Source organism: Panthera leo, chromosome A1 (genome assembly GCF_018350215.1).
Source record: "Panthera leo isolate Ple1 chromosome A1, P.leo_Ple1_pat1.1, whole genome shotgun sequence".
In the NCBI taxonomy this organism is placed as follows: domain Eukaryota; kingdom Metazoa; phylum Chordata; class Mammalia; order Carnivora; family Felidae; genus Panthera; species Panthera leo.
This window is the reverse complement of record NC_056679.1, coordinates 33,678,829-33,823,007: the sequence shown is the minus strand read 5'-3', so window position 1 is coordinate 33,823,007 and position 144,179 is coordinate 33,678,829. Positions and strand designations below refer to the sequence as shown.

The 144,179-nt window shown below is 35.3% G+C and overlaps 1 protein-coding gene across 6 annotated transcripts; it reads right to left on the bottom strand.

Moving 5' to 3' along the window:
- Nucleotides 1–30,059: 30,059 nt before the first annotated feature.
- On the bottom strand, nt 30,060–128,795 carry PCDH17 (protocadherin 17). Of its 6 annotated transcripts, XM_042927390.1 has the most exons (6): nt 124,996–128,795; nt 124,786–124,869; nt 93,020–93,078; nt 92,714–92,886; nt 33,763–34,772; nt 30,060–30,259 (listed from the first exon to the last, which is right to left on the bottom strand). In XM_042927390.1, the coding sequence occupies exons 1-5, from the start codon at nt 127,372–127,374 to the stop codon at nt 34,090–34,092; spliced, it is 3,378 nt and encodes a 1,125-aa protein (XP_042783324.1). In that variant the 5' UTR covers nt 127,375–128,795; the 3' UTR covers nt 30,060–30,259; nt 33,763–34,089. The 6 variants fall into 6 exon arrangements, with proteins under 6 accessions (XP_042783324.1, XP_042783317.1, XP_042783333.1 ...); XM_042927383.1 differs by having other exon boundaries at nt 124,786–128,795; XM_042927399.1 differs by having other exon boundaries at nt 30,060–33,906; nt 34,326–34,772; nt 124,786–128,795.
- Between the last annotated feature and the right edge of the window lie 15,384 nt (nt 128,796–144,179).

The window sequence follows — 144,179 nt, the reverse complement described above, 5'->3', positions numbered from 1 at the left end:
CCCAGACAGAAAGTAATTTTCCAGATGTAATCCTGCCAGTATAGATTTGAAAAGGACATATATATATATATATATATATATATATATATATATATATATATTATGACAAGTTCTAGCGATTCTATTTCAGGAAACTAATAGTGTGCAAAGCATATTTTAAGCCCTCATCATTCAAATACACACAAAAACAGACACCACATAGAAATTTATATTTGTGTTTCTTTGTGTCTAGGATAGCATGCACACCACACTCTTTTCTCTTGCAGTTGAGACTTTCTAACAATAAAAATGGCCATAGTATCAAACCAAAGAGACAGTGGAAACTAGATACAGGAAAAAAAAAAAAAAGAAAAGAACAAGAATAAAGGGTTCTTTCCCTTGGATTACTCTGTCTTTTTTCAATAATACTTTCTCAAATCTGAATCTTCCAAGAGCCTTCCAAAGAAGGCCAAACATTTTAAGTGGTTACTATTATACTCATAATTTCCTTTATGCAAGAAAGGAAACAAATTGATGACTTCGCCTCCTCTATCCTAGTTAGCAGTTCTTCTGCTTGCTGCTTATTTGGATATATGAAACTATTTTTGAGGGGCTGTCTGTAGTTAGAGATCGTAAAACAGACGTACACAAAATTCTGGCCATTGGTGTCACAGCATATAATATATTTCAAAAAAACAGAATAATGTTATCACCCTCTTTCCCTCTTTTTCTTCCCTCTCCATGGCTCTGATCCTGAGAGGTCAGCTAGGTGATGTGTGATCAAAGGGGCAAAGTCCTGCTTCTCTCTCTTTCCTGCATTTCTCCCGTGGGATTCTTTACCATTACACCCTTGCTCTCCATATTTCTGTATTCTGTTTTCTCTTTAGCCAAGAGTATATCACCTCTACATATCCAGCTTCAACACAGTTTAAGTCAGACAAATACTATAATATTTCTCTTACGTGTGGGTGTGAGTGTGCTTAAGAAAATATGGCTGTCCCGTTAATAAGGTTATGTGGGAGATAATTTAAGAACCTTTGAAGGTAACAATTGGGAATAACCTATATACTTTCTTCTACTTGACGATTTCTGCTTAATATATGGACAATATAAGGGTGAGTTTTTCAGTAGGTAAATTAATAATACATGGGAGATACCTAAATTGCAGGATTTGCTAATTATTGCTATAAGATCTCAAATTTCCAACACAAATTCCAGTGGCTTTGATTACATTACAAACCCAGGATTTCCTGATTGAAAAGTGACCCTATGTCATTGACCTATTACTTGTAGCTAAAAGAAAGAAGTCATGGACTATAACTTTTCCTTCCACACATCCTGGAAATGTTTGCTTGTTCTTCCTGCCAATTCTCAGACAAAATTTCACCAAAATATTCCTACACAATTTATACCATGATTTTTAAAATCGTACAAGAGTTGACTGTAGTGTTATTCGATATATTGGTGACACTCTATGTAATGATGGAAATAAAGATGTAAAGGTCAAAGTATATTTTGATCTGTGTTTCTGGCACAATTAATAGTGCCAACTTTTTTTAGTTTAAAAATTTTTAATCTAGAATTTTTCTTCATATTCTATTACTCTGTTGCAGTCCTGGTCAGCCAGTTCTCTGGACTGACCCTGGATAGATATCCTTTGAAAACTGGGAGGTTCAAAGAGAGGGTCAAAGACTAGAATTTCAAAAGGACGTCAGAGAAATGGCATGCTTCTAAGTAGTGTTGAATCTCACGCTTGCATTTCTCCCGACCCTTTATGCCAGTTTTTTATTCCTTGACTATTGATCCAGTCTCCTTTCTTTCTTCTCTATTTCTCTTACCTACTATCCAGCCATATTGATTACAAGTGTAAGTTTCAATCCATTTCTTTTCCACATTTCTGGGGTTGACATTTCTCACTGTGTTCCATGTTAAGCTTCCTACTGCCTGTATTTTCTGCCACAGGACACTTCTCTCATCTATACAAAAGCCAGTCATCTGTTCTTATTTAAGGGGACCCAGAAGGGAATACTTGGGAATGACCGCAGAAAGGAGCAGAATATGTCCTGTGACTATCCTGCATATTGTTGTGACACAGAGTCATAATATACATCTTGCTCATGTTTTGACTTTGTTCATATTTCAACACCTTTACAAAAATGTTAAGATCAATTAAAAGCAAGAGGGAAGAAGTGAGACCATTAGGATAAATCCTATGTGACAGTAATCTTCAACTTTGAATTATTTTATAGGTAAAAATTTAACAACAATCATTGAAAGAATACCTAGAATGTCAGTTGAGTGTTTCACTGTACGTTGTTGTTTGGGGACTTTATATCATTTAATATATATGAGCCTAAACAGCCTTTGGCTAGAAAAAAAATTAAGAGTGAAAAATGGTATTTGTAAACTGAAAAAAAAAAAGCATATCCCTTCTTTATTTTCAGGGAAACACTGGGAAAAAATGTGTACTACGGATTACTCTCTGCTTAATATTTTTTTCTAGCATGATCTTTTAGCCTCAGTTATATAATGTGGTAATTTTTGCTAAAGTGATTCAACTGTTGAAATGTGCAGTCTGGGGGCTTATTTGTTTTTCTTTAAACAGCCTTATGTAGGCAATAGAATTACCTTTACCATCTCCTTACTAGTTTGAAACATTAAAAAAAAAAAAAAAAGGAAAGGAAAAGAAATTTTAAGCCATAATGGTAAAATGTGGTAAGGAAACCAAAGCAAAAAGCCAAATGAGGTGTAACATGTGCCGAAAATATAATATTCTTTGAGCCAATGCAACTCAAGCAGACCGTAATAACCTGTTGGGGTTAGAAAAGTTCATGCCAAAAACGGATGATTTCCCTAGAGCCAATCAAAATGATGGAAACATTGGTGCAAAATCACAGCTGAGCAGGTTTAGTCCTCTCTTCACTAGCTACAGATGGCATGTAATTTAGGAATGCCCATTTGGTGAAATTTACCAGTTCCTCTAGAGATCACACATATGGGTTTGCATTTAAAAAGCAATTGCACCACGAATAGCTTTTTAAACAACAGATGTAAGTATTGACAGTAAAAGGATGTCCAAAAAGCAAAGTATGTCCACATAAGAAAAAAAGAGAGCTTATGTTATACTTTACAGCACTTTAAACTTTAGTTTGGAAAAACTGAAAGTGGCCTTTTAACATAAAAAAAAAGCACAGAAAATAATTATGAAATCAATGCATACAATGTTTGCCAAGCCATGAATTAGATAGGAGATTCTGTCTTGACACTATGTTATTTTATGGTGCTTTACTTTTTTTCCTCCTTCATATATTACAATCCACTCTTAAATCCCCAAAGAATGCACAAGTACTTTAGAGGAATTTGAAATCTGAGTCAATCTGAGCTCTCTGCTCTCCCCACACCATTTTATTGTTGCTATTGTATGTTTGTTTGTTCGTTTGCTTGTTTTACAGGAAGTTTACAAAGAATCTGTGAAAACTCATTGTCATTTAAATGAATTCATTTATAATATAAATATAAATGAATTTAAAATAAATGAATGAAAGAACGTGTGTAAGCATACAAGAAGGAGGATATTTGCATTTGCAGATGTGTGCACCAGTTAGTAAAGGATGTTAGTTATAAGTTGTAAGGTTTCCAATTGCCTGTCCTTTATTGCTTCCTTTAAAGAAAGAAATTAATTGTGTGAAATTGCCTTGCTGGTAAAGTGATACCAGATTGCAATAGCAGCATTGACCTAATCTAGCAGTAAAACAGGCAATCACATCCTCAGTGAACACTCATAGAAATATTTGATTTCCGGAGTGTGCAGGACCAAAGTTTCCCTGGAGAAACACTCACATAATTTCCATTCTTGTATTCAAAGGTGGTTCTGTGGTGGATTTCTCCTGTATCCTGCAAGCTTTCTTTGTTTTTATTGAAGGATAAGCCTTTGTACCTCACAGTACAATCCCATATGGAAGGGAGCTATAATTAAAAGGTTAGGTTTGGACATCAGGCTTTTGACACTGATTGTTTCTTGATTGAATAAAATATGATGTTACTCCTTCTCTCATTCTCTCATGCAATGATGCACTGGAATACTAATAGCTATGCAGATGATGACATTAACAGGAAGATTTCATTTTTCGGGCTGCTTCATGACTCGCTTTAGGTGAAAAATTGCAGAAGATTGGATTGGTTTGTTTGGAGGTGCAAAGATGGGCGATTGGTACTATCCCAGCAAGCAAAGGAAAATGAAATTGATTGTACAAAGGGATGAAGGGTTCAGAGCAGTACTCAATTATTTATGACACCCTCAAATGGGTGTAGTGAGGTTGCCGAATGGGTCCATAAAGTACATATGCAAATAAGAGAACTGTCCTCATCATGCCTTCATATTCAACTTCATCTTCAGTAGTGAACACTTACAAAGAAACTACAACATTACCTAAACTGTATTAAATATGCATATTAAATGAATTCAAGTGTTTTCTTATTTTGCAAAACAGAGTTTCTAACAGAGTATGTTAGAAGTATAAATGCTTGTATATATTATACACATGACCATCAACTAATTATTATATTCCCACAGTGTACTAACTGCTACTGTGTAATTAGATAACAATTCTGATTTTAGAAATTTACAATCTGGAAAAAACAAAGAAACTAAAGGAGACTTTCACTTTAAATTTTTTTAATGTTTATTTATTTTTGGGAGAGAGAGAGACAGAGCATGAGCGAGGGAGGGGCAGAGAGAGAGAGAGAGACAGGATCAGAAGCAGGCTCCAAGCTCTGAGCTGTCTCAGATGCAGGGCTCGAACTCAGGAGCTGTGAGATCATGACCTGGGCCAAAGTCTGGCGCTAAACAGACTGAGCCACCCAGTCGCCCCAGGAGACTTTCACTTTAAATGCAAAATTATCCATTGCTTTCATTAGATGTGAAATAATTTATGCACAATGTCCTGCACAGATGAATGTACATTAAAATCAGTTTTGAAGGAAGAAAGACAAACTGATAATTCCAGGTATATAAAAAGCTCCAAAGGTAAAACACAGCAACTAATGGCCTGAATAATTGGAGAGAGGAAGAATCGAGGGCATAGGTATAATAGAGTTGTTATATTGTGTTGGAAAGGACATTGTGGAATATTTGAAGATCGGATTTTTCCCGTGCTTCTGATTACTCTGGGTTCCATCCATTGCTTAGAGGCAGGCTGTCAAGGTAGACCATATACATTTTCTGACTTTAGACTTAAAAAATTGCACTTCAGATGTAGAAAAAGAGTAGGAAAGAGGCAGAACAAATATTTGCTACCGATCCTCTACCCCTTCTCCCACACACGTAAGACACATCTAGGCCATTTGAAAATCATTTCACATAAAAGAGAATTGGAAGGGAAAGGAAAATCACATAGGCAGGTGCTGGGGAGTGTCCCTGAGAAGAGATCATGTCACCACCCACGCATGGAGAAGGGACACCCATGGCACAGGAGGATACAGTGGGCGCAGCACAGCCTCATGGAATCTCCCTGCTCCTTGATGGAGAACAAGAAGAGCCCTCCCTTTTGTGGCTGAATGTTTCCTAAACTAGCAGACTGTCCTTTTGGCTGAGATAAGGAAACCATCAAGTGCCCAGACATCTACTCCTCAGGTCAGATACATATCCCAGAATGGAGACCACTTCCTAGAGACAGGCTCAGAAGGTGTGGGGCTGTTGTTGATCAAATTTATCCTGAAACAACTCGAGAAACTCTCAAGCAGTTGAAATTATCCTGAATGAGTGACATTAATGTTGTCATTACCAGATGTAATGGCTAACTATAAAAATTTACTTGAGTTGGAGGGAAAAAAGATTTTTGCACATCTAAGTGCATGAATGGAGAATTTATACATACTGTATACATTAATCAGTAAATGAGGATTTTAAGAAAGAACTGCGATTCCTATTTAAGATTTTTTGTGGAGATAAAATGTACATAAGACAATTAGTGAGAACGATCGACGGTGGTAGAGAAGTAGGTACTGAAGTGATACAATCCACTAGACTGTGGCCACCTGGAGGAGAGAATATTCGTGACTATTGGAGAGGTCACAAATGACTTCCTGGAAATTCTGAAAATATGGATCTAATCTGAGAGACTATTTGAGGACAGAAGAGACAGAAAAAAAAATAACAGAGAAATTAAATTATAATCACCACGAGGAAAAGAGCCCTGCCTTCTCGTTGTAAACCAGAGTACTGTCAATACTCATCTGAGATGTCGTAGACACTCAATATGGAATTATTGATTGATGATAAATATGATCATTTTAAATTTCTAAATACATGAGATTGACCCAGGGTTTCTCAGTGTGTGTGCTATGGACATTTTGGACCAGATAATTATTTGTTGTGTGCAGATGTTCTGGGTATTGTAGCATATTTAGCATTATCTCTGGCTTCTAGCCACGAGATGCAAGTAACAACCCCTTTCCTCACATCACCACAATCCAAAAATGTTATTACCAAGTGTCCCTTGAGATGCAAAATTGTCCCCCATTGAGAACTGCTACATTGGTCTGACCCTGCCCAGACAAGGAAATGAGGAAATGAGGTATGATAAGTAGGGTAACTGAATGTATTTTCATAGATACAGGTTTACATGTTTTATATGACTGGGTCACTGCTTTGTGTTCTTCATGTTGCACCATACATTGAGTTCATTGTCTCGTTGAACATCGTATTAAGTACCGTATAGTAATTATTTAAGCTCTGAAATAGATATCACTAACTTTATTTTGTAGACAATGAATTGCCAAAAGTCACACAGTTAAGGCTCGAACCCAAATCTTTCTGACTCAAAAGCCATATTCACATTAGGCTATACTATTTTTCCACGGTACTATATGACTTTGGTATAGTCAGATTCTTAGGTAATATATTTATACACATAAGTATGGACATCTATAGAGAGATAGGTGATACAGACATTCATATATACATACATAAATATATTTGCTCCCCATGTCTTATGACATAGAAAACACTGATTACTTTGAAGAGGAGATTATCTGGAATGAGATGTGTATTTCAATTATTACCTGAGCCGTATTAATCTTGCTTTATTCAATTTGAGTACAGTGTTGACTAACATTTCAATTAGTTCCAGTTTGCTTGATTTCACACCCCATAAAAGTTAATGCTGGCTGTGTCTACACAGGCAAAGTGGAGATGAAGTGATTATTGCAAAATGGTAAGTGGTAAACACACATTCTGTTATTGAAAAAAGGTAGCCTGATAATCCTGAGCTCTTCAGATTTGCTTTCTACATTCCGGACATAATATTAAAAGACAGAGAAATGTTAATGGACCACTTACAAACTTTATTACGTATTATACTTATTTCAGCGAAAGAAAAGAGGATAAACTGAAGAGTATTTCCGATCGTACCTACTTCCCGAGCATGTCCGACCCTACTTTACTACTAATTTTAAAGGACCACCACAGCTCTGAATCTCAATTTCAAATGCAAAATACAGTGATTGCAAGGAATAAAAATTTTTGGAAGTCTCCCCTGAACTGTGAACTCCTGTTTTCCAAAATCTCCATGAAGCAAGATGGCTACCAACTCCTCTGGTTACTTTAGAGACTGCCACCAAGGTCCTCAGGACTCCAAGGTCTGACAGATTTAATCTTCTGATGAGGAGTGACAACAATCTCCTCTTTTGTGTATATGACACACTGGTCCATCACAGTAGAAAGTAGCAAAATGGCACTGGCCATCGCAACTCTCCAACTTGAGTTCAGAGGGCTCAGTTATGCTGCCTGTGGGTTCTTCGCAATTCTCCACTTTTGTTCCTTCAAGCAGAGAATCTGATCGGAATCTGTTCCAAATCCAAACGTGGCCATTTTATTTATCATTTCTCCTTTTTGTGGCCTGTTAGTCTAACCTGGTTATCATAAGGCTAATCCTTTATTGCCTCTCCTTCCATAAAGGTGCTAAAACAGTGGTTCAGAATGTGACGTCCTCAGTTTCACTGGTTAGATTCAAATTGTGCTTTCACCCTTACTATTTATATATCCTTGAGCAAGTTATAGAAGCTCTAAACTATTTTAAAGCTTATTTTATTTGTATCATTTTATTCATTGATGCAGTTAAGGTAATAATCATACATAACTACATAGGAATATTATAAGGAATAAATAGCTGAAAAATTATAAAGCACTTAAAACCGTGCCCAATACACGGTAAACCTTTACTTAGCATTTACTGTTTTATATCATAATATTAGAGAAATAGAATGTTTAGAAAAGAGATGCAGGGCAGCTGGAGGGTTAAGAGGACAAACATTCTTATTACAAGAATATTAGGCTTTAAGCACATGCATCCCATGTCTATTCTTCCTATTCTAACAAATATGTTTGTGCAAAACCATTTTATAAACTTTAAATGCTATACAAGTTTATTCAAAAATACCAATTATTTTCAATTCCCTGGAAAGCGTTAACACCTAATGTTCATTTTTAAGTCACCACTTTAGTGGCATAAATAGACCCCCTTCATAGTGTTCCAAATTCCTTTAAAAGACCTATATTTTTTAGGGAAAGTGAATAATATAGGTATTTTGTTAATCATAAACTGTTTTTATTTACCGGGTTGTTGTCTTACTCAATGCACTGTTTCGCTAAGATCCAGTTTTGAAGGAGAAATTACAGCCCTTTTTGCCTTTGTCTGAAAGTTCCCAAGGTTACTGATTTCTATAAAGAAAAAGGAGAGATGTTGTTTATTCATGAAATAAATACGAGAGGAACCTTCATAATGCATGGGAATTCAGGTACTGTGTTGGTAACTCCAAGTCATGGCTCGCTGATATTGTTTGATGACCCTTGTTTCTCATCTCCAGCCTCAATGTCTCCTCTTTTTCCTCCCACTTCAAACCCTAAAATTTTTGAAATAGAAAAAATTTCAAATAATAGTATATGAAACACCACGTCCTTATATTTACTGATTAACATGTTACATTGTTTCACTGATATCTATCTATCTATCTACTATCTATCATCCCTATCTTGAATCTTTCAAAAATAAATTGTCGACATCTTAACATTTAATTCTAAATATACATGAAATCCAAAACATAATCACATTGAATTTGATTATTATGTCTTTTTGGCCTCTCTTTGACAGAAATCCTCACTAAATTTTTTTTTGCAGGGTATTGAGTTTTAAAAAGACCAAGCCAGTTACCTTTAAATATCCCACATGCTGAATTTATCTATTTTTTTTTTATGGCTTCATTGAATCTGTTTTTATATCCCTGGCATTTTCTGTAAAGTGAGTGTTAGTCTTGAGATCTTATTTTAAATCCAAATAAAGAATTCGGGTAAGAATATATCATACATAATTCTGGACTCTTTATATTATATTTATCAGGAGGCACATGACATCAGATTGTTTCACTAAGTGATGTGAAGTTTGATCACTTCTTTAAGGTTGTGACAAGAAGATCACTATTGAGAAGATATTTTTCTCCTTTGCAAGTAGCAACTAATCTGAAAGATGGCGTTTTTCATTGTAGAAATATATTTTATTTTTATTGTTTAATTTAAAGTTCATATTTATTTTGAGAGACAAGAGAGTGCAAGCACAGGGAGGGGCAGAGAGAGGGAGAATCCCAAGCAGTCTCTGTGTGGTCAGCACAGAGCTCAGTTCAAGGCTCAAACCCACAAAACAGTGAGATCTTGACCTGAGCCAAAATCAAGAGTCAGATGCTTAACCAACTGAGCTACCCAGGTGCCCCATAGAAGTATCTTTTAATGATTCTTGTTTGAATAAATCATTTCATTGAAAATTGTAGAATTCCTTTAATTTTATCATTTCTTCTCTATCTGTTGGTGTTCTTCTGTAGATACATGTTTCCCTGATACCTTGGGGGTAAACTAGTTACTCATTAAAATTAAAAAAAAAATTAAAAAGATGGGAATGGGTAAATGCTTAATTCTTTTAACATAATTACTGATTTTCAAAGCTAGTGTGATAGTTACACCTCTAATAGTAGCTATTTTTTTCTTTCTCTTTTTTTTTTTCTTCGTATCACTATGGTCTCATGGACTTCATTTACGCAACATGTTACACTAATTACCGGAATCCATGATTCTTTTCAAAAGTTAAATTGTCCTGAAGTTGGTCAAGAGGAACGACTTCACATGGATCTAAATCCTTCATCAAGAAGCCCTGATTCCTTCAGGTAGGAATGGTTTTTTGAAACTAAGATCTAGGATCCAGCGATCTCAGTGCATCAAGTATAGCATAGCATCCAAACTCTTTCAGTTCTTAGAGTTAAGAAAAAAAAAAATTTGCATTTGGACTATAGAATTAATGGCTTACATGTTAAAAAAAAATAGTAAAAGCATTGGTATTGCATTAAATTTAGTATTAACTTGGTAGAATGGAAATTTTTATGAAACTGAGTTGCCCCATCAAAGAACATGGTATATTCTTTCCAGTTGGTTCAAGTCTTCTTTTATGTCTTTCAAAAGTATTTCTAGTACTCCAAGTATTTTTATATCTTTTAGAAATATTATAAGTATTCCAAGTATTTTTTCCTCCTAGAGTTTTCCTACATTTCTTAGTTTATTTTGAAGTATTCTATCCTTTTTTTTTACATTTACAAATGAGTTCTCCTGTTATGTCTCCCAATTTTCATTTATTTTATGCATATTTACTCAATGATTTTATTTTGTATATTAATTTTGTTTTTGTTTTTGTTTTAATTTTTTAAAAGTTTATTCATTTTTGAAAGACAGAGAGAGACAGAGCACAAATGGGGGGGTGGGGTTGGGGGGATCTGAAGCAGGCTCCAGGCTCTGAGCTGTCAGCACAGAGCCCGACGTGGGGCTCAAACTCACAAACCAGGAGATCATGACCTGAGCCGAAGTTGGACGCTCAACCGATAGAACCACCCAGGCGCCCCCTGTTTTTGTTTTTTTAATGTTTTCTTTTATCTTTTAGTATCTCTAGGTTAGGTATTATGCCCTCTGCAAACACAAACAATTTACCTTTTCCCTTGTAATTCTTATATGTCTAGATGATTATTTTTATGATTGCATTTGATCATACATCAAATATAATTTTAAGTAGGAATGGACATACCGGGATTCTGTTTTGTTGACTTTAGTAGGAAAACTCCCATGGCTCAATTTTAGATTATTAAGTATTCTCCATCCATCATATGAACATTTTAACATTAGGAATGGATACTAAATTTTGTTGAATATATTTGCAGTTTTTAAGGAGTTGATACTGCTTCTTCTCCTGTATCCATTATGAAAGTAGATTATATTGTGAGGTGCCTGGATGGCTCAGTCGGTTAAGTGTCAGACTCTCGATTTTGGCTCAGGTCATGATCTCATGGTCTTGAGATCGAGCCCCGCGTCTGGCTCCATGCTGAGTGTAGAGCCTGCTTGGGGTTCTCTCTCCTCTGCAACTCTCTTGCTTGCATGTGTGTGCACGTGGTCTTTCTCCTAAAATAAATAAGTAAATATTTTAAACAAAAAAAGATTATATTACAGGATCTCCTAATGTTAAATCATCCTCACAATCCTTGAATAAAAACCACTTTAGTGTTTTTTAGTCATTATATCTTATCTTATTGCTTCTCAAGATTTTCTTTGGAATTTCTTTATATGGATATTTATGAGTAAAACTGTAGCCATTTGGGGGTGGGGATTTAGTGATAGGTTTTAATTAGATACTTTTTCAATGTTTCAGAAAATGTTAAATAGCATTCAGAAGTGTAAAGTTTTGTATAATTTAAATAGCAATGGGAAATTCGATGTTATTTTTCCATCTAAATCTGCTGCTATTTGGGGGAGGGTGGCACTCTGATAACATTCTCTACTTCATTATTGAAAATTGGTCTGTTTAAACTGTCTCTACTGGGCTAAATTTAATAATTCAACATGGAATTCAAAAGTAACATGTTGAAAACTCTTACTACCCATGACCTCATCCTGTCTCTTTATTTTCCCCACTGCAGAAAATACAGCAGTCTACTGGTATTCACTAAAAACCTGAAAATTATCTTTGAATCTTTTTGTCTTCTTTGCTTCATGATTTTCTCTTCCTTTCACCCACCTGCCCATCAGTTATATGTTCATAATAGATCTCAAATCTGTCTATGTCTCTCGGTCTATCCAACATTCCTCTAATCTGGGCTATGATCACTTCTCTCATGGATCTCCAGTAGCCTATAGAGCAATGTCTCTATTTATATTCTCAATGCCAAATAAATCATTCACCTCATAAAAGAATGATCTTTTTATAATTTTAATTAAATTAAATTAAAATCATTTTTAAAAATTTGGTCTGGTTACTGTTTCGAAGATTATGTCTTTTATTAGTTGCCTCCTTGCTCACTAACTTCCATTCATTAATTTAATTTGTTTTTTCTAACTTAGCCAATCTTGTTCTCACCTCAAAAGAAACATTCTTGTCCTGGATTATGTCTTAGTTTTTCTTTCTCTTTCCTTTGATTATAGCTCAAATACTGCCTTCTCTGAGAGGCCTGACTTCATCAGTTGTCTAATATAGTAACCCCATCCCCCAAATTATTCTTCATTACATCACCCATTTTATTATCTTCATGGCATATATCACCATCTGAAAGTATCTTCACTGTTTACTTGATTATTTTACCTGGGGCATGTTACAATCTAAACTGCATAAAGAAGGGTTTTGTCTGTGTTGTTCACAGTTTTATCCCAGAGACTTAAAACAGTGTCTGACAATTAGGAGGTTTAATGTAAACAGTGATGGAATAAATGCATGACCTTCTGAATGAAGAAATCTCCACAATTGTACAAAGAGTTGAAAAACTGGAATGAGGAAGGGCCAAAACAGGGGCCTACAAGAAACAAAAGTAGAGCACAATTGTTCCTCAGAATTTTCTGCCTAATTAGTATTTTAATTATAGGCAAGTAAACCCTGAGACTCTTTATGAATTATGTCATATTCTCTCTGTGAGTTTGTTTAGTTTTCAAAAATTAAGGAAAATAATATTATTACATAGTGAATCTCAAATATATTGGTTCTGCTTGTTTGTTTTTAGTCCAAATGATGGGCCTGGTGAAATAAAAACAGAGAGTTATTCATGTTGTTCAATATATACATAAATAATTCAAACTCAATATTTTTAAACTAACTCTGTAAAAGAGAAACAAAATTTTAAACGTGTAAGACAAAGAGAGAGCAAGGCAACATCTAAAATTCTGTCTCATAATTGAGATCTAAAGGCACCAAGCCAAAAATGGCAAAGGTTATCATTTTGATAGCACACAAATATTTGGTAGAAACCCTCACGCAATGTAACACAATGCACTAGCTTGGTATAAATATTTTTTTTCCCTAAAATATTCCCTTAGGGACGACCAGATCTGTTGTTCAAACACTGCCACCCACATCCATATGTATCATCTTTCCTGCCAATGTTTTTCAGTTAGTTTGCTTTGTTTTGTTGTTTTGCTTTTGGCCACCATGTAGACCCTAAACAACCAATGTATGTACATACATATATATCATGAGATATATATGGCACATGTGATAGAACTTCAGAAAACGTATTTGCAATCAAAGTGTATTATCAAATGCTTGCCATACTCAGAACATTTGAATTCATTGCTGGTTACAAAGTTTTTTAGCGATGTGAAATAAGACCTTCTAGAATCTAGATAATTAATACAAATAACACATTTGGAAACATACCAAATTATCACTTCCTTTTGAAGGAAATCACTGATTTTCCTTGGGAAAAATATCTGTCTTCTTGGAATAACTCTTTTACTCTGGTTTTAGCACATTGTTTTGGCAGTTTATTAAAACTCCAAGTGGGAGTCGTACAGATTAGTCTAAATATCTTTTTTGCTTTAACACTGGATTTCTGTTAAAAAAGAACCGATCATTACATTTATTCTTCATCATTTGATTGTGAGGCTGCTGTAAGCCAAAAATAGTCATCACTTGTATAATATATAGTAATTGAGAGCAACAGTAAATTACATTTTAAGGGCTCATCAAGGTGAGAATGAGACACTTCAATGCCACTTCTTGCTGCCTTGTTAGGAACTTTGCCAAAATGGAGAAATTTAAACATTTGTTAAGCAATGCCTTATCTCATTGACCTTTTTCATTTGGGAGGCTATCGTTTCACCTAAACTCATTGCCATGTGGTGGAAATTCCCTGGATGGCTATGATTAGCTTTTTACAAATGAGTTGTGTATAAGGGCATAAACTCTACTTATATTTATAAAATCAATTACTAGTGTTGGACCATGTGTTTCATTATGTTTCTATGGCACATCCTTTTGCCATTTCAAAATCGAATGCATATATTCTGGAGGAAAAAAAAAAAATATGAGGCCCAAGATAAGGAGAACAAAAAGAATTTGGACTAAAAAGTCTTAGGATAATAAATAAGCACAGTAAAAAAATCTTTCTATAGTAGAAGTTTCTCTTAATCAGGGCCCATATGTTCTCTGCGATATGCAGAGTGTCAGAATATTCTCTACCAGAGCTTTCAAAGTGTACGTTTTCATTTCTTAAATCATAAAAATTTTAGTCATTTAGTTAAGACCTATACCACACTATATTGCAGTAAGCTAAAGAGAAATGAATAGAGACAATTAATATGTAAATAAAGCATTCATTACAAAAGACATCAGGGTATGTGTACTAATGAATGTTTTACAATAGTTCTAGAAGAGGAAAGTGGTAGGAGATTTGTGTCATTATAAGATGCACAGTAGTTTAGCAATGCCTAGCTTGAAACCACCTGCAGTCAGTCCCTAAACAGAGCATTGTGTCATATTCTTATTCACGTTTCAAATGGCAGTTTAGTTTCAACAAAACACAATCATTCACCGTCTTAAATTAATTGTGGTTAACTTGAGTTTTATTTGATTTGCACTCCTGTTTGGATATAATTTCTAGATTTCCTCTTTTTTATTCAGTCAAGAACTTTCAACGTATGAAATTCATACTAGTTTTGCGTTGATTCTTGGACACAACTAACTAACGCAATGATGCAAATAATTTGTTGACAACTGACGACTTTTAGGTATGTTCTACTTTAAGGAAGTAGAGATATTGCAAGGAAATATTGAGAAAACTTCCTCTACAATGTACTTGCCAAAAACTCATTCAATAGGCTGGTACGTTTTGACAGCATTCAATCATTATAGTGTAAAGTTTCCTACTGATATAATTTTGTAACCAAGTCACAATCTTTCAGTCATCCTGGTTTCGTATGTACTCCTTCCTTTTTCGAGAATTCCCTTCTTAACCAATTTCTCTATCCCTCCATTTATTTACTGACTTCTACTTAAATTTTAAAACAACTAGGTAGTTACTTTCTGTGGCAACTCTTTCGATGAAGATGTTTGGGAGAATCAACTTGTACATGCCTTGGACACAAAATTAATTCAGATTACGTTTCCCAGTCTGGTCCTCAACTGTCCCAAACCTAACTACTAGTAAACAAATTGGTCCTAAGCGTTGATAATATTGTGGTACACCACTTGCATTACTTGGCATTCACTAGGGAACAAATGGGACAGAGACAGATGATGGAGAGATGATAGATACATAGCTAGCACATGGAATTTACACATAAAATTGAATATCGCACCCCTTCGTACATCATTCAAAATAAAAATATTATGAACACAAAGCGTATTTGTGAGGAGATCCAATAATTATTTTATTCTCCTCATGATCAATTCGACCCTTTAAAAAATACCAAACATAAAAATCACTTTGAAACTTTACTTTTAAACCCCTTTTTACTGTGTTCTTAACATAATCTAGTTACTGGGAGATCCAGCATCGAATGGACCATTCACACCTTCAACTGATCTCCCAAATGTGGATTCAGTATATTCTCAGGTATTTAATATTAAATTATGAACTGCATGTCAAATTTAGTTATTATTTCCTGAGATCTCTGAAAGATGAAAGAGTGATGAAAACTGAACAGGGATAGTTTCCCGAGAAAAAGCTTAAGCCAAGAAACTGAAATGGGATAAAGAAGACAACAAAAGTCTAACTTTTAATGAGATTATAGTATATGAGCTTTCTAGTAAATGACCCTGACGTTACCAAAGTATTCAGTAGAGTTTATTGGTGATATTTAAATGTGCAATAACACACAGTCTGTTTTTGTCATCATGTAAGGTGTGGGAGCTCTGATAATTACTTGTGACACAACCCCTTCTTCCCCTCTCCCAGGGTTCAGCAAGGGTTTTCGGTTGGCAGAGATAAGAGCGTTGTAAGAATTAAAGGGGAATCTTTCCAGGGGATTAGTTTTCTCAGGTGGTCATTTCTAAATTTTTTAAACTTGAGATTCGCCTTACAGGCATATATACATTGAAGCATTTATTTTTTTAAGAATAATTTGATCTTAAATTAAAAGAACTATTTTTATTGAGTAGAGGTATTATTAAAATATGTGTATCTCTTAAACCTAAATATTTTACATTTTCAGATTTTTTTACACGTGATATCCTTTACAAAGTACTATTGAAAGTGCATGGTTACAGTCATGTTCCGTTTGGATTAAGGAATCTTCCACCAACTTTTCATTTTTATTTCAAGTGAGTCAGATATAAATTGTTTCAATGTGGTCTATTACCAAGATTTCTTTTTGTGGAATCCTAAGAGTTCAGGTATATCAAAAATAAGAAATTTCTCATGGAAGTTTTGCTGTTTCTGGATAAGACTGTAAGAATATTTTACTTTTCTTTGAAAAACAATGGGATAAGGCATTAGGTTTCAGGATTTCGGGAAAATCAGAAATTAAATTGCTTTTTCCAGATTAGATACTGATATATTTTTTTAAAATAATGCTGACTTTGCCAGTGGAAATTTAACTTGATCCTATGCCTTTGCTTTATTAGGCATTTATTTTTTTAAAAAATTAATGTTTATTTATTTTTGAGAGAGAGAGACAGAGTGCAAGCTGGGGAGAGGCAGAGAGAGAGGGAGACACAGAATCCGAAGCAGGCTCCTGGCTCTGATCTGTCAGCACAGAGCTCAACGCAGAGCTTGAACCCAGGGACTGCCAGATCAAGACACAAGCCCAAGTGGGAGGCTCCACTGGCTGAGCCACCCAGGCGCCCCTTATTAGGCATTTAAAACTCTTTTAATGAGCTTTGAGACAAGAGGAAGCTAAACACTTGCAATTTGTTTCTTTGAGTTTTCTCTCCCTTAGCATTATTTGTACCTATTTAAAAATTATCGTATTGACCTCTGAGAAAAGTTACGAAGCTCTTTCTTTAGAGTTATTAAAAAAAAACTAAAGAATGATTCCTTTTTCTTCTATTAAATCGCCTCTTCCTTAAGTGTTTTTACCCTCCCCCTTTTCAATTCAAAGCAAGCCTTTTCAAGTTCCTCTCACATTTGCCACCTCATTCAGTTGTGATCCCCTTGGAATTCTCAGGTGCTAGGTTTCATGGGTCGCAGTATGCTAAGCAAAGCTGAAATCCCGTAGAATCAAATGCTTCACATCGTACTTTCACTGTAACACACCCATAAAATGATTTGGGGCATAATCTGAGAAAAGGTCAATTCATTATTTTGAATCAGAAATAGCTGCAGTGGTGATACATATTTTTTTCTGAAATTTCAATCAAATCTTTTCTGCCTGTCGATTTAACAACGACAACGACAACAACCACCACTGCAGAGTTTTTAACAACCATCTGAGTTACATAACAAGCCTCAATCACACCAGGTGGTATTGACTGATGTATTTAATAATGTAATAAAGATGCCAACCATGACAGGATTGGTTAGTTTGATATTAGGGCAAAATGCCATTTCTTCCACAAAGTTGTCTAATAAAAAATATTGCTTACAATGTGATGAGACCTGTCAAGGAAATTTATGGTATGCAAAATTCATAAGCTCTCAAGTATTTCTTTGGAGTTTGGCAGTGCGGGCAGTCTGTAGTGTGCTCTCTGTTTGTGTAAGAAACAAACAAATTGAATGCAGGGTGAGCTGGCTAGTAAGCTGTCCACATTACAGTTGATTAATTGGAAATATTTCATGTACTGTATCCATCTTTTATCTAGAATGTTCTTCGTTGGAGAGTTCTATATTTCACATTCAATTTTTGTGTTCACTTGCAAGTTTCTCCCATCCCACAATTCAAAGAGAGTCTGTTGAAGGGGAAATTAGAGGCTGTGATTCAGAATTCAGTGAGTCTAGTCTCTGCAGAAACTTGGCAGAGGATAGAATCAGTTCTTGGGATGCCAAATTTAGTGGCCCTGGGCCAGGTGCTAATTTTGAATGCATGGCACACATCACTTTGTGTCTCGATTAAGCCATGTCTGTGAATCCCATGCAAGCCCAGCAACAGATTTTACGCAACGCATGTATTAACGTTCAGCACATCTTAGATTTAATTCTGGCTTTAAACATGTGGCAGAAATGACTTCTTTTACATTATAAATTCCACCTCTTTGAAAACAATTAATAAAGAATGTTAATTGACTTTTTTGTCCACGATTATTTTAAATTTAATAATATCAGTTTTGGTCATTTCTTATAAGGGCGTGTTCAGGAAGAAAAAGCGAATCACACATAAATACAAAAATATGGTAGCAATAGCATAGGATTATCTTCTCTCTCCACTTACTTGCTTCTTCAGTATATATTAGATCACGAATTTGGATTTGTTCGTTAAGCTAATTCAGAAGTCTTAGAGAAGACTAATAAAAATTATGGCGCAAAGAAAACTAAATGTCAATGTATAAAACTAGATTCAAAGCTTTTATTTTATTATCAATATTTTACTTTATTTGAATCACACTGCTATTTTATCACCTGGCTACCTGACCAGAATGTTTCCCTTTGTTTTCTATACAGGGAAGCTAAAACTTTCAGGGTAGGTGAACCTGCAGAAACACCATCCTTTGCCTAAAAGTTCGTCTGGTATTGTTCTCCTCTGAAATCATTGTAAGTGTATGTAAATATATATGAATGCTGTCTATATAACATATATACATATGTACATATGAACATATATGTTATATGTACAACATTCATATATGTTTTTAAAATCAAACATTTTCTTTTTTTAAAATTTTTTAATCTTTATTTATTTTAATTTTTTTTTTTAACGTTAATTTATTTTTGAGACAGAGAGAGACAGAGCATGAACAGGGGAGGGGCAGAGAGAGACAGGGAGACACAGAATCTGAAACAGGCTCCAGGCTCTGAGCAGTCAGCACAGAGCCCGACGCGGGGCTTGAACTCACGGACCGTGAAATCATGACCTGGGCTGAAGTCGGATGCACAACCGACCAAGCCACCCAGGAGCCCCTAATCTTTATTTATTTTAAAGAGACAGGTGGGAAGGGGCTGAGAGAGAGAAGGATAGAGACACTGAAGTGGTCTCCCGTCCACATCCATGCTGTTAGCACAGAGCCTGGTGAGGCTCTGGAACTCACAAACCCGGAGATCATGACCTGAGCCAAGTCAGATGCTTAACCGACTGAGCCACCCAGGCATCCCAAACATTTTTTTTTTTTACAGTTACTAACGTAGGTGTTTTTTTTCATGGGTGTCGGAGCCACTGAGTGATAGAGGATAGATGTGCTGTCTTAATGTGCTGACCTTGAACTGTGCCAACTTGCTCTGTTTTCAGCCCAGATTAAAAAGACCGGGATGGATCAGATACAGCTGGCTCTGTGACGTAGAATAAAACGTAAAGTTCTTGTAAATCTATTGTGTGAGAGATGTACACAAGATGTACACAAGATGTACACATCTATACTAACATATATATATATTTTATGTCACTCAATATATGAAATCCCTACCTTCTGTTCTGGAGTTGGGCGGGGGGGAGGAATCCATTAGTTAAATGACGGATTGTGTTCTTTTTTTTTCTCTACTGCGTTTGATTTTGTTTCTGTGCTTCTTTTTAGTGTGTTTTATGCAACTCTGCGTCTTTAGTCACCATTGGATACTTAGAAGAGAAAGGAGAGGAAAAGGCAAGGACTAAATTAGAAACTCCTTTTGAATAGTTGGCTTTTATTCTAGCCATCTTCTTCTGAGTCAGAAAGAATGTTACTTTTTTTTTGGAATTAAGAGGAAAAAAAAAAGATCTCAATGTAAATTATATCGTTATTTTACAACACGTTTGCATTAGCCTAAGGGAAACACAAATTGAAACAGAAGAAACTTTTGAAGCACAGTATGAAAAAAAACAAATCTTATTTTCATCCCACACTGGTTTGACTGGGAGTGGATCTGGTCTAAATTGTGGGTACCATGGTCATATATAATGGAGATGCGATTGGGGCGTCCTGACATCTCTTAATTTATTTATTCTACCAGTGTAATGCTAGCCACCTCCTGTTTTTATTATACCAATTTAATGCCAGCCATTTCCTGTTTTCATTAGACCATTGTAATGCTAGCCTCCCACTGTTCTCATTAGTGCAGGACTGTGTAATGGCAGCCACCTCATGTTTTCATTATAAGAGAGCTGTATGGTGCCAGCTGCCACTTGTTTAACTTTACTGAGAAGCATTTGACCATGGACTACATACTTCTGAAAGCTCATAGCAAACAAGGTAAAGGAGTCCAGGGTTCTGGTGGAGTAGTGGTGAGTGGTTAAGTGGCTTGTTTGCTATTCATGTGCGAGAAATATGGTCGCCTGTAATGGCGGGGAAACTACAATAAACAGGAAACCCTCGAACTGCTTTGTTATTGTTGTTGTTGTGTTTTGTTTTAGAATAATTCGTCTGACAAAGACCTTCAGGAAGATTTTCAGACTCTATTGTGGTTATGCGTGGGTGGATTTATAGTACCAGGAAGAGTCCATTGCAACAATGGGCGGCATTCGTTGAGAGTTTACTATGTGTCCAAAGTGCTTCTAAACTTTCTATGTAACATCTCATTTATTTCTTTACAATTGTCTCATTGATTCCCATTTTACAGATGGAGAAACTGAAATATATAGTGGTTACATAATTCAGGCACAAGCAAATACCCTCTGTAAAGGGCCAGAGAGTAAAGATTTTCTGTTTCGTGGGACATACAGTGTATTCCTAACCACACAACTCTGTTGTTGTACTGCAAAACAGCCATAGACGATACGGAAATGAGTTAGTGTGCCTGGCTTCCAATAAATCTTTATTTACAAAACTAAGCTGGAGGGATGGATTTGGCTCAAAGGCTATTGTTTGCCCACTCCTGATATAAGGTCACATAGCTAGAGTGATGGAAGAGAGTTATGGCTCTAATTGAGGCAGTTCACCTGCTCAGCCTTTGACTTTAACTACCATCCTCTATTCCTTTCTGTACATTTGTAACTGGAAATAGTTCCATTTTCATTCATCTGGGAACCTTTATTATGCAATGATTAAAGTTTTCAAAGAGAAAAACGACTTTGCTTAATTACGTGCTTTAAAATCTTTTTTTTTCTGTTTTATTCTTCATATGTTCATTGTTTTCTCCCTAACGCTTTTATTTATGAAGCACTTAAGGATTCTTCTGAATAATAACATCAATATGAAATTTATTATGGAAAACAAAAGGAGTCTTTTCCTACAGATTAAAAAAATAAGCTATTGAATATATTTTGGCCTACATTTTTCTCTTTATGTAAAAATGTTATGGAATAATTTCTTTTTTAAACCCAGCACTTTGTCACCCTCAGATTGCTGTATTATTAACGTTACCAAATAGGGTAATTGACAGATGTGTATAGTTTGCTGAAATGATTAAAAGCTGTTGAGAATTGTAACCTGTCAGTGTTCCCTGGGAAACAAAGTCCTATCCATCTGTTAGGGGACTCTCTAAATGACTGTAATGAGTCACCTTTAAAATGGCAGCTGTCACCCTAGGATATGAACCTTGAAGCATGAAAAAAAGAATATATTTATATACATAAAGATGCGTGTGCTTCAATGAGGAAAGGAAAATATATTCCCAAATTTCACGCTCTGGATCACAGAAGGGGGTCAGAAGGCAGTGCTTTGTTATATTAGGCTGTGGTGTAAGTTTGCATCCCCTGTGTGTCTGAGGCCAATATAAGTCAAACAACCAGGAGCATTGTCGAAGTTTGGAAAGACATTCCACGTCTGCATGTAACTCCTCACTTGTCTTTAACATTTCTCAAAATGAATATAGCCTCACAATGAACTCTGTATGGTTCAATGTCACCTGTGGAAATTACCTTTATTGAACTGCAGCGGCAAAGACACAGAGAGAGAAGATTGAAACAGAAAGCCAGTACACTAGCTGTGAGGTTAGAAAATATCAGGATTTCTCATGTCCTCTTCTGGCTGCTGGGTTCAGTGTTGCCAAGTAAGGATGGATGAGTGAGACGGCTCTTATATTCATTCTCTCCTTTAACTGTTTCTATTTTATCTCTTGGTTTTGGTGTTTTATCTAAAATAGGGCAGGTGGAGTTATAACATTTGCTGTGAAATAAAATGCAAATTCCACTATGCAAATAGACCATTAGGAAGTAAATTAGCTTGAACAGTAGTGGTATTTCAGCAATTATATTGCTTTTTAATATGGAGAGATTCCAGCATAAATAAAACACAGCAAGTTTGTATATGAGCTGAGTCGGTGACTGAGTCTCCACTGGAAGGAAGTCTCCTGGGTGGTGGGGGGCGGGGGTGTGGTTGTGGTTTTCTGTTCTGTCTATCGAGTGGTTTCCAGCACGTTCCTGGTCCGTTGGTAGCGCCAGCATTCACTACAGTGTATAATAACTGTATTTTTTTTATTTTTAATGTTTATTTATTTATATTGAGGGAGAGAGAGAGGGAGAGGCAGAGAGAGAGAGAGAGAGAGAGAGAGAGAGAATCCTAAGTAGGCTTTGGGCTGTTAGAGCAGACCTGGATGCAGGGCTCGATCTCACAAACCTTGAGATCATGACCTGAGCTGAAATCAAGAGTTGGACGCTTAACCGACTGAGACACCCAGACGCCCCAATAACCTTATTTTTCAACACACGTAAGGCACATCTAGGCAAGTTATACCAAATAATATCTCAAATGTGGATTGGCTATGGTAATTACTATTTACATTAATTGGCCTGTCAATGTGCAGACTTTCAACTTTGCCACTGGAGTTCCTGTCACCCTTTCAACACATTATCATTATTATTTTTAAACCAGAGTCATTTCAAGTTCAAATTCATAAAATGTGCATTGGAACCGCCCACCTTGCATTACAGATGGGTAAAACAGAATGTGTCAAGAGAAATAAAACTTTTAAGGAACCATTTGCTCTAACCTTCCCCTCACCTCATTTAGAAAGTCAGTCTGACATTTTTTGGCATTCCGCATATTACTTTGAAAGAATTAAAATCAGTATTTATGGTAGGAAGATGCCTAAGAGATCAATAGAGACATTCATTCTACAGCATCCAAGCATATTTATGGTCACCCAGCTTCTAGAGCCCTGCCATCCCTTGATCTGTCACCCCCTACCATCATCACCTTTTCTAGTACCAGGCTCCCCCAAACTCCCAGTGCCGTGATAGAAGATTCTACATACACATTAAGGACACGTGACTTGAGGCTAGAGGATAAGTTGATCATGCCAATGGACCTGTAAGGCAACAGTAGACTAGACCCTCAAGATGGTCCTAGAGGCAGACTCTTTCTCTCCCTTCCCAGCTAGGGGATTTTGTTTTGCCTGTCCTTCTTAGGAAATCAGCTTCAGGCTGCTTCAGGAGGAGTAAAGTAAACAGCTATCCCAAGAAACACCTTGCCTTTCATTCCATGGAAATTCTCCCAATATATGTGTTATTGGTATTGATTAGAATCTGAGATAATTCTTTCATCTACAAAAAGACACCACCACTGCCACCCTCCAGAGGAGACTAGACCCACAAAAAGTTGAACGTAAGTCCTTATGCTAAGTAATTCAGAAGACTTTCCAGGATTTTCCTTAAAACTATGGGAGAAGACTTGTCAATCCATTTAGTTTTCAGCACCCATTATCCAAAGCCTAATGTTGTTCACTCCTCTTTTCTTAACTGCATCCTTTCTCTCTAAGGCAGGAGTTCTCAACCTGGGCATTACTGTCATTTTTTATGGGGTAAATCTTTGTTGTGGAAGTCTGTAATGTGCAAAACAGGATATTGGTGGCTGGTAAGCAACCATAGCAACCCTACTCCCTTACCTCCTGACAACCCAAACCGTATCTAGATATTGCCAAATGTCCATGGGAGACAAAACTGCCCCCAGTTGGGAAGTACTAATCTAAGTCATGATTTCCTATTTCAGTGTCTAAATAATCAATAATTATAAACTCCTCTACTGATATGCATAGAACATTATGGAAGCAATAAGATAGGATACTTAGATCAGCCCTGGGGGTTCCTGGGACAACAGACATAGACAAAAATTCTTAGGAATAGAATTATTCTGCCTCACAGCATTCATACTGCAGGTAACCAGGAGATGCCTGGAGAATTTAGACATGTGAAAAAACCACTTTTCCGGGGGATGATATCACCCATGTTCTTAATCTTCGTCTTTCTCTTCTGACTCTTTTTGCCTCCCAAACCTTCAAACATGATTACAGATTTCAAAGGAAGAATTATTTCTGGGAAGTTGGAAATATACACATAAATACTCTGCTGAGGGCTTGAAGCTGAGAATTGCAAGATTCAGCAAAGTTGGCATTGCCGCTAAATAGTTGGATGTGCCCCAAGAACAAGGTGCTATTAGGCAGCATCTTATAAAGAATGGATCACCAGGCAGCAGCAAGCTGTCCCAGTGTTATTTTCCTAAATTCGCTTTCTACTTGGCAGGCCTTTCACAGAACTCTCCCAGCTGGTGAACCTAATTCAGGTGGCTTCGAGCCTCTTCTTCCTTGGACTAGGCATTCACATGGCATCTCCTAAACTCAGCATTCACTACAATTCTCAGTGCGACCTAACCCACCTTCCCAACACTTCTAACTTTCTAATCAGAAAATCCAGGCTTTATTTATGTGTGTTTTTGCACACACTGCAACGAATGGATTTTCCTGTACACCTCCACTGCCAAAAGCCGTTCCCACCTTAAATGCTCAATTCAGAGTTTGCATTTAAAAAAATTTTTTTTTAATGTTTATTTATTTTTGAGAGAGAGAGAGAGAGACAGAGTGGAACAGCAGAGAGAGACAGAGTTACAGAATCTGAAGCAAGCCCCAGGCTTTGAGCTGTCAGCAGAGAGCCCCTCACGGGGCTTGAATTCACGAGATCATGACCTGAGCTGAAGTCAGATGTGCAACCAACTGAGCCACCCAGGTGCCCCTTAAATGCTCAATTCAAATGCTGTTCTCTCCAAGAAGCTTCTCTGATTCCTTCCCCTGACCTCACTCGTTTACCAACTAAAATCTGTATTTGTGTAAATATCTTCATTTCCTAGTATATCTTAAATTCCATAGAGGCAGAGACTATCCTTTGTTAGTATCTGTATGCTCGATTGTATTCGAAAACACAATACATGCTCCGCAAATCAGTGTTGAATTGAATTGGGATGTCACATTCTAAGGCGGAAAATCACCAGAGAAGCCACATTTGACCAATTCATTTATTTCCTTTCCTCCTCTTGGACATTGAACAGAAAGTAAATTCTAGTACTTATCCAAAATGAAAGAAATGATGAAATATGTATAATAGTTAAATATCAGAGGTAAGTGGGGAATAAATGCAGATTGAGAAATCATAGGCATATAATCTCAGAGGTAACGGTCTTTTCTTATCTTCAGTCAAAGCCAAACATTTCACATGAGATGTTAAAATGAGGATTTCATAACGTATAGGAATTAATAATAATAGCATAAGATTATTCACTTTCTATCTCTTTGTCAACCTTTCAATGAAATAGCTTGGCAGTCTTGCATAAAGATTTTTAAGTAAGATTCTGCATCCTGTTCATACTTCTGTTATATTTTAGTATGCATTTTGCATTTTGTCAATTTTAACACTCCATGTAAGTTGCATCTAAAAAATATTATCAGTTTTCTTATAGGTTAATAAAAGCAGCTTGGACACATTCTACTTGAAGTAGTTATTGGGGGAGACATCACTACCTCCATAATTGGTCCATAGCCATGGAGATGTATATACATACATTTAATGGAAAATAGATGAAAAAGACTAAATAATAGATTGAGAGAAAATTACGAAGTTATGATGAAAATAAGCGAACGATCACATGTAAGACAGCAGATTAATATTGAATGTTTGATACTACAAATATAGACAAAAATCTAATTTTAAAAAGGAGAGGATGAAAGCTTAACAATCTTATCTCAAAGCAAATTATTACCTTAAAGATGTAGTCTCTCAACTGCAATGCAAGAAAGAATAGTATGAAAATGTGTTTTAATAACGCTAAAGAGGCAATACCGAGATATTCAGATCAATAAAACCAATGAATATTACATCCCATGTATTTGAATTTAGATTTTCAAAACGTAAAATAGCTGATTAGTGGTAAAGAGATGTTAAAATTTATTTCTCTAGGCATGTGGGTGGCTCAGTCGGTTGAGCATCTGACTTCAGCTCAGGTCATGATCTCATGGCTCCTGAGTTTGAGCCCCACATCGGGCTCTCTGCTCTCAACAGTCTGTTTTGGATCTTCTGTCCCTCTCTTTCTCTGCCCTTCCCCTGCTTTCTCTCTCTCAAATAATAAACATTAAAAAATAAAATAAATAAAATAAAAATTTATTTCTGGACCTCTTGAGAATAAAGCTGGTTTTCTGTAAATTGTAAAGAGAGATATGAAACATTTTGATAAGATAATCCAGGCAGAATCAGAACAACTTCACTTTCGATTAACCAGCCTGAAAATGACTCCTTTAGCAATTGCAATCTCACTTTTTCATCTGGTCATCGAAGAAACCAATGATACAATATTCTATTGAATGCGGATGTGGCAAGTCATAAATAAAAAAAAATATGTGTTCATCGCTTTGCCATACTGTTACCGCTTAAATTCCTGCTCACCTTTGTTTTGTGATACTGGCTTTTTCCATATTCGTGGGTGTTGTATTAAAAATGTCACGTCAAGATTACTAGTTTATGGAATTATTTATAAGAAACCAATAAGTAATCTTATTGGCTTAGCATATACAAAACTTCATGATACAAAGGAATGCAGTAAAGCCTCTATGATTGTTTCTAGGTGAGACTACCAAGTTCGAGAAAAATTAATATTGCATATTTCTCCAGAATATTTTGGAGAACATACCACCAATGTTATGAAACCTTTTTTCAGACAGTAACAAAAACTTGAGAGCAATATTAAGAGAGGCATGATTTTTATGATATCTTTTTGTTTTCTTGGAGACTATAATCCCTACTCCCTACTTTTCAAATTATTTAATACTATTATGAACTATTAACATAGACCCTATCAAAATTATATGACTGCCAATTTAAAGGAGAAGGCATATTGCCGGCATAATTTAATTTTTTCAGACAATAACCTAAAGAGGAAAGATGTTAGATAGGGCAGGATTGCAGCATGCACAAAATCTGGAACAGCAGAACTGTACTTTTGGTTTCAGTGTGGGTTTAAGCCTCTGAGCGAATTGCCATTGGATAAGTCCTTTTACCATTCTGAGTTACAGAATCCTTAATTCCTTAATGTCCTATAGATTTGTGAAAGTGCTCTGTGAATTGGAAACAGAATTTATCAGTATTAATTCAGGCTTGTGTAATTATTCTTTTATTTGCCTTGCCCGATCCTGTAAACCCTTAGGAAAGCAAGCGTGATTTTCACATAAGTAGTGCTGAATACCAATATTTTAATCAAAATATAATGATAATCTGTATAAGGTAAACAATGAGAGTTCCAAACTTGGTTTTGTTTGTTTTTAGCAATCTTTGAAAATATTATGAAATAATTTGACTGAGTAACATAACTTCAGGAAGTGGATTTTAAAATATAAGTCATAATCACAATGTAGTTGATAAAAATGCTATAGGTAATGTAATATGTATAAGAAAAAAAAGGGAGCGAATGTTTGAGGAAGGAAAGTTTGAGGGAAACATTCCTCTCAAAGTGAAATCTTTTACTTGTTAGACAAAAAGGGGAATGCATATCTTGACCGAATGAGTGAGAAGTCAACTTCTATGATACAAAATTTGTAAAACATCACTGAAATCCTCCCTTTCTTAATTAGTCCTTGTAAGATACTCATTACCACTTAAAGTAGTTTTAATAAATGAAGTTTTTTTTTCAAATTTTATTTATTTATTTTGAGAGAGAGAGAGAGCAGAAGGCGCAGAGAGAGAGTGAGAGAGAATCCCAAGCAGCCTCTGCACTCAGCACAGAGCCCAATGTGGGGCTTGAACCCACAAACTGCGAGATCATGACCAGAGCCAAAACCAAGAGTAGGATGCTTAACTGTCTGAGCCACCCAGGTGCCCCTAAAGTTACTTTTTGATAACTCTCTGAAGTATTTGATTATTCTCTCTGAAACAGTAGAAGAAGCTGCACCCTCTTTTGAGAATACTGAGAATATAATCCCTAATGTCCAATGGGATATTCAGTACTATTCGTGTCTAAAATTAACAGAAAAGGATTGGTGAACCATGTGCAAGCATCTCCCAAAGCATGTAATAAAGAGTTTGAGGATGGTCTATTAACTCGCTGATCAATTTCTGTGTGCTATATTGATGCTATAGTGACCTTTAAGAATTCATTCTCTTTATATCCTACAAAGCATTGTTCTCAACAATTGTCAAATAATTGTATTTTGTGGGCACATTTATTTTAAAAAGCATAACAGTTTGAGGACTTGATACTTTAGCGGGATGGAAGAAGCCTATAATATGTGCCCCATTCCTGACTCTCTTCTGATTGCAGCATATAGCCAGACAGGATTCTTCATCTGAATGACTCTGGTCCCTCAACCCTGGTTAGATTGGTGAGTCAACTGACAGGTTGCTCTCCGCTCACACTTGAAAACAATGAACGGCATGGTAGGCGTAGGGATTCTGTTATTCGTTAAAAGAGAAATGATTGTCATTATGAAAAGGTAATGTCAAGGCAACATAAGGTCAATTCCTATGGTAGTCTATGCCACCTAGGCACAAAGTACAAGTACCCTGAAGGCAACATATTGTAATTGGCTTCGTTCTTTGTAACTTAGGGTCCTTGTATAACACTTCAGTGGTGCTCAATGAAAGAAACAGAGAATTGAACAAATAAATGAGCAAAAGAAAGAATAGGTAAGCCATTCAGTCTATCCCAATAAGCCTAAAACCATAAAGATCTTCTGAGATGTGGACAAGCTGTGCACCCTTCTTGATATGTATTACACTGTCAGAAGAAAATTAAAAGAAAAATCCAATTGGGCAGATTATTGTGTTTTTCTTTTTAATTTAGGAGATGTCATTCACAGAGAATGAGATGGTAGAAATAAGGGATATGTGGAGAAACTAGGGAAAAATGCAAACTACTACATCCAAGTTATAAAGAGCAAGGTGCATTAGAACTTACCCATTTGTTTTAACTCACAAGACTGTGACCCAGGGGCCACTCCTTCGTTTACTGTCTGCTTCTGGGGCATAGTAGCCCAGGGCAGACACACTGTAGGAACTCAGTCGATGTTTGTTGAATGAGTAGAAAGAGAGGCTTCTTATTTTACAATGCCATGGTAAGAATATATTGACTTTAAAATGCTATTTATAAATATGTGTTTTCACCCATCATGTGAGATTATGAGATGGTTTTTAAAAGGGACTTTTTCTGAAATCCTTTCGGTTCTTGCCCCAAATTAATTTCAAACCAACTGTAAAAATTAGAAGCCACAAGCATCTAGGCTATGACTCTGTGGTAACCATCTGACTAGCCAAAGTATCAAAGTTATCTGAAAGACGGTTAACCCATTCCTGTCGAGAACCCAGTGAGATTACTGTCAAAGACATTTTTCAAAAATCTTATTTTACCGGCAAACAAATACCTGGCAAAAACAGTTGTGATACCACAGTTGCTTTCCAACATAATCACGATCAGTGTCCCTGTGGTACACAGGGTATAACACATCACCTCTGTGTTAATGAATTCAAGGGAAGGCAACACCGCTATTAGTAATAGCTTTTTATTCGGAGTCCTCATTTTCCAGATAGGTCACATTAAACACAGCCATTAAACAATAGCGTTGAGATAAATCCATACAATGTATGCTGCTTTTGTTGTTGTCCTTGTTCACCAATCGCTTGGTGCAGCTAAGAACCTTATGGAGTGATGGGGCTGATGAATGGGAATAGCCAACCTGCAAAACACTGGGGCCAGGAAAGTCAGACTTTAATCAGGTCTCATTCAATTATGTTTCAAATCAACACATCTTGATAGCCAAAACTCTCATTTGAATTAATGCTGTGATAAATGCTGTCTGTTGTCAAAAGAATATAATTAGACAATAATGAGTGGGCATATATTATGCCAGACCTCAGTCTACTTGTTGACCTCAGCAACTTCTACTCCATTAGGCAACAAACAGCTTTTAACCTGGTTCTAATAAAGCATACTGCCCTATTACTACATGACTTTTTTTCTGGTGTCATTTTTTAAATTGAGCACTGCCTAAATCCTTTAAAGGGAAGTCATGTTTTACAAAATCTCAGGAAAATGAAACAGAGTCAATTTCCCAACTAGGAATTCAATTAATTCATGGAGTAGTGAGCCAATCTTTGTATATTGACTGCAATAAGGATAAGTATGTAAGGTTAAGAAGTAATATGAAAGCATTCTTTAAAATTGCATGATATGTCTCTTTAATGTTTACTTTGGTATAGGTATAACTAACACTGATTCTCACTACTTTGAACTTTGATGAAAAGATCTTTTATCATTAACATTTAATGAAAAGGTTGTTTCGTTACTGATTTTTTTTAGTTCATCAGTAAACAATTTTTAGAACTTTTTGACTTTCTTACAAAAATTTCTATAAATTCTTAGTCTGTGCTTCACTTCAGTTATTTAAGGACCTAAAAGACAAAGTATTATCAAATTATTCTTTTTGAATGTGTGGGATTTTTTTGAGGGGTTGGTATTTGGAGGATGTGAATTAAGACAAATTTTCCACATTCTGAATTATGCTGAAACCCCTTGAAACATCACTGTTGGATCATGCATCACCCCTTAAAGCAAGTTGCTCTGTAGCAGGGTGATTTTGGCATCTCATTGACTTCCTCGGAAGCGGAGCACCAGAGGTCTGTGATAAAGGCAGCCGCCAGCCAAATGAATAAAGGTGAGATTCCCTCAACTCAACTATAAGAGCTTAGAGTCCTGACTGCTGAAATTACCACCAACTTGTAAATAAATAATCACTACTAAATACAGATAATGTGTTAAACAGCTAACACTAGTAAATCACTGGTGACAGAGAGCCTAAAGGTAAATCCCTCACACATTGGCACAACCAATTCTTAAAATCTTACAGTGTTTTAATGTCTTCAGACATATAATAAATTGAACAACTGGTTACTCAGCGTTAAGAATGTTTTAAAAATAAACCCTACTCTCTTTGTTGATCTCATTTACATACTGCCTTAGATTGAACTACGCGGCTATCTGTCTAGGAAGAGAGAAGCGACACTTGGTAAGACTAAATGGAAATTAGTTTTCCATCAAATTTCAGCTATCAAGCTAAATCAACCTGTAGTCTCCTGGCAAAAAATAACATCATATAACAGAGACAACACATTTCAGATACATAAATTGTCCAAAATATAGAGAGTCGATTAGGTTTCACATGTACAAGATCCCTTCTTTGCTAATTTAAACATTTATGAATAATAAAAACCAAGAGTAGAGCTTTGGAAAGGCTGTTACTAGGAACCAAATCCAGTTCTCGAGAGAATAAGGCTGATGGGAGTTGTCCGCTCTTCCCTTTCACAGCGGCTTTGCAAACGAGGTACAGTCTAAAATCTTGACGGCATTTGACGGAAATATTTTCAGTTGAATTTTTCGAGGTTTAAAATTACAAAACTTAATTCAGTTCATTGTTTGTTTTTGCTTTTGTTTTTGTTTTTAATATAATGGTTTTATGACATTTATGCTGTTTCTACACTGGCTTGGTGGCCAGAAAAGAAGGCACAGAATTCTCCACCAGTTTGCAAATAATGCATTTTTCTGCTCCAGTGCACAAACAGCCTTTATTTAACTCAGCACCACATTTTGTAAGGTATGGGCTGGAAACTGTTTGTCATGAAGCTGTAAAATGCCAAAAATTTTCGACGCTGAAGGAAAATGTCAATCAAGGCATTTTCCCATCTGCTGCTACTTCTGCAAGTGCTAATTTTGTTTTTCCCAATTCCTGAAATTTGAGGTTTCCTAGCCTCATATGGAAGTAAGTTTGAAACTTGCTAAATGTCACAAGAAAAGGTGTAACCAAAGGAAGGAATAGAAGGTGTATTGTTCTCGAAGGACGCCAATAAAAGGAGGCAGAAAAGTACTGAGAAAAAGGAAAAAAACAGTTTGCTAAGACCCAGACCTCTTGAAAAACACTACACAATGCAAGTAACCTTTGCTGGTACCACACATGCATTAAAGCATTTTTCATGGTTTTGAAATATAATGGGAACACACATCTTGAACCACGTAAGATACTTTTGAGAACCAATCAACGTTATGATATCTACATAGGCAGAAGCTGTATGTTACTGGAAAAACGTGAACAAGTTTCAGGTATTGGTACACATGTAATTCTTGTGACTTAGCGGGACTTTAATAAAAGCTTCTACAAGGACTTGCACGTAACCATGACTGACGGATGTATTTTTTGACCTTTCAGCTAGCTCCATCAGCTCACTCAAACACATTTTGAACAGATTATGTACTGTAGTACTTGGTAGACTATACATTAAACAAGAGACTTTGCTCTGAGGCACTGCTTCCCACATTCCATGGGGAAAAGGAAGCAGGAAAAAACAAAACTCATAGAGTTCGACAGCTACCGAGGCAACACTTGCCATTTACAATATAAGCCCAAATATTTTTGCAACACAACTATATATTAATTTAATAAAATACACAATATAGCTCTTATACACTCAACAATTTGGCTCATATGCACTGAATCTGCAATAAATCAATAAAAATATGTCATTTGATGTAAACACATTGAATCTTCTTACATTTGCACATTTAAATGGTCATGTGATTTGTGATGTCTAAGACATTTTCACTTTCCTGAGCTATTTTAGTGTCCAGAAACGAATGAAATATATTGATCGTGTTCATTCCCTCCGAATATTATCATTCAATAGTAACCATTCTTCGGGTCAAATTTAAAACATATCCATCATTATTTATATGTTTGTTGGACACTAAAATGCTGAAGAGGCATTTTAAGCTTTTAAAAAAATTTCTTCTCCTTTAATGACGTGAATTAGTCTATGTGTGTGCAGGACAAAATGGACTATATCTTTTTACATTTAACTTTTATACGACATGAAGTGTCTTACAAATGACCAAGTTTTTTTTTTTTTTAATTTTTTTTGACTGATGATATGGAATGTCCTTTGTGTTTATATGTGTGGCAGGTAACTTTGTACAGAAATGTTTACCACAAATATGTGTTAATGTTTGGGGTAGCTTGGACTACTGCAAGGTCTTTTCGGGACTTTAAGTAGAAGCCTGTGATGACGGCTAGAAATCCACCACAGATCACAAATTATGACCCTGCTTTGTATGGGGTTTATAGGTAAACAGTTAAGTCAGCATAAATCACGGAGGACAGTCTCAGAGTGATCAGAAATACTTCAACTCTCACGCTGCATACCTTCCTAACAGATTGTCAAAAGGTAACTCGCCTCCTCATCCTCCTTTGTCTTCTTTCCTTTTTCTTCTCTCATTTTCTTTTCTCTTTCGGCATCATTAATTCTGTCCTAATATAAGTTTGGTCAAAACAAAACCATTGTTATCTCTGAAAAAGAAACAGCAGTGAAAAGAACATACTTGTGGGCACTTCAGATGTTCACTAAAAGCCTTAAAGCAGCATGGGTCTTTCTTCGTCCCTGTGAAATGGGTTGTCACCAGGAGGGATCATTTTTAAATTAACAGAAGACACAAGAAAATGCCAATGCTTTTTTTTTTTTTTTTTTTTCCCTCACTTTCTCACAGCCACAGGGTCATTTCCCCGGCAGTCCTGCAAAAGCTTATCAATCTCTCTCACGACTTCCTCTGCATCCACCGATTCTCTGCCCAGATCCCTGTTGGGGTGGTCAAGCTGTTCAAGAACAGCACCCATCTCGCTGGAATCCCGGCTGGCTCTAGAATGCACATCTGCAAAGACCCTTGCCATCTGATCGGGAGCCATGAATGGAGGGTCTCTCGGTTGCTTACTGGGTGACAGATACTGACTGTCAGTGGGCAAGTACTGGCTGCTTGCTTCGGCCAGGCCTCCTGGTTTCGCTTCGCAACCATCCAGAGAGCCTTTTGTTGAGGTGCAAGGCTCGATGCATGCCTTCGTTGGGCTGCTTGATGCTGAGGGGACCTCTTGGAGGAGAGGGCTCAGGGCACGTTTGGCTTTTAAATAAGGTTTAACATTGGCAATGAGAATAGTGTGCTCTCGCTTGTCTTTTCCAAATGTACAAAAAGTCTTTTTCCCGGTGGGATTCACAGTTTCGTAAGTCTCAGTCTCAACATTAGCTTCAACTGTGGGTACAAAGAGATTTGTGCGGTAATCTGCATTTTCAGCCTGATTGGCTGCAGGGAACTGTGGCATCCAACACCTGTCAGAATGACCAAGCACTCGGCATTCATCTGTGCAATTAACGCACTCTTCTGGTTCTGCAAAACAAAAGAGAAAACAGCAAATCCAATCATTAGGGTTGCTTTTAAATTTCTACTGAGGCTGCGATCAGCTCTCAGTGGGCTTGTTTGACCTCTGGTCTCTTAATTAAAAAGGAAAAGAAAACAATAATTAAAACATTTCAGGATGGTTGCATAAACCTGCTGGTTGAGACAATGGTTTTATTTAAGTCTATTCTCTAGATATTAATGAATTCCCATAGCCTGGGAAGAAGTAAAAAGTGGCCATTGGAGAATCATTCTCAGTGGAATAGAACATCACTGTAAACTAACCTCCTGGAGATATCAGTTAGTCTTTGTTCTGTATAACCCATCCTGGAAACAGTGAACTTCAAAAAGGATTACCAGGATTAATTTTTCAAATCAAATAATGGGGCAAAAACTAGATCACATACTTCCATAACAAGCCCTAAGCTGCTTTTTTTTTCATGTTTTATCCCTATTTTGCTTGTAATTGTTATTTTGGTGACAGTCATGAAATAAAAGGTTTCCTTTAAAAGCCTACCTTTCCTACTGAGAGGAGCAAATGGAATTTTCTATCAGAATATGTTATGAATAAACTTGTCAAAAAGTGCACATTCCTATTTTATTAGATATGGGTATGGATCATGCAATCAGTTTTCTTCACTTCAGCTTTTTTTTTTTTTTTTTTTTTGGTGTAAGTAGGTGAAAATGGGTTTAGTCAACAGAGTTCAGATGAATGACAACTCATGATTTCCTGTTTTCCACGATAATGTCTTCCGTGAAAATGTTTGCTTCTCTCTTTTGCCAATAGGCATACAGAGAATCTAAATAAAGCAGTCTTTAATGACCTCTCTTTCAAAGATGCTGAACAGAAAATATGAAAGAAAATTCCTTCATTATGACGATAGCTGCATAATTCCACTGCCCCAATATTTTCAACTATAACTGAACTACCTCTTCCCAGTTGTCACTTTCATCTACAAATGATTGTTTCCCCTTATATTTAACGGTTCTTTTTAAATCAAGGACCTTTTTTTTTTTCCAGGAGAGGATATTTACACTTCACCTCTGTGGGATGGGACTAGAATTCCCCACACATTTAGCAACCCTTGGGGCAGCCATTTAATTGATGTGAGAGGATCTCTACAAATTCATAGTGTCCTGTGCAAGGGAAAAAAGGCCACATGGAAGATACTTAAAATAGAAAGCACCATATTTAATAGCCCTGATACATTTATACAGTTACTGTTCAAAGTCATATGTAAAATCTGAGTTCATATTTAAAACATATAAATAATTCCTTATCCAAAAAAGAAAACATAAACTACAACTTGATTTATCTCAAAAGCTTTTAGGATAAGAGAATTTCTTACGAGATTAATTTTTTTCTCGAAAGAAGTTAGAATAGTGTCTTGACAGAATAAAAATATTGTGGTTTTTCATAACACGTGTCATTCATATTGGTGAAATGTTAAAAATGTATTCAGGTAGCTTGCCTGTATTTTAATTTTGTCGTGTTTTCAAAAATATATTTCCATATGAATGAATGAAATATATTAATTGTATTACGTAATGCAGGCAAGAATAGTGAACTCAAGTACTCACACCTATAGACTCAAATACTATCTGTTTCTTGGAAGATTGTTAGACGGACACAAACAGCAGCAGAAAAATCTAGCATTATAAATTTTTTAGGAAGCCTTCCTGTATGGATTTAAAGTCAAACAGAAATTTGAAAACAAATAGATATTAGAAAATTTTCATATCAGGTATCTGTTTTCTCTACCTATTCTGCATGGGAATCATAAAAATCACCTTTACATCTGTGTCTGTTTGTGTTAGAAAGAAAATACGTATGATTTCATTCAACCAATTTTGTCCTCCACAAATATAGTAGAATACTGTCTACTTCATTAGATAATATTTTTGTAGCTTTTAGAGCCATGACTTCTAAAAAATTCATTTACAACCAATGCACTCTCTTTGAAATATGCTAACATAGTTTTATATTCCAATATTGACTGGCCTTCAATTTAAGCAATTTGGATGGCCTAGCACTGAATAAATTCAATATGAATTTAAAAAGGGTGTAAAAGAGATAGAATAATGCAGATGTATGAAAGTATAAATCGACCTTGAATTTGAAACCATCAACATGAAATGATTGTTTGCACTTCACAGCTGAAAAATCTGCAGCTTTTTACTTCACTCCTTCATGTCCCAACCTAAGGAGCAAATTCTAAGTATTGATCATGATACATTATAAGCTGTTCACCTTCTGATTAGACTGTAATTTTGATCACAGTGGTTCCCAGACAGTGAAGAAAATCTAATGGACACTTTTATACAAGCAGCAGAAACCATGAGCAAAAAGTGAACTATAATTGCCAAGGGTCAAATAAGAAAGAATTTATGAGAAAGTGAAATTATTTCTGAAGGAACATAAATAAAGAGATGAATAGGTAGGTACAAACAAAGAGACATAGGTAGTATATAACGGATGACCACATAGACATAGAAAGTGGACAAAATGAAAAACAAAGAAGAAAAAAGGAGAGAAGAAGGAAAGAAAGCTAAGTGGAGGGAGAGAGATGGGAGGGAAGAGGAGCTGTACGGGAGGATTCCTGTCATGTATACCTTCTCCTATGTATTTTTAAGATCCCCTCGGTACACTAAGTATTTTTATTATAAAATAATAGTGTGGGGCATTTTCTCAAGACGTAGAGCTACAAAGGTAAATAATGAAACTTCTGCCTGTACCGTAGGGAAAATGGAACCCAGAATAGATATGTCAAATTATATACAACAGAACTGAAAAAGAAGCAAATTATATAGACAGCCACTATTTGCATAGATTAGATATTTGTATCAGAAACCAAACTCAGAGACCCTGGGTAGAAGTAAAAGTAATTGATCCTAGTCCAAGATTCACTTTTTTTCTTTTGGACTAATGTGAGATTACAAAGAAATTATTTACCCTCATTTAATGATTTCCTCAATATAACATGATTACCCTTTCACAAATGCACCCTTGGCCAAGAAAATATCATAATCCAAATGGTGTGCAGATGAGAAACTGACAGATAAGCATGCTTATATTACAAAGAGAAAACTATTCTGAAGTCCAACAGCTGGAACTCTGGGCAATTCTGCCTGCAGGGAAGGTTTACAGTGTCACATTTTTAAAATGTATGATTCCTTGAAGGATCATGTGACAACCTGATAAATTTAAGTACTTGTTTAGTATTAAGAATTATTTTCTATGCTCTTATAGACACATCTGAGTATTACACAAGCTCTCAAAAAGAGGAATCTAAACATAGTCATCTTAATTATTTTAATTTTCCATCTTAATTTATATATTTTTGCAAAAGATATAAAGTCACACAAATGATTATAGTACTTGCAATGCAGCTGCACAACAAGCCACACACACACACACACACACACACACGTAGAGATCTTTATCTGTGTGTGTGTGTGTTAAATTTGACCTTTCTCCAGGATATAGTCCAAACAAAATTTTAAAACTGAAATGTATAGCCAATGTATTCCTGAAAATTTACTAGCAGTTATTGCCAGAAGAGAAATACAGATGAAAAAATGAAATGCACAGAAATGTTCTATATTCATAATTTAGGAGATAACATACATACATATAAAACGCACATATATATGTACACATTTTTATATAAAGCATTACATGTATAATGTACATAGGTAGGTATAAATCAATCTCCAATAACATTTTAATCTTTCCCTTTGCCCTACAACTATCGGTGCAAAATCCGTGATTGGATCAACAACTTGACTACCTCTGATTTTAGAACTTTATATAATTCAAATTGATTTAGACATAAAGATGTCTGAAATCTGCATATTCATATTGGCTGACATGTCTGAAAGCTTTCTTTTTAACCTAGACTAAGCAGTTTAATAACTTAATCTTAGCGATAGTAGGCAAGCAACCGTTTGGTGCGAAAATACACCTTCAAAGGAGCTGTCATTGTGGAAGTTACATCCTGCAAGGAAAAAAAAATTATTTAGGTAAAACACCAAACTACCTGCCCTTAAATTATTGGGTTTTAGCCATCTTCCATAAAGCTTTCCATAACTTCATGTTTACAATGTGATTTAAACATTGTGATGTCACTTTATCAATAGGAGTGCAGAGACATCTCAAGGATAGGTAAAAGGTACCAAACATTACTATGTATAAGATTATAATTTGAAGCCAAAGCACTATTTAAACCAGTAGGAACTAATAAAGATTAAGGGCGCATTTGCTAAACATGATTATTTTGGGAAGAGTCAGGGGAAACAATCCTTGTGTATCATGACTCGGTGGTGTTCATTACGTGTCAAGAAGCCAGCCCCCATAAAATTTCCTACTCCGGAGTACATCTACCCCTTTATTCTAGTCTCTCTCACTCTCAGGCCGGAATTTATCACAAACCAGAATCAAGCTTACCTTCCCTGTCTTCAAAGCACTATAGCACACTACCCAAAGAGAGATGCTTGGCAACTGATTTGTAACTACTTAAGGAAATATTAGAAAACATAAAAGGATTTCCTCCCCTCAGTTTCCATGTGACTGCTGCCTCCAGAGCCCAGATACTTGTATGAAAACATGCATATAGTCTCTACCATAAGAATTTCAGATATGCTACAGATTTAATTTTTTTTTTTAGATTTATTTTTTTATAATGAAGAAATAAAGGTGTCACAGAAATCCGAAAACCAAACTCCACATATCAGGGAGTCAATGAGGAAGTTCTAAAATGCTGTGGCCATGGGGGAAGGGCATGTGAGAGAGAGTTTTCTCTGCTTTTTGACTGTCAATAAAATGGCTTTATTTCTGCTTTGTAAACAGCTTTAAATAGGAATAGCTTTCTTCCCTTGGAGTGGTGGTTTCTAGCAGCATCTTAAAATTAGAGTTGTTTCCAAGTAGACAACTCTATAAATGGAAGTCCATTTTTTATTTGTTCTCGTTTTTCTTTTTTTATTTCTAATTTACCTTCTTTCACCAATGTAAGCTTTCATAACACCTAATTAGCTGTCTGGAAAAGCAGAGAGCAGGGACCCATCTCTATTTATGGCTAGCACTGGTGTTTGGGAGATTAACTCTACGGAATCTAAACTAGGAAGCCATCACAGATTATCTACCAGGAAACAATGACAAACCAAGACCTCTGACTGGCAGTTTCTGTGTATCAGTTTCCTACTGAAAGGTTTTGCTAGTATGAGAACAGCTTGTTTTCGCTGTCTTTTTCTGTTCTTCAGCACACACACTCAATTTCGCACATGCACACACACTTCCTTATGAGTGCAACAAATTCCGATTTAATCCAAATATATTCTAACGTATCAGATAAAAAGTATCAATGCTAAAATAGAAACCTCATCAGAATACAGTCCAACAAATCTGTGATTAAATTTTCCTTTCAGTGAGTTGACATAATTCACAAGATCCTGTGAACTGACACTTTGCTAACATAAACAATTCTTTCTTTTTTTGGCGGTTGATGATTATTCACTGACTTTCCTTTACCATCCTATAAACCCCTTACACTTGTTATCATGATGGGGTGAATCATTCTGTATAAATGGCACCTTATCTATATTCATTCAAATTATTTCCATTTATGATTTCTATGTCTCATTTACTAGCCGATTAATTAAAAATAAACCTTCTGATTTCAGTCTATCTGACTACAAGAGGGGTAAAATTTCACTCTCGATATTATTTCTAGAGACAGTGTTGGAAACTTGTCTCAAAACTTTTTTTTCTGTGTCAGATAAGAAAGAAAAAGAATATATTACAATTTTATCACACGCTTTTTTTTTTCTGCCAGTGTTCACATGACTGCGAGGCTTAATTTTAGCACAATTTTTTAATAAGGTTGGTACATCCCTTGTGCAGGGAAGACAAGGAAGGAGTTAGGGAAAATGTGGCATCAGAGAACCAACCACTAAGATCACTGAGTGATCTTTCATCTACCTCATTGTATGATCCCTGCATTGTGCACGGGGATCTAATGTTTTACTGATCAAGGAACTAACACACAAATACACCTGTGGGATGTGCTGTTGCTTCTTTTGTTTTTTTTGTTTGTTTTTATTTTTTTAACATCTATGTATTATTTTGAGACAGAGAGAGGCAGCTTCTTTTGTTTTGTTAATGTCAACGGGACCATGAATCGCGTTATGTACGCTGATATGCTCATTTCGTGAGGATGTCTGTTCACACGTTGGCAGTGACACCATGAATAAACTGCAGGTTACAAGTCCAGAGACTTGCATTGTGTCCTAACAACTGGCCATCAGGAAGCAGAATTTGGGCACACAGTTCACGTAATAAAAACACTGAGAGAGAAACGCATATATTTTTAGGTTGATCCACTGCCAATCAGGCTTCCAGGTTTTACTTCAGTTGTGAAATGCCATTCTAGCTGCTTTTGATAGGTGGAAAGCACATTTTGAAGTGGAAGTTATTATAATACTATCAAATAGTCAAACCATGGCAGCTTTGAAGCAGCAATCCCCCAGCGTGCACCTGCATTGCACAATGCTTCCGAATGTATTGCCACGGTTGCATTCAGACACCAGAAACCACTGGCCTATATCATAGTCAACCGAATCCAATTGCAGCTGGGTATGTGGAGCACTGGGAGCATTTGCACATACTATTCAGTGCACCTGCATGCCTTCAGGGATGGTTTTAAGTGTTTGTGACCCTTTGGACAAAACAACATGTCTACCAGAGTGAATTTTCTGGCATATATATTGACCACATATAGTAATGCTCTAAGATGAAGAAAACTTAAATTAAACGGAAACTTAAAGAATGAGAGCCAAAGGATATAAGGAAATCTGATATAGAAGTAGCAAGAATATCTTATAAGTGAGAATCTAAACCATGCATTGGGAACCTATAGCACAAATATAATTGTGTCCCATAGTGCACTGCCCTGAAATTAACGTTCGTATTTTAGCTGTCCCCCCTTCCCCAATCTGTAGGTGCAGCCATCATCACCTGGGGCAGCAGCAGATGCTTAAAGTGAAGGCACAGATAAATGGGGCCATCTCTTTCTTTCTTTGCTCCTTTTCTTAATGTTTATTTATTTTTGAGAGAGAGAGAGAGAGAGAGCGCGAGCACAAGTGGGGGAGGGACAGAGAGAGAGGGAGACAGAGGATCCCAAGCAGCCTCTGCACTGACAGCAAAGAGCCCAACATGGGGCATGAACTCACGAACTGTGAGGTCATGACCTGAGCTGAAGTCCCAAAAGTTTGCACGCTTAACCTACTGAGACACTCAGACGCCCCAGGCCATCTCTTTCTTAACTGGTATGTTGATAAGAACTGGCTCTGAAACTTGATACTATACTAATGAAACAAAGTTTGCATTTTTTTTTTTTTTTTTGTGAGTGAGGGACTCTGACAGAGTCAAGAAAAACAATAGAAAAACTCAAAGAAAAACAATACAACTCAAATGCACCACGAGAGTAATAACAGCTCAAATTCAGTGACAGCATTAGATATGTACAGTTCGGTGGTTAGTTTGAAGAAGCTATACTCAAGAATTCACAAGGTAAGAACGAATCAAACACAAACTTTGTGCTTAGGCATTGGAGGTTTTCAAGCAAAGTCATCTTGAATAGAATGTTGTAGAACAGTAATGTATCAAGTAAAAGTTTGTCATAAACAAACCTATGTGTATCCACTTCTAAAATTCTCCAGTCTGTAAGAATTTATCTCTTCACTAAGGCATTTCTACTCTGACTGGAAACTAGAAACTAGGTTTAAAATCAGCTAGGGCAAATAACTCCTGATCAATTACATTTTGAACTATGTTACATGAGGGTCAAGCAACAGAAATACAGAGAAAAGTGTTGACTACAATATTGTGAAAGGCTTTGTACTAGTCATAGTGCTTGATCTAAAATTCAAAGGACGATGAGTTTCAACAAAAAGAGAGCAGGAAGAGGATGATCCAGGTGAAAGGGTTAGAAAGTGAAACAGTAACCACACAGGACTGTGCATTTCACAAGATAGTAAAAGACCACTTTAGAAGTCAAAGGACATATGTGGCAATACCAAAAAATAAATTATTAATGTACAGAACATTGACTAGGATTTAAAAGAGAATAGAAAGGCTCTGAATAATAATAACAAAAAATAATGAAGCAGACAATGAACCCTCAAATTATAGGTATTTGAATGTCCTATGTCTCAGAAGATTTTTAAAATATGTGCTTGATCAAAAAGGTATTAGACAGCACTTATTAACATACAAAACTGAGATGAGCCACAGGGCAAGCAGCATTCAAATCAGCATTATTTCTGGAAACAGATATATAGAGTTTTGGTCCCCACCAGGATATCTCCAGCAGAGCACAATAGGACATGACATGATTCACTGGCGTAGTCATTCAGACCCCATTGTGACCCCATTCTGCTAACATCTCATCCTACTCCTTATAAACTAGAGAAAGTCTTAATGCATGTTGACTCAACTGGTATTTTATATTAATAGGATAAATCCTGTATTTTATAATTCTGCATTAGAAAAATATTTCCTCTTCTTACATCTACTTTATCTGTCTTCACTCTTTCTTTAATTTGCTATTATTATTACCCAACCATAAGATTGCATATGAGCACATCTGAAAGATTAAAGGATTCTTTGAGAACGCCAGAAGAGGAAAGGTTTGGAAGAAAGAAGATATGTTTGGGGTCTAGGAGAGAGGTAATAAATAATTTTACAAGGTAAGGAGAATGGCCACAAATAAGGTAGATGAGGAATCTCAGAAACTTTTCAAAGTTGGTTCCGGATATGAAGAATAAATTTCTACAGGAAATTCCTGAAAATGTCCAAAATAAGCATTCCCGTTTAGGATGAAGATAATGCCACATTTTTCCACTGAATTATATATACCAGCATTGCTTCGTAACTCATTATTTTTTAATCCATTTGCCTCAATGAGATCCTTACACACCTTGAGGATCAAGGTACTACCGATACTGTGTTCCATTCTTTCATTCTTTCATGCTCTATTCCTTGAGTACACAGAACACGTTCAATATCTACACCTGAAAGCTACCATTGATGTAAAAGAAGAGTAAATTAAAAAGGCATCTAATACTATTGGTAATCTACAATAGAAGAGACTATTCCTTATAATTTACTTATTTCAAAATCATTCAAACTAGAATTTAAATAAAAAATTGAAACAAACAAACAAACAAACAAAAAACCTCATTCATTTATGAGGTTGTGAGCTTAGCTTTTAGAATGATCCCAGGACCTAAACAATGTTATGCAAAATGGCTCTCTTTCACTGTGAATTATACAGGATTTAAAGTTCCATGAGATCTGGGGCACCTGGCTGGCTCAGTCAGTGGAGAATGTGACTCTTGATCTCAGGGTCATGACTTCAAGCCTCACTTTGGCCCTAGAGCCTACTTTAAAAAAAAAAAATGAAGTAACATCATATCTGTCTGTTAGATACCATGCTTATATAAAAATCTAAAGTTCTCTATTTATTATTGATAACCTATAGAGTTCCATATTATTTATTTATTATAATTTAAAATAAGATAAATAAATCTGCCTGGGATATATATGTAAACACAGAGGTCAGAATATTTCCCCTTAGGGTTTTTTTTTAAATCAGTGACACCTTTATTGAAATTAAAGTCTAGATTTAAATAATCACCTCTTTATACTTTTAAATTAAAGAAAACAGCAAGTATCCTGAAAACCCACACCTCAGCATCTATAGGTTTTTTTCCTTCACTCCTGGGTTTCTCCTTTTGTCCTTTTTTGATTCTACTTCATTGTTGTGTCAAACGTGCCAGTTTCTCTGTTTTAGTTTAAGTTAGCTGCGTCTATATCTTGTACTTTATCTGATAGCTATCATCACATGTGAATTCATTAATAAGTCCCTGTAATTTTAGAGTCTTGAAAGGGTTAATGCAACTTCCAAAAAGAACCTGATTTATATACGGCGATAAACCTAGCTCTGGCATGAAATAGTGAAAGACATTTGGTTTACAAGGACAAATTTAAAATTATAACAACTTAAACACTACTCCGAATTTCAGGCCCAAGACTATTTAAATATGCTACTATTCTTCATCTTTAAAGAGGATGTTTTCTTATGCTTTTATTGCCTCTGTTAGCTAACCCCATCTCAGATAATGACACCATTTTTGATGACATGGATGAATACATCCAAAATTCAAGGCATCCTCCCAGCAAAGTGCTAATCCTGTAAGGAAGGTCAATGAAAACATGCCTGTTAAGCTGAACTCCTTGCAAGAAGCAAGGAAGATAGTCTCATGAGCGTTTTTCTTTCAGGCTTGCTATCTGATTTCTATTGGGATATATATCTGTGTACCAGTTCAAATCCCATTGTTCATCTCATTTCTAGCACTTGTTTTCAATTGCTAGAGACAAGTACACAGAGCTGGGTGTCATTTTTAACATTCTCAGAAAACAGAGTTAATTCAGATGCAACTAATCCTCTCTAGCTTATTATTTAGTGATCAACACCTGCCAACAGGATTTGGGAGTCCCAAAAGATAATTTTTTTTAAGAAAGATTTTTGTGTTCTCATATTTTCAATAACATTCTAGTCTCTGAAAGCTTTTCATAAAATTCATAGGGCTCTACTCTAGAGATAGATCCAAAGTTTCGATTCACTTACCTTAAATTAGTTGGACACGGTTCCAAAAGAGCAGATCAGTTCAGGAATTTTTAAAAACATAATGTTTTTAAAGAAAGACGCAATACAAAATGTATTTATGGACATATATGAATGGGAAATATATATGAAACTATACTTCTCTATAAATGATTCCTCCAAATATTGCTTATATTACAACTTAAAAGTGAACCAAAGGTAAATGTTCTTGATGTGCATGCATACACACACACAAATGATAATAAATATGTATTTTTCACCAAAAATGCCTTCTGTGAAATGAAGTTTGTCTGAAAGTACTATTCAGATTGATAGTAGCCCAAAGGTAACTTTAGATTAATACACCGAGGGGCGCCTGGGTGGCTCAGTTGGATTAGCATCCGACTCTTGGTTTCAGCTCAGGTCATGATCTTGCGGTTAGTGAGCTCAAGTCCCTCGTGCTCCATGCTGACAGTGCAGAGCCGGCTTGGGATTCTCTCTCTCTCTCTCTGTCTGCCCCGCCCCTGCTCATGCTCTTTCTCAAAAATAAATAAAATTAAAAAATTTAAAAAAAAAGAGTAATATACCAATAGTTTGAACCGAAACAATTTGGCCTTGATTTTATTAAAACAACTCCTACTACCAAGCTGCTCATGTTACCACAATTATTGCTACTATATTATAGATAGTTTTAAAATACATAAAGAGTAGGAAAGGAAAGAGAACTAACAATTTAAATAAAGCCTGTTCTTGGAATTACTTCTCTGAAACCATTCTGTTCTTATTACCTTTAGTGTGCTGTAAGTTTATTGGAAGCTGATGTTTTTTATCCTGTATGATTGGGTCATCCCAAGAATGAAAATTTAAGCAAAATCAATACACTCAATACTATGTTCTAGAGTAAATATACAAAAGTGTTTCTTGTAATGGATTTTACTGGCAATGACAAGCCATTTTTCTGTAACAGCTTTAATATTTTGTAATCATTAAAGCACACTGAAGCAATGGAGAAATTGGGAAAAGGGGTCTGGAAATTCATATATTGTAAGATAGGAGATGTGTCCCTCTATATCACCCTGCTATGTAACCAAACCGAGAGTCAACAGCTATTGGAGAAGGCTATCCTTGAATCACAGCAAAGATAAAAATGTATTTTTAAAGGATATGAAGGCTTATCCATCTATAATACAGTATTAACATCAAAAGGTGTCTACAGTGATGTTTTAAATACTTTCTTATCTTGGAGAGTACTTTCTATGATTTAATTGATAATCAGTCATACCTGGAGCAAAGAACAGATGATAAAAGTGAAGTGTAGTCCCCATGAGTAATATTAACGGGGAAATAAATATAAATATATGAAAACTTATTTTATTTTCAGACTTGCAATCTAAATCTAATCTAATTGGAAATTCATATTGATATCACAAGGAGAATTCATTGAATTCATTGAGACAGTCTTTTTTAAATTCAGGCATGTTATATTTGTTCCACCCCCCTAAGAATATGTATGCTCAATTTCAGAAGAAGTGACCCTTTGTGTTGCCAAAGCTATTTTTGAGGAGCTGCCTAACAATTTCCATGGTCATTCCTGAAAAAGGTTATACAGTCGTCCTCCCTTTCCCATACAGATACGGTCCAAGACCCCAGTGGATGCCATGAATAGCACCAAGTCCTATATACACTATGTTATTTCCTATACATTCATACCTACAGTAAAGTTTGTTTTTAAAAAGGTTTATTTTATAAATTAGGTACACTAAGAGATTAACAATATCTAATAGTAATATAATGCAATTGTAACAATATACTGTAATAAAAATTGTATTGTATGTACCCTTCTTGCAATAATGTGAAGTGATAGAATACCTATATGATTAGATGAAGTGAGGTGAATGATGTAGGCACTATGACGTGACATAGGCTACTATTGACCATCTGACGAGATGTCAGAGGAGGGTCATCTGTTTCTGGACCATGAGGTTCACTTCAAGTAACTGAAACCATGGAAAATAAAACTGTGGATAAGGGGGACTGCTATAATCTGAACTACTCAGCCTCGTGTTCAAAACCCTCTGTAATCTGCCCCAAAAAATTATTTAGGCAGTTCTGTCATTAAAAAAACAAAAAACAAAAACAATAAACTTAGATTCTAACAAGTAGAATTTGTATACTTTCTGTTCCAGCAAATATTTCCGTAATCTTTAGGAAAATGGTAGCAATCATCTAACTGAACCCTAAAATTCCTTTAGAAGGCTGTAATTATTACCTAGGTCAATTGGAGGATGTGGAACATGCTAGTGGACATATACTTGGGATCACAATGTGTCTGCTCAAAAGAGAGAACAACTTGAATTTGAGAAAGTGTCACTTTAACCTTAAATTTTTAGGTGACTTGATGGTTATGTTCCTTGATCTAAAATTATCTAATATTAAAACCCAAGGTGCAATGCAAAATGGAATGAAATATAACTATTTGATCTGGCAAATTTCTAATAAAATATGTATTTGTGTTTCTTCATTGAATTGATAAAAAACATGCATGATCACAACAGAAAATTACCTAGTTAATTATTATTGTAAATAAGGTCACTGTGGTAAGTATTATTGCAAAATAGAAAATTATTAAGTTAGAAGTACTTGGCAAATGAAACTTCTTATCTATTGGGAATGATGCTTTTACGATTAAAAACATATATATCTGCACATAATTCTGCATAAAATTCAAATATAAATGATTCATTGTAAGATTAACCATTTATTTTAAAAGGTCATAGTCTAACATATATAACTCATTGATCTACTTATTATCCATAAACATAAAGGTTGTATCTAGACGAACCATATAGTTGAGAGATAACAGTGATTTCAACAAAAAGCTAAAGTTATTATGATTGTTTTACAACACACACATGCATGAAATTATCATATTACATATAATCATTCTAGTATTTTAAAAATCAAAGAAATATATATGTACAAAAATAGGAAAATATTATATTCAATGAGCTCCAGTAACAGAGTTTTAAATTGAAGACTTTTATTGTAGCATATATGTTGATGGAAAATATTCATAAGCTTCACTATCTTGATATTTTAAGTGAAGGCAATATACGTTTTAAAATGACAGCTTCCAATACATCAGGTAACTATCAACAAAGGAATACAACTAAAAAGGCATGCATTCATTTCCTTATATAAGCACCCTTTGTACACATGATGAAAAAATACATTCCCATACCAAATGGAAATGAATGGAAGGAGCCTTGCCTAAGGACAAAAATCCTCTGGAACTATTTAATGGAAATAAAATAAAGACCTAACCCGCCTTACAACAGCTTTTGGGTTTCCTGATGCTCAGTGATAGCTCCCAGAGGGCCCAGTGTTTCAAGTTAATAGACAGTCATGGTGAAGCACAGGTGTGCACATGCACACACATGTACATTCACCAGAAGCATGCATGTGGACATGAGCAGAGTGTCAGTGTCAGATTAAGAGAGAGATTTTTAGGGACGCATAAAATAATGTGCAGACATTTACATTCTAAAGGCCAAAATACTTTTTTTGCTATAAATTTTACCTTTAAATTTAGTTCTTACATTGAAGTTGAAAATAAGAATTGATAAATAAAACTCTTTTTCCCAATCGATTATAATTTAGTAAGTGTGAAATCACAACTATTTAAGGATGACAAGGATGATTTTATATAGATGTGTCAGTATATGTGTATGTACATGCACTCATGCTGTCAAACTTTCCACCTTACTTCCCCAAATTGGAAATAAGTAAAAATTTCCTCACTGCAACACTGTTTGAGGCCTTTTCTTGTATTTTCTCTCCAATTTCCATTCATTTCCATCTAAAAATAATGCAACCTCTTCACTTTTCTTAGCTTGAGTAAAGCAACACAAATAAATATAACAGTAATAGATTACTGTAACATACATGTGTATTTTTCAACCACAGCGACAACTTGATATATTAATTTTCTCCATTGGCTTGTTTCCCTCGTGTAGTGATTAAACTACCGAGAAACCAATGAAATCTCTCAAAAGCATTCAAATGACTCAGACTTGGACTATATACAACCCAGAGTTAGAAAAATATCATGAAATGAGCTAAAATTTCACCTGAGATATATACTTCTTTCTGTCTTTCACTTAATCCATCCAGTTATTTCAAATTTCAATGTGTTTTCCTAGATTATGTGAGTCACATGTAGAGCATACTTCCAAATTAAAATATATCGACAAAATTTATCGAGTTCAGGGGATTTTAATTTTGAGCTTCACTAGCTGCTGCAATTGACATGAACTTGGTTCCGCCCTGCCTTTAGGAATCTGTATTAGGGTGATGTGTACTGATTTTACAAAGTAATGTGTAAAGAAGCCTTTAATATATTTCCATAAAATAACACATCTAATTTGGAATGTAATTGCCTGTTCAAAGTGAAAGAAGAATTTGTGGACCCAATTTCTCAGGTGAAACAGTTTCTTCTTCAGAATTCAACAGTGATGTACCTTGCTCTATACCAACAACTAACATTCAAGGAAAATAACCAATCCCCTCTCCTATATCAGCCCTCTCTCTATTCCACCAATTTCTTCCTTAGCATTTCCCTAGCACTAACTCTGAAGTGAAATTTGTAAAAGCGGTGATTTTTTACATTAAGCAATTAAGAATTGGACCACTTACACTCATTTAAGAACTATAAATGTGAAAAAAACAAACCCTGATATAAATGAATATGTAGATTCTCTTTTCAACCCTTAACCTTACACAGCTTTCCCTGAAATATTGAAAGTAGCGATGCAAATAAAATAGAATAAATTACTTATTTACTATTCTATTTTCCTTTAAAGGAATAAAGTCTACACATCCCGAATTTATGTGTGGATAGTCTTATGAGTGTCATCATGTAACAAGTAAAATTCGGATCACAGAGAAGAAAGCCAGCAGATGAAGAAATTGCTCACCTGGAGGAAGTAGGTCAACAGACTGAAGTCTAGTTGTGATGGTGTGTAGGGTGAGGATAGCAAAGGAAAGCAAAGTCGGGAATGCTTGAAAAATAAAATATTTTTAGTTAACAAATAGAAAAACCAAATGGGATAAAAGGGCCAATTGAATCATGAATCCTTCTCTATTGATTGAAATTTTTATATTAAAATCCTTTAGATTGATCAATCCCTGACAGATACGGTCATTTGTATTTCCCCAGGTGCATAAAACTTAGTGTGACTGGAAGAAAATTACTTTGGGGGCGTATTTCCGTTTAGAGGAGATAGAAACAATGCAAAGTAGCTATAAGAATGCCTAGGTCAATGGGAAAAATACTCCTGCGATGATGGATTCATTTATCCTAAATAAAATAAAAAACCTTTCTGTAGTAGTGGGTAGAATATGTAAAAAATCAGGCCACCAAAATCAAAGTTGCAGACTGTCTATTCTTTAATATCCCTAGAGAACAAGGCTCTAATAAAAGTTTTCGCTGCTAGTGAAATTTTGATGTGTATTATCTGGAGCTTGAAACAACAAACTGTTTGAAACTTAGCTGTTTACTCAATCCCCTAGAAACCGTTGATTGTTAAAAGCGTATTGATTTTAGTAATAAGAAATATATATATTTCTGAAACAATTTCAACTCTTTTTTTATCCAACACATGACAATAAATGTTATTGTTATAAAGAAATGTTGCATTTTGTTTTTATTTTTGTTTTGCTTTTTAAGCACCTCTAACTTGGGCATATAATTGATCAGTTTCTTAGACAAAAAAAGAATGCTTTGTTTGCATCTAAATGCATAGTGAATATATGAAATCAATTGCTATCTAAAAGTCATGCCAAAAAAAAAAAAAAAAAGGCCTGTTGGTGAGTAAAGTAGCTTTATTTTTCAAATAGTCTCATTTTCTTATTTTCAACCTTTATTCAACATCTGTTGTTTGCCCCTCCCCTGGAATGTAATTATGCAGGATTCCAATGTAAAACAGGTTGAGTAGTTAATAACAGGCAGCTCAAACATTTTTCCACACTGTTTCCCTGCAGATGTTTACTCTCATTTTTTTTTTTTCTTTTCTCCCCTGGCTTTGTGTTTAATTTGTGTATGTTTCTCTTCTATTCTTCAAGTATATTCCCACAACAGATGGAAACACCTGAAAATAAGTCTGCCTCACGCACATGTTTAAATGATGTCTATTGTGATATTAGCACAGAAAAGAGAATAGAGAACATTGGTTTACAGAAAAAAATAATCTGTAAGTCACCTTGTTACTATGTTCAATTTAAAATTCTGAAGAGATGATCTAGTTTTTGCCAAAGACATTTGCCAAAGTTTATAGTCTACAACCTTCATTTGTTCTTATTTTGTTACCAAGTTCATTTGTCTTTTTTGCATTTGGCACAATTCTCTTAAATTTTCAGTCCTACCAGAAATTGCACTTTTTTCTATCCACTGACCATTTTACTATGTAAAAGGCACTCTACATTCCCTTGATAATAATTCAAACTCAGCAATCACTATCTAACATAGTTTAGATATAGTCAAAGTATATCATATATTTTTAAATAATATTACCAGAGTCATATAAGGTATAGAATTCTTTTGTTCAGAAAAATATATTTAATTGAAATTGGAGGAAAAAAAAAAAAGACAGGTATAGGCTGTGCACTGAGTTGGGTATTGACCCCCATATGTCCACCGGGAACATCAGAATATGACCTTATTTGGAAAGAGGGTCCTTGCAAATCTAATTACTTTAGATGAAGTCATACTGGATTAGAGTGGGCCCTGATCCAATGTATGATGTTCTTGTAAGAAAACTGAGACACAGAGACAGTTGTGTAGAGAAAATGCCATGCGAAGGTGGAAGTAGAGATTGGAGTGTTTTGTCTAGGATTGCTGGCAATGACCAGAAGTAAAGTAGCTAGAGGCAAAGAAAGATCCTCCTCGAGAGCCATTAGAGAGCACATTCCTGCTTATACCTTGATTTTGGACTTCTGGCCTTCAGAACTGGGAGAGAATAAATTCCTGCCATTTTAGGCCACCTAGTATTGCTCTTGTTATGGCAGCCCTCTGATACTGATTTTGGTATCCAGAAGTGATATGCTGTTGGAACAAATATGTAAATATGTGGAAGTGACTGTGGAACTGGGTAATGGGAATAAGCTGGAAGAGTTTTAATATGCATGGTTTTTAAAAGCCTGGATTGCTTTGAAGAGACTATTGGAAGAAATACAGACATTAAAAAACTGAATTTAATGATTCTCCTCTGAGCTCAGTAAGAAGTAAGGCTAACTATAGAGGAAGTTTCTATCATGTTTGAGGATATACGTGTGGCTTTATCCTCAATAGCAGAATGTAGACAGAAATATGAATGTTAAAAGTGCTTCTCGTAAGGTTTCAGGTGGAAATGTTATTGGACACTGGAAGGCAATGCTTGTTATGAAGTGGCAGGAAACTTGGCCAAATTGTTGGGTGAAAAGTAGAACTTGTCCTTGATGAATTTGGATATTTAGCTGAAATGCTTCCCAGCAAAGTGTAGTAGGTGTGAGCTGGTTTCTCCTTTCTGGCTATAGTAAAATGTGAGAGCAAAGAGATCAACTAAGGAATGAACTTTTAAGCAAAAAGAAACCAACAATTGATTTGGAAAATTCACTATCAAATCACATGTTCTGGAAACAAGGACAAAGGTGTGGCTGGACAGTCTTTTGCTGTAGTGATTAGGGTGTTATCTATGACTCTAATCAACCATCATAAGAGAAGTCAGGAGTAGAGATAAGGTTACTGAGGAAATATCTGTGGAGAACACTGTTGTCTAATTGTGTGGATCCCCTCAACATCCAGAAGACAAAGTTTTTGAGAATTTTACATCACGCTGCCAACGTGGACTGAAAGAGACAGAGATGAGACAAAATGAAGGAAAAATTACTCTGAAGTACAGCCACAGATACAGGGACCAGGAAGGGTGGGTTACTGCCCCAGAGAGTCAAAAAGCTTAAAGGAGTGAGCACACAATTACCTTCAGGCCTTGAAACCTAATGGAATTTGCCCCTATGCGTTGCCAACTTCCTTGACTACTAACCCCTTTGTTCCTTCCATTTTCACCCTCTAAGAATAAGAATGTCTACCCTGTGCTTGTTCCATCATTGTATTTTGGAAACAGGTAATTTCTTTTCTAGTGTGATAGGTCTGTGAAAGAAGAGGAAGGTTGCCTAGGAGGGACCATACCCAGATTCTCCCCTACACCTGATTTAGCTGCTGAGATGTGAGACTTTCTTAGTTGATATTTAGATTTGATTTGGGACTTAGAGTCCTGCTAGAAAGGTTTGAGATGCGTGGATGATAGCGGGAGGAGGTGGATGGATTTTGTAAATGGGATGCATGTGAATTTGGGGGTCCAAAGGATAGACTGGGTTGAATACTGCTCCTTCACAATTCATGTCCTCATGGAAAATCAGAATGTGACCTTATTTGGAAACAGGGTCTTTGCAGACATACTTACTTAAGATGAAGTCAGGTAAGTTAATATTAGGGTGGGTCTAAATCCCATGACTGCTCTCTTCATAAGAAGAGAAACAAGACACAGCCATGGTCATACAAGGGAGAATACCATATGGCCATGGAAGCAGAAATGGGAGTGACATGTCTAGAACTGCTGGCAACCACCAAAAGCTAGGAACAGGCAAAGAAGAATCCTCACCTAGAGCTATGACAGCATGGCCCGGCTAATACTTTAATTTTGGACTTCTAGCCTCTAGAACTGTGACAGAATAAATTCCTGTGTTTTTTGAAGCCACCCAATTAGTAGTGTTTTGTTACAGCAGACGTAGGAAACAAATACAGATTGTCAAAACAAACAAACAAACAAAACAAAACAAAACAACAACAAAACCCCCCCAAAACCCAAAAAACTTCAAAATATAAAATACCCAGATGGCAAAAAATTGCTATGGCGAATGACATGGGGCAAATAAAAAGCAGATTCTAGAAGAGTAAAACAAGATAGATATGAATGAATTAAAATGTTGTCTTCTGTATTATGGTTCATAAATAAACTAAATTTGGGGGGCGCCTGGGTGGCTCAGTCGGTTGAGCGTCCAACTTCGGCTCGGGTCACGATCTCGCAGTTCGTGAGTTCGAGCCCCGCGTCGGGCTCTGGGCTGATGGCTCGGAGCCTGGAGCCTGCTTCCAATTCTGTGTCTCCCTCTCTCTCTGACCCTCCCCCGTTCATGCTCTGTCTCTCTCTGTCCCAAAAATAAATAAACATTAAAAAAAATTAAAAAAAAAACAAAAACTAAATTTGGTGTAAGAGATGGGTTCATATGCCAGTAAGATTGAGTATAAGACCTAACTGAAATCATCCAAAAAAAAAATATATGTATGCATGTGTGTGTGTAAGATAATTCAATTGTAGCAAGTACTTTGAAATAGAGTATTTTCTTTAAATGCCTGCAAATTAATAGCTCCTTGTGCTTATTTTCTAATTTTCTAAGTTTGCTTAACTACTCTCCTCAGTCTCCATTACTTTGATTTTTATGTCTACTAATCACATCTTCAGTACCATATGTAATGCAAACTTTGCTTAAAATTTCCATCTATACTAGTGAGCTCTTGAACAAAATGTGACTTATAACTTAAACAAAATGCACATATGTACATATACATGCATAAGTGTTGGATTAACAAAAACAAGATAGTCTCTTATAAGGAGAAAACATCTCCATATATATAAATATGGCTTCAAATACATGCATGTTTTCAGTTAGAAACTTACTCAGCATTACCTGAAGGCATGTATTAATAAATGTTTCCATTTTATGGGAAATGAATGCATAAACATTAAAATAGTCAATTTTTATACTTGTTTTATTTTACTTGATTTTTAATTTAAGTGGAAAAAGTATGGCAGAAATATATTTCCCTTAAGAAACATGATACTAAGGGTGCCTGGGTGGCTCAGTCAGGTGAACGTCTGACTCCTAATTTTGGCTCAGGTCATGATCCCAGGGTTGTGGGATCCAGCCCTAAATCGGGTTCTGTGCTGAGTGCAGACATTGCTTAGGATTCTCTCTCTCTCTCTCTCTCTCTCTCTCTCTCTCTCTCTCTCTCTTCAAACACTAAATCTGCAGGTTGCTGGATTTTGGACTTTTTCTCAGCCTCCAGGACTGTAAAAAATAAATTTCTGTTTATAAACATCCAGTCTATCAAAACTTGTTAAAATAGCCCAAAAGGACTAAGGTAAGTATTTACAGAGAAAAGATCATTTAATATTAATATACTGGGACATAAAGTACAAAAGAAACACAATGTATGTGTGTGTGTGTGTGTGTGTGTGTGTGTACTAAATTAACTTAAAAAGAAATACTTTTGCTAATGATGCATATAACTATTGTAATATACAGTATATTTTGGTGAAATTTAGTATCACATCATGTTTTTTAATGTTAATTTATTTTTGAGATAGACTGAGAGAGCATGAGCAGGGAGGTGCAGAAAGAGAAGGAGACAGAGAATCCCAAGCAGGTTCTGCACTGTCAGTGCAGAGCCCAATGCCGGATTTGATCCCACAAACTGTGAAATCATGACCTGAGCTGAAACCAACAGTCAAGATGCTTAACTGACTGAGCCAACCAGGCGCCCTCATGAGTCCCATTCTAAAGAGCTCTATCTAGCCTTATGCCCTAGTCTTCTCCCAAAATCATCATACTGAAGAATAGGTTTCAGTCTATGAATTTCGAGAGGAAACAAACATTCAGTCCATAGCAGCACTCCACTGCATGAAGGAAATAAATGCTGTAGGAGGAGAGAAGACTACACGTCAAATAACTCTACGAAAGAAATGCAACCAGATCTCACAACTGGTCTGTTTTGGAAAGACCTAAAAATGAAAAAAAAAAAAAAAAAGTGATATATATCAGTATATGTTAGTTATTGAGTATTCATGTGCTCTTTGCAAGTGCAAAGCCTAAGAATCGATCCGAGTTACGCATCTCTCGAAGTGATTGCATCTAATGGTGTGTAAAAACTGACATTAGTATCTTACACATAAATGCAAGAAATGTATCTCTTGCTGTTTTGTTATACTGTTCACAGTAGAATATTTCTTCCGTGTTATTTCAGTTTCTTTAAATGAAAAATCAATGCATGGTTTATGGCAGCATAGAAAATTGCTCCCTGTCACTCTGTTCCAAATAATGTCTTCTAAGTACCGTGCCTCCCTCTTAAGTTTCAGTGGGTTCTTGGTAGGGATTTGAACCACCGAGCTATGCTTTACTATAGCAAAGAGCTATTAAATTAATTTTTCCTTGCTATTTGGCTCTCAATCATTAATGCTGACCCAGAAAAAGAATGCAAAGTTAAATTTTCAAAACTGATTTATATTATCAGAACTGTAATCAAAAGGAAACAATACTTGATATACTTTGGGTTTTCTACAAAAGTTCAGCTATTATTAGGCTGCTTTAGTGAGCAGATTTTATAATCTGTAAATGCTTCCCAAAAAGCCACGAAGGCATTCTAGGCCATGTAATCATCATTATCTTTGACGATAGCTACAGAGAAGAGGGAAATCATTTAATCCATGTTACTTTGATGTCAAAACAAAATGGCACACTGACAGGTACAGGCCGGGTTATGATTCAATTTCAGAGATTACAAACCTATGTAGCTGAATTCTTATTCATTTTAGTTTTGATATCAGAGGACAGGTATCTAAGAATATTAAAACATCCAACTATGTCAGAAGAAGATCTTATCTGAAAATTTCTCTGTGAATTTCCTTCATTCAACAATAACAATGGCAGTAAAGAAAAAGATAAGTCAACATTCTTATTGCGACAGAAAGCAAACATCACTAGAGGGCTATGCAGGCAAAAATACTGAGCTTACATATATTCCACAAGTACAAATGAGCTATATTCTGAAAGTTTATTCCTTGTTCTTACTTTGGAATTCAACATGTATTTTATTGCATTAAAAGGCCATAGTAAAATAGATTCTTAGTTTAGTTTACAAAAACCTGCTTAACTCGCAGGGTGGCCAACTATAGTACTAAGAATACTAATTCTGGCTTTATTTTGAAGTCCTAGCAACAAGGAACAATAAAACATAAGAGGAAGTGGAGGAGGAAGGAGCTGGTTCCCTTCAGCCCAGACACCGGAGGGAGTCCGTGAGGATATATGAGTAAGAGTTTGTTTTCTTCCAATCTCCTTTGTTCTCGCTTCTGTGTCTTTCCTCCATTTAACACTCTTTCTTCCACCCTTCAATTTATTAGACGTCCCTTCTTTTCCCAACTGAGAAATATCACATTGTCTGACTGACTCCCTCAATAAGTTTGCTATGCTCCCAAATTACCTAAAGGCTTTTCTTCCCTCAAGAAAACGCTCTTTCACGCCGAGCAGTTCATACCTGGTGTACGTTGCGCATACAAACATGAAAGCAAGCTGATTAAGTTGATCCAAATTCATGGGACTGAATAAACCCTTAATTCTCTCAAAATTTAGGGGAAAACACTGCACGTCTTTTGAACTTTTTAATGGATTTCTTGGCCAAAGAGTCCATGTCCTTGCAAAACTGGTAACATTTACAAAACTAGGTAACGGTCTCATCTGTGAAAACTGATCAAAGTCAACCGGTGACATATAAACACAATTGGGGCAGCACACACAAATGCGCACGGGCACCTGCGTACACACAGATGCACGCACGCTCGTGCAGAGAGAGAGAAAGGCCAGTGTCACATGGAACCTGCCAGCATCCCTAGCCGGCCCTGCTTCTAATAGCTCTTTCCTTTTCCCGCTTTCTGAAGGCACAGCCAGCAGCAGGGGTTCAGAATGTGGCAAAGACAATGAGGAAGGGAGAGTGTTCTGCTGCGTATGTGGGTCATTTATAAATCAGACACCGCTTGTCTTGCGACACGCAGCTGTATATCACACTGCAGAGTTCTTTCAGGACTCCAAGGGCGCGGTGCAGGCAATGAGAGGGCAGCCGTGTCCTAGAGCCTTTGACTCTAGCTGTCCGCTCTGGGTGGGCAGTTGAAAATTTCAGTCCTTAAAACTGTACTCCTACAAATGTAAATAATATTTGGCTTACAAATAATAACAATAAAGAAGGCCAGAGATGGAATCTGGCAAACCCCATAGCTGGGTCTGACGTCTCACGCTGTCTGTTCTGGGTCAAACCGCTGAACTTCTGCGTTCCGTCACTTCCTCATCTGCAAAATGGGGCTATCCTCACGGGGCTGTTGTGAAGGTTAAATGAGCACATGCATGCAAAGCACTTAGAACAGTTCACAGAAGCCACTCAGGGAATGCTGCCATTAAGTTGCAATGCCAGGGCAGTGCCGGCAAGTCCAAGAAAGTACAATACAACTTGTTCACAGACTGAGTGTGAATGTGGAGCCTGTTGGAAGAGAAAGCCACTCATCTTGGGACTCAGTGGTTTAGCATTCCCCAACAAAACATGCCATTATTGCTGTCGCTTTTATTTTCAATATGCTCAGTAGAATACTTCTCACCCCAAATTCAAGCATAAAATGAGTAACATACGTATCTTTTAGGGGCGGTATAAATAACACACAGTTGCAGTGAAAAAGTCATAAATATATGTTTCTTTTCCTCCAGGGCATTTTTGGAATGAATGAAATCAGAACTCCAGAAACACTGAGGTTCTATCTCTATGCTTGGGTATTCAAGATTCACAAAAATAGACGAGGGACATTTTCCTGAAGGATAAAATGACTAGATGGAAAACAATTTAAATCATTACTTCCGTGTTAAAACAAATATTATAAAACAGAAAGCAAAATTATGGGTATTTTACAATTAGAACATGAGAATCCAATAACTCTAGCAGTTGTGAGAAGACTCCTATGTATGTATTTACTGTCCTCTGCCTTTAGGGATACTTTGGTGGAAAAATCTAGAAATGCCAGAAAGGTAAAGGATTTGACTTGGGCCGCACACAAACTAGAAGCAGATTGAAGGTTAGAACTCATGTCCCACATCTACCATACAGGTCTTTTTCCACACTCTACTTCTAGAATTTCTTCAAAAAAATCAGGGAGTCAAAAGAGATAAATACAGTGACAGGTAATTTGGTAAACTGGGAAAAGTGTTGTGCTTTTGTTTTCCTTTGATTTTTTAAATTAAAAATTCTTTTTCCCACCATATCTTAATGGTGGGAGAAAATAATGAGGAAGATTTATTTTTTATTCTTTTTTTTAATATTTTATTTTTAAGTGTTCTCTACATCCATCATGAGGCTTGAACTCACAATCCCAAGATCATGAGTCACATGCTCTAATGCTCTACCAGCTGAGCCAGCCAGGCACACCATTTGGCCTTCTATTCGTTATTTACATGTGGTTTACTAACATTCAAAGACATGATGACTCAAAAAAAATACATCTTTTATTCTTAATTAAACATTGTGGAAAGAACCTCATTTTCAGAATTACTTGGTCTGAACTTTTCTAAGTCAATTTCAGGTTTCCATGTATATGACTATCTGCTCACATATAGAATAATAGCTACATTGATACAGTTATTTTATATTTTTTCCAAAGGTAGTTAGAAAATATCAACATAACTGGAAACAAAAGAAAGCAGTATTTACTCTCACAGTCCCACAATCAGGCCATCTCTTAAATCAAGCATACACTCCAAACTTCTTTCCTTGTAACTATTGCTTATATGCGTACACAGTCTTTGTGTAGTTTAAATCTCAAAGGAAATGTAATTATGTGTGGTAATTTAAGTTTTAGGGATGAGAGGTTTAGAGATCATGCAATAAAATGTCTTTATTTTCCAGGTAAGAAAACTGAAGTTCAGAAGAGCTAGTAGCAAATAAATAAATAAATAAATAAATAAATAAATAACTCTACTGATCCTGAGTACAGTTCTTTTCCCACATTCTATGTATCTATATATTTTTCTTTTTATGTTGCTTTTCTGTAGTAGTCACCCATAAGTAAAAGGTGACCACATAACATATTGCCCAAGCAAGGGTATTTTTGAAAGTGATAGGGACCACTATTAATGATTATGTCAGGACAACAGGTGTAGACAGAGATTTTTCCTGAGGAAACCATGACAAATGATAGTCTACCCAGAAAGGTCAAGGTTAGCATCCTAGGATTTGTTTCTAAAAAGGTCATTTAAGAAATAAAAGACATACAGATTTTATTTAAGATCAACAATCTTAACATTATTTTTCTAGAAACTAATATGAATTTTAATCCTTTAAAACTGGAAAACAATGATATATTTATTGACTGGATTAAAAGATGTTTCGTCTATATACGTAGAAGAATGCAGTAGGAAATCTTTACTGCTTTTGTGACAAAAATCGGCACCACCACAAACAAAACTAAGGGAATGTTAGGGAAATCCATACAGAATATTAAGCTAATCAAAAACCTTTAAACCAAATTAAGAGCTATAAAAAGTAGTAATAAAAATATGCTTTGTAAAAAAAGCCTAATAAATATAGCAGCTAGTAAAAAAGCAACATACAAAAATAAAAGAAGAATAAAAAGGCATTAGATCCTTTTTATATAATTGCATTCTACAAGTATATACATTGTCTTGTATATACTTTCATTCTACCCAGCATGAAAATGCAAGTATGTCAAGAGACTGTATGAATTAATCATACAAAACAGAAGGGAGAAATATAATGTGCAAATTTGATGAAGCAAGTCTGGTGGTGCTCACTTGAGTAATCAAAGAATGACAGATCAATAATTAAAATTAGAAAGATAACTGAAAGAATAGTTTCTTTAAAATTCAGGAAATGGATAGAAAGGACACTTGACCTCTTTTTTTAATTTGGGGAAGAAATAAATCAGAGATATGAATTATTTCACACACACACAGACATACACACACAAACTTTAAAAACACAAATCAATGTAACATAACTAAATATAGACTCTCTAATATCTCTTTTGACACAACATCAATGCCTACAAGGGAATGCACACGTTCCAATAATATACGCCGAAACCATTCAGATGTACCATGGCTAGTAATTATCTAGGACACTAAAAGATCCTGGCAAAAGTTAATCTAATAAATCTGTCATTATCTTTAATACTTCAAATCTGTGCCTTGAGCTAAACAGTTGTCAAAACGGAGCTCTGTTTACATAGAACTGAATCCGAGTGGGGAAATAAAGATGTCAAGGATTTTCTATTTTTTTTCCTTTCAGTTGTTGACATGAAATGATTAGCTGGTACATTTTATTCTGACTTTCCTCAAGGTGTCAAAGGTCAGTTTTCCCCCTTATAAATATATGCTACATAACGTGAAGGTGACTGCTCATTTGAGTCCTTCACCTCAGAAAACTGGCTTTGGCAGTGTTTAAGTGTTTAAGGCCATTCCACAAGGCAACATTTCTGATTATTATATCTCTGTGACCTGAATGAATCAGCTTCAGAGTGAGAGACAATGTGTTGGAATATTTTTCTAAAGGGTCACACTATTTAATGATATCTATAAAACAGGTGAATTCATTTCACCACGTAGTACTCAAAATTAGGAATTGCAGTAAATTGTTCAAAACACAACATGGTGCTCTTTGGTGTTTTCAGCTTGCTGTTTCTCTGGAAGATTAAGAGAAAGCAGTATGATATTTATAAAACACCAAACATCAATGTTAGGACTCCGATTTTCCTTCAAAACTGTGACTGTGCATGTAAATGTTCTGTAACGTCAATTTATCTATCAGGTCACTAAGAAAAGTTTGTCCCTAAGAGCATCTCCTAGTAATGGTAATTAAAATAAGCACATGAATGATCATTTGCTATTTAAAAAATAAGCACAACAAACAAATAACTCCAAAACCCCTCTTCTCCTTCTATATGTATCCTTTTATATATTCTTTCCATATATATATATATATATATATATATATATATATACACACACATATATATACATATATATGTGTGTGTATATATATATACACACACATATATACATACATATATATAAACACACACACACAAAAGTGCAATATATATAGTGTATATATATATATATATATATACACTATATATATATACACACACACACGCACAAGTGCAATCAATTCAGAACATTTTATAGGTCAATGATGTCACAAAATACATCAGATCAAGATAAAAATCCACCTGCTGAAATCTCTGTGTACACTGTTAACATCAAAATATACATTTTACTGGGGTTCCTGAGAGGCTCAGTCAGTTAAGTGACTGACTCCTGACTTTGGCTCAGGTCATGATCTAGCAGTTGGTGAGTTCAAGTCCCACGTCAGGCTCTGTGCTGACAGTGTGGTGCCTGCTTGGGATTCTCTCTCCTCCCTCTGTCTCTACCTCCCTCCCTGCCCTTCCTCAGTGCCCTCTCTCTCTCTCTCTTTCAAAAACAAAAATAAGCTTTAAATATATATCTATATATACATTTTACTGCTTTATCAAGATTATGGATATTCACTGTCCTAGAATTTAGATGCTCCACTGTTATGACTTGATTATCCATGGAAGAAACTGAAGCATATCTGAAATGCTAATGTGTTTTAATATATTTGAAAGATTGATGGTGAGGTAAGTAGAATTATGATTTATTTGTTTTCATGTAACAAAGATAAATTCATTTAATGTGCAATATGCCAGACTTATAGTCTTGGTTCCATTTTGTTTCCAACTTTCTTGGTAGACTTAAAAAAGCCACTTTTGTTTTGAGCTGTAGGATAAGGATGCTAAACACATAGACTGCGTTTTACTTCATTATTAGTATTCTATGATCTTAAAAAACATTCTAGAATATTCTAGATAGAATATAGAGAATATATAAAGCAGTCGTTTTTATTCAAGAGGTGTGATTTGGTAACAAGTGCTTCACAGTTCACTTTTGGTAGAAATGTGTTTATAATAAACTTAAATAGCAGATAATATGGTAACAGAGCTATTCATGTTAGATATAGGAGACACTTGGCTTCTTAACAACATTTTCCACATTTCGCTTTTTTTGGCAAAATCTTTGCATTTTTTTCTATATGAGTTGTATATAGTATATGTTATATTAACATAAATCAGATGATAGCTTACAAAACTAATTATCTCATCAGGAATAAAGAAAGTCATCTTAGATTTCTAGCATGAAATACTCATGCAAAAATTTGCTAAATTGCTTTTCTCCAACATGGTTACTCTGCATAAAAAGAATTGTATTTTATGAATAAATAGGAAATACTCTGCATAGCCATGAAAGTCTACAAAGAGTGGGAAAACAACCTGAATTCACAGGTTTTCAGCTTAATGAAAACAAGCTCAATGGAGAGAGGGGTATTTGAAAATATGAGCAGGTGCCTAAATGAACAGAAGATTTCCTTCATAAAAAATGGATCTTCCACTGTAAAAAAAAAAAACAAAAAAATGCAGATGATTGCTCTAAAAAAGTAAAGTTTTAATAATGAATAAATAAATAAAGGATAAAAGACCAAAAAAAAAAAATCCCACAAATGATTCCACTTGATGTAAGTATTTCCTAACGATTTAAGTCTACTTTAAAAAAAAATGAGAATTATTTAAAACAAATCAAGTGGGCAATTATCAGTTTGTTGAGAGTATGTCAATCAATTATGGACGTGGGAGGAATTTAAGCAGATGAGAGCACTGCCACCCTTCATATTTGACTCCTTTCTTCTACTAACACACATAAAAACTTCAGCAGTTTCACTGCCATTTAGAAGGAAAATGGTTTTTTCCTCGTTGTGAATTTCAATTTATAATTCTTTTCTAATCTCTATTGTTAATGCTTAAAATGTGTAAAATCTTATACCTTGCTTAAAAAAAGAGAACCACTAACTTCTTTTACCCAATGGAAATGATAAAAATAAATTTAAATCTCACTATTAATGCTTTGAAAAATGTAATATATTTTACTGGATACAGTTTAAGACAGTGCAAAGAACTGATTCTAAGACATTTAAAACAGTCCAATTATTTTCCTTATTTTCTTGTTTGCAAAAAATTATTTCTTTTGTTAAAATAATCTATTTGAAGCAACATTGACATTTTCTAATGATATTCTATTTTAACATGTTCTTCTATTCATATAATATGATATTCTTTCTTAAAGTGTCAGGGCTAAATAAATTAGTTTACATGAAATTTTAAATCCACTCATAAAAATTAACAAAATAAGAAGGATTTAGCTGTCTAAAACTGAGGATTTAAATAATGTTATACCAGCTGCAGTTTCCTTTTTGTATTCTAGAATGAAATAATATTTTCATAAAATGTTGTCTGTTGAAAGTTAAAAATACCGGTTTAGAAAACCCAGGTAATAGTTACAAATAAATATAATTTTATCAACCATCTCTTCTTATTGCTAATAGAACTGTTACAATATCATATATGTATAGAGTTTACAAACTCTATTCACATATAGCAATACATTTGAATTTCATCTCTAAAGAAGATAGGTCATTGTTATTTTTTCAAAAGGGTCCCGAATTTCACAATTAAAAGAACAAGTGGCAAAACTAAATCAGAATCTAGGTTTTCTTCCCTCCTATTTACTGCTACATGAAACAACATATCCTGAGGAGACTTAAAGTATAAGAATAATTGCAGAGCTATAATCTCTTTTTTAGTAATGTGGAAATAACATCTAAATTACAGAATTACAGGTTGTTGGTTTTTTTTTGAATTTTTTTAATGTTTATTTATTTTTGAGACAGAGAGAGACAGAGCACGAATGGGGGAGGGTGAGAGAGAGGGAGACACAGAATCTGAAACAGGCTCCAGGCTCTGAGCTGTCAGCACAGAGCCCGAGGCGGGGCTCGAACTCACGGACCGCGAGATCATGACCTGAGCGGAAGTCGGACGTTCAACCAACTGAGCCACCCAGGCGCCCCTGTTTGTTTGTTTTTATCTGTGAGGACATCGATGATATATGTAAAGAGTTCAATACAGAGCAGAGATGTGATAACTGGCAAAGAGGTATTCTACTGTATCAGTCCATAATTCTTAAATTTTGCCCAATTTTCCTATCCAAAATTAACTTTACTTCAGAAAAGCATAGTTTGAGGGAAATGAATGATAATCAGCAGGCCATAACTTAAAAATGGGTTGTTTTTTAGTACAATGTTTGGAGTAAATACAACTCCCCCTTAAAGACATAATTTATCTTTAGAAACCAGTCATTTCCCTTCCTTCTTGCTCTCCCTCTTTCCTCCCTCCTTCCTTCCTTCCCTTTTCCTTCCTTCCTTGCTTCCTTGCTTCCTTCCTTCCTCTTCACCCTTTCTTTCCTTTCCCTTCCTCCTCTTTTTCTTTCTTTCTTTCTTTCTTTCTTTCTTTCTTTCTTTCTTTCTTTCTTCTTTCTCATTTGTAATCTTACCTTTATCTTGTATGTTCGTTATATGACAAACTTGTTTCTAGCATCATCCCCAAAACAAGTTGTTAAGCTAGCACTGATAGTAAGATGCAAAAACTTACAAACTAAACCCTTCTTTTTGAGAATTACTTGATTTTTTAAGATGAAATTATCAACGTACTTGGAGCCATCGTTTTATACCAGATACCCCACAACACAGAAAAGGCAACTCAACGTTCTCTTTTCCATACATGCAATTTTAACTTATTTAGAACAGAAAAACATAGTTAATTTCATTTCTTGTAGGCATTAAGAGACTGCATTAAAAATTATATTCAGTTGGATAATTGAGGCTTTCACTTCCTGGAACAAAAGTGTGTCCTACTTAGCAGGTATGCTGAGCAGCAATCAACTGGTTAATAACATACAAAACGCTAAAGTCTATATAGCACAAAGGCCAATATCTTTCTACTCCTCATCAGGGAATTATAGAAACATCCTGACCCAGCTCTCTGGACACACAGGAGTTGCCATCCTGATTCGGATCCTTGATTAATATACTCTAGAATGATACATCTGGCAATGGCCTACATAGGATCTCTCTGAGGACTAGGGAAAAAATAGACTCTATTAAAATGGAACAATTATACTACCCTATACTGTGACGGTGTCTCAGTTCACAGCAAAACAAAATGAAAACAAAAAGGTTAAGAATTTTTAAATAATCAAATGATGATCTCAGGAGACTTTAGGATAACATAAAAAGAAGATAAAATTTACCTACGTATGGTTTATTTTAGAGACTAAAACTACTGCTTAGCGTGTTTATTCAACAATAAATAAATTCACACAGACTTCATTATGAAGGTTAAAAATTTGCTTCTAACTTCTGAATTAGCTAATGCTTCATGACACTTTTCTTAATACAGCATATTCAGTTCCACAGGACGTACCTGCATGTAAGATGAAGACTGACACCAGGATAGTCCTTCATTCTCCTAGAAACCTTGTCATATTCATCACTTTTTGGACTCTAACAATTGCTTTCTATGATGGTAAGTATGTAAGGCTTGCTGACATAATTTTACAGATAAAAAAAATAGTAGCTATTATACTGTAGGAGTTACATTGTGCTCCACAAATATTGTGGAGAGAACCCTTCTCCAACAGGCATTTTTCTTTTTTCTTTTTTTAATTTTTTTTAACGGTTATTTATTTTTGAGAGACAGAGACAGAGTGTGAGTGGGGGAGGGGCAGAGAGATAGGGAGACACAGAATCCAAAGCAGGCTCCAGGCTCTGAGCTGTCAGCACAGAGCCTGACACGGGGCTCAAACCCACAAACCAGGAGATCATGACCTGAGCTTAAATCGGACTCTTAACCGACTGAGCCACCCAGGAGCCCCTCCAGCAGGCATTGTTAACAATGAACACCTTTGGCTGAGAAAATATAACATAAAGAGTCATACACTTTGACTGGTTTACCTAATTCTAGCTTTTACAAAGTTAATAACTGAGTCAAGATTCAACTTTTGAAACATCAAGGCAGGATTGATTTCATTTTCACCTAACTTGACCCAGAAAATAAATACATAAAACTTGACAATGAAATATCCAAGATGTGTTGTTATCAATTATCTGGACCTGATATGCCATTCTTTATGTAGATCGACTAAAAAATATACTTCACTTTATGAAGCTACAGTTTATAAATTGGAAGATTCTTACAAACTACTTTGACTTTAATTGGTCTCTGAAGACAGAGCTTAAATTGATATAAAAGAATATAGAATATGAAACTGTAAAAACAATTTTAATAGGTTTTTAGAATTCCTTCTTAAATCAGGGATTTATAAAACCATGTTCTTCTTTATTTTGCAATATGTATACCATCCAGAGACAATAGAAGATCATAAAATGTGAGAAAAGTAGCATAAAAAGCCTTATAAAATTAAGAAAACAATTATTTGACATATGTGAAGTGCTGTGTAATAATTTAATCCTTCTTATAAAAGATATTTCTGAGTAGTTCAAAATTAAAAATTAAACAATAATCAATGTTAAATTACTTTATCACCACCATACTATTTGAAATAATAAGATCCAAATGATTTTGCACAATTTAATTCACCACTGCCAAATAAAATATATAGGGTCCACCTCTCCTCTGATCAAACCACAATTCCTCTAATAAGGTCAAACTTAAAATATGAAAGAACAATGCACATTTTTTAGTAGGCCTGAATTTGAAACTTAGAGTATTATTTGAGAAAATATATTCTGTGTCCTAAATGCTTGATAGGCTTAATAAAAGTGAACATATCAGGTTCCTGAAAAAAATTTTTTTTTCCTTAAGTGTTATTTTAATTCACAATGCGTTTATCACATTGAAGCAGAAAAAAGTGTCGATCTGTGTTCGAGTGTTCACTTGCTCCTTACTTAACAGCAGGAGCTTCCCTGGAATTTGAAAATTGTGGAAATACCTTAAAGAGGAAGTACGGACAACAGTCACATCCCTTGAAATGAAGAGTTAGGAGCGATGACCTCCAATCCAAGCTATGTCATGGGTTTCTTTTTGGCTACGGGAAAGCTGAGAAATTCCATTGCCTCTATTTCTTTAACTGAAAAAATCTTTAAACCTCTTAAGAGTTTATTTATTAGAGAAATGGACATGGAATGCTTTGATTATAAAACAAGTTCAAGTAAATATAAAATCAGATATTGTATCATATAAATCATCTTACTGCTGAGTATGAACATTCCTACATACATGTTTGTTTTTCTTAATTGGAATGGTAATTTGGAAAATGAGATTTACTTTTATAAAATGAGCTGGAAAAATTAAACAAGCACTTTTTTCCTCTCCTTTGAAAGGGGCAGCATGAACAGGAGATAAAGAGAAACAAAGAAACGAGAAAAGTACTAATCTAGAATAAGTGAATGTGAAAATACAAATTAACTTGTGTTCTTCCCTTCTGCTCCAGATTATATTAGTTCGTCCAGCATTGCCACTTTTAGAGCTGCATTCCTATAAGTGGATATGAAATGCATACAGCATTTTAGAATTCCCAGATGTAACTCTTTTATATTAAATAAAATATTTAAATTCCTATAGAAGAAACCAGCTGAACTAGTTTATAGCACATCTTAACTCATTTTAATAAAAGGCTTTCAAAGTTTTATTTCATTGTAAATAAGACTGCCAAATATCAGCCAGGTTAACTTCAAAACATATTAACAATATTACAAAAGTAAAAGTAAACTAATCCAGATAAAATTAAAATTGATAAATGAAGAAAGTAGCTAGTTAAAGTAACAGTCAATCCTTGTATAGAAATGAAAGCTGGCAGTATGCTTCCTGGGCATGGCTGAGAAATGGAGAATTTCTCATTTATTTATCCATAAAATTGCAGACAATTTAATAATAAGCATAGAACTGTTATTCAAAGCATGAAAATGCTAAATATCAATGTCTGGTTACCAGAAAATAGAGGATGAAAAGAAATAGTAACAGAAATTTTTATCAGTCTGCACCATGAAATATTATCAAGTTGAAATTATCTTCCCGAATTTTATAGGCCTTTTAACTTCCTGTTCTCACTGGCATTTATTAAACCATAAGTCACCTTAAATTGGTTTACTTGTATTAAAATTTAATAAGCTCCAGTATACATTCAAAATAGAAAGTCATAGTCTGATATGCCTTTAATTTCAAAATAAATACCTTTGTTGGTTGGCATAATATTAAAATGTTCATTGATTTAGGGGAAGGTAAAATATGTAAGGACAATACACTTTCCCTTTGGTAGCAACTAAAATTATTCTAGATAAGCTGTTTTACCTATGAATTAAATTTTAAATGATTTTCTTTCTCATGGATTCTCTTTCAAACTAAACATTTCCAGTTGTAAATACATAAGGGAGATGAGTAAAGTGATTTGTAAAGTTATTAAACTTTTAATTGATATGTGTACACACTACATCTATGAGAAACAAAAATAGCTTGCATTCTTTTTAAAAATTAAAATGCAAATGTTAAAACCTTTAACATTAAAAAATAATCACACAGGAGCCAAGTAGACCAATATTAATTTTTATGTTTCACTTTTGAATCTCTCCATTGTTCTTATATTTCAGTTTTCCCGCACAATCACAGTTTATCTTATTATATTAAAAACTTCTATATAGTAAGAGAACCACAGGCTGATTTGCCTCAAAGAAAATATTAAAAGTGTCCCTTTCACTCTAAAATATGAGCCATTTTGGATAATAAATCATATGGTCATCCTACTAAATTCTGTAAGTGGTGTTAAGGTGGTTATGAGTCAATGAGTGAATGAGGTTAAAATAAGCGAAATGCTTGTTTCGGTTCTCTATTTTTTTATTTAATAGAATTTTGGCTAACATAATTAAATGTTTATCTATAATTTCTTCATAATCAATTTTGGGAAACACTTTTGACTAATGAATTGGTAAACAGTTACCAAAGAATTAGTAACTTATTATTGAACAAGTGCAATTATTATTTGAACAAGTGCAAATAAAAAAAAAAAAAACTATATTGCAGACATTTTTCAGAAGATATAATTTTTAACTCAAATGCATGTAACTTAAAAGGCTGCAAAGTGATTCTGCCAAAATGTTGATGCTGCATTTAAAAATCACAAGGGATACCATTTTCAAAGGTTATATAGTTATACTGTCAAATGAAGGGCATACAATATAGCTAGTTAGAGTAATGCAATTAGTGAACATGCTGTGGTTAGATTATTTTGAAAATTGTACCTGGCACAAAGTAAAGACTACACAATTTACACATCACACATCATCAAACATAAATGATACTATAAAGGATTTGTAATATGGCTCATGCATTGAATTGTTTCTTTTTTACCCATGAGAATTTTCAGTTTTATTCAGAAGTCATATTCTCTTATCTTAGCTACATACAAAATATATTATTTCACCTACTAAAAATTCATGATTTTGCTCATTTCTGTCTTTTCCATTCAGTTTATGTTGCATAATTTGATAAAACAAGGTATATTTCTGAGTGAGTTATTATAGTAATAATTTTAGGTTTTCTAAACCACTGTATCTAAAACCTGAACTCTCTTACTTTGTTACATGATATCTTTACATTCTAATTGAATAAAAAATCTTTGAGCACAATCTTGTAAAGTCTTTATTGCATTAAACTGATATTATAGTATTTCTTAAAACTATTTGTGAAACATTTTTGCACAAATAATGTCAATAATATAATAAAAACCAAGAATGAATATGGTTAGGGTGCTGGTCTGAAGATTAGAATTATTTTTCATATATGATTTCTGAAACCTAATTAAGTATGAAACATGCAAAACGAATTATATTTCCTTTTTAAGAATATTCCCTTTATGGATAGTTTATGGCTAGTTTTCTATGTGAAAAATTTAAGGAATATATAGCCTGTCAATTTTTTAAAATTCCTATGGTATCTGTATGTCTTCTTTGAAAAAAAATGTCTATTTGCAACAACATGGATGCAGCTAGAGAGTATTATGCTAAGCGAAGTAAGTCAGAGAAAGACAAATACCATATGATTTCACTCATATGTGGAATTTAGAAAATAAAACAAATGAGCAAATTGGAAAAAAGAGAGAAACCAAGAAATAGACTCTTTTTAAGTAAGCTCTACACCCAGTGTGGGGCTTGAACTCATGACCCTGAGATCAAGAGTCGCAAGTTCTACTAAATGAGCTAACAAGGCACCCCCCGAGAAACAGACTCCTAACCACAGAGAACAAACTGATGGTTACCAGAGGGGAGGAGGGTATGGGGATGGGCTAAATAGGTGATGGGGATTAAGGAGTGCACTTGTGACGAGCACCGGGTATTGTATGAAGAGTTGAATCACTATATTGTACACCTGAAACTAACATTACACTGTATGTTAACTAACTGGAATTTAAATAAAAGCTTCAAAAAATAAAATTCTTATGGAAGTTTAGTTTTTATGAGGAACTTTAAAAAAATCCATGCTCTTTGAAACATTAGTAATTCTGCTTCTAGGATAAATTCTTAGAGAAATAATAAGATAGATTATTGTAAATTTAAAAGTACATTATTTGTAAGAGGAATTAAAATAGCCCATTATGTAGAAAAGTAATTTTGAAGTGTATGTATATGTGTATTATAATTAATTTTCCCCGAATAGAGGCGTGCTTCAATAAAGAATCGCTCAACCACAGTTTTGAATACTGAGTTGAATGCAACTAATGGTTTTGAAGATTTAGGGATCAGGGATTTGCTCAAGATATAATGCTAAGTGTCAAGGGAAATGCACAAATTATATATTTGGGACGAATCCAATTGAGATACATATGTGTGTATACACACATGTAGGTACACACACACATACACACACAATACATTCAAAGACACTAAAGAAACACAAATATGTTTACAAAGGTTGTCTTCAGGGAAGTTTGATTATAATTTAGAATTCCCACAAAGTTGTATATTTTAATGTAAGAGATCCCAATTTAAATGATTCTTTGAATAAACAGACCATAAGCATCATCAGTAAGATAATTAACTAGAAATTGTGTCCTTTCCATTTTCTATGACTGTATGGTGCTACTCTATTTATCTACCCCTTCTCTCTTCCTTAATGCCTCCTTCTACCTCAAACTCACTTCCAATCTTGACTTTGTGCTTTTTATTCAATATGCCAGATAAGCAGGGACTGTACTGGTGGTTCACTGCTTACAACTCTCTTCCCCATAGAGCAATCAGTCTGTACTTCCTCACTACCTTCATGGCTCTCCTCCCTCATGACTTTTATATGTTGACTAGAATGTGTGTTCTTGATGAATGCTCCTGTCTTCCCTTTCTACAATATATCTGGCTTAGTGTACATATTTCGTGAAAAATTATTCAGTGAATGAACGTTACTGTCCAGAAATATTATTAATTATTAATAGATCATCATCATCATCCTTATTATTAGCCACAACAGGACTGCTGATAATTTGGGACTTCACAAATGAATTCTCTTTCAATGAAATCTTAGTTATTGATATTACATATATAGAATGAATCATATTTCTATACTGAGAAAATAATTGATGGAATTTGAATAGAGGCTACAAAATCAATCTTACAATGTCGAAACTTTTCAGTCTATCTCTCTATCTATCTATCTATCATCTATATATCTTATCTCTACAGAATTATAAAGTGCTAAGGCATGCTAGAGATAATCTAGTTTGGTCCTTTCATATACAGGTAAGGTATTAAAAACACCCACCAAGTTAAAGTCATAGTAAAAGACAAAGTATGCAACTAGTATTATTACTGAGCCAATACCACAAATGAATGTACTAATTCCAGATCTAACATTCATTACAATGATATAAAAAATTTCAAGTCTTCTGTGTATTTGATGCTACATTAAAGCAACTGTATATAATATATAGCATTTCTACAAATATTCATGCAACCATGGCTGAAACTTAAATGTCAGTAGGCGTTTGTGAAAAATCAAAAACAAAAACAAATCTTGTATTAAAGGGAGAGATCAGCTTCAGATATATTAATCACTAACCTTGCTTTTTTCTGACCAAAAAATAAAACACAATAAAAACTGTATTAGTATGTGCTGATTAGTATAAAATAGAAATTGTGTTATACTTGCTATACAGAAGCCCAATTTTTCATAAAGAATGTTTAAATGCAGTATCTAACGATCCAAAGAGAAAAGCCTATGACCTCTAAAGACTTCAGAGAAAATGGATTGGAGATACAGGGATTATTGTATTCAGCTTTTTTCAGCAGAGAAAAAATTTCCAAAGATGTTTGTACCTCATTGCAGTAAGGGTAATCTCAATGAACGGTCACCCTCTCCACGCCTTATCCTGACCAAAATACTCTCACAGGATTCCAACCATGCTGAAAATATTGTACCTCCTGGGAAAAAATAAATCTATCATGTTCCAGGACTTCACTCCCCTAAGGAAGCTTCCTCCTCCTGTCAGCCTTAGACAACAATGACAGTAGAATATGAGAGAACAGTTCATCACAGGAGAGTTTGTGGTATCTGTCCTGGAGTCTGACAAAAATTCCAATATCATTTTCTGGTATCCATGGTCAACTTGGTGGTCAAATACATATACATCTTTATTTTAATCACAAAAATATAGACCACACTTTACTGAATCCAATGAAAGCACTGTACGGATCAACAATAAACGTGAGTTCCCTCTCCCTGACCCAGAGAACTATTTCAAACTATTCTTTTGATGATGCAATGTTAGATTTTTTTTTTAATGAAAAAATGGTTTCTTTAATAAGAGTGACCCTAAAGAGCCGGTCACAAGTATAAAATGAAAATTTGAGTCCAATTGAGATTGTGTTTAATCTAATAGTTATTTCTAATTTGAACACTTCAAATTGCCTATAAAAAACATTCTTAGGAACCTCCATTGACTTCCAGGGTAACTGTTCCACACAATGGGAACAAATTCAGTTCTCTTTCTCTCATTACTAGTGTTTTGTGGGTCACTTTCAAATTTGATAATTTCAACCATTTACCCTTCTTTAAAAGTTTCAGAAGTAATTTATTTTGCACTTGTGAGATATGGAACATAAAATTACTTTAATAATCAAGAGTAGAAATGTAAATGAGAATAAAATAAAAGTTAACTACCTAAAATTTCATTTTATCAAGTGAATTTGGAATTGTAGCCATGTGCCATTTTTAGACTTCTATTAAAACCATTAATTAATATTCTGAATACATATTAGAGATTACTGATTAAGTGATAGCCTGGCAGCTAGAAATTTTCCCATTTTACTCCTGATTCTTAGTTTGTGCATTGAGAGTATGACTCACTGGGCACTTAATTTCCAATAAGAATACAATCATCATAACAAAAATTGTGAAACAGACCACAGAGACATTCTAGGCTCAAAAATTCCAAACATTCCTTGTTCACTATTCAAAGAGGATTCAAATTATTTAAACAAAGGACATTCCTGGAAGAAATGATTAAACTTTCATTAAGCTTTCAAACTCAAATGTATCTTCTTTTACCCTGCCTAATACCATCAGCAACCAGTTTCTAAGTCTAAAATTATGTTACTTTCCTATCCTATATCCAGTTTATTATGCTATAAATCTCTTTTCTGAATCACCCACATTGCATTTCTCTGATAGACTTCATATCTAATAAATTGCCAAATACTGTTACTTTATTTGTACTGTGTCAAACCTGTGTGTTTCCATTCACACCGACCACCATCATTTCTGGTCTTTACCACTTTGTATGAAAGTTGGTGAACCAGATTGGTCTCCTTGAAGCCACCTTTCCCTCTCTACAATCTGTGCTGTCACACAGAAAGTTTCCCTAAGTAGGTGTATTACTTTGGTTATGCTCCTACGCACACATTTTTAACGGTTTGTACTGATCGTTAAAAATGCCCAATTTTTATGTTAACATCAAATGTTCTGCACAATTTTGTCTCATTTTTTTCTACCACATTTAATAATGTTTTAGATAAACTTTTAAATTTTAGAATAATTTTGTTTTTTTTAATGTTTATTTATTTAGAGAGAGCATGCACGGTATGCATGTGCAAGTGGGGGAGGGGTGGAGACAGAGAGAGAGAGAGAGACAGACAGACAGACAGACAGAATCTCAAGCAGGCTCCGTGCTGTCAGAGTAGAGCCCGAGGCAGAGCTTGAACTCACGAACCATGAGTTCATGACCTGAGCTAAAAAATCGAGAGTTGAACACTTAACTATCTGAGCCATTCAGGTGCCTGAGAATAATTTTAAATTTACAGAAAAATTGATACTACAGAGAGCTCCATGAATCTCACACCCAACTGGCCCTATCATTAACATCTAATATTCATATAGTACATTTGTCACAATTAATGAACCATTACTTATACATTATTGTTAACTAAAGTTCATGCTATATTCAAATCTCCTGAGTTTTCACTGTATGTCCTTATTCTGTTCAAGAATTCCATGCAGGATATAGTTCGTCAATAATTTTATCTATAGGAGAGGGATGAAAATTCCATCCTACAACTTTCACAGCTGCAGATAAGATAAATTTTACTCCACCCAATTTTTAAAGTCAACTCTCATGTATATGCTGATTTCACATGGTAGATCTAAGGTGTGTTTTTCAGACTGATATGCTTCAATAACAAAAAATCAAAACGGATGTTGTTCCAAGAGGTTTGAATGATACAAATACTTACTGGGGTAAACTACTAGAGATCAGGACTTACATTTATTTTGTGCATAATTTTACTCCTTAGTGCCTTATACAGTGTCTGGCACAAATAAATGCTGAGTCATCTATTGCAACTATATTTGAGAAGATAAAAGAGAATGTGTGTCACTGCGAAACATCAGTAATACTTTATACATCAGTATAATTATTACTAAGCAGATTTTTTACCTTTTGCAATAGTTTTAACAGATATTGCACATTAAGAGCACAAACATAATTATAAGGGGATACTTATAGTATCAAGGGAACAAACTACTTTTAGTCTCCCTCAAATAAATTAGAAGCAAGTTATAGATAACATACAAATTTCTATCTATCATATCTATTCATCATTGAAGGTTTCAATAAGGATTTTTATGGCGATATACTATTGGCTCAATTTGAATTTTAGTTGTCTTTGAATCAAACGAAAATAGAAATCTGACTTCTTTTTAAAGTAATTTATGATGCAGATAGGTTCCCCCAGAGAGAATTAATGACTATGTTGTATTATTAAAGTGAATTTGAGCAGTTTAACATCATTGAACTGATATCAGAGAAAGACTATTTACATCCGAAGAAAATGATAGAATATCACTCAAACATTGATGGTGTTAATAAATGTATCAGAGTGTTTAAATGAGCTGATGGCATGTAAGTAATACATATACTGAAATGAATGTACGTATTTATATTTATAACACCATGGTTCCAAAAGACAGGTTAGACAAAATGTGTAACCTCTCAGTAGAGGTTACATTAACCTCTACTAAAACATTATTACTTATAACCTAAAACAACTAATTTTCCTCATAGCTTTTACAAAGCTGTTTCTTTCACTTCTGAACAACTGTTCAACTGTTTCGTTTTCAACATTCAAAAAATTTAAAAAAAGTTTTTTTAATGTTTTATTTATTTTTGAGAGAGAGACAGAACATGAGCAGGGGAGGGGCAGAAAGAGAGGGAGACACAGAATCTGAAGCAGGCTCCAGGCTCTGAGCTGTCAGCACAGAGCCCGACGTGGGGCTCGAACTCACAAACCGCTAGATCATGACCTGAGCCGAAGTCAGATGCCTAACCAACGGAGCCACCCAGGAGCCCCAACATTCAAAAAAATTTTAAATGACGTTTAATAAAATACTGTCATGTGAACATGGAAATAATTAAACTGTTAATGGGTATTGAATACTCTTGTGCTAATAAATCTGTGTGAAAATGCATTATTATGTATTATTTAAACATTTTGTAATTTCAAGGACAAGTGTCTAGTAACCTGGTAGAATTTCCAGGCAACGTTACAATACACGTCAGAAGTTAGTGATATTCTGATGGATGTACTCTAAGTGTAATTAAATACATATTTTAATGCTTTTGCCATTCAAATTTTGGAGATAAATGTATGTATATATGTAAACTCATATATGTTTTCATACATATATGTATGGGCATAAAACAGAAAATAAGTTTAGTGATCACATAGAAAGTCAAAGTTGGGGTACCTTGGTGGCTCAGTTGGTTGAGCAACCAACTCTTGATTTTGGCTCAGGTCATGATCCCAGGTTTGTGGGATCAAGCCCCACATCAGCCTCTGTGCTGAGCATGGAGCCTGCTTAAGATTCTCTGTCTCTGTCTCTGTCTCTGTCTCTGTCTCTCTCTCTCTCCCTCTGCCAATCCCCCACGCATGCATGTGTACTCACACGTGCACCCCCTCTCTTTCTCTCAAATAAAACAATTTTTTAAAGAAAATCAAAATTAAATTTAATTAAAACAAATCTAGAGGGAAATGTATTTTATAAATTCTGGAGTTTGGTGTAGCCTAGGCTTTTAACATTTTCAGTGTTTTATAGAAGGAAAGAAGGAGTAGAAACAGTATTGGTATCCTCAGTAAAATGCAAGGAAGAAATCTGGAAAAGCCTGGCCTCTAGAGAGTTGTTTCTCTAATTTTTAATATTTGAAATATATATTCTTTTTAAAGTATAAACTCAAGAGGATTTCACATCATGCTCTGAAGAGGTACACTTACCCTTCTCTTTCAAAACTCTTCTATATTTGAGTACCTTACTACTCTTCTTTTTCCTAGTGTTGTCTGTTATTCCTTCTGACAAATCTTTCATTTTCACCACTCTGCTTTCACTCTAAATAGACTTATCTAATTATTGATGGTTTTTAAATCAGTTACATGGATATGGACAACTTTATCAGTATTTCATACAAAGAAATGAACACCACTTTTCTGTGTATTCAAATATAATGATTTCATTGCAAATATAGCTTCTCAGCCTAGTAGTAAGAAGGATCACTTCTGAGCTTTGTGGAATCTTTACCTGCCTCATCTAAGGTTCAAGATAAGCTTTCATTTTCCTAAGTTGTCTCCTGTGTTTCATAGTGGCAATTTGCTTTACTTTTTTCCTGAATATGTCGGTTTATCCACTCACTCAAATTTTTATATACACTTTATAGTCCAATATTAATAATGGACACTCAAAAGATAACCCAAATGTATCCATCTTTCCCTCAACATTATAGAATGATCTGAAAATCTGCAGTCAGTGCTCGCTTCGGCAGCACATATACTAAAATTGAAAATCTGCAGTCAGATATTTCAAGTAGAATATCATATATTTCAAATAAATTGTACTTACTTTTTGCATTATCCTGTGTTTCTTTTACTCATTCCTATTGCACCATTTGCTTTCTCTTAGCCAGCCAATACTATTCAATAACCCAACAATATTGTTACAACCTGATGGAAGTTTCTAATTTTGAAAACTTGATGGCGCTTTCTTACTCTCTACCAAGATATTAAGGCTTTTAGTCTCCAAATATTGGCACCCCCAAGACTCTCTCTTATTTTCAATATCACCTAGACTAGTGAGAACTTCATTACTTCTCACATGGGCAATTGCCACCGTGAGATGATGAACAGACCCATGATAACCAAAATTTTGGTTCAGCCATATGAAAGCTTGAGGACCTTAGGTTGGTTATCTCCTCTATTCAAAATGGAAATGGCAATTATATCTTATTAAATTATCTTATAACTACCTTATAAAATTATTCAAAATTGTGTATGGTAGATGAGATAATTTAAGTAAATGTACATAATTCTGTTCTTTGAAGTCATTAAATGTTTGTTTGATCTGTTTCTAACTGTAACAAAATTGGCTCTTTTAAAGATTAATTCAATACCATATAATTTACCAGATCAAGATCTTTTAATATTTATCCTGTGACTTCAAGTTCTTTAAGATCTTCTTCATGATCTGTATTTTTAATCTTTGATAACTTTTTGTTTTCTTTTTCTTTTTTCTTTCTTTCCTTTTCTTTTTTTTTTCTTTCTTTCTTTTTTTTTTTTTTTTTTTTTTGGTAAATAAATACTGGGAATATATTGAGAATACAGGGAGTGTAAGAGAAGTATCTCCTTCACAACATGTCGCTTGCAGACTACTGGGGGAGACAAATTAGTGCAAAAAAGTTCTATTCACCAGGAGCCTTTTTCCTGAAATAGGGAAGAAGACACTGAAAGAATACCTCCCTGGCTGGGGTACAGTAAACTTGCAGGAGACTGGCACAAGGGCAAGGCTTATAGACCAAGGTTAAAAGTGCAGATCACCCCCCTCCCCCCAGAACTCTGTGAAAATCACTGAATGTTTATACTTGGAGGAGTGAAATGATCAAATTTATCTCTCAAGGGGATCACTGTTCTGCTAATGGATGGTAGTTAACTAACAGGGCATTGAGGGAAGCAGGTGGGCACCTGCCTAGGAGGTGTTCTGAGAAAGGGAGGCAGCCTGGACAGGGGAAATAAACTGGAACTAAGTGAACTGAAGACATTTCAAGATGAATTGGGTCATGTAACAACAGGACTTAATAACACATACTGTGATGCTGAAGAGATAGAAAAGGAGTTCCTTTGCTGGTTTCTGATTAGAGTGACTAGGTAGGTAGATGGTGATGCCACTTACTGGGATGAGAATACAGCTGGCTGGGAAGAGCTTGTGAAAGTAGAGAGAAAATATTGGCAGGGTTGAGATGGAGGGGGAACCGAGGTAAATGAAATTTTCAAGCTTTTTTGCTGTGTTTTAATTGTGCAAAACCTTTGATCAAATACCTAGAGAACTGTGAAATGTCTTAAGAATACATATGGACTACAATGTCTTACAAATTGTAGATCATCAGTAAAGTAGGATTAAATTTGTTTATATCACTTCAATATCTCTGAGCAGTCTATCATAGTTCTAAAAGTGACACTGATACTATTGCTTAATTCATACAACATCACTGGATTGGGATTTATTCTTTGCACATGATTATTGAAGACTGTAAATAAGCAGAAGGGACAAGAGTGCAAACAGCACAGACATGACATCAGACAGACAACTGCTACACAGTTAAGGGTCTCATCTGTGGGCAAGATCCTTCAGTTTTCTGATGCATGGGGTTTTCATTTATTACAGGAGATAACAGTATCTCACTGGCTTGCCATTAGGACAAATTTATTTAAAAGTGCTTGGTGCAGGGTCCCCTGGGTGGCTCAGTTTGTTAAGCTTGGTTTCATCTCAGGTCATAATCTCACAGATCATGAGTTCAAGCCCCGCATCAGGCTCTGTGCTGAAGGTGCAGAGCCTGCTTGGGATTCTCTCTCTTTTCCTCTCTTTCAAAATAAATACATAAATTAAAAACACAAAAGTGTTTGGGGCAGTGCTTGTCACGTAATAGATGTTCAGTAAATGTGTGTTTTTTTTTTAAATTCCTTATTACTAGTAGCTGATCTTTTGTTATCTGAATAAATTCACACAGTTTGTCAAGTATCTATGATCTTTTAATGGCTTCACTATGATTTATATTTAAGATAGGGTTGCTAGCTCCGCTGTAAAATAAAAGGGAAAGGAAAAAAATCAACTTTGCTTATTAACAAATATAAATAGTAGTACTTTGAATTGAGTAATGTGTCTTTTGAATTAATTGTATTTAATGCTCAGAATGATTTCAATAAAATTTCTTGGGTATATGCAATTAAAGTGCATGACATGTTATATAAAAATGAAAGAAATATTAAACATACTTCTCCCTTTTTGAATTTTGGTGATGGATTGGTTTGGCCATTGTTTTTTTTTTCATTCCCAACTCTCCCCTGGTCTATTATTAATTGATCACTCTAAAAGAAAAATGTAACCAGGTAACGCCACTCAAAAGAGTTTTCAATTGCCTGTAGAATATGGTTCAAAGTCATTAGTATGGAATTCGAGGTTTTTCATAATCTGACCCTAACCCATTCATCTGGTTCAATTTGTCTCCATTATAATTCTATATCCCATATTCAAATACAAATATTTCTACTTTTTTTTTTGCCATTCTTGTATTATACTGTTCGGTTGCCACATCTCTAAATCTTTGATCATGTATTATCCCAGTTTCAAATATTTAATTCACCCTGTATCTTACAGTCTTAGTCCACTTTCAAGTCCAACATTTAAATGCTCCAAGATTACTCTTTAGCTTCCTAAAGTAAATATTTATCACATTAAAACTATTACAGGGATGATAGACTATTTTTTTTCTACATTTGATGCAAGACCCCAACTACATATTTCTATAATGATTTAATAGAAGACAGGATTAAATAATTTCTTATGGTGGTACATAATAATTTTTTCATTATGTTACCACTTGAATCATCATCAGTATAACTGGTTGTCAAGAATTTAAGGAAGCAAAGCCCTGACATGCAAATTAAGTACAAGTCTATATAATTCCTTGCCCATAATTTTGAAAGCCAAAAATATTTCAGATCTGGAAATTATTTTATTACTCATCTAGTGGTAAAAAATGACTTGAACTAACATAAGCTATTTATAGTATTCATTTAGTCCATTTACTGCAAATATTCAGGTTTTTTTCTACAAAATTTAATGTGTTTGGTTGTGTGTATTGCCAGATTCCAGTGAGGATTTTATATAATATATGATATACATATTATATCACCTTTGTAAAATCTGAAAAATCCTTAATTCTGGAAAACATCTTGTTCTAACAATTATAAGCATACATATCAAAACATCAACTTTCAAAAATTTATTCAAGCTATGAAATTGGAAAGTACCAGGGGAGCAAATTTGAATGTTAATATATTTGGTTAAATATAAATATATATATATATATATATATATACATATATATATTTAGTTTGGTATATAATTTGTTCCTATTTCTTTTTTTTTAACAAATATAAATATAAAATAACAGCCATCCATATTTGTTTTTGACAGATGTGCACTTTGGAGTAGAATATTTTGGTGATTTCATGATGTCCCTGGTTTTTCACAAATCTGAGGTCATTTATATACTCTAAAGGCTTATGTGAAATAATGAGATTGATGTCTTTTGCCTTGCACTTTATAGAGAAGATTGGACCCATCTATAATGAACTCCCTATAAGTATTTTCCTTTCACCTTTACATTGATCTTTTTAATTTATTTCTCCTTTCTTTCCTTTACAGAAAATGAGTTGATCTTTACTTTAAGGCTAGCATCTCCATTACACTCCCATGCATATCCTCTATCCAGTCCTGTCCTTCAATATTTCCTTCTAATTGGATCCTCTGCCTCAGTATATTAATAATTAGTTATCTTAAATGATTAAAGCATTTTCCATTCATAATACCATCTTCCTTAGTTGCTATTTTCCCTGTCTTTCCCTTATTCCATTATTCGCCAGTCTTGAAATAAGAGAAATTGCTACCTCCAATTCCTGACCTTACTTCATAGTCTATCTTTCTGAAATCCCTTTTCTTTTTTCATTACTCCATTATAACTACTCTCTTGAAAATCAAGAGTGGTCTGTCAGTTATCAGATTGTTTGGCTGTTCCTTGAGCCTCATTTTCTTGGATTTCTCTAAAGAATCAAAATGTTTGTTCTTATCCATCTCTGGCTACCATGACTCTATGGCTTTCCTACTTCTTCCCTTCCTTACTGATCACCTTTTTTCTGTTTTCTTCAGCATTTTTTCCTTCTGTCCCTTCTCTGGACACATTGAACTATTCATTATCCCCCAAATATTAAATCCACTTTCCATATCCCATGATTGTATTTATGTATTTGTTGTGCTTCTATCTCTCAAAGTAAAAACCTTGTTCATCCCTTAAGTCTTAGCTAAAATTTCATCTCTAGTATGAAGTCTTCATTGAATAATTATCAATATTCTATCCTCTTTTTGAAACTCTCAGACCCTTTCATTTACACCTAATCAATAGCACATTATTTTCTACATTTTATTATATTTAGTACATGTTTCACTTCCTTTACTAGACTACCAGTTCTGTGAAAATGGATTTTGTGAGTCTTGGGAGAGTTCACTTGACTATTTCATCATCATTTGAATGTAAGCTCAGTGTGAATGAATGTTTGTTTTGCTTACTATTCAATCCTCAACACCTGGGGGAGCGCTTGGCACATACCAGAAACCCAAGGAATATTTGTTGAGTAAATATACAACATAGCAATTAAGATAGTGCCATATATACAATGATACTATAGAAAGTGTTACTGAATTACATTAAAAATTCAGAATGTTTGATTCCAAGTGAATGTTCCTTCTTTCAAAGCAAGTGAGCTCCAGAAGTTATACATTTATCCCAGTAGTGCCAGGTCACCTGTTTGGGATTTTACTCTGAGCTTGTTTGTTCACTCATAAAACAACTTTCTCAGTATCATCCTGTTTTTAACAGAAACAGTATTATCTAACTTTACTTAATGTATTGATTTAATTTGGCTCTCAATGATATTTGGTTGGAAATAAAGTCTAAAAACTCTAGGTTTTAGTCATAAAACTCATCCATGACGTCTCCAGATTTTGGATTGTCACAAACATACTGAACATGTTTCTTGGCAGGTGGAACCATTATTGAACTTTCTCCCTTCCCAACTTCTAAATGCTGCAGGATTCTGTCCTGGATCCTTTTTTCCCAATAATCCTGGATTCTAGTCTCCTGGATTCTTTTCTCCCAATGACGTATTTCATCAATGTACATACTTCACGCATGATCCTATGTCCATAGGACTGTCCAAGTTTATACCTCCAAACTTCTATTCTGATTGCGAAATTATATTTTCCAGTTGCCTGTTCTGATATTCACCTTAAACTCTTTTTTACTTCCCAAATATTTTCCCCGTGGTGACCTCACCCTGTCTTTTCCACTTTAGTAAACTGAACTTAGTCACCCAAGTCATGATTCTCAGACTCATTATGGTATCACGTTCTACACTGCCTCTCTATTTTCTAAAAATTCTCTGGTTAGCTGAAGTTTTTTTTGTTTCATTTCTGTTTAGTCCTAGCATCTTTTTTTTTTTTTTTCTATCATCTTTAAATGGTGAAGTTTTTTTAGTAAGTTGATTTCAACATACAAATCAGTATTGTTAATTTAGAGAAAATGCTGAAACTTTCAAATATTTGTGTGTTATTTAATATATATGGTATAAATTACACAAAAAGAGACTTAAATAATTCAAGGTATAGTCCATTTATTTGGGTATTAAATGATTTTTTTTCCTTTAGGAACCATTATCTCAAAATCAATTTCAAGTGAATAATAAGCAATTTTTTTATAATCATAAAAGTACTGTCATATTCTAAAAAGTTTTTAATCTTTCACTTAATTCCATTCCTGCTACCTCTTTACTACTCTGGGTCTCATTTTCCTTGTCTTACATTACTTCCTCAGCTTCCTAAGTGTATCCCTGTCTCCCCAGGCATTGACAGAAAATAATGTCTCTAAAATGAGACTTTGGGAGGGCTTGGGTGGCTCAGTCGGTTGGGCCTCTGACTTTTGATTTTGGCTCAGGTCATAATCTCAGGGTCGTGGATTGAGCCCCACGTCCAGCTCTGTGCAGAGCATGGAGCCTGCTTCTTTCTCTCTCTTCCTCTGCCCCTGTTTCCTGCGCGTGCTCTCTCTATTTCTAAAGAAATAAAAAAATAATATAAAAATAAAATGAGACTTTGCACTGTTGCCACCTGAACCCCCAATGGCTCCCTGTCAGTTGTCCCATCACTGGGGTTCTCACAACCTCTCGGTCTCATTTGCCCCATTTTTCATCTCACACCTCCCTACTCACATGCATCCAACAGCAACTTGCCATACATTACTCCATCTGTGTTTCTTAGAGTGCCCTCTTATCCTCCCTCCCCAAACAGGTAAACATTTTCTGAATGAACCAGTCAACTCAAATGTCTCCTTCCCCAGGAGTTTTCTTTGATCCCCTTAAATCTCAGCTGGGTTTTCTTTCTCATGACTCCATGCATACTCAGGGCATGGCTTACTACACCAACCCCAGAGCTTATACGTCCAATTCTCTCACTAGAGTGTGAGCTCCTGCAGAACCCAGCCTGTGCATTAGTTCGTCTTTGCATCCCTGGCACAGTTGTTCATTAAAAGAAAAAAAAAAATAAGTGATTAAATAAATCTCTCCTTGGAACCATCATCCCTCGGTGCACTGAGACAATATCAGGGACTCACAATTACAAGTGTAGATATTGTGCCTAGATGAGAAATATATACGTCCTTATGCTTGGTGACAAATAACACAATAGTGTCACTGTCTACATCTGGTATGATACATCTTTTTGACTTTTTGGAGCTTCTATTCAATACATTTATTCAATGTATATATAATATATATTTATATACTTACATGTTAAATATTTACTCAATATACATGAAAGAATCGAGAATTAAGCTCTCAGGCATAACTGCTTACATCTTCAGATTTATAAAAAAATGAAGTGTTTTGACAAACCTGAAGTACCTGCTTGGAGACGCTGAAGTCTCTCTATCATGAATTACAGGAATGGCATGAAGGATACAAAGAACTCAAGACCAGCAAACGATAAACCTAGAACTAGCACTATCTCTGCCTCTAACTTTAAGACTCATTGAATCTGTTTTCTTACTTATAAAACAGGGGAATTATGCTTCAAGGATTCAAGGAATCTTCCTACCCTAACGTTTCCTCATATGGTTTTCAAAAGAACGGAGAACCTGCAATACTAGAACATGGGTTTAAAGTGAAATAATGGAAAATTTCTTGAAGAAGCTTAAGACCTATCAACATTAGTTTGTCACAATTCTTAATTAACAGATGAACTAATAACCATGCTTGATTGTCATAGTTTATCGTTTATGTCATACTCTTATTTTCATAGAAATGTACATAATATTAATATAGAATTTTATTTGTAAAAATGAAAAAAAAGTCCTTATTAAAAACCACACAAAAACCAAAATCCTCTAGTTGTATCCCAGTGTTTGAAAGAAACAATAATTCTAAGGCTGGGAAGGGTTCCCCTGCCCCAAGGCAAAATGAGATTCTAAAAGTTTGGGAACTACTGTCCCAACATTCCCCATTTGGAGTGTTTTAGCAAAAGTCATTACTAAAAGCAAGATAACCTAAAAATCACATTGAATCTATAGTAAATCATGCAACACTTGTTAGGGAGGCTTTATGATGAGAACAAATGTGAGGGTGATAAAATCTCTCTATTTTCATGATACCAGCTGCTGGATTCTAGAAACAGATGTTTGCACACGAGAAAGAGATGTCATTGAAACTTTTAAAGTTAGGTGAACTATGGGACATTTGCAAAGTTTGGTAATCAAAAATGAACTTAAGCTGCTCATAGTTTGGGGAATATTTTATCCAGTAAAATCTAAAGCCAGATGAATTCTGAAAGTCCTAAGACAGCACAAGAGGGGGAAAAAGTTGACATTAAGGTGCTCTTAAATGCAGCCGAATACAAACTTAGATGGCTTGATATAATAAGAATTCTTGGCAAATAATACAATTTCTTAAATGCCACACATTTGAATCATAAAAGCAGCAGTGCCTTTAAAAATTCGTAAGTGATTTCTTCCTGGTATTAAATAGTCAACTGTTCCTTTTGCTTTCCCCACTCCCCATCCCTCTATATGGCAGTGATTTTCCATTTCCTTCATAAGACAAATTGATATTAATAAGTTTACAGCAGCATTTCTTTTTAAAAGTATTTTCAGAGATTGTGAGGATGGACGTCGTCATCACCTCTGTGTCCTTACTTGTGTAGAAGCAATTTGCTGATGCGTGTTATGGGAAGGTCTGGGAAGAGACATCGACTGATTGGAAGGGTCACAGCTGCAGTAACCATAGGTGCAGAATAGAAAGCAGAACGGAAGCTTGAGAATATAAAAGTACTATCCAAGTACGGTCCTATTGCTGGTCAGTTCTAGGGGCAATTGCAAAGTAGGTCAAGTTTGCGTTCAGTGTCCTAATCCTTTCTCAATAACTCCCTTCCAAACCCTGTATGTATGGCTCCACCCCTACTCTGGTGGACAAGAGCTTCACCTTGTGTTCTCCCATTTCCCTATTATTTCTTCCTTAAGTTGTTCCTCCATGGTAAAGTATAGGTTGTAGAAACCTTAAACTGTTTCCTTTCCAAACATAATTAGAAATATGGTGAAATTGCAGTCATTATGCAGTAAATTAGGGAGGGCGATGTTGAAAGAGTAGGGTTCAGAGCCTCGCCAAACTCTGAAATCACATAAAAAATACTGCAGTCTTTAAACTAGCTTAATCCTGTTTTAAATATGGGGCCCACAAGCAAAATTCAAACAGTGACTTGAAAAAAACAAAACAAACAAACAAAAAAATCCATTAGCTTTAGTTTTTGTAGTTTTCCAGAATGTCCTCTGGGAAGAGGGAAGGCAACCCTTAAGAATGTAATTTAGTTTTAAAACTGAATTCACTGGAGCAAACCTAGCTTATTTTGTATTTCTATTATTCTCAACTTTCTATTGATTTTATTTTTATTAGATTTTAATCAGGGATTCTATTCTGAAATGTTTTGAACCCAGAATGTAATTTAAGAAGTCAGATTTTCTAGCAGAAGAGAGAGGACAGAGGAGGCACAGAATTGAATAGGAAAAAAAAAAAAAAAAAGAAAGAAAGAAAGAAATTATAAGGCAATTAAATAAAAGGAGAAATGAGAAAGAACTTGAATGAAGCAACTTCTAAGGATCAGAAAAGTCCTGGAATCCAGTTACAGAGGAAGGGATGGACAGTTGGCCACCTAACAGGGCATTAGCTTCCCTCACAGTGATGCTTCTACTGCTGTCCCTAGCAAAGGTTGTCAACACAGGGTGCAATGCTATTCCACTAGCTTCTGGCTTAAATTCACGAACTTGGTTTCAGTCAACTATAAAGATAGCAGAAGACTGATTACCCTTGAAAACTTGAGAACAGTCACTGAGTTATCAATAAAGAGCTCAAAGAAATCACCAGACAGCATTTATGAAAACTGCACATTTATTATTTGGGAATCAAGAGAGACTACTGAATGTTAGGGAAAGTTTACTAAATGTTGTTAAAGAAGAAAGAGTTATTGCTCACAATCAAAATACTTTACCAGACTGCTGTAATGGACAGAAACTCCAAAGTACAGATGTTTTCTGAAAGAAGTCAAACTGGATTGCTTTATCTACCTACCTATCTACCTAGGTAGATACCTACCTACCTACCTACCTACCTATAATATTGGACAAAGGGAGTATGGAGAAAATCTAAGTGACAAATAGACTGGCAGGGCACAAAGATGCAATCAAATAGAAAGAAACTAAGTACATTCTTTGAGAATTTGTTTTAGTCCCACTGAGAGAAACTAAAACCACCTCTTTCTATTAGAGGATTTAACATAAAATCCTTAAGGCTATTCCCCAGCTGTCGTGCTATCCAGCACGCCTTCAATTAACTACTGAACTCTTTCAAATATTTTTGCTAAAATAATGAGCAACACATACTACTGGCGTGTATTTGGGACGACTAAACCGATGGTAGCAATAAACATAATTATCAGGAATAGAACAAATGGAAAAAGTCTGCACAAAAGAGAAGAAAAAGTAATATTTGAACTAATAATAGAAGATCTCAAAGGCCTAAATCATTTGCAAAGGAAAACCATTATTAGTAGAAAGTTCCATTGAAAATGTGAAGATTATTTTTGGAATTAATTCTAATTTCTAAGCTAAAGAAATATTTTGAGTTAGAAATAGAACATCATTTTTCTTACTAGAGAAAATTTAAACAAGGAAAGAAATCAAATAAGCTAATACAAAAACTATAAAATATAATATGTTATTGATTATTTTAACTGAAACGTGTTAAGGCACTACTACAAATTTTTAGAAAGAAAAAAAGACTCATAAATGGATTTCTTTCTGTTTAGTGTTTGGTTTCTTTCTCCTAAGAGAAAATTTACTTTTGATTCTTAGGAGATTTCTGAAGGTATTAAAGATTAGGGTTTAATATTTGAAATCTGACATGAGATAATTGCTTAAATACGGCTGTCATCATCTTTCATCTGTAAAGAAAATTATTCTTTATGGGTGTGCATTGAATTAATTTGGCTTTGCTTCTCTTGACGCTTTTCAAATAAATTAACAGAGTACATTGACCAAGACAATGGCTGATGGCTTCTTCAAACATTTTAAAATTATTTCTGAGTAAACTGTTCATTATGTGAATAGTATAAAGCATTGGGTAAGAGGGTGGGCTCTGAAGGCATGTCATTTTATTTCTAATGTTGACTTCACTGCTTATAACTGCAGAACACTGACAACATTTCTTAATATCTGTTAAATGTGAGAGTAGCAATACTTCCTTATCTATAAATGCAATGAAAACTAAATAGGATAATAAGTTTTAAGTACTGCATAATTCATTCAATGCATATGAGCTATTCTTATATTCTCCCATAAGGTTTGCATACATGAACTCAGGTTTTAACTTATTCTTCAATGTTTATTTGATATCTAGTCATAGCAGTGAATCAGAATGTCTGAGTAAATTCTCCCATTTGGAGACAAAGTTGTGTAGAAAAGACACAAGTTTTAGCTATATCTAGATGTAGCATAAAATTCCAACCTGCTGAGCAGATTAATATATTTTCTATACGTTCAGTTTTCTTGTAAGTGAGACAAAAATGATTAAGCATTTTAGAGTTTTCAGGTTAAATAAGATAACAATGAAATGGAGCTAACACAGTTTACAGTAAATGGTAAGAACTCAGTAAATGCTAGTCTCCTTCTCTGAATCTATACAGGTAGATAGATAAGTATAAACATGGATAGATGGAAGAAAGAAAGAAAGAAAGAAAGAAAGAAAGAAAGAAAGAAGAAAAAGAATGGAAGGAAGGAAGGAAGGAAGGAAGGAAAGAATGAAAGGAGGGAGGAAGGGAGGAAGGAAGGAGGGAGGAAGGAAGGCAAAAAGGAAGGAAAGAAGAAAACAAAAAAGATGATATAGATGATGGAAAGAAATCGGGAGACTGAAGGTGAAAAATGGAAACAGATGAGAGAGACAGAGAGGGAGAGCTTCCCCATCTCTACTAGTTACATACAGTTTCTTGAAGGCAAGCTCTAAGTCAAATTTATTTTTGATGTTCCTGAAGAAACTAACTTTCCTCAAGTATTGAAAGGATTTAATAGAGATTTATTAAATACATGAACTAATACATTAATCAGTCAATCAGTCACTGAAATACTATTTTATCTAATCCTCCAAAATCATGTTTTAAAGTAGAGGTCCGTATTTCTTCTATAATTCATAGATTCATAATAACTTTCCCATATTTATTAAGAAAGATGTGTGGAAACTACTTGTTTTCCAGGACACATTTGTATTAACATTCTCACTCTTACACTAGCAATTATTTTATGTAGAATGTTATTTACAATATATACCAAATATATGCTCTTCTAAGAATGGCCTACTTTTTTAAGGTATTATCTTCTAATATCAAAATTGAAAAAACAGATTTTCAGTATAAATTACATCTTTAGGCATAAATAAAACCACTTCCATTTTCTATAGGGGCCTTTGCTCTTTCCCATCAAATATATTGCTCAGTTGGATGAAAATAATTTAAAGAGTTAATGTGAACAGCATATAAACTTTTCTTTGATTAACAAAGTTTCTCATGAAATATGATAATAAATGCAAACTCTTTACTTACTCTATGCAGCTTTGCAAAAAGTAGCCAATGTATTATCCATCAATCACTTTATTACACACAAAGACGAGTCTATGTTAGGTTCTGTATTCACATATCAAGATGCAACAACCCACTACTTAAAATTTGTCTAAAAAATTCACATATTATAATATGACATAGTTAAAACCCATCAAGATCATTTAAGTCACTTTAAGTAAACATTCAAATTTGTAGGAACTATGAATATTCTATAAATATTCAATTCAATATTCAATTGTAATTCAATTGAATTACAATTCAATTACTATAAAACACAATATTGCATTGTTGGACAAAAAGTTGCTATGGTGTATATGGCAGTTATGACTTATCAAAAAAGGCTTTTTTGGAGGCCAATCTTAAAATTAATTCAGCATGTTGTATTCAGTGCAGAAATATAAATTATATTTTATTGAACATATGTATTTATTTCTGTATTACATATATATTATTATGAACCTATGTATTTATTTCTGTATTGAATTGACATATGTGTGAATGTGTTTGTATTAAAATGAATTTTAATTTTAGATTAGAGAAATTAATAATATCTATTGACACATACGTAATATGTCAGGCCTCACTACAGGCAAAAGGTTACTTTCTATGAATTGACAATCAATAAGTGAATTAGAAGAATAAATGACTGATGTTCACAAAGTTTAAATGTAGTTTCTCCCTAAAAAACTGAAATAATAAATATTAGATATATTTAAATACTATTATACTTTGAAAACTAGTATTAACTAACATAATACGTACTTGCAATTCTGAAACCCGAATTATACAAGTTTTCTTCATTTTTTATAATTAGACATAAAAACCTATTCACATTGCCTAAGTCTTATATGTCAGAGTAGCTTAATTCTCTGGGTGAATCATTAGCAAATATTTCATTGTGCTTGAAACAATAAAAGCATCAAAACTAATAAAAAGGCATATCAAATGGATAAATTGAAGATAGGCTTTTAGAAAACATTTGTATTATTAGGAAGTATTTCTTTTTTATCTCTATCAGGGTAAACAAGTACATATTTATTTGACACCCATGCACATTTAGATGTAAATGAAAAAAAGGAGCCAAAATTTTGGCTTGCTGTCATTTAACTCTTGAAAAACTACTTTGAGGCTAAAATGCACGTTAAAAATAAACAAACTCTGCTAAGAGCTATACAATTCCAACCAGGTTTTCATTTTACCTAAACGTGGTGAATTTACTAAATTTGATCTTGTAAGTTAGTATATTAGAATGTGCATATCTAGCCAACATATGCCCTGCTTTCCTTGCTAATGAAACACAAAATGGGAAAGGTTGGGGAATGTCTGTAAAGCTAAGAACAATCTGGTGACTTTGGTCAAGTTTGTCATTTTAAGATGGATACAGACTAATATCCATGGCCTTCCTTTTTCTGTTGTTCCTGAGGTGTTGAATATTTGCTTTCTGTCTGGGACAAGCTCGGGATCTGCTGTTTCTTTGATATATTATCAATGGTCCGTTCCACCGTGATAAACTGCGACTCTAGTACTAATAGGTTTATAATGATTGCTTAAGCTTTACACGTCGTAAGCATTGGAAGGCTTCACTCACCTTGTTCAAGTGGTTGGCTTTTAGTTGAAGTAGTTTTCATCTTGAGTGCCTCCCTAACAGACATGTCACAGCAGGAGCCTTTGTTAGTGTCTTGGTCACTGTCAGCCTGATCACTGTCCCCGTGCCCACTGTCTCTCAGGCTGGCTCTTTCTGGGTCCTTAAACGTGGAGCTACTGAAATACATATAAAGAAAAAGAAGAGAAAGTGTTGTCTCTACAAGTTTGAATCTGAAGTGTAGTCTCTTGCAAAGCAATTTTGACACGAATGCAAATGGGGAAGCCGAGAAAGTTATTTAATAGGCCTTACCTTTGAACAAACTGCTGCCTGCTGCCCATGTAATTGGGCTCTGCGGGAAAATTGTCTGTCTGCGAAAGAGAAGGAAAAAAATACGTATAGTTGTACACTGGACAAATCTCCTGCAGAGCAACAAGATTTCCTAGTGGAAAAATGATTAATAATTCAAAAATTCCCTTAATCTTCAGATTTGTAAATTTTAATTAAATTGGAAATTGCTGACATGTAATTATGTACTCAGAACAATTAAATGATTCCGGTCCACAAATTACCTGTTAAAGTAAACAATGAGCCTGTCATAACTGGCATTCTCTGTTCCTACCAGGATGGATAACACTGTCTGCGTTGTTTCATTACCTAGATATTAAGATTGAACACTTGTGGGAGGAGTGAAAAAATGACCTAATTTCTCCATATTAAAAGTGTGAATTATTTAATAATACTCATTTTTAAACATAATTGCATCATCTGCTGGGATTCTACACCCTCCATGTAGCATCACTTAAAGTCATCCACTCCTCAATTAAGAGATGCAGGGCCTTTCCTTCAAATTTTGCCAATAACAATTACAAGCATGGAACATATGGTTGAACTCCTCTCTATAATTCATTCTCATCTACATTCCTATCATGGCATTGAACTCAAACTATACAGTGGAAAGGGGTATTACCGCTGGTTATCGAAAACAAAGTGAAATAAAAATAAGAAATAAAATGTCACTTAAAATATTGAGAGTAAAGACGTTGAGAAACCAGGCTTGTTTTTGTGGTTGTTTTTACTGCTTCCAAACTGATGTGGAGGTCTGCCAAAAAGAACTGAATTCTCCTTGTATCATGGAACAGAGTCTTTTGGGAGAAAGAGACTAGATCTTTCATAGATCTCCCTATACTGTACATTCATACACATCACTTCTTCTTGCAGCTGACTCGGTGACAAAGGTTCTCCTGTTTTCAGCATCACTTCATATCACACCATTGTGCCCTGAAGCAGCTATGGATTCATACAAGATCATCCAGCATGTAAGTATCAGTGACACAGGAGCATGCGATTCATGAAGAAGAGGGCTCAAGGTAAGGCTGAACGTAGTGCAATATGTGTTTCCATATAAATAAAGCTAAATTAAACTAACAGTACTCTTTTTTCTTCCCATGAAATAATTTTAATTATGTGGCTTTTGGGAACTATTTATTATTGGGGGGAAAGGACATGTTAAGAGTAATAGCTTAAAATACTAAGTTTCACTGTCTGTTAAAAGCTTGGGGACAGGAAATAGCCTCATAAATTTCTGAATCTATAATCTTTTGTCGGTGCTCAAATGACCTTTATCAAAATGCAAAGATGAAGGTAAACAAGGTCAATGCATTTCTCACTTCTAATCTGCTTTAACTAGCATTTGGTAGCAGACATTTTTCATTAACATGTTTTATTAGTGTTTACGTTCTGTGAAGCACCTTAATTTTTGTTTCCATAATGGCAAACTATCAGTTTTTAAGGGTGACAATCTTCTAGTAAAAATAATAGCGGAAAACAACACTGGGGCAAAAATGTTTGCAACAGAATTTTGCTAATTTTTAAAACTATAGTTATTTAGAAACTCCACATTTTAGCTTAATAAAATCAAGTTCCTCTTTTGAATTGGTCAAAAACATGTATGCAACCTATTATTGTTGTCGGTTACAGACTAGGCCATGAGTATCTTAGAACACTTCGGAAAAACAGAATCCTGAGTATTACGGAGAGAGTAAAATATAAAATCAAAGTAGAAACTCTAGTTAGAAAACATAAGTGCTATTGTAAGTAACTTTGTGATTGTAATGGCTTTAGTTAGGTGGAGCATCACAGGATAGGATCCCTATTCAGTTAAACACAGGGAAACAGACAAGGAAACTTTCCTTCCATTGTTCTACTAGGGAGAGTATCTAAAAGTGTTTGCCTATTGTTAAAGTTCTAAACAGCTCTGATAAAATAAAAGACTTGAACTAAGAAATAGAATACGTTTTCCCACCGAATGAAGAGCTATTTTTAAATTATGTGTGTGTGCACGTGCACATGTGCATATGTATGTTTGTACGATGTCTGTTTGCATGGATGCATCAGAGTGTTTGATGACCACTGAGCGATGGTGTTGCTACCAAATGTTATTTTGATGAAAATCGAAAAACGAGAGGAAGTCATAAGAGAAGGGATTTTAGAAGGAGAAGAAACAGGAGAAAAATATAATTACAGAGAAAGGCAAGAGAAAAGTAGAGAGGAGAAAGAGAGAAACAAAAAGATACATATACGCAGGAGGAGGAATGACATGGAGAGAGGTAAAAAGGAATGTAAAAAAGAAAGAGAAAGAAAGAAAGAAAGAAAGAAAGATTGGTTTATCGTTATAGAATTTCACAAAATACAATTGTTAAAAATCTGCAGCTTAATCAGTAGCAGAGTATCAGAAGTTTACTAATAGTGCCTGCATTTATCCACTAAATACGTAGAAGCCTGAAAGATTGTGTGTGTGTTTATGATTACCATAATGAAATAGCCATTTGGCCTTTAACAAACATATAACTAACTCACTATAAAAACCACACTGGTTTTAATATAGAAAATAACATTTTCATTATCCAGGCTCCAAGGGTGTCAGAAAACTCATTTAAAATAATCTGAATATAAAATAACTGTATTTGCATAGGAAAATGAAAATAGACCCAAAACAAAAGCCATATGTACCACAGCATCATTTAATTTAGAAATGGAAGGGTTTTAAGATATTTCCCGATAATGTACTCTAAAAAATTCGTTCTACCTTGCATATCTATAAATCTTAACTTTCAAGTCTAAGAAGAACGTAAAACTTGAGGTCAGACACTTGTAGTTTTTTAGGACTCATCAGAGTTATTAAACATGAATATTTATATCTTTGAAAATTGTATCCTCTTCCATACAAACTAATCATAAACACTAATGTTTTCCCTTCAAATTCAACTGGAACGCAGTGACTTTTAACTATTACTTTTAAACATATAATTCGTTTATTATTTTGTAAAAGTACTCGGAATTGGTGGGTAGTTACAGAAACTTCCAAGATAGACACTTTAAAAACTTTAGAATGTGATCATCTTTTTAATCTAGTTCAGTCTGGAATACAAAGACAGAAGTTTGGCCATTTTTTACTGATTATTTGCTCATAAGAAAACAGATCTGAACTATCTTATAAAACTGAGTCCATTCTCCTAGTTTCATTTTTTTGTTCATTTCTTGTTTTTTTGTTTGATGAAAACTTAGTATTCATTACTTTCCTTTGTACTGAAAACACAAATAAGCAAGTAATCAATTAAACTAACATACAAAGTGGATAAGTCTGCATGATATGAAGGGTTTCTTTGATTACTTGCCTTTATGCATTTCTCCAGGAGTACTCAGCAAATTGTAGTCAATTTATAAGTGACATTCAAAGTCAGAATTTTTATCAGGAGTACTCAATAATAAGCTATTTCTCAGGTATATCTGAAGATATATTTACATACTCTACAATTTGCTTCTTCTGTTATAACTCTAGAAAACAAATCATGATTTAAAAAAGCATCTATGAGAAAGACCAAAAGAAGGCACCTACTGAAACTAAACCACGTTGGCTCAAATTGGGTAACTTCTTTATTTGTTGAAGTAGATTAATTTGATATGACCACTTACATATGCCTAAAGAAGTTGATTGAAAGTGGATAGTAAAAGGAGTCAAATAGATTATTTTTTACTAGTAAATAGTAAAAATAGCAATTCTTAAAATGTATCAAGCATTTGACATAAGTCAACATCTATGAATGATAAAAATTCTCAGCAAAGGCAGAAAGAGAGGGAAACTTCTTCAACTGTATAAAGAGCATCTACCAAAAAACAAACAAACAAACAAACAAAAAACATGTATAACTAATATTATATTTACCAGTGAAAGACTGAAAGTTTTCACTCTTGCTTTCACCACTTTTATTCACCATTGAGCTAAAAGACCCATTAAGTTCAACAAGGCAAGAAAAATAAATAAAAGATAAATTAAAAAGGAAGGGGAAATTTCTCAGTTACTATACTCGCAGATAATATTACTGTTTAGGCAGGAAATAAAAAGGAATTAAAAAAAAACAAATTGGAAACAAAACTTCTTAGAACCAATAAATAAGGTTGCCGTATTCAAGGTCATCACACAAAAATCAATTATATTTCAATATTCTAGCAATGAACTATTGAAAACCAAACTTTCAAAAGCAATCCATTTATCATAGTTCCCTACGAATCAAATGCTTAGAAAAAAATATTTTCAATAACAAGTACAGAATCTGTGCCCTGAAAATTACAAAAATTGATGAAATAAATCAAAGAAGATCTAAATAAATGAAGAAATATATTGCATTTATGGAGTGGAAGACTCAGCAAGGTAAAGCTGTCAATGTTCCTCAAATAATCTATACATGTAATATAACAACATTCAGATTTACAGCATGATTCCCTGTAAATACAGACAAGGATTCTAAAATTCATAATGGAAAGCAAAGTGACTATAATAGCCAAAAAAAATTTTGAAAAAGAAGAATAAAGTTGAGGGAATCACACTATCTATTTTAAGAGTTATTATGAAGCTGCACTAATCAAGACAGTGTAGTACTGTAGACAGAAAAGACACATAGATCAATAGAACAGAGAAGACTGTCCATAAGTAGCCCACAGAAATACGGCCAATTGATTTTTGACACAGTTTCAAAAGGCAATTCGATAGATAATTCAATAGAAATGAACCTTAAACTACACCTCTCTCCCTCTCTTTCTGTGTGTGTGTGTGTGTGTGTGTGTGTGTGTGTGTGTGTGTGTGTTATACATATGTATGGATGTATACATATATATAATGTATGTATGTATCAAATGTATGTATCAAAATGGACCACACCTCTAAATATAAATGTAAACCTGTACATTTAAGAAAACCTAGCAGAAAACCTTTGTGACTTGGCAATATGCAGAGTTCTTAGACATGATACCAAAAGCATAATCCATAGCCAAAAAAAAAAAAAAAAAAAAAAAAAAAAATCCAGACTGATGCAGCCATTTGGGATTTACTTTAAAGCAATGTAAACTATGTTCACACAAAGATTTGAAAGATTTGTACATAAGTATTTACAGGAGCCCTCTTTGTCAAAACTGGAATCAGCCCATATATCTTTCAATAGGTGAATAGATAAACAGACTGTGGTACATGCATACATTGGACAACTATTTAGCAATAAAAAAAAAACAAAAAAAAAAAAACTAGTGACGCAACAACTTAGATGCACCTCGAAAGCATTTTGGTGATTGAAGGAAGCCACTCATAGAAAATTTCACCCTGTATAATTTCATTTATAAAACTTTTCAAAAAACCAAAAACTATGATGACATAGAACAGATCAGTGAATGGCAAGTTTTAAAACTGCCTAGGGAGATACAGCATGAAGATTTTCAACTCCTGAACTGTTTACTAGCCTGATTGTGGTGGCGGTTTCATGAAGCTTTTATATGTACATGATTAAAAATACATGGAACTTTACATTCAAAAAAAGTTCATTACTATATGCTCAAAAAGTTAATTCGAAAATTAAATCTAAGGTGATATCTGCCTGTCATATATGCTGAAGATCCTTCTGCCTCACAGAGAATTATAAAACTATAAGCTCTTTTACTAAGTTTCTTCAATAAGGAGTGTTTCTGAACTTTTAAAAAATTATACAAAGCCAACTTATAAAATCTATGTAGAAATTCCGTATTCATTTGGACAGACTACGAATGGATTCAGGATATAAAGATCTATTCAGCCACACTAGCAAACGCAAGCAACAGCTCTGTAAGACAGTCACCTTAATATGAATTATTTAGCTAAATTTTCATTTCTTTCAAAGATGTTTTCCTTGTGTGCAGTTCCTGTTTACCCAACCATAACATAAATACTTCAAACGAAGTTTGCAGACACAATTTATTGCAAAGGGACGGCTTTTCTTTCTGTAAAAATAGGTCCCACACCCAACCTGGAGCTTGAACTCATGACCTTGAGGTCAAGAGTTGCATGCTTTACCGAATAAGCCAGCTAGACTCCCCAACAAAGGAATGGCTTTTTATTTCAATGCAGGAAACAAACAAGGCTATATTGCGAAGAATGGGGATCCATCCTCAGAAACGGTGAGTTGTTTTTGTTTTTGTTTTTAAGAAAATACCTTGTGTATTGATTCTACATTTGGGAGTGAACAGAATATATTTGTAAAGAGTGTAAACACATTGAATATGAAATGATTAGCATCTAAGATATACCAAAGTGTATTAAAATACCTTCAAAATAGTTTTACAACTTTGGTGGTAAAATTAGGATATACTATTTAAAAGATGTTGTTTTATACTTTATATAAGATAATATATGAAAATTTCTTAGTTATCTAATACAATTCCATTATAACTTTTACATTTTTTTAAGTCCTGCATGCAGCACTGTAATACTCATGAAATAATGATAACTGGAGGAAAGTCTGAGCAATTTTAAAACAATATTTGGATTTCTAGGAAATGAGACAACTATGGATAAGAAAATTAAAGACATCATCATTTTGAATCTCATTTCTAATTAACTTCTAAGAAAGAAAACATCAGAAAACTATTTTCAAAGGTATCCCTGCAAAAGGAAGAGAAAAAAAAAATAATTCAATCATTAAGAAAGTGGATTGTATGGTTTAGTCTTTCTCATCACAGATGCTATTTCAGTAAATTCTGGAATTCAATCTGTGATTAATCCAATCACTATGTGATAAATATGTCCACAATACCTTGGTGCTAATTTGCCAGTGTTCTCTTATATTTCCCATTACAGACTCATGGGGCAGTCAGGAAATTTCCTATGGAGAGAACAATTTTTGACAAAACAAACAGCTCTCGCATTTCCAGAATCATTGGTGTGGAAATGTAGGAGGCAGTGCTTTATAAACTGCTGGCATCCTTGCTATTCTTTTACCTTTCTATGTCTGTTTCTTTACCAGAAAGGAGACCTTTGAGACAGAGGCTCAGTGGGTAAATTCATTCCACAAACATACGTTTAGCTCAGACCTGAGGCAATATAAAAATTCCAGCAGTCAACAATATAAAATTCACAATTGCTGAGACCCAATCAAGAATTATAAGGTCTGCAACAAGTTAAGAAAATATAACCCACGGCTGGGAGAAAAATCAATCGATGAAAACAGATCCTGGCATGAAAGAGATGATGGAATTAACCAACAAGAATCTTAAATATTAGAATATTAAAAATATGGTCAAGAACGTAAAAGCCTGGCTTTGAGAGCAAGTGCCTTCTTAAAATTTGAGCCCTAAGTACCTCCCTTGTATCATTTTCATCTTGGGCACGAAGGAGAGAAGTAGATGATATAGAAAAGACCCAAATGGAACTTCTAAAAATGAAAACTACAACATTTGAAATTAAAAATACACTGAATAGGACCCACAGCAGATTAGACACTGAGAAGGAAAAGACGCAGCATTTTGTACCAGGTTCTAAAAGCGTATTTGCCTCAGTGTCTTGATAAATTTGTAATATATTTATGTCGAATACAAGAAGACTCTCCCAAAGGTTGCGATACAAATATGAAGAAAGGTTTCATTCTAGAGGTATTGACTTAGCATAGGAATTATTAAAGAGAAATGAAAGTATGTCTTTGACATACTTCGACTCTTTAAAGTCATTATTTTGAGAAAACTGGCTTCTCACACACGAATTTGGGGTTGGATGTGTAGTTATGGTGTTAAATCATATCATTACAGCTTCAGCTATACTAAGATGATCAGTGTTTTCCTCATCCAGGGGCACAGGGGAGTGGAATTTTGAAAATTCTTTTGAATTACGGACATAAGGTTGACTGCACATATTGATGCCATTGGGGTGAAAACAAAGCCAAACAAGTTGAACTTTTCCCTTAATTCAAAGGCACTGCTTTTCACATTGATAGTAAGCATTCTCTTTGCAGCAGACTGAACACAAGGGAGTGTTAAGAGGTGAATAATTCACTTTAAGCCTTTTCATACCGACATCGCTTCTGATAGCTTTGCCTTCAACAGAATATATGGTGTGGTTCTTTCTACATTGCTGAAGTAGGCAACAGCACTTTAAGCCACCACTTATAAAGTTATCTGACAGCACCTATGGCTTTGGAATTTTCAAAGTGCATGAGGTATGGCAATAACTGTATTTATCAATGATTTTCAAAATAATACATTTTATACAAGTATAGTGTGGTCGACATTTGTGTTTTGCTACTAAAGGCATAATAAAAACATGAGAAATTCTTACCACATTTAGCAAAAGCTAGCATTACTTTAAATTAGAAATGAGAGAGCAAGAACAGCCACATCCTGTAAGCAAGCATTTTAAGTCTACAGCTCAATTAGGATGACTTAGATGATTTTGTTCTGAAAGTAATGAGTCTGTATATTAAACCCTTTTGCAAATGTTAACTCTTTCATAAACAACACTGATAATTTTAATAATAACTTGTATGCTGGAGTTTAGTCATTTAATTTATGAATTTTAAAGAAAATCAGCTTTGAGAAGAAAGAAGAATGTTGAAATAATCAAAAGGTAAGAGGAGTGCTGTTTGTTATCTAGAAAAGCACACAAAGTAGAGAATGCTGTGCATTCTCTTTTTTATTTTTGCTGAAGTTTGGAGTCCATAGGCCACCAAGGTGCCCCTGAATGCTAGATGTGCTTTCTCTCTGGCAATGGCATAGAGTTATGCCATAAGTTGATGTCTTAGGGAAAAAAATTCAAACTTTGAGTGGCTGACTTTAATACCTGCAATTAGTCCATTCTCTTTAGTAAGGTCAGTCTCTATCTCAACCCTAGCTTATACCCAGTCTTTTTGTTTTCTTCCAGTGGTGGTAGTGGTGGGGAGAGTTGGGAGTTCTATTCTTTTCTGTTTGGTTGTTTGTTTGTTTGGTTGGTTGGTTGGTCGGTTGGTTGGTTTTGGCTATCTCTCAGCCAGATATATTGTCTTAGAAGATTCTTCTCTGCTTTCCTCCTATGGTGCTCTTTTTCTCTATCAAGAATATGGAAGATTTATCCCACCAGAGGGAATACCTACAACTGGATTCTCTGCCATCAGGCCTCCAAACTAAGAACCCAAAGGTAAATGTAGCCAGTGAAAATTCATTAGAAGTCTGAACTTCTAGAACTCCGACATATGAAGAGAAAGAAAAGGGAGGGAGACAAATTGGTGACTCACCATTTTATTTATGTCACTGTGAATGCAAGATACATTTCTTAAACTCTTATTTCATTAATGTTAAAAACTTGCTAATAAGTGAAAGAAAAATTTGATAAATTAATTTATTTAGATTCAAGCCAGTTTTCAGTCTAATTTATTTAGCTAATATGGACATGTTTTGAAACTATACTGCACTGAATCTAAATTTATGGAAACAGTCATTGTGTACCTTCTATGTTAGGAGGCTTGGAGTATGCTGTTCCATTTTAGTATCCACACAACAGTATTACTGATATTTATTATTCATTCTCCTTAATTGCCCTAGGACACATACTAATGTTACTGTCTACATTTTTTTAACAGAGAAATGACATTTAAGAGAAATGACAGCTAACTAACTTTCATAAAGTTACCCTTCATATACCCAATTCACTGCAGAACAACGTACTTGCCGGGAACCACCAGGACCAGTCAGTATCTGTGCTACCTCTCTGGCAAATAGAGAAAAATCAGGATCCATCCCAACATTTTCAGAACTAAGTTAATGAGAAATGAATGTAACTTGACTTGAAATGCTTTTAAAAATTACGTTACACACCAAGCAAAAATAGTACTACCATCCCCCGTACTAATAAGACAACTCACTGAAAGAGTATGCACGTTTACCTTTCCATACTTGCACATTAAATTATTTGAATATGCTGAGCATTGCATATAACTCCAATAACTAGATTTTCTTCCTTTGGCCAGTAACATAAAAAGGTAATAATGGCCGTGTATTATCAAACAGTCTAATGCAAGCAGTAGGCTTAACTGTATGATTACTTACCATCATGACAGTCATATAAATTGTCAAAATAGGCACTTCTGAACACTTACCTTTTAAAGTGCAAAAGAAATTCAAAGTATTACATGTAGCCAATCATTACAGAAAATTCCCCAAAAATAACTAATTTAAAAGATATAAATAACTAATTTAAGTAACTAATTTAAAAACCAAACTGTCTGTCACATATCATCAGTTTGTTTTTTTTTCCAAAATACACTAAAGTTTAAAACATTACAGATACAATGATTTTGGTACACACAGTTCACCAGTCTTCCTCCTCCAAATAACATTGTTGATCAGAAGATAAAGTCTATTATTATTCAAATAATCAGTTAAATTTTGCAAATGAAAGAAAAAAAAATATCAGCAAGATCAGGTTCCTGTCTGATTTTGCATCTGCCTTTCAACTCATCACCTGTATAGGTGCATTCCAGTTCCTAATAGTAAAAAAAAAAAAAAAAAAATAGAAGGAATTCAAGGTGAAATTGAAGGATGAAATACCTTTCTTACTTTTTCCTTCCTCTAAAATTTAAATTTTTTTTAATGTTTATTTTTGAGAGAGACAGAGACAGGATGCGAGTGGGTTAGGGGCAGAGAGAGAGAGAGGGAGACACAGAATCCAAAGCAGGCTCCAGGCTCTGTGCTGTCAGCACAGAGCCCAACGTGGGGCTCAAACTCATGAACTGTGAGATCATGCCCTGAGCCGAAGTCGAACGCTCAACTGACTGAGCCACCCAGGTGCCCCTCCTCTAGCACATTAATAAAGAATTTTTAACTCTTTATAAAAGGAAGTTGGTATTTTTTTTTCAAATTTATTTACCTTTGAGAGAGAGAGAGTGTGCACAAGCAGTGGAGGGGCAAAAAGAGAAGCAGAACACAAGCAGGGGAGGGGCAGAGAGAGAGAGGGAGACACAGGATCCAAAATAGGCTCCAGGCCCTGAACTGTCAGCACAGAGCCCAACGCAGGGCTCTAATTCACAAACTGTGAGATCATGACCTGAGCCAAAGTCTGATGTAATCAACTGAGCCACCCAGGTACCCTGAGAATTTTTAACTTGATGAGCAACAATTCATGCAAACAGCCAACCAATCAATTTATTTTACAATAATTAGTAAATAATTATTTATTTTAAATAATTACTTTGGGGGAATTTTGTGGTCCTGGTCTTTTGCATGGGTTTCAAAGATAAGTTACTAACCCCTTCCAAAACAACAAAAAATATATACAAATTTAAATTTTCAGGGGCACCTGGGTGTCTCAGTTAAGTGTCTGATTCTTGATTTCGACTCAGGTCATGATCTCATGATTTGGGAAACTGAGACCTGTGTCAACAGGAGCCTGCTTGGGATTCTCTCAGTCTCTCTCTCTCTGTCCTTCTCTCTCTCAAAATAAATAAATAAGCTTTAAATTTTCCAGAAAAAATTATCCATTGTAATGAAAAACAAAATGAGTAATGTAAGAGTACAATTACAAAAACTTAGGAGATAATATACAGGGAATTTGGAAGATCTGCCCTGAGATATGACTTTAACAAAGTAAAGGCATTCCTAAGTTTGAAGAAGAAATTAATTATTAATCAAATTTATGAGTATTAGATTACTAGAATATTTATCATTTTTCCCTCTGAAATACAGGAATAAGTATCGCATTCAAAATGTATGATTCAATGGAAAGAGTCTATTTTAGGTTGGTATTCATACCTGAAATTAAAATAAAGCTAAGTGTCTTTACTAATGCTAACAGATTTTTAATTAAACATTAGCACAAAATGAAATGAAATATCTCTAGTCTTTATCAGACTGACACTTAATACCTAATTCAAGTATCCCCAGCTTTCTTTGCTTGGACACTTCAGTGCTAAGAATTTTTCTCCTCTGGAAAAAGCAGCGGGCTTACCCAGACAATCATTTCATGAGATAATAGGCCTGCATTCTTCCATATCTAGTTTGAAACAACAGACAAATATCTTGATCTTGTTAGAGGTTATTTGTAATTTACATGGTACAGGTTTTTCGGGTTTTTTTTTTTTTTATAAATACACAAACGGAAAGAAATTAAGAAATGTTAACAGTTAATCATACCTTACAAAAATGGTGTAAGGCCCACTATCTGTTTTTGAAAATCAAGTTTTATTGGAACTCAGCCATGCCCTTTCATTTACATGTTGTCGATGGCTGTTTTCATGCTTCAATGGCAGAGATGAATAGTTTTGATGGAAACTATATGGCCCACAAACCCTAAATATTTACTATCTGATCCTTAATAGGAAAAGTTGCAGGCTCTTGGCTTAGAAAAACTAAGTCTCACCTCTTAATGTTATAATTAAAATTTTTAGTCTACTCACTCCTGTAGATAAAATACTAATGAGGCATTTTCACATATACACTATGTTTAATTAGGTCATAGTTTAAAAAAACAAGAAAACACACAAGTTATTTTCATCTTCTGTGGGACACAGACTTCTCTCCCAGAGTATCCATTTGGAAATTGCCTGATTGAAAAATTGTTCATATTTTTTAAGTGGATTTCAGTGTTAGGTGATTTGCAGCATGTTTATATTCAATTCCAAACTACTTAAAACTGTGCAAACAGTACCATCATGGGAACACCTGAAAACAAAATGTACTTAGGCACATTAAGTTTCCTGAAGTGTATTACAAGTTCCTCTAGAGTGTACTTAGAATAAGAGTAAGTAACCTGTTCTTTCCCAGAGAAAAGAACTCTTCCGTTCTTGGTCCTTTGTCTCCTGTGCTTCCTTACATATTTTACAGGGTGATTTTGTCAGTGTTTCTCAACCTCTCCAAATCTAAACTTCCTTTCAACTTCACCAAGTGGAACCATTATAATTATTTCTATTTTATGGGTGGAAAAACTGAGGCCTATGGAATTCATGAAAGGCTAGTTGGAGGTCCCTTTATGAGTAAGTAATAGGAATAAGTTTCTTTTGACTCAAAATCTCACACTCTTTCAAATAAAATCCTGCAAGTCCTGTATGACCCATCTCCCTTTTGTGAGTATTGTGCTTTGCTTTCTAGACTATTTATCACTGTCTGATGTATTTTACAGATTTATTACTTTCATTCTAATAATGCTTGTTAATCAATGCTCCCTACAGAGTTCTGATACCAGGTCACACCCCCCCCGCCTTCCCGAATGGCTTTGTTCCTGCAATTGTTCAGCTCTGAATCATAATAAACACAGAGGAAAGCAATGAGGTCTACTGGACAGCTTTGGTTCAAATACAAGAATCAAAGCCAGTTCTATGATCAAATCTGAGAATCTGAGAATCTGCTTCTGGAGTCTCCAAAATCTGGAAATATTTTCACTCTATAAGACCAACTTACAGAACCTCTTGAAACTACTTGCTGGCTATCAATTGGAAAGATCTTGTGGCAATGTGTCGTACGTACATAGGTCCCAGCAGAGATGTGAGGCTTAACATATGAAGGCCTTAAAGAATTCTTTTCCAAATTGACCTGCCTTCTAGGAACTAAGTTTCACTACTCAAAGTAGCAATTATTCATGCTGTAGGATGTTTTCATACTCCATCAATACCTCCATAGGAATGCAGGCCAAACATGATATCCCAACTGGTATAGAAACAAAAACCCTAAACTCTGAGTCACATGACATTAATTTTCTATTTCTTGCTAGCTGTATATATGTGAGTAATATTTCTGTGCTTCAATTTTCTCACATGAAAAGAAGTGTAAATGAAATCAGATGTTATCATATGTCTCTAACTCTCTCGTATTCATTGCTCTACAACAGTTCTTTTGTGAAAACTTCTCTTCAGTTTCTACCTGGGGTGAGCTTTACTTACCACAAGTTCTTTCTGCATGAAAAGCACTGTTCTGAAAGAAGACTTAACATCTTTCCACTTCAGAGTTCACTTTGGTGGTTTAAGAAGTTTAAAATATCTGCAAATTATTTTTTTTGCAAGACAGTCTATCAAAAATTGATCACTTTTTAAAATGTCTATTTAGCATTTAAAACAAGGGTGCCTCGGTGGCTCAGTCAGTTAGGTGTCTGACTCTTGATTTCAGCTCAGATCATGATCTCACAGTTCGTGAGTTCAAGCCCCAAATCAGACTCCATGCTGTTAGTGCGGAGCCTGGTTGGGATTCGCTCTCTCTCCCTCTCTTTCTGCCTCTCCCCTGCTCTCTTTCTGTCTCAAAATAAATAAATAACCTTTAAGAAAAAAAGCATTTAGAACAAAGTAACCAATCCTGGTTTAAAGAGGTATAAACTGAAATTTGGAATAAAATAAATTAGCATTCAGGGCGCCTGGGTGGCTCAGTCTGTTAAGAGTCCGACTTCGGCTCAGGTCATGTCCGTGAATTTGAGCCCCACGTGAGGCTCTGTGCTGACCTTTGGGAGCCTGAAGCCTGCTTCGGATTCTGTGTCTGACCCTCCCCCATTCATGCTCTGTCTCTCTCTGTCTCAAAATAAATAAAAAACGTTAAAAAATAAAAATAAATATTAAGTATTAAATATTAAATAAATATTTAATATTAAATATTAAAAAAATAAAAATAAATAAATTAGAATTCTAATAAAATTACTTTTTTTATAATCGTAAGTATTCTGGTTTAAAATTGTACTCTTGCATAATTGCTAACATGAAATATTATTTTTATGGAGAATATGTCTGCATATCAGTTACCTGCTTCCATGTGTTACATCATTTGCTGTTAACAATAATAATTGTATGTGTTAATATTCATTCAAAATTTAGTATTGATCATATCCTTTATATGCATAATCATATTTCATCTTTAATTCTTATGACAATTTTATGAGGAACAAATATTATTACACCTAATAAGAAACCAGAAAAAAAAAAATAAAGGTTAAGCATCTTACTCTGGACAGAAAAGCTAATTTTTTTTTTTTTTTTTTAGACCAAGAACCTTGGGAATTGAATCTCAGTGTAAAGACTCAAACCATCAATCAGGGAGGAACTGACTAAATGAATTATCCATTAATTGGCCCAGAATTCCATTATTGTTCAGATAATATGAAACCACATTGTTGACATGGAATAGTGTCTATGTATGAGACATTTATATTTTTAGGCAAAATCTAGTCGTGTGTCCTGCATGTGTTTGCACATTACAGCATGGGAAGATAGACAGGTTTATAATCCCTTATTCAAAATCCTTGCACTCAGACATGTTTTGTAATCCTTAAGTCTTCCATATCTCAGAATGACATTTTGTTCTACCTGTCATGTATGGCCCATCCCAGCAGAGACTGATACAATACCTCAAATTTAAACATATTAGTATTTCTTCAGTTAAAAAAAAAAATGTTGATATTAACACTAAGTGGGACAAGTAAAGATTAAAAATAATCTTAAATCAGTTCAGATCTAAGTTCTTTGGATTTTTATTTAGAGAAGGGATTGTGGGTCTGAACAACAAAAGATTAGCAATAACTACCTCTGAGTACTAAATTATAAGCAATTATAACTTTTTAAATGCAACTTTCTCTATTTTCAGTCCACAAACATGTAATGAGTTCTTACTATACACCAGGTGCTGTTTTAGGTATGGTTTTTTAGTGGAAGTTTTGCAGTAAAAATTCCTCTTAAAATTAGGGAAAAAATATAGTCATTTAAGTTTGGGAAAAACCAGAAAGAGAGAAACTCAAAGACACACATACTGGACCGAAAACCTGAAGTTATTTTAAATGCAAAAACATGGATCTTCTTGCATAGAAGAGTTTTGGAATAGTTGCAGTTATTCCTGAGAGTAAAATCTCTTCTAGGGAAACTATTGACTTGGTAAAAATCAAATAGGAAAGGAGTAAGTGGCCCTGCAGTCAAATGTAGCCAATTCATCCCTGGAGGCTGACTACAAACTCCCAGTTCAATGTTAGAGTAGTTGAAATCCAAAAGGCAATACACTAGCGGTGCCTGACTCTCAACTACACAGGTCCAGAGGCACAGTCTCAATGGAGTAGCTTCATCTTTAGGATATCTGTCACGGAGCCAAAAATTCAAGGGCCCCCAAATCTCATATATTTACATTTCAATTGTCCTTGAAAAACTATTCTTTAAGGGTCACTTAATCCTAGGTTTAAAGAAATATTATGTCTTCTTTTACGTGCACTAGACATATTACGTATAAATATGAAACACAAAGTAGATAATTTGTCCCCCCAAAAAGTGAAAAAGTGGAAGAATTCTTCTCTTTGCTGAGGGCCTGCGTTCTCCTTCCTTCTTCTGAAAATGGAATCAGGCTGTCATACATAGTTTGAAAAATAGGTTTTTCCTGTCTCTGAAGGAGCATGAGTTTATTCAAGCAGAGTGAGGTAGTTTATAAAAGCTATACACTTAATATAAAAAAGACAAAGTATAAAACTCTTCCTGTAGTCTAATTTAAGGCTCCTGATACCTCTTTTCTTGAGAGGACAGAACATAACAATATGAAATGGTGCACCTACTAGCACTGTGCATAAATAGCTCAAGCTGAATGTGTAACAATAAGGTCTCCGTCTATTATTGCAGAACCAATAAATAAGCATAATGAAAATCATGACATACTATTACATTACTCTGTGTTGCCTCTATTCATTAAAAAAAAGATGAGCGCATTTAAAATAATTTCACACGTCAAATGACAGTAAGCCTTCCAATCGAGATGATGTCGAAGGGAATATTTGTAAAGGGCAGATGCACGGTCTTATGTGGCTTATATCAACATTACAATAGAAGCATGAAGAATCTGATAAATAACTACTTCATCCCAAATGATAGTAGCATAGTAGCCCAGTTACATCATTCGCCTGCGCTACGTGTGTTCTGTTATTATGAAGTCAATAAAAAACACATTAAAAAGCTTTAGAACAGACTTCCCTGTCAATTAGCCCTTGGATGGATTCTACTTTTTCTGTTTCTCTGTTGATTTAATATACTAGATCATATTAGCAGCATTGGCTTGTAAACAAGGAAGATCTGAATCCTATTAATGGAGATAACGCTGCCAGAATAATCAGCTTCATACTTAACAAGTTTCCAAGTATTTGGAAAAGCTGTGAAATGGGATTATAAGGTTAATCTGTGTACATCTGGCTCGCCACCATATAAATATTTCAGAAACTTGATCTCATAGGCTGAAGAAACACCTGTCTAATCATGACTCTTTTCCAAGTTACATGAACTTCAGCGAGCAGAGCAGTACACAAATGCTGACAAGAAATGATGGTCAATTTACATAATGTATCTCTCGTGTTATGCATATAATTTTATCATGTAACTCTTCTGAATGAGGACGTAGGCAATATTCGGGGAAGATTCTGTGCTGTCATACTTATGTTGCCAAGAGGGAGTGAGGGGGAGGAAAAATTTTTTAAATTCAGGATAACCACCTGAAATACTATATATTGCTTTTTTTTTAATACCATGGTATGTAATTTTAGCATAATTGGATGTTGTAAGTATAAATGTAGTATAATATGGACCCAGAGAATAATTAATGAGAAGCAGGAGTTCGTGCATAAAATAACAGTAAAAAGTTCAGCAGTCCCTCTAGTTAATTGAAACTTTAATGAATTTGAACATCAGTTATTTTAACTAGATCCAGGATTAAATAACTATGCTGACTCTTTGTCATATATACACCAGCACATTAAGCCTGATTTTATTTTTTCTAAATATTGTTCAAAAACATAATTGGGTTAAAAATGTACCGAATATGGCTCTTATCAAATTAACTTCAAATGTCCAACTTGAAAACATAGATTTTGAAACTGTGGTCCAAAATGGCAGCTAAAGGTCAATGAATCGAATTTCCAATTATATTTCCTGGGAGCAGATGGGTGCAATGAAACCTAATGATTGAATTTTAAATGCTTTCTTGCACCTTTTATCTGTTTCCCAACATGTTGATTCTACCTTAATGCTCTAACAAGATAATAGGTTTATTACAATTAACCAACTGAAATGATATCTCCATTTTCCAATTATTCATATCATATTACCTGGGGATATTGAATCAGAGCTCCTTTCCTCTCCCACCCCTAGTGCCTTTCCATCACAATCCTACACTTACACCAAACAAAATCCAAACTCTAATATCATTAAATAACAGATGTGTCCTGGAGATTTGATTTCTCCAGTTAAATGATAAGTACTTAAAATGAAGCCCAAGTCCACTGAGGCTCAATGGGAAATTTGTAATGAAAATAATTATAAGGTATTTGTTGGATAAGATTAACTATAAATTTATTTTCCTTATGCTATAAACAGATACATTAGTCTATTTCTCTGACCTGCATAAGCATAAATAAATATAGAGGAAGTTTTATCAAGAGGACAAAAAATGAAATGGTCTAAGGGTACCTGCCTGGCTCAGTCGGTAAAGCATTCAACTCTTGATATTGGGGTCATGAGTTCAAGTCCTAAGTCAAGCAGAGAGTTTACTTAAAAAAAAAAAAAATGAAATGTTCTGTTTTCAGGAATTGTAGATGGAGGATTTTATCTCTACTATATCTCAATAGAGCACATTTTTGCATGAAGAACAAAAAGAAGGAATTATGGAAAGGTTTATTTAATTACTTTTATAAAAAAGAAAACCAATATTTCATCTTTTTAAAATATTTTTTCATGTTTATTTATTTATTTTGTGTGTGTGAGAGAGAGATCGAGAGTGAACGGGGAGGAGAGAGAGAAAGGGAGAGAAAGAATTCCAAGCAGGCTCCGTGCTTCCAGCAAAGACCAACATGGGGCTCGAATCCACAAACCATGAGATCACGACCTGAGCTGAAATCAAGAGTCCAGTGCTCCACCCACTGAGCCACCCAGGTGCCCTCAATATTTTATGTTTTTAAATCTAGAACAAAGGAGGGGGGCCTGGGTGTCTCAGTCAGTTGGGTGTCCGACTTCGGCCCAGGTCACAATCTCGCAGTTCACAATTTCAAGCCCAGCATTGGGCTCTGTGCTGACCACTCAGATCCTGGAGCCTGCTTCAGATTCTGTGCCTCCCTCTCTCTCTGTGCCTCCCCAACTCATGCTCTATCTCTCAAAAATAAAAACATTTATAAAAAAGAAATCTAGAAGAAAGGGAATCCAAGAAGCTTTTTATTTTAACTAACCAACAAAAGTTTCTCATTTATTAAATGCATTTTAATAATGTTAAACATAATATTGTTGAATCCAACCCATTTTAATCCAACCTATTCCTATATTGCTCCACTATAGGAATCAACTCTAGGCACCTCAGGTCTGAATATATATATCTGAGTTCTTTAAAAATATTTACATTCGATGTAAATATACAAGGTTCCTAAGGTATCCCTGAAAAAATATATTTTCAGAATGGATATCACAGAAAAGAGACCAGATGGCAAGAATAAGAAGAAAAGAATCAGAACAAGTCATGTGAGTAAGGCATATGTAACAATTCCTTTTCTTTTGTTTCAAATTATATGTTTTGATGATACTTTCCAAATATTCAAACAACTTTTTGGAATTTTTAAACAAATGATATATGTTTTCAGATCATATGGTTTCATGTGAAGACTAACATAAATGCATGAAACCTGGTAAACCTGTAGGACATTCCCATTTTACCAGTATTGTTTAGAAGTCACATTTCTAGTAGATTTCTAAACTGTATTCCTTAAAAGAAAGCATGTGTGATAGTTCAAGAAAAAATACAAAGAAATGAGTAAAATTCAGAGAGATTATGGAACATTACAGGCCCAGTTTCCCATTTACTGATCTGCTCCTGGTTCTCAGACTTCTCTTAGTAACAGGACAGCAAGACCCAGACTGGCATCCGGTCAGGAGAAAGCAGCACCCACTGTCGCTACGCCTTCTTTCCCCAACATGCCAAATATTCCAGAGTAAATTTACAGATGGGCTCAAACTATAATGTTTGGGTAATTGTAGATATAAATGTCCCCTTTGAGAACTTATTATTCGTTGGTGTATCTTATATGGTATTTAACACTATAATCTCTCAGAAAGTTTTCTCCTCTTTTCGAATGGTAATTGACAATGAATCCTAAACTTTTTAAATGTCATTTCTCTGCTCCTTCCTATTATTTTTTTCTTTAATTTTGTATCCCAACTATCTGGCTAGTGGAGATAATTAAATTTTTAATATGGTTTGAAAGCTCATTCTGCTTGAAGGCTTTATTCTATCAAACCTTCTTATTGTTTGATAAAGATTTTGCAGTTAAAGTTTAAAATTCAGATAAAATAGTAAATAAGTCCTAAAACAGCTTAAAAGTAGTAAATTATTTTAATTAAGAGCTTTTTAATTATTTTTTAATTGAATTGATGATTATGTATTGAACAGCTCTGCAGGTTACATATTTTAAATAACAATAATGAAATGGGTAGCATACTGTTTACATGAATGCTTAGCTTATGCTTCCTCAATATATGCATAAAAATTTCATACCACCTACATGAAATAGATTCTGAGATTTTGAGAAAAGTTTTGTAGTTGGGTTATTATTATTATTATACACATTGATAATTGCCCATGGTGATTTTCTTTTTGCAATATCAGATGGCAACTGGTTGGTACCAAAGTGATTAAATCATAAAATTATATATTAACAAATACAAATAAATGTAATCCCCACATTACTATTTATGGCTTATAATCTCATTTCATTAAAAATGTCATATAGAAAAAAGGATCACATTAGTTACTTAATAATTTGCTAGAGCTGTGTGATTCTTAAAGCCTTAACAAAGAGACATAATATTTGAATTGTGTGGTTTTAATACTGTATAAAGCACTTCAAGGAATAGGACAAAAGATAAAAGATATGCTCTTACCAACAGCATTTGTTCTTGATATACAGTATACATCTATATACTATATATCTATATACTGTATATCTATATACTGTAAATATCTATTTACTGTATATCATATACTGTATATCAAGAACAAATATATTAATGCACTTATATATACACATATATATGTGTGTGTTATATATATATATATTTCTAGAGAGAGAGAGAGAGAGAGATACAAACAAATTCAGAACTTATGTCACTATCAATAGAATTGTATAGGAATTTTCATTGTAGTTATTACAAAGGTAAAAATCATACATAAAATTATCAAAACATGCCACCTTCAAATAAATTGTTTACCAGCATGTTTATATGAATAATATCTTCAACTTTGGCCTCCCTCATTTCTAGGTTTGAATCTACACTCCAGCTCATGACTGATTAATGATTATAGGATTACCAAGAATCCGTATTTTTTAAGTGCTTTCTATGTATTACAAACCATCTTAGGTTCTCCCGACTACAGAAACAAGCAAACGTATATGGTCTCTGTCTTCCAATATTCTGCTATTTAAGTTGCTTTGTGATAAATTAGCTTTGCTAAGAGAGACTTATAACACTGAACCAGAGTTTTAAAACTGTTTACACTTACTAATATTCATCATTTTGTGTGTAGATCAATTAGATCTTTATAGAAACAAAGTTTACATAGCACAACCAAAGAAGGAATGAATGAAAATAGGTAGGGTGTTAAATCTTTTAGTCTTCCAGTTTCTCTTATGCATTAAGTAGCTTTAGGATCAAGCATAGAAGAAAAATATTTTCGTTGACTTCTGCTGATTACATAGTATTTTATAGTTCAAAGAAGGTGCTTTTCTTTTTACCTCCCGACCTGTCCTGCTTTCTCCGACACTGCCAAATGGTCTTACTACCATTTACTTCAAACTTAACCAGCCAACAGAGGAGTGTGATGGGAAATATTTTCTACCCCTTCGCTAAAACGTTACATGTCAACTTTTCACCTAAGGCAAAATTTAATGGCTGACTTGTGGATCTTTATTTCTAGAGATTTACTATGGAAACACTGACATAACCCTTAACCAGAGCAAACAGAGCCGCTCTAATAAGCAGGTAACACCAAACCTAAAAATGCAGGAGGAACAGAAAGATCCTGGCAGGAATTAATCTGCCATTTTCACACATCTGCCCGAGGGAGGTATTGTAATTGCAAAAATTTACTCTAAGACTGCTGAGACTCATAGTAATTATGTTTCTTTCTTTTTTTTAATAGAAATAGCCACAGGTGGTAACAAATTGGGTTTTGAGATGGGGAACTAGGCATGCATTCTAACCCAAATTACTATGTAATTGTCTTGATTATAAAAAAAAAAATCGTAAAAAGTCTATTGCTCAAAATCAGAAAAAAAAAATTCTTAAATGCATTCACTGTCTTTTAGTTCTTTTAGTTTCTCTCCACTTAGGCATATAGCCTCATTTGTTGTTACTGGCACATCTGATCAGGGCCACACTGTAGAATAGGCTTTTGCCAATAACCCTTATAAATTCCTCCGACTGGGATTTAATAGGATAGTTCACTTATTTCCTGTCTTATTATCATCTAGAGATAAATACTAGCTTTCCTAGAAGGTCAGGATCTGGAAACGTAGCTAATAATTACAATTATCAATGCATCTGCCAATACTAAAAGTGCAAAGTTATAGACTTTTTATTTCAATCTATGTGTTGTATTAAAATGCTATTTTTCATACACACAGGCACACACGCACACACACACACACACACACACACACACACACTCGATAATCTTCTTACTCTACAACAATTCATGCATTAGTACCAACATATTATCATTGCTTTTTTTTTTAAATTGCAAACCAGGCATACCGTGCCAAGTAAGAGTCAATTGTCAAGTGTATCGCCAAACTTTCTTAATCAGAAAATTCTTATTAAATCAACTAAGATTAAAATAAGAGATTAGGCACTGGCTTAAAACAAAACACAAATTCATTAATGTGACAGCAGGTCACACAAAGCTTAAAATAATAATAAAAAAAAGCAATCAACTATCTTGCCTTGAAATTATATAAATTATAGATTTTATAGAAATTATATAAATTCTATGTAACCTTTAATTCTATTTTAATGATAATGATAATAAAGATAAATGATTGATTTCTTGTTTATTTTTCATGACTTATAGATCCTCTTATTCACCTTCTTAATGCAATAAGTTGATTTGGGATAAACTACTTTAAAATAGATGCAAAACTGCAAAAGTGAAATAGAAAGCAAGACTTTGTGCCCCAAGAAGACACCACATTAGAATTCACCAATATTTAGACAATATCCTGGATTTTGCTGAGGAACCATGGAAATCAAATTATTTTTAAGGTTGTTTGGAAAGTTTCTACGACAAATATTTCTATAAAGATGTATCATTAAGTAATAATCAGGCTTGAGCTGGAAAATATCCCCTTTTGGAGCTAACTCCCTTTTTCCTCCAAACACTAAAAGAAAAAATGTTTTTTTCTTAGTAAATTTTGCTGAGATTTTAAGTATGTTATGTCTCAAACATTCTATTTCCTTATCGTGATCTCATCTACTGAAATGGAGATATTGGCAAAAAGCACATGCTGGCCACTTTACACTCTGGTAACATAATGCTTCGCATGGTAATCATAGGTGAATTTCTTGTATAAGTATCAGTTTTGCATATGGAATTGCTCTGGTGAAATAGCAAAAAAATCTTTTGAATGTTCAATCACAAAACAATCTCAGTATACTCTGATAAAATATGCTGTGTGAAAAATAAAATAAACAGCTTTAAGCAAGGCATTTATACTGGGGTCGGTGAATTGAAAAGTAACATATCTTGAGGGCAAAAACTATCATTTCAAAACTGATGCAAGTGTTCATACTGCAAATAAATATTTAAGAATTTATCTAAGACATTGATAGTGTAAAATTGGGCTATAGAAATAAGAAAGACATTTAAACCACTGTGACCATTTCTGCCTACAATAAAATACCTGTTGCATTTCTGCTTTATAAAAGTAAGCCACTGGAATTTAGGAAATATGTGTACATTTCAACTTGGGTTTTATTGAATGTGAGGGCATGGAAAGTCTAGGTATAACTGTAATCTAATCATTGCTCAGCAATATTAAAGATTCAGGAAGAAATACTGGAAAGAGGTATACCAATTGATGACTTATGTGTAAATCACATTTTTTAAAAGTCATCGCCAAGAAGAAAGAATATATCTTTCTGAAGAAAATATATCTAAAGAACCATACTTGTTAGAAAGAACTTATTTAAGGATACTAGGGTGGCTCAGTTGGTTAAGCATCTGACTCTTGACTTTGGCTCAGGTCATGATCTTATGGTTGGGTTCATGATACTGAACCCTGCATTGGGCTCCATGCTGACAGCACAGGGCCTGCTTGAGATTCTCTCTCTCTCCCTCTCTTTCTACCCCTCCCCCACTCGTTCTCTCTCTCTCTCTCTCTCAAAATAAATAAATAAAAACTTTTTAAAAAGTCACATTGTAAGTTTAATCTGTTATTTAATATATATATATATATATGAACTTTTCTGACTATAAACTCATTATCTACAGTATGTATTAATATAATTTACAAACATGTAACCGATGTCTCTTAAAAACAGTATATATTTACAAAACACAAAGGCATAGCTTTGAAAACTTTAAATAGAGTTTTAATGCTCTCACTATCAAATTCTACAAAGGCTGCTTTTAGCTGATAAAGAGAGTAAATAAGAAATTGTCCTTTATATAGTCCCTTTAATGTGTTCCACTAATTAAAAATCAATCAGAAACATTACTTGTTTAAAAAATATTAAACATTGTTCATACAGGCTTACATGATTACTTTTATCTGCATCTTGCTCATTTTGCATCTAACATAACTATGGTTCTTGACTATATTATTGAACAGAAATATAAAGAAAAGAATACAAGTGTTTAAATATTTCAAAATGGCTTAAAAATGCATTTTAATACCATTAAATTATTTTAATATATTCTATTCCTCTAATCAAACCAAAGTCTATTTATGTAGATTAGCTACATCTAAAGTCTCATTTATCCAACCTGTATTTATCCTTTGATCACAAAGCTTGTTAACTTAAATGGTCTTTTATTGTTATGATTCATTTTCCCATAATTATGCTGTTTAACTGCCTTATTTTTTGAATAAATATATGCAAACGCGCCAATCATATTCAGCACAGTTATGCTAGATGTTCAATGAACTGTAAGAGCCATTTCACTACAATAAAACTGCCTGGAATAGATCCAGGGGAAGGCCGACAAATACTAGTAATCAGAATGTCAGTAGGACCAGAACAGATAGAAGTGTGTCACATGTATATCAATAGATTCTCTCAAACACTATCTGAAACCAATTTTACAGTCTATCGCTGGAAGAACTTTGTGCATACAAGTGAAAGAGGCCACCCACACAGTCACAGTTTTGCATCTGTATTTTTGTCCTTTTTTTCCCTTTACCTTAAAAATACTGAACTTGTACTTCTGCAGTAGCAAGGAAGCACAAGCAAACTTCTGCTTAGTCACAGGAGGGAAAGTTGATGTCATTAAGGACTTCTTTATGATAGATAATTTATTTCAGGAGACCAAAGGATAGCAATATATCACTGTCAAAGCTAGTGGTGAAAGCTATGACTAACTGTAAAATACCGTGTGCCACTGAAGGAAATTCTTGTCAACGTCTCCTTTACTAAAATAGGTTGACAATAGATTAGTGTAGGTCTGATGAACTTTGAAAGTGTTTTGTAGGTGGGTGGCAGAAGTCACAGTGTCTTCAAATTGATGGGTAAAATGAACTTCACGCCATTCTCTAACAAGTATGCAGTCATTGGTTAAAGGAATTCGGTACAAAAAAATAAATAACTAAAACCTTCCCTAATGACTTTGCTAAAATATGACTTTAAGATAATTCCCTGTGGGATTTATTAAACAGAAGTATCACTGAGGGGAATACATTCTGGAGCAATGACTAATATCATAATTAGCAGGTGCATTTGTAAGAATTTACCCATTATTGAGTGTATTGCAAGACACCTCAGCATAAGGGGGTTAAGTTTTACTTCCTAACTGGCATGAACCCATTTAAGTGGCTTCATCTTCCTCCTGTGGTTGTTTCATTATCAGAGCTCAAGGTGTATATTCTCACAATGCCTCCAGCCATCCCACTATCGTCCTGGAAGACTCAGAACCTAGATGAATTTTTTTTCTCTTAATCTACATAAACTCCAACCTATTGTCCATGGAAGACCAGTAGTTCCTCAACTTCTCCTCTGTTCTAGAATGCCTGGCTCTAATGAACTTCAAAATGTTTGAAGTTTGAAAACGGTACAATCAAGTTTACATATATTTCCAAAGAAAAAATAAAGGTTGGTGCTCATCCTTAAAAAGAGGAGAGCTGCCTTTGAATTAAAAAATATATATAAAATGGGCTAATATTTGTGCTTGAGTATTTATATATATTATTTGGGAAATATAAAGACATATATACATGGATACACATAAATTTTGCCAAGAAGTTTTATTGTTCACATTTTCATAAATATAGCCAGAGCCAACCTTCACTGTAATAAGTACATGTAAACCTTTATTACTCTTAACATAAAATAGTTTCTTAATTTATACCTTTTATTTTTATAGATATATTTCTATTGCATTGTATTACATAAGCAGCACTAACTAAGTGCTGCTTAATAAGTAAAAAAACTTGAAACCTGACAGTGGTAGTGAAACATAAGAAAATATAAATATTATATTTGTAAATAGTATTAAATAATTATCTGGAGATTTTCAAAGTTTTTTTAATTTTAAAATATGTATATTTCTTAAGTCCCTTAGGAGAGATATTTGAGATTATTTAAAGGGTAACCAATTTATTTTAACCACATATATACATCTATATGCACTGTAAAATGCGAATAATGTATAACTTCAACTTTATTAAGAAAAGTTTCTAGAAATTACCTTCGTATTTATTTATTTTAATTTTTTTATGTGGCTTGAACAGTGTAGTCATAGGTGACAATGTTTTAAAAACTGGAAATTTTTTTGTGTGTGACTAAAAAATATGATCAAGCAATTGAGATTGGAATTTTAGGACATACTCTTTTATGCTCTGATAACTTTCATGATCACACACAGTCTTAAATAATATTAAGATGCCAAGAATAAAATTCAAAAATCTTCCATGTAGGCTTGAATATGATAATATTTATTGAAATTATAAAACTCACTCACAGAACTTAAGTAAAATTATAAACTCACTCATACACTCAATTATCTTACTCCTACATTTTAAAAAGACTGATGAATAATCATCTCAGTGTAAAAATGATGAAGTATTTTACCTGGCTGGAATTTTGGAAATTTTATTGAAAACTAAAAACTAATGGATGAAGAAGTTATTACCCATGAGTAGTTATATCAACCAATAGTAAAACTAAGATTATCAGGTTCCTAGCTCATATAGTTAAAAAACTTTTGTGTTTTCATTTATTATAAAATAAAGAAATGTACTCAAATTTACCATGGAGCTGAGATTTTCATGGGTGCACACAAAACTTACATGAAAACTAACAATATATTAAAAATGATAAAAATAATTTGAATTTTAAACTCTTCTGCAAAGAAACTCAAATCGCCTTGATGGCTGATTTTTTTAATCAAGTATTTTTGTACTTTATACTATTTCAATATATGGTAGCATAGAAAAAATGTTTTATGATTGTGTACTCATGTTAATTTAAAGTAGAAATTTAAAGCTATTATCTATAAATTACAAAAAGAAAGACAAGTGGACAAGATACTACTCTTGGAGACATGCAGTAGGACAGAGACATCCCCTTCCTATCCAGCCCACCATTACCCTTATAAATAGAGATGTATATAATGTTTATGGAAATGAATGCATGTAACTAATCAAACTGTGTCCTCTTAGAACAACACTGTGGACAAATATCCTCAGAATTTTAAATGAAGAAAGAAATTGCTCACACTTTTCATGTTTGTTATTGAAATCACTGACATACTAGAATATGAAATTTTAGGATCATGGTCTTGGGAGCTCACTGGAGTTCCTATAGTCAAGAATCTCTTGTATTAGAGAAGTGGGACTAAAGGCAGACAACGGATAATGTTGCTAGTAAAGATATACTTTTTCTTTCACCTTTTCATTCTAAAATACTGAGTTTATTGTCTATGCTTTGCTACTTTAGTCCTGGATGCTGCAATCTCATTTTTATATATTTGGATTGACTATATTCGCCATGTGTTTAATTCCTTTTTATTGAAAAGGCCATGCATATATATCAAAAGGATTTTCTCTTTCTAGCACAAAGAGCCTAAGGTCAATCCTAATGTGAATCTTTTGAAATTGAACTGTAAAACACCACGTGAGAATGTAGAATGTATTATTTTTTAAAATGTATTTTAGCAGATCTTATTCTGCTGGCTCAATATATTTTCTTTGAGATCATATTGAAATGCTTTCAGTAGTGCCATAGAAAAATCTGAAAACACAGATGTTCAAACAAAACTGGAAATTCTCCCAATAGTGAAGAAATCCCCACTCTCTTCTCAGCCAGGCCTTCTTTGAAAACACCTGTTGAGAAGTTACCCTGAGACTGAACAAATAATTCTTGATAAGCCTCGATATGTAGTTAATCGTGACAATTAGCAATGATCTCTACTTGATTTTAGATTCTCATATTAACATATGAAATAATTCACATGGAAATTACTCCTATGAAAAGCACATTTATAAATTTGTATAACAATCTATTTGCCTTACCTCCCACAAAATCTGTGCTATTTTTCGAAATCTGTGTTATAGCTTTAAAATGAGTAAAATATTTCATTACAAGAATGTTGTATTATGATTCACATTATTGAGGCTATTTTAATCTCTAGTCTGTTATTTAAAACTTCATAGACTGACTTTACTTCACCTGAAAAACTTGGAGAAAACCTGAAATAAAACCCCTTTTCACAAACCACTGTTTCTACATATGGTTACATGTGTAACCAGCTTACCGGATTGTTTTGCATTCATTTTTAATAAAAATACTCTCATGCTCAAGAACCTACAGATCTCATCCTTAAAATTTTAGACCCTGAGACTCACAATATCATTCGATACTTAAATGAATCTTAATTTAAGCTGTAATATGAGTCTTTTACATCTTGAAATATTTAAATTTCGTAACGCCCATCTTTACCAGTGTATTGCAAAACAATTACAAAATACTGTCATTCCATCAATGAAAATACCCGGGGCGTGCCTTCTAAACAGCACGAAATTGCTGGGAAGTAAAGGTAAACGAGACCTAGCAGCTGTTTGTCCCAGTACACTCTGTGGATTAAAATACTACCTTCAGAAATACGTGTGAGATTAGCAGTGTGCTTCCTTAGCAGGCTGTGTTAAATGCACACACTAATAAATACACTCTGAAACAAGATTATGGATACCTGAACACTTCAATTTAAGCATGTCACTTCAGCACAAAGTGTTTGCAGTGCACTAGTTTAAAAAGAAAGAAAAAAAGGAGGGTCACTATAGTTAATTTACTCTGTTCTCTATAATAGGCATTGAGGAAAGCCTGATATATTTAGGAGGAAGTTAACATATTAGGAACTTACAAAGCGTTCTTTATAAGACTGTAAAAACTCAGCAGAAAAAAAGAGAAAGAGAGACTGCCTGTTTTAACAGTTTACAGCAAGGATATTCCTAGGGCGGAAACAATATGGGAAATCGAGTCACCTTGGAAAAAAATGTCAAGAACTTAAAACTGAAACTTTTTCTGGGTTTTCATGGCATGGACTAAAATTCTAGAAAAAGGGAATGGCAAGAAGTGTGCCCTTTGTTTTACTTTTAAATTATCTGTCTCTTTCCCTGCATGTACGAGATTTTCTTTGGCTTAAGTTTTACTGCTAGTAGGAATCATCACCATCATCCATTCCTCAAGCAATGAACATCTTAAAGAACAGCATGGTGTAAATACAGTATAGGCACCCCTGTTCTTCAAAACCTTCTGGATACTCCCATCCAAATTCGTTTCTCACTAATCTGACCAAGGAATCAGGCTTGCTGATAATTCTACTGTACCAACTTCATTGTTACTGGAACCTAAATAAGAATTCAACTACCAGCACTTGGAATGGAAGATTAAGCATTAACCCTCTGTGATAACTTTACAATTGTCAATGACATGAATATAAGGTATATAACGTGTGTATACATAAAATGATTGCAGAGGATGTATGACTATATATTTTAACATACCTCCCTAAGGAGATTATCATAAATAAGTTTTACACAGTCACGGGAGACTTTCATAGAAACCACAATATTTTCCAAGGGGGATATTTTTCGTTCAGTCTTATATAGACATCAAAAAATCATAATAAATGGTATATAGTAGACACTGTAAAAAGTGGGATTTAATACTACAATCAATACTTTAGTATTCAGTAGCATCGATTACAAGAGTCTGCTTTACAAGGACATTAACTATCATAAGAAAATATGTTTTGCCAACTTTTAGCATTTGTCACACTTATCATGTTAGAAAAGATAAGGTTGTGATATTTTACTATTCATTTTAGTAATAAAAACATTTACTGAGTCAAATGTCATTAAAGGGTATTTGCTTTTCAAAGCATAAAATTATGAACAAATTAACTTCATTTGCCCCAAACTAATCTTCCTCCCAAAGTGTCACTTTTAGTTAAACTCAATTTTGAATTTCAAGTAGTGCCCATCCAGAGTAATTTGTGGCAACATGCGTTTATAATAAGCAGGAATTAAGTTTTTCCTGTGACACAACTTAATAGTTGATAAAAGAAGTTAGGCAAAGTATAGTTACCTGCTATTGTTAGAATCTATGATGGGTCCGTCATTTAGGGTTTTGAAAAAATACATCAGTAACTTTGGATTATACAATTTAAAATATATTAAAGACCACTTAAAAATACTGAAAATACACAGTATGCAGACTACATGCATTTTTGGTGCATCAAGTGCCTTTAATGCCAACTTTGCCTCCTGTTTTCAACCGTGTAAAATGAGTCTGTGACTCTTGGGTATACTCTGTTGCTTTCTCAATGAAACAGATCGGGAAAACTCCAGGACAAAATAATTATAAACTTTTCATCGACAGTTACTGGTCATGATCCAGAGCCTACCTCAACTCGAATTTTTGAAAGAGCTTCAGAGCAAAATTGGCATATTAAAAGTTTAAAGCACAGTAAGGCGTTATGCTGCAGTTTCCGCTGAAGAAAAAAGTATGACTCATGTTCCTTAAAACACTTTTTAATATGTAAAACTGACTTTTGGGGGGGGGGGGAGGAGTGAAAACTTAGCTCAGATTCAGGCTCTGGAATTCTGAGCGGTTGCTATTTTGTACTTGAAGAAGAAGTTAACTTCTGAATATTGGAGCGTACATTTCTCTCATTGTTGGTCCGATTTTTAAATAGAATTCAAAAGCAAATTTCACTAAAACATGTTTTTTTTTTTACTCTAGGAATCCTTTGTTACTGAGAGAAATGTAGAGCAGCGAATAAAAAATAAACTCTAAATCCTGAATACTGCTAACATTTTTAAACCTATAAAAATAATCTTTAAAATACAACCGAAGTAAGACATTCACATCTTTGAGATTTTAAACTATGAACATGGGAGGGGCTATGTATAGGGGATGTCGTGCACGGAGTGGCAAAAGCGGGAAGCATCTTCATTTAAAAATTTCCCCCTCACTGCTGCTGGCAGTGCGGCTTGTCCTGTTCCAAAGGTTTCAGGACAGCTCCAAAATCAGCAATAAAGTCAAGTCCGAGTTATGCTAACAGCCTCTTACCTGAATTATGGACATCCGAGTGGCAGGGGTCTCGCTTGCATTAGTTCCTTGTCCCGTGAAGCTGGTGTGGCAGCCCGCGTGCCCCTGAGGAACAGTCAGGTTGTTGGAGGCCGGTTTGAGATACATCACCTCCGACCGGGGCGAGCTGAGGGGCAGGCGGGTCTGGTAGTCGAAGTACATAGGGGAGGTGGCCAGGGAGGGGCTGCTCACCACGTTCATGACGTTCATGGCGTTCCTCTCTTCCACCTCGCTCTGCACCAGCATGATATCATTTTTGTTGATCTTTTTCTTCTTGCCCTTGCCCCCGCCCAGCTGCGGGTGGCTGTACTCGGCGATACGGCAGTTGTAAGTGCGAATCTCCTTGTTCTCGCGCTTGCACTTGACGGCAATGGTGATCATGGCCGCTAGGAGAATGATGGAGATAGTGCTTAGAGTCACGATGAGCGGCAGCGACATGTCCCAGTGGTGCTGCTCGCCGTTGACCCGAGGAACCCCTTCGGGCAAGGAGCCGCTCACCGAGCGGATGATAAGCTTGGCCACCGCGGACAGGGTGGGCTTCCCGTGGTCCGTCACCTTCACTACCAGCTCCACCACTGGCGTCACGTCCTCCCAGAAGGGGTGCAGCGTGCGGATCTCGCCGCTGGAGGGATCGATTTCAAACAGGTGGTCGTCGTTACCATCTACGATCTCGTAGGTGAGGCGCCCACTCTCGCCGAAGTCGCTGTCAAGGGCGCGCACGGTGCTCACCAGGTAGCCCAGGCCGGCGTTGCGCGGCACCTGCAGCTCAGCGGTGTCGTTCTGCAGCGTGGGCAGCACGATCACCGGCGCGTTGTCGTTCACGTCTAGCACGGTCACCCTCACCGTTGCGTTGCTCTCCAAGTGCGCGGGCGCCCCCGAGTCCTTCGCGAGCACCTTGAACTCAAAAGCCTTGGTCTGCTCGTAGTTAAAAGAGCGCAGGGCGTAGATGGCCCCGTTGGTGGGGTTCACAGACACATAGGTGTAGATGGACACGTCGCCGATGTGCGAGGGCAAGATGGAGTAGGACACTGTGCCGTTTTGGCCCAGGTCGGGGTCCTGCGCGAGCACTGAGCCCAGGTACTCTCCTGGGATGTTGTTTTCGTGCACCTGCAGCACATACAGTCCCTTGGTGAAACGAGGAGGGTTGTCGTTCTCGTCCAGAATCTTGACAGCAAACGACTTGGTGGAGTTGAGTGGAGGCGAGCCCCCGTCCCGCGCCACGATTGTCACGTTGTACTCGTCCTGTGTCTCGCGGTCCAGCGGGCGGTCGGTCACCACCGTGTAGAAGTTGTCGTAGTTCTCCTCAAGCTTGAAGGGCACCGAACCTCCGGGCCCGCCCAGGCCGCCGCCGCCGCCCGTCCCGCCTCCGCCCAGTACCCTGCACTGCAGCTGCCCGTTCTTGCCCGAGTCCCGGTCAGTGACCCGCACTAGGGCGATGACGGTGCCGGGCGGGGCGGCCTCGCTCAGCGCCCCCTGGCGCACGGAGACGAAACCGATGGACGGCGCGTTGTCATTGCGGTCGATGAGCTTGACAGTGACCTTGCAGTGGGCTGGGATGGGGTTGGGCCCCAAGTCTCGGGCCTGCACGTCGATCTCCAGCATCCCATTCTCCTCATAGTCCAGGTTGCCCTTGACACGGATCAGGCCGGTCTTAGGATCGATGGAGAAAAGCTCTCTCACGCGGTCAGGCACATAGCTGCTGAAGGAGTAGAGCACTTCGCCATTGGGACCCTCGTCGGCGTCGGTGGCGTTCAGATCAATGACCACGGTGCCCAGCGGGGCATTCTCTGGCAGCTCCACCAGGTAGGAAGGCGCCTCGAAGACCGGGCTGTTGTCGTTAGAGTCGATCACCTTCACGTTGATTTGCACGGTGGCGGATCTCGGCGGCTCGCCGCCGTCCAGGGCGGTCAGCACAAGCGTGTGGTGGTTCTGCTGCTCGCGGTCCAGCGCCTTCTGGATAACCAGCTCAGGGAACTTGGTACCGTCGCCGCGGGACTTGACGTCCAGCGCGAAGAGCCCGTGGTCGTCGCGCGTGAGCAGATAGGTGCGGAGCCCGTTCTCGCCGGCGTCGGGGTCATGTGCACTGGTGAGAGGGAAGCGGGTGCCGGGGGCAGCGTTCTCCGAGATGTCCATCTCGATCTGGTCCGAGGGGAAGGAGGGGGCATTGTCGTTGATGTCCTGGATCTCCACCTTGATCATGCAGATCTCCTTGTCGTTGGCGAACACCTCGAGGGACAGCTGGCACTTGGCATTGTGGCGGCACAGGGACTCACGGTCGATGCGCTGCTTGGTGTAGAGGAGCCCGCTGTCAGCGTCCACGTCCAGCAGGTGCGGCGCTGAGTTCTCCAGCACCCGGTAGCTACCCGACTTGCTTCGCCCGCCGCCGCCAACGCCGCCGCCGCCGCCGCCGCCGCGCTCTGCGGGCGGAAGCCCTGGCTGCAGTCGAGCATCCTTGCCGATGTTGCCGATCACCGTGCCGGCCCCTTGCTCCTCCGGCACCGAGTAGTTGAGGTTTTTGAGCGTCAGGGCAGGGGCCCACAGGAGGAAACAGCAACAGATGGAAAGGTACATCCCAGACCGGTGGGGTGGGGGCAGGAGCAGCCGAACTGGAGGGGCGAGCGAGTGGGTGCGCGCCAGCCTGGGGCTCCCGCGCGGCGTGCGCGCGCGACACGAGCCACAAGTCTGTGGGTCCTTCCTTCCCTCTGCTCCGGGGCTGCGGCACCGGGCGGTCTCCTTATTCCGTTCAAGTTCCCCGAACCTGTTGATCTACAGCATCCGCACCGGGCGAGAAGCGGCGGCGCAGCCAAGCTGCAGGGGCGCGGAGCAAGGCGGCGGCTCCCTGCGGCTGGGGGGCGAGCCCGGGGCTTTGTCTGTTCCGCCGGGACTTGGGGCCACTCGAAGTTGAGCGATGAGGCCGGCGATAAGACGGAAATCGCGTTTAGAAGGGGTGGTCGAGAATCCTTAGCTTTTGCTGGCTCCCGCCAGGGCGCTGCAAATCCACTCCCGCGGCAGCCGCCGGAATACTCTTCACCTCGGGTGGGGGAGGCAGCGGGGAGGTGTGTCTTCAGGCAGATGGGAAAGTGAAATCCTTACTTGTTTCTCGTCTCCTGTGATGAAACTGGTGGGGACGCGGAGCCACGGAGACAGAGTCAGATAGATTTTGAAGCTTCGCCGGAGCCCTGGGAAATGTCTGCTGGCTTCGCGGGCTGTTGGGTTTTCAGGCAGTGTTTTGCTGCATTTAGAGATCTAATCTTGCATTGCTGGCGGAGGCAGAGGCGGCGGCGGACTGCATCTCCCAGCCAAGCGTATTTTCTCTCTCTCTCTCTCTCTCTCTCTCTCTCTCTCTCTCTGTCTCCTTTCCGAGCAGCCGAAGGGAGGGGAGGAAATGCAGCGCAAAGAACTAGTGTCCCGATTTGTAGTTTCCTCCCTCCACCACGCTCCTCCCTCTCTTCCTCGGAAAAGGCTCTCCCCGGAAAGCCACAGCCTGATCGGCGTTTGCGGTGTGAGTCCGTTGGGAGGGTGTGGGGGGCGGATATATAGCTCTATCTCCGCCTCTGTTCGTGGAACACACACTCTGTGGTTTCTCTACGCCGAGCCAGGAGCCGCCGCTACCATCCCATTCTCTCCCCGAGAGCGAGGACTTGTCTCGACGCAGTTTAATTCCAGTTTGCTTTTCTTCCCAGGCGAGAGGAAATCAACAGGCAACTCATGGTTGGATGTGCCGATCTGGAGGGGGAGGGGGAGGCGGAATAAAAAGGAAGGGGGAGCCACCCTCCCAGGGCTCGCACACACACTCTCCCTGTCTCTCTCGCTAGAAGGGAAACAGTCTCTGCATTCACAGGGCTGGGCTGTCAAGTGCCTCTCTTTTCTTTCTATTCAGCATCTCCTTCCAATGGCCCTGCCTCCCAGTCCTCTTCATCTAGAAAGGAAAACCTTGGCGAGGAATAAAAGTGGTGGATATTCGAAGCGAATAAAGTGCGGATTTTGTTTTTTTTTTTTTTTTCCTTCCCGTCAATTTTTTTTTTTTTTTTTTTTTTTTTTTTTTTAATAGTAGGAGTGGGCTGGATGAAAGAGCCACATCAAGGTTTGGCGTGATGCGTTCTGCAGTCTCGCTCTCACAGTCTCTCTGGGCGGCTCGAGGAGGGCAGGGAGGGGGCGAGGCGCTGCGGCCGCGGCGGTCCAGCCAGGGGCGCCCACCGCCTCCCCCGAGAGCTCCCTCTCTGCGAGGGGATGTTAGGCACGGGTCTGTCTACACATCATCTCGGGTTCTCGAGGCGCCTCGACGCACGGGAATGACACATCCAGAAATGCAGGTGTTGCGATCTGCCCGATGAGTCACAAGCAGTGGAACGAATCGTATTCACTCTCGCCTCATGGTCCTCCCTTCACAGACATTAGTTGCGGCTTCTTCCTCCCGCTTTCTCTGACTCACTCTATGGAAAGAAAAGCCAGATCCACGTTTTGGAGGAAAAGAAAAAAAAAAAAAAAAAAAAAGCGAGAGAGAAGGGAGGGAGGGAAGGAGGAAGGTGTAGCTGAATCCAGCAGCACTTTTACTCTACCTCTTTCTGCCGGGGTCCGAGGCTCTGGAAAACAAGACGTCTGTTTTGCTAGGTGTATTTACTTATTTATTTAAAAAAAAAACAAAGAAACAAAAAACCTTTCCTTTTGGTTAGGCGTGAGGAACCCCCAAATCTTTCAGAGTCTTAGGGGGAAAAAAAAAAGAAAAAAAAATCAGGATTCCAGGGACCGTTCACAGCTTAGCCCCGCATCATAGTTCACGGTTTTCCTCTCAATGTTCTCTATTCACAAAGTCCAGCACCGGTGTGCATAGTTAATTGTGCAGTCCGTTGTGGAGGGCTTTTTTTTTTTTTTTTTTTTTTTTCCTCCTTTTCTGTCACGGGTGGTCTCGTTTAATCTGGTGCCTGTCAGGATCAGCTCATAGCCTGCGAAAGACGTGCGGGTTTCAAAGCAAATAAATCCATTTCCGCAAGCAAGGCATCGGAGGAAATGAAAGGTGAAAATTCAACAGTTGGAGTAGCGTCTCCCCAGCCGCCCTCCGCCGCTGCCGCATCCGCCGGGCTCGCAGTCCCAGCTCTCTCCCCAGCGCCTCTTGCTGACTGACTCTATTCACCTCACGCCGCCGCTTAAACATTGATACTGATTCCCTGCCAGCCAATCAGCGTGAGGAACAAGGCCCTGCCTCCTCGGCCCACGCCCAATAGAAGGCGGAGAAGAGACAGGCGGGGGCGGAGCCAGGAGCCCCAGCTCTTCAGAGTCATTGATTAGATCAGTTAGATGGGAGACCAGCTGGGCTACCCGAGCCCAGCGCTCCGTCTCGGCAGCGGCGTCCAGGGCCTCGCCGCCGGGTCTCCCGAGCCCTTAACTACTGGGAGAAGCTCTTCCACCGTCTTCCTTTAGGAGAAGGCGAATTAAAAGAAAAAAAGTTTGACAGCGATTTATTTATTTATTTATTTATTTATTTATTTATTTATTTATTTTTTGTTTGTTTTTTGTTCCATGTACACAGGAACCGGAATCGCAGCGTGCTTGCAGAATAAGGTAGCTGCGGTCTTCCTGATGGGTTTCTGTACACACACTCACACACACACACACACACACACACACACACACACCGGTACCAAACACACACCTATGCCAAGAGGTGCAGATCTGACTGCGTGTGGATCCTTCTGATTGCAAGTGCAGAGGGGTGTGTGTGTGTGTGTGTGTGTGTGTGTGTGTGGTGTGTGTGTGTATGGGTGTGTGTGTGTGTGTGTGTGTGTGCGTGTTTCTGGGGTGTGTGACGTGTACTTAAGCGAGTGTGTGTGAATGCGAGGGCGCTCGCGCTCCCGCTTCTGCAGGAGCTGGTGCAAACACACGGGGAGCAACAGCAATCAATATGTAACTTTCTTTATCCTCAGAGAAAAATCAGCTGTCCCCAGGCACCCATGCAAGGAAAGTCACTTGATTATGAAAGTGTTTCAGAAGAAAAGCAAAAGCCCAGTGAAAGAGAGGCCGTGTCTCCCCAGAGGAAAAAACTCCTCTCCTTTAAGGAGAAAGGCTCACTGTCAATTCAAGCTTTGTAGTTTGTTAAAGCTTAAGTCTGACTAAATAATACTTAGGACTCTACCTTTTTCTGTCTCCTGCAGCTCAGTCCAGATTTAAAGTAAAGGGGACATTTCCCTCCCCCCCCCCACAATACTTTCCCTGTTTTGTTACTCTACTCCATCTTGTTATTGAAGTTCTATATGGCAATCTGAATTTCATCTCAATACAAAATAAATGTTGATAACCACATTTGCTAAAGCTCCAATGCATGAAAGCTGAACCATAAGACAGATCAGTGGGAGATCCGTTAAGATTCATGTTTAGTAAGTAACACTACCACCACCACTATCACCATCGCGCACACACACACACACACACACCCATACACAGAGGCTCCTGATTCATTTACTTCATCAACTTCAGTTTCCAATCTCAGAGGTTCTTTCTTCCCAAACTATTAGCATAAATATCCACAAGTGAAGACTGGTTTGCTCGCGATCCTGTGGTTCTGGGAAAGAGTTAAGAAGGAAAAAGAAAATTGAAGTATTGAAATAGAAAAGGTGAGTGTTTTGATTGCTAGAGTATTGATCGCAATTCATAAATACTAAAGTTAAGTTGCCATTTATAAATTGTGAATGACTAACGTACAAGTCTGTTACATGAATCATTCAGGATTCAAAGAAAATCAAATCCAGACAATTACAGAAAGTTCTGGTGATTGTTGTTGGGATAATTGCTTCAAGATTCAAGTAAAGGAGCTATTTATTTCCTGGAGGATTCAATGAAATAACCTATAGTCTGAGTTTATAATCTAATCTGAATCCAAAATTCATCACTCCCTTAAAGAGATGATCTTTAACAATTTAATAATTTGAAGAGGAGCTATTTACAGCCAGACCTTCAAATCCTAAAGTGTCTTTGTATTTTCTAAATAGGTAGCTTGTGCATGTGCTTTTGCTAGGGAAACTAAAGCTTTGTAGAAATCTGGGTTGTTTTGCTGAGTGGGTATCTAACCATGGTGCTTTGTGGAACTTCACCTTTACATCTCTTTGGCCTTTGTACCTCTGTCCCAAAACATGTATCTTGACAGCTAAGGCTTTGATGCTTTAAAAGCAGCAGTTAACTTAAATAAAGAGTAGTAATTACACACTCACTTATTAATCATTACTTTTTTTTAATATGACAAATCTATGGCTATTTTGCATCATATACTAATTCAAGGAAATTCATAAAATATCTTTACTTGAGGTTCACTATAAGGCAAAAACAAGAGAATGAAAACATTTCACAGAAAGAGTAATATGGCTTATTGATTAGCCTTAATTGATTAGAAATGCTGTTACACAAATGAGGGAAGAAAACACAGTGTCTAAGGAGAAACCAGTGATAGGAAATACATCCCCACAGACAGTTTGCCTACCACCCTCCCAGAGTAACTATGTCACACTTCCCCCTAGTGTATAGAAAGAGAACTACCATGCCACAGGGCATCTGTGAAAGGGAGTAAAATGAAACTTTATCAGATATCTTACTTATATTTTATTTAAGTTGTAGTATTGAGTTCAATTATTAAATACTGACATGTACCCAAACTAATTAATGTTTATCCTTATGTCTCATCCCTACTTTATTTTTAAAGGAAATTGAATCAACTGATATTTTCAATTCTTTTGCTTCCTCTTAACCAGACACAATTTTTAAAACTATAATCACTACTATTTGCTTTTGCCATCTCATAAGTTTTATTTTTAATCCCCAATATTTTTGCTTGGTATATAGTTATTAAGTATTTACTTTTAACTATGCTTATATTAATCTCATTTTAAAAATCAATATACATATGATTAAATGGTTCAAAGATTCTGTTGGATTTTATACCATAGTAGGCTATGAACATATGTACTAGGGTTGAAGAATCTAGAAGAATGTAGTATTATGCATAATGAACAGTACCTACAATCTCAGATTTATCAAGAAGAGATTGGTTGATAATCATAATTTATAATTACAGATGGTAGTCTCAACCTTAAACCAAAACTGTATTATTCTTTCTTTACCAAACATATATTGAATATCCAAAGATTTCATTGATTTAATCAACATATGATGTGTGTGCACACTTATTGAGAAAAAGTACTTGGAAAAAGACTTACACTATAAATATAAAATCATTTAATTAACAAGATATGCTAGTCTTAGTGAGTTTTAAAATAAATGGATTGTTATGTTAGAATAGCTTCGAACAGAGGCATTATGGTCTATTTTATAGATGAATAAAGGCTGATTAATGCTTCTATATTAAATCAATAATTTAATATTATTAATAAATAATCTTAAGGATACTTTTTAAGTAAATCTCATGTTATTTAAGTTATTTAAATTTGTCTCTGACTCTTTGTATTTCATTACTTACTAGTTGTAGCTATAGTTCTGAGAATTTATGCAGGCAGTCATAAAGGCAGCACTTAACATTTTCAAAAACTTGTCCTGTTTGCTGTATTCTTGAGTTCAAGAAAATACAGTTCTGAAAAGAAATTTTAAGGCTGATGTTTTCAACACAACCACTGTTTATATGAATGAAAAATATCCTGTCTACTATTTCCTTCTCCATCACTTTTATCATTATCTCATTTTTATTTTATAGAAAATCTTCAAAAATAATTTTAATGATTAAACTGTTGTATATATAATAAGTTTCAAAAGTTTCAATATCACATTTAAACCCTAAAATGAATAACAGTATTTCATTAACAGCTACTTCTCCTAATTCCCATTGCCTTTTAGAGATGTTTGTGGCTTCCCTCTAACACACAGCAATTGGCCAATTGCTGACTTTTAACCAAAGCTTTCTCTTTTAAGGAATGACACATTGATGCCACTAATCGGATAATCACTAAAACATATCTTTCTCTGTTATGATAAATGTGAATAATAATGAAAATGCAAATTAACTATAATTGTTAAGCTTCAGGGGAAATGTTTTATAATTTAAAACGTTTATGAGACCTCAACCTCTCCCACACAACAAAATAAGAAAAAATATAAAATATCTTCATAAAGAAACAGTATTTTAAATTGAATGCTATTTTTTGAATTTTTATTCAAATTATGAAATCTTGCTATTAGAAAAATATTTGTTAAGAAATAATATATTTTACTCTTATTCTCTATTATATGTTATGTTATGATATAATAATATATACGTATACATGTGCCCTCCCTCCACACATACGAAGTGTGTTCCTATTATTGAACATCAAAAATAAAGTTACTAACCCTACAAAAACATAAAAGATTTATTAATTTGAAATTCACACAAGAAATGAACTCAATTTCCAACTGGTGTTCATGTATTTTACATACATTTTTAAGTATGTCAGTCCGAAGGATATATTCATAAATTAGTCATCAATGATCAATTTGAACCATGATACAGATTTCAGGATGTTGCTTTTTAAGTACTAAGACAAATTTAAAAGTTAATTTAACAATTCTGCGTTTAAATTTGACAGTTTAAGGTTATTTGGTATGGTGTAAACAAATTGTGTGTGTACTTGTGTGTAGAGTACTTGAAAGAGACCACACAGAAACAAGAATTGTCACGTGAAAAAATATGTTACATCTAACGTATTAAGTAACATATAATTAAGAGAGGGAAGTTGGATTACATTGTGCAAAATGAGATTCCGAGAAAGCTTATCTTCAGCTTCATAAATTCCAAATGTCATATTTATGTCCTCTCACGACTTAACCAGAAATACAATGAATGGTTCAATTAATTGTGAAACCTCAACTCTCCTGCCCCATGAGACGTTACATGCTAGCTCCCCCTTGTGGTCACTTCGACAATAAAGACATTCAGGCATTTGTTTTCAAAATTTCCTTCGTAGGAGAGTTAGGCTTATTCAATCTTTGTATACAACTTTTTGAAACAAATGAAAAGTTTATGAATGAAATAGTTAATTTATATATGTGAATGCTGGATGGTTAAAATAAAATGGCTAAGGTGAGAAACAAAGATAGTAAGTATTTCATGCATGGTGCAGCCATCCCATTGTTTCTTACAGTTAAGCAAGTCAGGACAATTCTAAAGCTGCAAGGCCAGCCCTTGGTGGGAACCTGGGCAGTTTGATTCAGTAGGTGGCACTCTTTCCTCAGAGTCAGTTCTGCTATGATGACCTGAAATGTTTGAAAAAGCTTTGTCACTGGAGGTCTTGCCTTTCAGGTGAGGCAAAACCCAAAAGCTTATAATCACTTATTGTTATAACAGGTCACACCTTTCTGTCTATTATTCTGAGATGTTTAAATGTCCTGTTATATAGCTATCACATAGAGAACTATGAGAAGAATATATGGGAAGTACACTGAGCTCTTCAGAAAGCAAATAAGTGCTCTACAAATCCTGTGCATTTTAATTATCATCATAATCATTAACCCTCCCAAGTCTCAGCGACAAGGTCTTCCTTGGATAATTATGTGCTACTTATGTAAATTCCTCTTTTCAGTGAGCTAAGCATATTATTTCCTCTTATCTTTTACAAATTTGGAGCAGTTCAATTGAAAACCAAGCGCTATTAAACAGCTATCGCCCATGTCCCGAGAAGTAGCACAGTTTTGTTTTAGGTAAAGCACCTTTGTTTAGTCTCCCCTACCCCAAAACATACATAAACAGGTGCATAACATACTCACTAAAATTATTTCTGTTGTTAGTCAAGAAATGGTTTTAAAGTCATGTTAAATGTTAAATAAAAGGAATCACTGGATTGAATTATCCTTAAAATTACCACGGCCCAATTGATTTACGTAGCTACCTATGAAACCTCATTTCTAACCTCAGATTCTTAGAGACTCCACAGGTTTCTGAGTCAGTGTCACCTGTTTCCAGAAAAGAGGAGAACAAAATATACAGAAAAAAAGGACATGGTCATTTACACGTTGCCAATACTAAAAGACATATAATGATTTATAATATTTTAAGTTGAAACATTGAAGAACGTAAGTCCAACTTTGGTAGTGAGTGAGATATCTTTATCAACAAAACTAGTTATTGTAGTATGAAAGCAAAAAGAATTTAGATATTTACATGCTTATTTTAATGTTGGCCAGCTCATCTTAGAAAACCACAAATAAATCTGAAATATATTGGCTATAATAATTAGATGAGTCGGGATGATTTATTTTCTCCTTCTAAATGATTTGATTGGGGCACAAGAATCAGAGAAGAGCCTCAGAAAGAAAGCGTTTAAAGTTTATTGTACTGCTCAGCCATTTATATAAATATAAATTAACACTATTTTGAAGGTATATCAATAATAAACAGTGGTAATTAAAATCTTTTGTGGCAGGATCCTTTCAAGAATCTGCTGAATGCTACAGAACTTTACAGAAATGCTACAGCCTTTCCAATAAATTTGATGGTGACCTATAAATTCAGTTTGTATAAATATGTTCATGAACACTTGCAGGAATTGTATATACTTGATTTTGTACTCATGTACAAACACTGAAGTAACTCTGTTTTGGAAAATTATCAAAAAGTAGTTTTGCTCTGCTGATAATAATTTTTTTTTCATGTTTTATTTTTTGGGAGACAGAACGAATGAGACAGAGCACGAGCAGGGGAGGGGCAGAGAGTGAGGGAGGCACAGAATGCAAAGCAGGCTCCAGGCTCTGAGCTGTCAGCACAGAGCCTGATATGGTCTTGAACCTGGGAACACGAGACCAAAATTAGGCCAAAATTGGACGCTCAACTGACTGAGCTATCCAGGCACCCCGATACTAAATTTTTAAGAGAGGTGAGATGAGTTTGTGTGATGCACTACACTGTATGAGATATATTTTAATAATTAAAAAATTCATTTTTTTAAAAGAAAAAGCTTCCTGTACACTAATCAGAAGCTTCATTTGCAGTGGAAGCTTAATTGATTATAACTATTGTGATACAAGTAAATCTCATGACCATTAGGAAAGGAAAAGATTGCTCAGGGGGCAGTCCTTTCATTTTACTTTTTGGGGTTAGTAGCAACAGGTTTATTGAGATTAGAGAACTTTTTTCACTCTGACGGTGAACAATGGACATATGATTCCACCCAATTAGAGGTAAAGGGCCCTGCTGATATGAGCAGGCAAGAGCAATCAGAGAGAGACATAAAAATGGTGAGGATTTAAAAAAAATTTTTATGGCTTATCCATTTCAACAAGTATAAATTAACAATATTCTAAAAGTGGTAGCTAGGCTCTTAAGCCATAGATCTTTCCAAGAATCTGCTGAATGCTTTGGAACTTATTTCTAATATATTCACATATAAAAACATAGATTGAAAACATTACATAGTTTTTAAGGGAATATTTGTGAAGAAGCAACCCATAGAATTCCTTGTGCTCTGTGGACTCCTGATTAGAGAAATCTCAAGAACTGTGGGTAGCTTAGGGTATCTCTCCAAGTAGTTTATGTTAAGAATAAAACCATTTAAGGAAAGAAAATCAAAATATTTGGTTTTAAATATGTACATACATTAAAGGAAAGCAATATTGATAATTAATCATAGTCTAAAATCTCATCCTAGCTTCAAAGTGAATTGGTGATATGTACATGTCACTAATTTCTCTCTTGCCTCAAACCTTGCTAAACTGCCACTGAAAACGTCATGGAGGGGCACCTGGGTGGCTCAGTGAGTTAGGCATCAATTCTTGGTTTCAGCTCAAGTCATGATCTCACCGTTTGTGGGGTCAGTGGGTTCGATAACCCGCGTCTGGCTCCATGCTGACTGTGCAGAGCCTGCTTGGGATTCTCTCTCTCTCTCTCTCTCTCTTTCTCTCTCTCTCTCTGCCATTCTTCCACTTGCGCACAAGGGCTCTCTCTCTCTTTCTCTCAAAATGAATGAGTAAAGTTAAAAGAAAAGAAAAGAAAATATCATTAGAAAAGTAAAGGAAAATATAGAAATTCCTGCATCATTTTGGAAAGGGCAATAATGACATTTGAATAATTATTCAAATAATTTTTATTTTATAAATGTTTTATAATGTAAACATTTGTATAATGTAAAATATAAATATAAACATTTATTATATAAATGTTTATAAATGTGTTTTATAAATGCAGTTGAGATTGGACTAGATTGAAGGAAACTTCTCGATTGTCAACTTCCTAGAGCCACTTTTCTAGGAAAAAGAGGAAACTTGGAAAAACGTAAATATCATGTATCCTAGGGAGAAGAAAAGTGTCAGCTGTGGAAAATTACATGAAAAAATTTAGCTATTTCCTATAACTCAGAGGCAGGGGCCAATGAGGGGAGAAATAAAATCAGAGAAAAATAAACACAATGACAGGTGCAGGGCATCCATTAACAGAACACAATAATAAATAACAGAAAGTATAAAACGGAATGGAGGAAATGAGGAAAATCTATTACCATGAAAATATGAGAGCAAGGTGCCCCGGGGTTAAAAAAAAAAAAAGGCCAAGACTTGTGAATTTAAAAAGGTCATTGACTACCAGACAAAATGTAAAAAAAACAAAAACAAAAACAAACAAAAACCACATAAATTGTCCCTTGATTTTTGAACTTCAAGGATAATGAAATATATATATATATATTTATATTTATATATAATATATATATTATATATATATATATTAACATATATATATATTAATTATTAACTCCAAGTTATCCTCTCCAAGGCTGCTTCATCTGGGCTCTGCCCTGTGGGCAGAGAGAGCAGGATGGACAGAAGCAGCCTGCTGCATTTCCTCATGCCCCAAACACACAGGACAACGCAGTGTAGGGCTCCTACCATCTCCAGGACAAGTGACATTTTCAGGGAGCAAGCTGATGAGAAGATAAACAACACAGCTTGCCTCGCAGGCAAACCATTGTAGCTAAACTGTGAAAGAAACCACAGGGCTACCATACCCCTGAAGCTCTTTAGCACTGGGGCTCGATATAAGATTTCTATAAATAATATACATTTCTCCCCTCGTGACTTCATTCTATGCTCCTTCCTGGAACCGGGAATGCTGGTGTATATAAGCAATTTCCACAGTTCTGCATGTTTCTTCTCCTTATTTCGTTTCTCTGTCCATAGGATAGCTGAACAATATAGAATTTTCTTGATTTTATTGAATTATTTTTATTTTTAGTAACTTATTTTGGTGCATTTCTTTCCTCCTATAAAATAGATTCCTCTTCCAACTTTCTCATCCTAACAATACTACAAATTTAATACAGAGCTTCTAGCTCCTACAAATCAAGAAAAATGGAATCATCTCTCAGGAGACCAAATCAAGCTAAACTTACAACACTAAAGCGATAGTAACAATCTACAAAAGCAGAAATACAGTTCACTCATTCTTTTTGTTTTAACGTTTGTTTATTTATTTATTTTGAGAGAGAAAGAGAGGGAGAGCGTGCACAGGGGAGGGGCAGGGGAGAGAGGAGGGAGAGAATCCCAAACAGGCTCTTCACTGTCAGCGCAGAGCCAGATGCAGGGCTTGAACTCACGAGCCTCGAGATCATGACCTGAGCCAAAATCAAGAGTTGGACACTGAATCGATTGAGCCACCCAGGTGCCCCAATTCATTCATTCTTGATTTGGCAAAGGAGAGATACGTTGTAGATTCTGGAATTATAATGAACAAGGAAGACAAGGAAAGCTCTTTGTCCATGGTCCAGGATTGTTGGTCAAATTCGGTTGTGTGTAACTGTAGGAATGAGGTCCTCATTTCCTCGCTGGTTGTCAGGAGATTTTCTCAGCTCCACAAGGCTGTCTGCATGCCTTGTCATTTGCCCTCTCCATCTTCAAACTAGAAAAGCCAGATGCTTTTCCAACTTCGAATCTCTTTGACTTCCCCTTCTGCTGCATCTATTTTGACTCCAACTGGAGAAAATTTCCTGGCTTTAAAAGCTCATGTTATCAGATTGGGTCCATTCGGATAACTCAGATGATCTCTCTAAATAACAGTCTGCAACCTTATTTACATCTGTGAAGTCCATTTTTCCATGTACTATACCGTATTTGCAGATTTTCGGGGATTAGGATGTGGATATCTTTGGAGGGAGCACTTTTGCTACCACAGAAGGAGTGGATAAATACATTATACAACAGCTATCTGTTAGCATTCTATTCAAATGTTAATAGAAGAAACATTAATAAAATGGAACAACATTAAAAATTTTAAACAGCATTTAGTAAAAGCAGTGTATACACTATTAGAATTTTCTTACAACCTATGTATACACATTTGTACATTAAAAATAAGTGGGGATATAAGCACCAAGCATTTATAAGGCTATGTCCTTTGCGTTTAATTCTAGGTGGTAGGGTGATGGGTGACTTCTTACCTTCAATTTTATAAATTTTCTATTATGAATACATAATAATTTATGTTAAAAATACATAAATAAACTAACGGTACCATTTGCCCTCACTAACACATTAATTTCAATCACTTCACTACCTCTCATATAAGCAATATTAATTTCCGTGTTGGCTTTTGTTCTTCTCCCCACCAGGCAAGTCCTTTTTTTCACAGAGATCACTCAGTTTTCTAAAATGCCAAAGTTCCACAAGAAACAACTGATTGCTTAGAACTACTTTCTCTTGTTTTTCATTGTTACATTCATCATAAATAATTTATTCCCCAAGTAGAATAACAGCATCCTTGGTGTGTGTCCATGATTAACATTCTTTTTTATTTTAGTGCATTGCTGGGAAACCAAACAATGCTAAAGAGGGGAATTAATTTATAGGTAAATGAAATAAGAACCCATTTGACTTGGTACACCTTAACATAACATTTCAAAAGGAAAAGATTTATTAGTACTTCCCACTTTTATTTATGTGACTTAACTCTTTAGATAAGGCATACTAAATCGCTATGTTTCAGTGTTGTTGTATATGTGAGGTCTGATAGGTTTCTTTAGTGATTCAATGAGATTAATGCCATTTTAGTAAAGTGCTATTTTTCTTATAAAAGTGTGGATTAGTTTATTGAAACTTACATTTGCCTTCATTTCTGCCTAGTTGAATACATTTATCATTCATCCTGATGAGTTTAAGATACTTATGACACAATGGGGAGCCTGGCTGGCTCAGTCAGTTAAGCGCCCGACTTCGGCATAGGTCATGATCTCACGGTTTGTGAGTTCGAGCCCCGCGTGGGGCTCTGTGCTGACAGCTGGGAGCCTGGAACCTGCTTTGGATTCTGTGTCTCCCTCTCTCTCTCTGCCCCTCCCCTGTTCATGCTCTGTCTCTCTCTGTCTCTCAAAAATAAATAAATGTTAAAAAAAATACGTATGACAGAAGAACAAAGCTAATTGGTTTATGTGGACTTAATATTTTCAACAAAAGTATTAATAAATAAATTTAGTCAACGAAGCATTTATAAAATATTACAAAATACAGAGCATAGGATCATTGGCAGTCTTAATTACACCTAAAATTTTCTGACAGCGTTGGTATGGGGCATGGGTGGTTTGTTCAGGGTAACATATGTCATTCATGATGCTGAAAATGTTATCGGAAGATTTGGTTTCATCTCATCCAGTAGACAAGTTGGTCAACCTCCCAGAGACTACATTTTATCATCTCAAAAATACTAATAAAATATTTGATGTTCCTCTCTCCCAAATTTATAGGGACCAGAGGACATTTGGAAAAGATTTTGCTAACTCTAAAAACCAGTTCACTGTTATTATGGCAGTAGTCCATTTTGCAGTTAAAATATGACAAAAATGGGTAAAATGAAAATTTTATGAATTGTGAGTTTTGTATTTATAATTACTCATCACCTGACCATCATATATGTCATTTGTTCTCAAATGTTCCAAAAAGGTTGATATCTTATTTGATTACTCTACTAAATATTTTACATATTTGAAATGAACTGGCTTTTGATTTATATGTTTATCTGTAAATAGCTAACTAGGTCATATTTTCACTTTTGTTTACTATTTCATTTGTTTGCTTCTGAATGTGTGGCAGTATAAACATAACTGTAAAGAGCACAGATAAGCTCTCAAAATGTTACATGGCATTTTACCCAAACATCTGTCAAGTAAAAGGTTAGAATTTTCACGTCCAGAAGAAAAACATATACCAATTAGCAGCAATATTCTGCTGCCTATTGCATGATCTGGGAAGGGGGGAAATTGACATGCTTGTTGATTTTATGGAAGGCATTTCTACATGGGGCTTATTCTGTTAAATGTCTTTAAGTTTATTCAATAGATAACTTATACACTTTATTTAGATAGATTATTTGATGCATATACATTTAGCTTCAATGTGTAATTTGACTTTATACTAGGTATATTATAAAATATTATCCGCTAAGTTAATTAATAATACTTTTACATATTCCAAAACACTATTGGATATTGTTTTTCTGAATATATAAAGAGAATTTGCTATTGGAAGTCCTATCCTGAATAAAATACTAGAAATTATAATAATAGTTTTAGATGTTACTGAAATTCTAATAGATATCTAATGTCAGAAATCTGATATTCAACAAAGCATTTATAAAATATTATAAAATACTAAAATATTCGAACAGGAGAGGGTTTAATTATTTAGATTCATATTGAAATATAATTTGGATATTATTCTAAATTTGTGTTTTATATGAAATAGTATTTAGTACAAAGTAATATTAATATAATGTTTTCAAATGTGGATCAGTTATAGTATTTATAAAAGTAACAATACACTCCATGCCACTTAAATAGAGTATGTATGTGATAAAAGTACTAATCACACCTTTATATAATTTATTTTTTTCTCAGTAAGGATAAATCAAGCACATCTTTCTACACCAGAACATTATGCTTTTGAATAAATATGTAGAATTTTATTGTGTAGACACATAATCATGTAGGTAACTAATTTCCTCTCAATAGGTATATAGATTACTTCTGATGTTTTTATAAAATACTGAAATTGACACAATTATTAGCATATTTTTATATATGTGTGGAAACCTCTTTCACATGAAATTAACTTACGAGAAAGTAATTAGCTATGTCAAAAGAAATATATATTTTAATAACAAATTGATGTATTCTACTAAAATGTTAAAGGAACTGTATTCTTTATAAATGTCAATGTCACAAAGGAAGGCTTTGGAAATAAAATATTTCAGATTAAAGGAGACTGACGAGGCATGACAATTTATTGTAATACCTGATCCTGGACAGAATTCTGTACCTAATTTTTAAAATGCTATAAAGGAGATTATTGGATAAAATGACTAAATTGAAATACATATAGGTGATTAGACAAAAAAAAGTATCAATGTTACTTTTTAATGCCAGTAACTGTACTGGGGTTATTCAAGACAATACTCTTATCTTAAGGAAATATACACAACACTATTTAGTAGTAAATGACCATGGCATAAGAAACTTACTTTCAAATGATTCTGGAAAAAAGCGTGTGTATACACAGATCCGTATGTGTATGCATATGTGCTTACATAGATGCATATTTATACAGATACATGCCATATAGAGAACAGAGAGAAGATGAGAGAAAGAGAAAGCAAAGTGGTAAAGTGTTTATAAAAGGTAAGTCTAGTAAAGGATTTATAGGTGTTCTTTGCACTACTGTTATAGTTGCAACTTTTTGGCAAGTCTGAAATTATTTCCAGGTAAAAACTTGCAAAAATCAATAGATATTCACAAAATGCTTTCACAAAAACAGACCTAACTATTCTTGTTCCCCTTTCTTTTACCCTTCCCTTTTAACAGCGCTTACAGCTTTTCTCCATCTATGTTCTGCTCTCCTTTTTCTCCTTCCTTCTACTGGCAAAAGTCCATCTGGCAAACTCAAATGAGAGAAGCAGCCCCCAGGGTAGGGGAGGTGTAAGTCAGTGTAGGGGGCCCCTGCGTGGGGGTGCCACAGCCTGGCAGCGATGGGAAATTGGCTACAATCAAGAGGGTGGAGGTGATGAGAGCAGTATTTTTCACTCCACCAAGGGAGGCACAAACTTGGAAGTTGGTAGAGGCAGTGTGAAGTCTGTAGTTTAGCAGTGGAATTGGAAGTACTGGTATACATACTTGGTTATCAACATACATGCATAGATAAAGAAATACATGGGAATGTGTGGGTATACATGCACATACATGTATTTTCTGGCTGTTTCCACTGAAAGAGCCCAGGACACGTGACAAACCAGTAGCAATGAGCTCATCTCGTGCCCACTTGCTTTTCATATATCACTCTCCAATTAAGAAAGCAGGTATCCTTGAAGAAATCGTTGGGTCTAGGGCTAAGGTAGAGAAATGAGTAAAATGAGCCTGAAGAATCTTGTTTTGTAAAAAAGT

What these genes read in the sequence shown, in the direction of transcription:
- PCDH17 (XM_042927383.1), bottom strand. Translation starts at nt 127,374, where the DNA reads ATGTACCTTTCCATCTGTTGCTGTTTCCTCCTGTGGGCCCCTGCCCTG. An exon ending in CTCGGATGTCCATAATTCAG is followed by an intron (nt 93,079 to 124,785) that starts GTAAGAGGCTGT and finishes TCTCTTTCGCAG; the next exon opens with ACAGACAATTTTCCCGCAGA. An exon ending in AAGCCAACCACTTGAACAAG is followed by an intron (nt 34,773 to 92,713) that starts GTGAGTGAAGCC and finishes TTTGTTTTGCAG; the next exon opens with AACCAGAAGAGTGCGTTAAT.